This window comes from Pinus tabuliformis, chromosome 5_1 (assembly GCF_031772625.1).
Source record: "Pinus tabuliformis cultivar Carrire ecotype Pingquan chromosome 5_1, CPIR1, whole genome shotgun sequence".
NCBI classification, from domain to species: domain Eukaryota; kingdom Viridiplantae; phylum Streptophyta; class Pinopsida; order Pinales; family Pinaceae; genus Pinus; species Pinus tabuliformis.
The window spans coordinates 647,193,493-647,337,671 of NC_142305.1; the positions used below are offsets into that span (position 1 = coordinate 647,193,493).

At 35.7% G+C, this 144,179-nt stretch overlaps 1 pseudogene; it reads left to right on the top strand.

Moving 5' to 3' along the window:
- Positions 1 to 20,282: 20,282 nt before the first annotated feature.
- LOC149166652 (RNA polymerase II C-terminal domain phosphatase-like 3) lies at positions 20,283 to 72,964 on the top strand (annotated as a pseudogene).
- The last annotated feature ends 71,215 nt before the right edge of the window (positions 72,965 to 144,179 follow it).

A 144,179-nucleotide genomic window follows, 5' to 3' on the forward strand; every position in this document is an offset into this window, starting at 1 on the left:
TAAATCATAGAAAGCTTTCTTCAACCTGCATACATGAGATTCCTGATCATGAATCTCAAACCCCTCAGATTGTTGCAAACTTGTGGACTTTCTACATGAGGGGAATGGTCCCCTTGTAATATTTTCCTTTGGTACATCTCGGACATGTACCTTCATGCTCTTCTTGAATTCAGGCATCCCTGTCACCATCTAACTTACATCAGGTAGGGTCCCATAACAAGCAGACCTCCGGTGCTATAAATGAGATGTGTCAACTGACATGGTCCCCAATGGAATTCCTTGCAACTTGATAAAAATTGCCAACCCTGAACCCATGAGTAAAAGCATCTTTGAAATTTTCATTTTCAAACATGTACCTTTCCATCGACGAATACCACCTTGAAACCTTTGACTTCCATTGCCGAAATGGACACCAGGTTCTTCTTGCGATCAGGTATATAAAGAGCTTCTTTTAAATGAATCAAGTTACCCTCATTCAATTGAGAGGTAACATTCCCTACACCCTTTCCGGGATAGGTGGTATTGACTCCAAGTATAATCCCACAATTGTTTCCATCTCTACCAAATTAGAGAGAGCACCCTTCTACCCAATGAGGTGCCTTTAAGCACTACAATCAATAAGCCAAATTCCCAAAGAGTCTGGAGGAGAGGGCCAATATAAAATAATTCTTCTTTATCTTATCAAAAACAACATTTGATTCTTCATACCTGGGGTTCCTTGCTTTCTTTGAAGAGTCGACTATTTCCTTAATGACCCGCATTACCTATGCTTCCTCTGATCATTGAAAATGTCCCTGGAATGATTGTTATCATCATCAAGTGATGTGTCCCTACCATTCATACACTCCTTCGCATAATGGCCGAACTTATTACAAGCAAGGCATCTGCCTTTCCTTCCACCCTTAGATCCAGACTTCCCATTGAACTGATCTTTAGGTAGGCCATCAGATGCTTCCGTTGCACCACTTGGATAATATTCTCTACTTCGACTTCACCCTTGGTGAATTTGAAGAGGGATGAGCAATCCATTGATCCTTTTGTCCTTTCCAACTATCTTCGGTGATTGCTCTTTTACTCTTTCTTGGGCTTTGTCTTCACCTCAGCTCTGATACCATGTTAATTTTAGGTATGTTCTATGCTTAGAGAAATTTATTTCAATTTTCACAGTTAGCTCAATATCTTTCCCAGATTAGAAATCACATCAACATAATAGTAAATTGCAGATAGAACATAAACATAAATCGCAGAAGATAAGCCAAGACAAGAGGACACAATATGTGGTGCTAGGCAGGGACAAACCCCAATGTGGGGAAACCCTTGATCAATTCTTCTTATGTGTTCTTCAATAGTTTAGCAGAGAGAGAGAGAGAGAGTACATATACAACATAAGTCAACACTTTGACTTATCTAAACAATAGCATAGATCATATCTAAGAATATGATACATGAGGTAGCTGAACTCAGTTGAAGACATGCTACTTCAATTGATTCTCCAAGGTGACTCCATCACCATGCTGGACCTATCATTGTGTTGCACCTCATCATCATGTTGCACCTATCATTGTGTTGCACCTCATCATCATGCTGCACCTCACCGTGCTGCACCACGCTGCACCCATCATCACTATGCTGCATCTCATCATGCTTCACTAATCATGACTGTACCCATCACTGTACTGTTGCACTATGCTGAGCTATTCATTGCACTATACTGCACCCAAATACATGCTACAATACCTCATCATCCTGCTGCTACAATACCTCATCATCCTGCTACTACAATACCTCATCATCCTGGTGCTGCAATACATTCTTACTGTTGCTATATGTCCATCATTACCAAGTTGTCCCATTGCTGCACCAATGTCCAACAACATTGATCTACACCATGTTGCACTATCACTACTACTGTATGCACTATGTAGCACTGTACATCATGCTATGCATTGCTTCTCCTATGTGCACTATGTTGCACTGTAGAACATGCACCCATTGCTGCTCACATTGTTGTATCAATGTTGCACCATGTACCATTGTTGTCCCATGTACCATTGCTACACCATGTACCATTGTTGTTATGACTGTGTTCTAGTTAGGGAATCACTGTGGCCCATGTCAGCCCTAAAACATACCCACACAGTCCCTTAAATAGCTGTGGCTTCCTCCACAAGTATCCTATACCTCCATGCTACTGATCTGAGTACTTTACTACCCTGAAACAATCCTACGCATGCCTTGATTTGGGGTGTTAAGGCCTGCGGCCTACCCAAGCCTTCCTCCAATGCTCACGGCCTGCTCAAAACAAAGATACATGTCCATAAAATGTGCCCCAACAGAATTGTGGTCTTACCTCTTCATACTCAGCCTACGTGTAAGTGAAAACCTCTAAGCAACTCCCTTCTTTGTTGTGGCTAAGTAGCCTCTGTTGGCTGCGGTTAGGGCATCCTTTAGACACCGAGTTAGGGAGACTATTTACTACTGTCAGGGTCACCCTTGGGACAACATAATAGAGGGGGGTTGTCTTCCTTGATAGTGTAGAGGATTAGGGCATCTATTCTTCACAACATGACTGCATCATAGATCTAGGTCATGCGTAGAGATGTCATGAGCTAGGGCTCTGCTAGGACTGCATTTAGACTTCCTGCTTAGGCTCCTTTCCTCTTGCATCTAGGGCTTCCTCCTCTTAGAATTCTCTTCCACTAAAACCCAAAACAAGTGGAGAGAAATCAAGAATGAAGTGTGTGTACAAATGACTATCAAGTCACCTCCTTTTATACTAAAACGTTGAGCACACATGGGGGTTATTTGGTTGCTGGCCGACCTTGACGAATTGTCCCATAACACAAATAAATTCATATCTCCATGAATACTTATCGAAATAGGATGCTCTTTAGATCAATCCTACACCTCTCGATGAGAGGGATCCAAGAAAAATATCAGCTGCCATAAATAAGATGACCCACATGGAGTTTGGCCCTAGTTTCCAAATTTAACATCTTGGCTAGCACCATACAAGTCACCCCAATTAATCAATTCATTGTTTATTCTACATCTTGGGTTTTTGTGTCTTTTGATGTATTTTTATGATTCCAAACACTGACCTAATATTAGATGCACATTGAAATGGAGGAATGTATCTCTCCTGAAATATATCAGCATTTCAAGCTGACGATATGCTCCAAGAAACCACAATAGTAAGAGCTCTAAAACCTTCAAGTTCTTTATTTTGGGTCCAATTCTTCAAAGCCTCCTCCATAGTCTGCACTTGTCACCCTTCCCTACAATTTTTCAGTTACTTCATCTCTTCCCATACCTTACCTGCATATGTGGAATTGTTAATAAATGATCAACTGGTTCTCTTTCCTTCTTATGTAGTGTACACCACCCTAAACCATTCTTGCTGCATTTTTGAAGTATTTTCCAAGTTAGTGCTTTGTTCCAAAGAACTAATGACATTAAAACCTTTGAATTTATAGGATCATAAGAATTCCATGGAATCTTTCACCTCCAGGCCTCCTTTTCCTAGGTTGTATCTACAAACTTTTCTTTGTAGAGTATATCCTCCTAGGGCAGGGTTCATTGAGTAAAGCAGAAAATCCTCCTTGCTTATTCTGATATGAATATTCATATGTTGATCCACAAATACCTTCTAGTGGTGTATTTCCCTCTTTTTCAAACCAAACTCCTTTCCTTTCTTCCATCTTTGCTGCCAAAATGAGGCAGATATTGCATCGGTTCCCTAACCCAAGGTATGAATTCCTTGACATTGCAAAGTAGCAATCAAATACAATGGTAATATGTAGGCTTCTCCACATTGAACCTATGGATTAGCCCCTATTCCAATTTGATCCCCTTTTCCAACTCCCCATATTAACCATACACCTACCAAAGTGAAAGTCAATGCCAATGATTTCCAGACTATAGACCCATTTTGGATAGTTTTGTTTTCCTTCCTATCTCATTATTCCATGTTAAGGTGTTCAATGTTATTTTGGTATATCACCTACCTCTAGAGTCCCTATTTGGAAATAATCTACCATGGACTTTTGGTAGCTAGAAATTTTCCAAAGAAGTGAATGTATTTGAAATCCCAACCTCTAGTTTCTTTTGGTTTAGACAAGGACTAGCATCTGACAAGTGGAATGCCCTCTTTCTTCCTCTTACCTGTCCATAAAAACTTTAAAGAATTTCCTTCTAATTATTTCAATACCCCTTAGGGATGTAGGCCATAATATGCCAATAGATTGGACTTGCTTCCAACACTGCCTTGGCCAATGTCAATCTACCTCCCAAGAAAGCCATTGATTACACCGCTAGTTTTTTTTTCCTATATTCTTTATCAACTAATTCCAGTGATTCTTGAAATGTGGATACTTAAAGCCTTTTTGAAAAGTTGAGCTCTAAAACGAGAAGACATACAATATCATTGTAAGTTATTCCTCCTCTACCCAATTAAAACCAAGTGAAGGTTTCTACATATTGATTTCCATCCCAGAAACTGTACAATATAGGTCAAGGGTTTCCTTTAACTTATTTAAATATTTTCAACATCAAATTGTTCAATGGTTTGATGAAATTTCACTGATAAAGACATGATTCTGCCAATCCGTGTTGCATCTTTCCATTAACAATGTTTACTTGTGTAATATAGTGTTGTCTCTGCTTTTATGTTATTTTGAATTTGCTTTCAGTGCTGCAATTGGAATATATGATATTAATTTATGCCTTGCAATTATAGTTGCTGAGATACTATTCTTTTTCTCTACTGTACTGTTATTTTTGGTCCTCTGGGTGCTTTCTTCTTGTTTTTCTTTACTAGTTGAAGGGATTGGTAATTTTAGATTTTTCCATATTTTAATAGATTTATTTTTTTCACTTGAGCCATATTTGAGACGTTTTTTTTAGTTTTAGGTTATGATCTATTTATTTAATGTTTGACAACTCTTAGATAGGTGCTAAAACTTGTGTTTCTTGTTGGTCTCTTATAGGAATGATTATTTCTATAACCTGGCCAAAGTAGAACTTGATGGATCATGTGTTTAATATTTCCTATATGTTTAGGATATCTAGAATACGTGTTTGATATTTTTAGTGAAATTACACACTACCTATTGCCAAATTTTAGTTTTCGCAGTGTTCAATTTTATCATTTTTTCATTACCCAATTACCAAAGCCTACATTCATACTTAGTTCTTGATAAAGTACAGAATCCACATTTTTCTGAATTTAGAAGTTATATTTCTTCTTCATTTCTAGTTTGAATAAATAAATTTTTTTGTGTTCAAGTCCTGGAATCTTGTGTTTGGTTCAGGGCTTGGATCCAAGAACCACTGCAACCATGTTTTTTGACACTAGATGCATTGGAGCATAGCAAATAAATGCGGAAGACTGCTTTGTTCTTAAGATTTTTGCAGATCAATCAACCTTAAAGGCTAGAAGTGATGGCTCTGTTGAGATTATTAGACATGTTCTCTTTGGCTATTTTAGCCAGAGAACTGGGCTTCTTGTCCATATGGAAGATTCTCATCTCACACGAGTTCGATCTACTAGGGGTGATGTCATTTATTGGGAGACAACAATAATCATAGTGCTTGATGATTACAGACCTGTGGAGGGAATGATGATAGCTCATTATGGCCACTCTATTGTCACTCTCTTCACATTTGGAGAAACAACAATGAGCCACACCAAAACAGTAATATTTTAACATATAATAGGTTGTTTCAGTTTTTGGGATGTCTATGAAGTTTTTGGTACATGAGATTGACTTTATATAATGTGCATCTCCCTAACATTCAGATAGAACCTTCATTGAAAACTGTGAGGGGGGTTTCAAATTCACATTGGATAAAACCCTCCTCTAGGATAAAAAGTTTAACAAACACAATAATAGAGAAACCATCAATGACGTCACCAAAAGTTGTAGCCTCTTCAAGGTCTTCCATACCCTCATCAAGGTCAAGAATCTATGCACCAAAGATGTCCTATGGTAATGATGGTTTAAGAAACACAGCCACATGAAAACCTTCAGTGAGAAAAACCAAATCTAAAGCTTCTTCAAGGTCTTCAATCCCCTCGTCAAGGTCAATTGTGTTTGGATCAAAGCCAAAAACATAGAAACTTTCAGTGACAACACCAAACTCTGCAGCTTCTTCAAGGTCTTCTAACACATCTTCAAAGTCAGTATTGTCTGCATCAAATTCCTAACCAAGGTCATCCATGCAGTTATCAAAACCATTGTTTCAATCTTCCATGACAAAACTAAGTCAGAAGAATTCAATTCCTCCACCAGAGCCTTCTTCTGTGAGCAAAGATAGCATCATGTCATCTAGAAATTCCGTAATGCCACAAGGAACTTCTCTCAAAGTGAAAACAAATCCTTTGAAGCCTTCTTTAATGCCTACTTTTTCAGGTGGAACACCTCCAAATTTAAGGACCACAATGCCAAAAAATATAGCTTTAGCTAATAGGTGTAGACCTGCAGCCCCCAACTTTGTGCGATGTACAACTGAAGCTCCTACTGTAAGCAGTCTGAGAAGACAGTCATGGTCAGCGAACAGAGCAAGAGAGAGTTTGGTATGACAACCTTACTGGTGATAGGTCTAGTTTGCAGAATACCAAAATACATGGTAATGGCATTCACAGTGTGACAATGCCCATTTCACTTGGCAGCAAGATGGTAGAGAAAGGTATAGATGAAATGAGATCTCTCTCTCAAAGTATAGTAAAGCAATCAACTAAGTCTGTCAATGCCACCTTGCAACCTTAAGAGACAGTGAATTCAATGTCATCTCAAGAGAGCACTGTCTTTGGGAGGACCCTCTCAAAGCCAGCCTTCACTATGGCTCTGAAACACATGGTAAGTATTGACTCAACAACCTTGTCTGCATAATTTTTCCTAGCATGGACCTTAATGTCATATTATTCTTTTGCCTAAAATGAATTCAATGTGCCTTGCAATTTGGCCTACAACATTTGATAATTCATACTGATGGAACATGTTTGTGTTGCAATTGTGAGAACATCTATTGTATGCAGAAGCTTCAATAAAAATTGATAAAAAATGACATTTCTGCTCTGTTGTTTTCAGGATTTAAGGAAAATTACACCAAGTAGCTTCCAACCTCATATGACCATCATGTCAAACTCATCTTAGGATACTGTCTGAGCAGGAGCCACCAAAAGCAAGCAATCTAGTATACATGACTCTCCAATTGCAATTAGCAGTAATGATAGTTCTGAGTATGGTGCAAGAATTGTTCCAGATATACTAATTAGCCATTTTTAATTGGACGGGTCATTGGATGTTATAAAGAAAATACTCTTTTGGTGTATTTGTTCTTCTTCTAAATTTGTCCTTGTTCCAATATCTGGTTGAAACTATGGAATTTTGGGTGCTATAATTGTTCTGTATCAGGAAGGATCCTAATGTACCATATGAAATTAGATAATATGAAGCCATTGTAAGATATAAGAGTTAAATAAAGCTCGAACTTAAGTGAAAATATATGCTCCTTGCCAATGGTTTTGTTGTGCAAAAGATTTTTTATGTCTGAACTTTGTGTCTGTTTATTTAGCTTGATCAATGTATGTATGAACAATAGATTCCAGAATTCCACAATTGAACTCATACATGGAATCCAATGTTGTGGGGTTAAATATTCAAACTAATTCTTTAGAGGAGCTAGAAGTACCAGTTATCCATAGTATTAAGGGTGTAGTTGAGACAGGGAAGTTAATAAATCTAATGACTGGGTCTTCTTAGAAAATCCAACCAAAGAATAGAGATCCTAGGTGAAAGGTTGTTGAAATCCTTGCCCTGTTGATTCTAATGTTATCACAAGGAACATGTTGTAGGAATATTTCTTGATAGGAAGCACAAGTCAGATGATGATCTTATGCAAGATTCCCATAATTCTAAACAACTTAGGAATCATACTGATCACCATAGTGAAATTGTGGAGTTTTGGAAATTGATTGGTCCTTGTTAGGTCCCTATACTACTAGTGTAAACCCTTATTGTTATTAGTACAACCCCCTTATTATATTGTTGTGCCCATGTAGTCCACATATTGTTATTATTGTGCCCCATAGAAGCCCACTATTGTTATTATTTTTCCCTTACATTATTATTGTTATGTCGGCTTTGATTATATTATGACCCCTTAGACTCCTATATATAGAAAGGAGGTCTTGTCATTTGTATCATCAAAGAATTATTCATTTGCGTAATGTAAAGGAGGTTTCCCCCTCGAAGAGGCTGATTTCTAAGGCATTGATCTTTCTTTTCTATCTTTTTGTGAGCTAGTTTCATAACATTTAGTATCAGAGCTTTGGATTCTAGGGTTTCGCTGCTCCAAACAGATTATCGTGGCATTTTTGCTATAACAATTTTTCTGTGATGTTTCAGAAGATAAGAAAAAAACCCATTTGTGACAAAACCGTGCTAAACCTCGGGTCTGAATTTTAGATCTTGTCTCGCTATATTTTCGGAGATATGATCTGAGGAATTTAGGGTTTTTTCAAGCTCCAAAATTTCATCTAAAATAGGTCATCATGGAAGTTTCACTATAACGTTATTGATACGAAGTTTCAGAAGCTAAAACAAAAAACCATTTGAGAATAAATTGATCTGAACCTCGGGTCTGAATTTCAGATCTTACCTCGCTATATTTGTGGATATATGATCTCAGGAAGTTAGGGTTTTGGAAGACGCCCGAATTAGATCCTAAAAAGGTGACCTTGGGAAAATTGTCATAACTTTCTCTCTGAGCATCAGATTGAAATTTCATAAGAAGTTATAGAAACAGGACGGACTGTAGCTCTTTGTGTATATTTTTCAGATCCAAAGGTCAAAACAGTGAAACATGGCACTTCATACACGTTCTCTCTTCTGAAAAGGTATATAATCAGGTCAGCTTGGGAGATTGTGCATAACTCTCTTTTGGAGAATCCAATTTCAATCAGAATGGTGGCATTGGAAAGGGGACGCAGAGGGCTACTGCAAGTCAGGATTTCAGAACTGGAAGATCTAAAATTACAAAATTACAGTCGTTTCAAGATCAAGCTCCTAAAATCAAGAAAAGGCGATATGAGGAAGTTTGATGGCAAGGATCCGGTAAATTGGATACTACAGAGGGATAAATATTTTGATCTACATGGTGTACCACTGTTACAAAAGGTACGTATTGCATCTAATTATTTAGAACCGAATCAATTCTTATGGTATAATGGGCTTTGTTCTCGTAAACCACTTGTCACGTGGTCAATTTCCACGGAGGAAATGATAACATATTATGAGGATACCAAGAGCAACACCTTCTTTAGCCAATTGATAAATCTCAAACAAAATGGTTCAATGGCAGAGCAAATTGAGCACTTTCAAAAATTGAATATAAGGGTAAATGATATTCTAGAGAAGAAAAATATAAATAGTTTTATCTATGCCATGGAAGCTGATATCAATGCTATGAAAGCATATTGGAAGAAAGGCATGGAAGATTTGAAGAAAGACATTGAAGGTTTGAAGGAAGGTGGGACAAAGCTGCTACAAAAAAAGGCCTTCTAATGACGAAAGGATCAAGAAACATCAAAAGAAGAGGATATACACCGGGAACCAACCCTAGAGAAAGAACAAATGAATCAGACCATATCTTGCATTGCAATGGCAAAAATTACCACTCCTCAAACTCTCAAGATAGAAGGACATATCAAGAAGAAGAAGGTTCAAGCAGTGAAATATCGGGAAGAAAAGTATCAAAAAACATCAAAAGAAAAAGATACTCACTAGGAACCAACCCTAGAGAAACAAGAAATGAATCCGATGATATCTTGTAAAGCATTGGTTGGAATTACCACTACTCAAACTATAAATATAGAAGGACATATCAAGAAGAAAAAGGTAATAGTGTTGATTGATTCGGGTAGTACCCATAATTTTATTCATTGTAAGATAGCCAAGGAATTGAATTTCTTCCTATATCCAGCACTAGAGTGTCAAGTGACGGTTGTAAGTGGAGGAACCATAAATTTCTCTGGAAAGTGCCATAATATCAAGCTATCCATGGGAGAATATGTATTGAATAGCCCAATGCTTTCCATTCCAATGCGTGGTACTAATGTTGTACTAGGAGTCCAATGGCTACAATCCTTAGGTACAATAGCTTTTAATTTTCAATAAATTTTAATGAAATTTTCTTCAGAAGGAAAGGAAGTTGAATTAATGGGTATCAGAGGGAAACCAGGAAAGATAATCAAATTGAATGAAATGAAAAAGCTTCTAAAGAAAGAACAACGAGGTGTAATTGCACAATTATGTTCGCTAATGGTTCCCACATAGAAATCATATATTTCTCTAGATCTCCAAAAAGTCTTGGACAATCCTTCCAAGGTATTTTAGACTCCCAAAGGTGTCCCACGTATTCATGATCATGATCATGGTATTCATTTGATTCTAGGAAGTGTTCCTCCAAACATTAGGCCTTATAGATATCCATATGCCCAAAGGAGTGAAATTGAACATATGGTTGCAAAAATGGTAGAGGTTGGTATAATTATCCAACCAAATTTGATAAACAAAGAAAGGGATGAACGGATGAATGGCGAAGAAGGGTGGGAATTCATTCAAAAGTTGCCAAAGATCCCAGTTCCAATAATATTGCCAAAACTTGACAAGGAAGGAAAAATCATATTGGAACCTGAAGCATTCATAGAACCGAAAAGTCGACAGCGACGAAATCGATCAATTTTAGAGTATCTCATCAAATGGAAGAACTTACCCGCTGAAGATTCCACATGGAAGGATGAGAATTTTATACGGAAGCATGAAGAACTACTCAAGCGTTGAGGACAACACTTTTTGAAGGAGAGGGGCATGTTAGGTCCCTATACTACTAGTGTAAACCCTTATTATTATTAGTACAACCCCATTATTATATTGGTGTGCCCATGTAGTCCAGATATTGTTATTATTGTGCCCCATAGAAGCCAACTATTGTTATTATTCTGCCCTTACATTATTATTGTTATGTCGGCTCTAATTATATTATGACCCCTTAGACTCCTATATATAGAAAGGAGGTCTTGTCATTTGTATCATCGAAGAATTATTCATTTGTGTAATGTAAAGGAGGTTGCCCCCTCGAAGAGGCTGATTTCTAAGGCGTTGATATTTCTTTTCTATCTTTTTGTGAGCTAGTTTCATAACAGTCCTATTCCTCATTAGAGAGAGCAAGCTACACTTCTACCAAAAAAATGCATATAATATATTGAAAGCAAACCATCATTTTATAGTACCCCATCATAAATGGCATATGACTTAGAGGTAGACCAACTCATTGACTTGGGATAGGTTCTGGGTTTTTTTTACGGGTCTGTTCAGTTTTCAACGTGCTATTAAAATGAGGTTGGTCGGTTCTGAGTTTCATTCTGTCTTGGTGTTGATACACTGTAGCAAGGCTGTTATACAACTTGGATTCATGGAATGATTTAGTGTCACATCATCTTTAGGCACATAATATGTGTCTCTATTTTTAAGGTGCTTTATAATGCACCTAGCTTTTTGAAATACAACATATGGGGATAATGAAAAAACAAATTATAGTGGGTACCTTGTGAATTTGGTCTCTTGATTAAGGATCCAAGAGTTTGTTCTTTATTTATTTATAGAATCTAGCCACAACATGGTAGCAGAGTCAGCTTTTTTCTACAAGGCCTCACCAAAAGTGTGGCCAGAGGGTGTGCTAAAATGGGTGTATATGTGGGCACTGTGGTTCTTGAACAGATTCAAAGATCTCAGTTGGATGTTGTTGCATTTGGTGCATTTCAGCGGAAGGAATACTTCAAATATGGAATGAATTTGATCAAGGACACTATCTTGACATGAGATATGGGAACTGGGACTCTTCTAGTGCTGCAAATACCAATGGGAAGGTTACCGAGCAGGTGCCATAATACCCCTCTACACCCCACATAGGACGATGTTCAAGGTTGGTTGAATAATTTCCTCATAATATTGGAGGATTATAAGTCAACAACAAAGTGAAGGTCTCTGCTTGCACATATTTAATCCATCCATTTAAGATGATGAATTACCTCTGCGCTGGGTTCAAAAGAAGAGATCTGGAAAGGTGTTCTGCCACACTGCTCTGATAGGTGGATACAAAAATGAAGAGGTTATGCTAGATCTGGGATCAAATATGAACATGAAAAAAAGAAATAAAAAAAAAGAAGCAAAAATCATGGGAATTCATAGGGCATCTGAAGCTCCTATACTCACTGATTCAGCTACATCTAGTGAACTGCTCAAGGAAGTTCCTGATCGATGGGCTGGAACATATGGAAGTGAATCTAGATGGAGTGAAGACCTATGTGGATTTCAAAGTAATTGATATCTTGGATGAAAAGGACCTCTATCATGTATTGCTAGGGATTGATTGGGATTTTGAAAATGATGCTATCCTGAATCTAAAATAGTGGATGATTTCTTTTAAGAAGCCTGAAAAGAAGGTAGTCCAAACCTTGGACCCCTCGTAGGGATATAGATTCATTGAATAGGTGTAGACCGATTTAGACAATGATATGGTGGACCAATTCTATAATCTGACAGTGGGACAATGATAGGATTATATTAATCCTACTTGTGGCTACTTGTGCTAACTGCAACTGGAGCATGACACATTCCTCTAAGCATTGAGTGATCCTTTGCATGGTTTGTTGAATATGTTGCTCCTTCTCTGTGCGTTCTTTCATGTGTTGATTCATATAGCCCCATGAGTAGTAGAGGGTATTGAATTGTTCCACAGGGGAGAAATAAGGTGTAAATTCCAGATTGGTTACCCACAACTCTAACCACATATGATCTAATCATCCCCTAACTGCCTCGAGCTCTACTTCCACCTACTATCACATCTAAAATTGTGAATATCGATCTTCTATGACCACTGTGAGATGCATATTGAGATCTTTATTTACTTGTTGTAGCTCCATGATGGACTGCTTTGTCTGGCCCATCCTCACCAGAGCATCTTCTATGCTCACTCTGATGACACACATCAAGTCAGCTGAAGGCATAACATTCAGGGTGATTTTTCCTTGTTGCATGCCTTCAGGGGCATTCTAGTTCAGTGGAATGCCACTTGTGAATGATTGCTTGAATCACAAAGGAGACTCTAATTGGGATTCTCTGTTCTATTAGATGACTTCTATGTTTCTTCAATAAGGTATTGAGCTATATCCAGTTCCTAACAAACCCATAGGATTCTTAGCTGGTATTTTGGATCACCCGTCGGTAGCTGAATATGTACAATGGCTAAAAACTATTTCAAAGGGGAAGTGGGGCCTAAAAAGTGTAGCTCACGCATCTACATTTATCTTAGTTGTTGTTGCTCATGTACAGGGTTTGTTTCTTGTGTGTATGCTTGTTCTTCAGTTAAGTTCCCATCCATCCTTGCGGGTGATGATTGATGATGTTGCGAGAAATCCTCCCCCTAACATGTTGAATTTCGTATAAATTGTTGGCCCTCTTGCTCGATTATAGTACACAAGATTTGTTTTTTGGGGTCATTGTCTATATACACAAGGGGAATATGTGCCCCTGTGGTTTCCAGAAATCCAAATGCTCACAGTATTTCATCGACCAAGGATAGAGTCTTAGCAGGCAACTCTGTCAGGTGGGCCTGGAAGGTGTCTCCATGGAGGTGGAAAGACCATTGGACTTGTGTCCCCAAGGGAACTGCAACTGGAATTGTTTATTCTATCTATTGTGGTGGAAGAGTATCCTTTATTGGAAGAGGATAAGTCTTGCTGGAGAGTGGTTTCACCATCTACAGCTTCTTGAGAGGGCTCTCACCTGGCAGTAGCCTTTTCAACATGTGTTTCAAATCTTTTCCAATGAAGGTGGCTTCATCAGGGGTGATGGGCAGCTCCACTATTTGGACCCGTGGTGTGGAAGTTCCCTATTGGGGTTACATGATGATCTCTTCTTCATCAAAGCTGGTCTCCATCTGTGGTCCCTTGTCCTTCGCTAGTAGGTCCTACTAGGTGATACATTGGCCACGTTGCTACTCAAACACTTCAGGAAGGATGTATGAAACCCCCAGTTGTGTGACTACTCTATTTACACCAAGCTAGGAGCATACTTGTTTATCCATGGCCTGTTTAGTTGTGACATCTAGATGTGGTGGTTGGCTTGAACATAATACCATTATTCCAACACCTACTAACTGGGACCATAAATTGGAAATGGAAATAGACAATAATGGAGCCCTATCAAGGTCCACTAATTTGAGAAGTTATAGTAATAGTATTTTTGTTGCACACACAAAAAATGTCACTATTGAAAATAGAAACAAAATACAAAAAACTAAATGATTCTATCAGGAAAGTACTTCAGTGGACCTTGTTTTTGAAGCCAATCAAATTCAACCAAATATTACAAATATCAATTTAAATCCAAGGATTCCATCTATAGGTGAGGAAGGGAGAAGAGAAATAGAATATACATTTTTTATTTATTGATTTAATGGTAAACCCAACTATGCTTATACAACTCATTAAGCAAGAACAGTAGAAGGTTGTTAGCATAGGCTGCACAAAATCCCGATCAATGTCAATAGATAAATCCATCCTAGTAAGGTCCTAGTAGAGAATTTGTTTCTACATCTAGGAAAGCAATAACATTTGACCGAAGCACACTAAAGAATTCAAATGTACAACATAGAAATACATTACAAGCGCAATTACTTCCAAACCTGACACTCAAGGAACTTCCACAGTAAGACATGCTGGTGATTCAACAAAGTTAATTGAGTTGTATCTTGTGCGTAATGACTATTTGAGAGATGTAACAGTTGAAAATATATTTTTCTTTTATTTTCTTTTCATTTCATTTTGTATATGTGGGCTGAAGTAAGTGACCCAAGGCATGTGGCTTCGGTGATTTGTATTGGATTAATTGGTGGTCTTTGAAAATATGACTTGGAAGTTGGATCATTGTTTCTCTGTGTTGGAAGAGAAACCCGTGACTTCAATTCTAAGCCATTTCAAATGTAATTTGTTGCATCATTTAACTATATATTCTATTTTTTTCCAATATTCCCTTGGATTAATTATTCATCATTTATGTTATTTGTTGGTTGGGTAGGTTGGAGACCTTGGGAAGCCTCAGATGAAACCTCATGATCCATGTCATATTCTTCATATGAATTCAGGTAATGATAATGTGAACTTGAGTGGAACAGACAATCATTTTATCCTAGTGAGCAGGGAGATACGTATGGCCTTAGGACTAGGTAATACAAATTTGGGTCCAAATTTGTAACATGTTCCTTATTTGCCTAATATTGAACAGAATTTCACGGAAAATATTGCAAGAATTGTTGAAATGCTAAAAAATTCTAACATGAAAACATTATGAGTTATATCATCACAGATGTTTGTTGGGAAATCAATTAGAGAAATTGACCACATTGACATGGATCAAGAATTCCTCCCCCTAACATGTTGAAGTTCCTATAAACTGCTAGACCTCTTGCTCGATTATAGTATGCAAGATTTGTTTGCTGGGGTCATCCTCTATATGCACGAGGGGAATATGTGCCCCTGTGGTTTCCATAAATCCAAATTCTCACAATATTTCATAGACCGAGGATAGAGTCTTAGCAGGCAACTCTGTTAGGTGGGCCTGGAAGGTGTCTCCATGGAGGTGGAAACACCACTAGACTTGTGTCACCAAGGGCACTATGACTGGAATTTTTTATTCTGTCTATTGTGGTGGTAGAGTATCCTTTACTGGAAGAGAATAAGTCTTGCTGGAGAGTAGCTTCACCATCTACAACTTCTTGAGAGGGCTCTCACCTAGCAGTAGCCTTTTCAACATGTGTTTCAAATATTTTCCAATTAAGGTGGCTTCATCAGGGGTGATGGGCAGCTCCGTTGTTTGGACCCGGGTTGTGGAAGTTCCCTAGATGATCTCTTCTTCATCAAAGCTGGTCTCCATCTATGGTCCCTTGTCCTTTGCTAGTAGGTCCTGCTAGGTGATACATTGGCCACGTTGCTACTCAAACATTCAGGAAGGATGTATGAAACCCCCAGCTATGTGACTACTCTATTTACATCAATCCAGGAGCATACTTATTTATCCATGGCATGTTTAGTTGTGACATCTAGATGTGGTGGTTGGCTTGAACAAAATACCATTATTCCAGCACCTACTAACTGGGATAAAAAATCAGAAATGGAAATAGACAACAATGGAGCCCTATCAAGGTCCACTAATTTGAGAAGTTATAGTAATAGTATTTTTGCTACACACACACAAAATGTCACTATTGAAAGTAGAAACAAAAGACAAAAAACTAAATGATTCTATCAGGAAAGTACTTCAGTGGACCTTGTTTTTGAAGCCAATCAAATTCAACCAAATAGTACATATATCAATTTAAATCCAAGGATTCCATCTATAGGTGAGGAAGAGAGAAGATAAATAAAATAGACCTTTTGTATTTATTGATATAATGGTAAACCCAACTACGCTTATACACCTCATTAAGCAAGAGCAATAGAAAGTTGTCAGCACAGGCTGCACAAAATCCTGATCAATGTCAATAGAAAAATCCTCCCTAGTAAGGTCCTATTAGAGAATTTGTTTCTACATCTGGGAAAGAAATAACATTTGACCGAAGCACACTAAAGAATTCAAATGTACAAGATAAAAATACATTGCAAGCACTAGCAATTTCTTCCAAACCTGACACTCAAGGAACTTCCACAGTAAGACATGTTGGTGATTCAACAAAGTTAATTGAGTTGTATCTTGTGCGTAATGACTATTTGAGAGATGTAACAGTTGAAAATATATTTTTATTTTATTTTGTTTTCATTTCATTCTGTATATGTGGGTTGAAGTAAGTGACCCAAGGCATGTGGCTTTGGTGATTTGTATTGGATTAATTGGTGGTCTTTGAAAATATGACTTGGAAGTTGGATCATTGTTTCTCTGTGTTGGAAGAGAAACCCATGACTTCAATTCTAAGCCATTTCAAATGTAAGTTGTTGCATCATTTAACTATAAATTCTATTTTTTTCCAATATTCCCTTGGATGAAATATTCATCATTTACGTTATTTGTTGGTTGGGCAGGTTGGAGACTCTGGGAAGCCTCAGATTAAACCTCATGATCCCTATCATATTCTTCACATGAATTCAGGTAATGATAATGTGAACTTGAGTGGGACAGGTAAACATTTTATCCTAGTGAGCAGGGAGATACATATGGCTTTAGGACCAACAACTAAAAATCTGGTTCCAAATTTGTAACAGGTTCCTTATTCATGGAAAAGCTCGCAAGAATTGTTGAAATGATAAAAAATTCTAACATGAAAACATTATGATTTCTATCATCACAGATTTTTGTTGGGAAATCAATTAGAGAAACTGACCACATTGACATGGATCAAGAATTCATTGAATCTTCTAATTTTGAAAAGAAGATACTACACAAGACATAACACTTCCAAAGGGACAATGATAGGATTATATTAATCCTACTTGTGGCTACTTGTGCTAACTGCTACTAGAGCATGGCACATTCCTCTAAGCATTGAGTGATCCTTTGCATGGTTTGTTGAATATGTTGCTCCTTCTCTGTGCTTTCTTCTGTGTGTTGCTTCATAGAGCCCCATGAGTAGTAGAGGGTATCAACTTGTTCTGTTTTGGAGAAATAAGGTATAAATTCTAGATTGGTTACCCACAAATCTGACCACATATACTCTAATCATCCCTTGACTGCCTCCAACTCTACTTCCACCTACTGTCACATCTGAAATTGTGAATCTCGATCTGTTGTGACCATTGTGAGCTGCATATTGAGATCTTTATTTACTTGTTGTAGCTCTATGATGAACTGCTCTGTTTGGTCCATCCTCACCAGAGCCTCTTCTGTGCTCACTCTGATGACACACATCAAGTCAGCTAAAGGCATAACATTTTGGGTGAATTGTCCTTGTTGCATGCCTTCAGGGGCATTCTAGTTTAGTGGAATGCCACTTGTGAATGATTGCTCAGATCACAAAGGAGACTCTAATTGGGATTTTCTGTACTATTAGATGACTTATATGTTTCTTCAATAAGTTATGGGGAGATATCCAGTTCCTAGCGAACCCATAGGATTCTTAGCCGGTATTTTGGATCACTGGCCAGCAGTTGAATATGTGTCATGGATAAAAATTACTTCAAAGGGGAAGTGGGGCCTAAAAAGTGTAGCTCACACATCTGCATTTATCCTAGTTCTTATTGCTTAGGTATAAGGTCTGTTTATTATGCGTATGCTTGTTCTTCAATTAAGTCCTTGTCCATCCTTGTGGGTGACAATTGGTGATGCTGCGAGAAATACTCCCCCTAACATGTTGAAGTTCCTATAAACTACTAGCCCTTCTACTCGATTATAGTACGCAAGATTTTTTTTCTGGGGTCATCCTCTATATGCATGAGGGGAATATGTGCCCCTATGGTTTCTAGAAATCCACACCTGGTAGTAGTCTTTTCAACATTTGTTTCAAATAATTTCCAATGAAGGTGGCTTCATCAGGGGTGATGGGAAACACCACTATTTGGACCTGCGGTGTGGAAGTTCCCTACTAGGTTTACATGATGATCTCTTCTTTATCGAAGTTGGTCTCCATCTGTGGTCCCTTGTCCTTCACTAGTAGGTCGTGCTAAGTGATACATTGGCCATGTTGCTACTCAAACACTTTAGGAAGGATGTATGAAACCCCCAGATGTGTGACTACTCTATTTACACCAAGATAGGAACACACTTTTTTATCCATGGCCCATTTAGTTGTGACATCTAGATGTGGTGGTTGGCTTGAACATAATACCATTATTCCAACACCTACTAACTGGGATCATAAATCAAAAATGGAAATAGAAAACAATGGAGACCAATCAAGGTCCACTAATTTGAGAAGTTATAGTAATAGTATTTTTGCTACACACACAAAATGTCACTATTGAAAATAGAAACAAAAGACAAAAAACTAAATGATTCTATCAGGAAAGTACTTCAGTGGACCCTGTTTTTGAAGCCAATCAAATTCAACCAAATAGTACATATATCAATTTAAATCCAAGGATTCCATCTATAGGTGAGGAAGAGAGAAGAGAAATAAAATAGACCTTTTGTATTTATTGATATAATGGTAAACCCAACTACGCTTATACACCTCATTAAGCAAGAACAATAGAAGTTTGTCAGCACAACCTGCACAAAATCCTTATCAATGTCAACAGACAAATCCTCCCTAGTAAGGTCCTAGTAGAGAATTTGTTTCTACATCTGGGAAAGAAATAACATTTGACCCAAGCACACTAAAGAATTCAAATGTACAACATAAAAAGACATTGCAAGCACTAGCAATTTCTTCCAAACCTGACACTCAAGGAACTTCCACAGTAAGACATGTTGGTGATTCAACATAGTTAATTGAGTTGTATCTTGTGTGTAATGACTATTTGAGAGATGTAACAGTGGAAAATATATTTATTTTGTTTTCATTTCATTCTATATATGTGGGTTGAAGTGACCCAAGGCATGTGGCTTTGGTGATTTGTATTGGATTAATTGGTGGTCTTTGAAAATATGACTTGGAAGTTGGATCATTGTTTCTTTATGTTGGAAGAGAAACCTGTGACTTCAATTCTAAGCCATTTAAAATGTAACTTGTTGCATCGTTTAAATATATATTCTATTTTTTTCCAATATTCCTTTGGATGAATTATTCATCATTTATTTTATTTGTTGGTTGGGCAGGTTGGAGACTCTGGGAAGCCTCAGATGAAACCTCATGATCCTTGTCATATTCTTCACATGAATTCAGGTAATGATAATGTGAACTTGAGTGGGATAGGTAAACATTTTATCCTAGTGAGAAGGTAGATATGTATGGCTTTAGGACCAACAACTACAAATATGGGTCCAAATTTGTAACAGGTTCCGTATTTGGCTAATATTGAACATAATTTCATGGAAAATCTTGCAAGAATTGTTGAAATGCTAAAAAATTCTAACATGAAAACATTATGAGTTCTATCATCACAGATGTTTGTTGGGCAATCAATTAGAGAAATTGACCCCATTGACATGGATCAAGAATTCATTGAATCTTCTAAATTTTGAAAAGAAGATACTACACAGGACATAACACTTCCAAAGTATTCTAGCATGGTTATACCCCTCATAGAGTTTTTCAGATGAAAATACCACTTCACAAAAAAAAATTTGAATCCTTGGGTTGATGTGGATCATCTCTTGGAAGGGCTAAGTGAAGAGAAATGAGTTGCAATCCAGCAGGAACAACATGGAGAATTGACGAAAAAAATAAGATGTTTAGTGCCAAGAAACATTGCCTTGTTTTGGGCCATGATCAGACACTTCTAAATTTAGCTAAGGTTTCATTAAATATAAGCCATCTTGTTATAATTCTGGCGATTCCTAGGAAAAGAGGGATGTGAAGTAAATGAACTGATTCATGGTAATATGAGTATATAAATGTTTCTAATTCGTGAATTTTTTTTTCCCAACAATTTATTGAAATAGATCATGTGCATGAGGAAATTCTAAGGAAGGAGGAGGAGCAAGACCAAGAGAAACCTCAACATTAGATTTTTTTCTTTCCTTGTATGGGAATGTGGACTAAATTGTGGCCTAACATCTGAAATTTTTTGGACAAGGTTACTATAATTTGGATTGAACTATTAATATCTTTGCAAACTGTAGTTCTTACAGGCATCATTTGATTTACAATGTGGAATTGGAAACTTCTATGCATGCCAATAGATGGATCTATTCTTTATTTCATCTAATTCATTCTTTGATCATTTATGTTCCAAGAAAGAATGTTGTATGAACAACATGTTTAGACAATGGGCAATAAAGTTTATGCCATAGAGATGGCCAAAGTACTTGATCCCACAAGAACTTTATTTGCACGACGTGTTATTTTGAAGGGTGATGAGGCTGATCTAGATGGAGATGATAGGCTACCTAAAAGTAAAGATCTAGATGGCGTTTTTGGAATGGAATATGGAGTAGTAATTATCAATGATTCTGCAAGGGTTTGGCCTCATCATAGATATATTTTAATTGTGGTCGAAAGGTAAGTTCATTTCAATTCTTTTTTAGTGTCCAATCAAGACCTTATAGTTGTTAATGTTTTTCTTTCAAAAGTGGTGGTTAAAGATATATGTTACTGTTCCTAAAACTAAGAGACTCCCATGCATATATACATGCATTTTCCCTGTGGTAGGTGCCAATTTGGATTTCTAGGGTTGTCATTGTTAGAAGTATATGTTGATGAGAAGCCAGAGGATGGAACACTGACATCTTCTTTAGTGGTGAGATGCTAAAAATTAAAATATAACACACATTGTGTTCATGACACAGAATTTAGAGATATTTCTTGAGTTGACATTGTATTGTTGTGTTTCTAATGCATATACCATTCAATTCAAACATAGGTGATTGAGATAATTCACCACAATTTTTTCTCAAATAAATAGTTGCATGAAGTGGATGTCTTGTAATTTCTTGTAGTTGAACAACAAAAAGTTTTAAAAAATTGTAAAGTGGTTTTCAATAGGGTTTTTCCATTTAGAGAAGCATAGCCACATCTTCACTCTTTGTGGCATATGGATGAACAATTTGGTGCAGTATGCACAACACAAATTGATGAAAAAGTGTATCATGTTGTAGCCCTTGCCCCTAGGACTGACAAGGTATGCATTTTACCTTTTGTCAAAAGAATACTAACATTAGAAATGAAAAATCATTTACCAAGTAATGTTGGTCTTTGAATATGCATGCTTGTTTACCAACTAATAGAAGATCACTTTATGTGCATCAAGAATGGAAAGAAGAAAAAAAATATATTAAAACTACTGGTCTAATTGTAAGAGAGTATTAATTCCTATGGTTTGTGGAAAATATGGATGTGCGTTATGATCTAGAGATATTAGGGTTGTCTTGGTTTTTGAAACTGATATTTTTCAGGATGTAAATGAATATGAAAGAAGAAAATCAAGTGGATACATTTGGTCAGATACTTTGGAAGGGGGTGTAAAATTAGAATTTGTTTTCAAAGAAGCATGACATGTCTCTGAATAGGTTACATCCCCATTTCCACCCTCTGATAAAATTGGAATTAAGTTTGTTCAAATGGAAGGTGAAACAGTAGTACCAATGAAGGAAATGAAAATGAATTGGGTTCCATACATTCCATTTGAAGACAGGTAGCTATAAGAGTGTATCTCTACTGCCTTTTAGTGTTTATTTTCTTTTTGAAATTTCATGTACACATATTTTAGTGTTGAATATTATCACTTGAAACTACAACCTTAGTTCAATTGAGCACTTGAAAACTCAAATCTTTACTTTGTAGTGTACACAACGAAGGTGGGTGTAAGAAAATTATTGAAATCATACAAAAAAAAAATTCCAACCATTCAATATTGATTCATGCATTACTCTAACATCAGGACTAACTCAGTTTGACAGTGCACCAAATTTCCCACGTTTTTAGTAACTAATTAGTGTGGGGGTGATGTATCAAAACACTTATGGTGTGCATATGTGTAAAGGTATATTGAATCTAGAGGGTGCATTCATCACTTAGCATTATAGATCAGTCAATGAATGGATCAATAATGGAAAACCAAATCAACATTGGTTGAGGAAAGAAGGGGAGAAATTCCTTTTCCCAGGTGGAGGTACAATATGTACACTAAAATTTTAAGTAATATTGGATGAAGCTTCATAGTTTGTTGATTCTCTTAGTTTTGCTTAAATTGGTTTACTTAAGGTATCTGCAGTTTCCACATGTGATGCCCATATCTTCTAATTTTTTAAATATTTTCTAGAAATATCTTCAGTGGCTGTAAACATTTATCAGATTTAGATAAATAAATGCTTGGAAATGATTGGTATCTTTAATATATTTATTATTTTAGAGGCATACAAAGCCTGTACACTCAGTTTGTTGAGATACAAGTGGAGAATATTTTGTAGTTGTAAGTGAGGATTATGTCAGGGTGTGGTTTTTCATGCTAGAAAAGGTGGTAAATGTGTACATGAACTGAGCTGTAGTGGAAATAAATTCCATTCATGTGGCTTTCATCCAAGCTATCCAAAAGTTTTGGTAATTGGATGTTATCAAGTAGTCACATTTGGTATTTGACTTCAAAAATATTACTTATTTAATATGGGTTTTTTTCCTTGTAAGAGTTGGTAACTTTTGGTAATTGGATGCTATCAGGTTAGTAACATTCAATATTTGACTTCAAAACTATTACTTATTTAATGTGAGATTTTTCCTTGTAAGAGTTGGTAATGATAGATGTTGTGATTGAGATATGTGATTTGTTAATATTTATTATGTTTGATTGCAGTCATTGGAGCTATGGAATATGGAAGAAAACAGGAGTATGACCCTTCTTGCACACGATATCAAAGTAAGAATTGTAGAAAGAGGAGACTAATAACACTGGAGCGACAAATACAAAAAGAGAGAAAAAATAGAACCAATCTAGTGATACCCTCAAAGCCAATATCCTGCATGAGACACACACATACAGACTGATGGTCAAGCCTTTAGAGTTGGTGAATTCATCTGCAATGCCTTGGAAAAATAATGATAATGTTTTAAAGTGATAAAACAATATTTCATTTGTAAATTCTAGTTTAACCAATATTAAGTTAGAAATTCATATTGTTATACTTGAAATTTCATATAATATAGTTCGTGGTTGAAGTTATTTACAGTTGTACTTGATATTATTTAGTGTTGTAATTAACATATGTAATTTTGCGTTTTCATATTAGATGAACATGCACATTGTATGACATTTTTTTTTTTAAATTTAGTCACAAAATAATACTAAATAATTTATGTTGATTAATAATGAACATATAAAATCAATCTAAAAATACTAAATTAGTAGTTTATATTGACTAATGATGAACACAAATAAAATGAATATACGATGACTAAATTAGTCGTTTATAATGATTATTAATGAAAGTAAATGAAATGAATATAAACTACTAAATCAGTCATTTATATGATGAATATGGAACTACTAAAAAAAGATAAATGACTACTGTAAATGATAAATTTGTGATTACAAATGATGACTAAATTTTTCATATATACGACTATTAGTAACTAATTTATAGTATCTTATAACACGACCAAAATTTAGTCATATTTTTTTGGTCATTAATTGGTTTCCAACAATGACTAAAATTTCCATATATATGACTGTTAGTAGCTAATTTACAATATCTTATAAGGCGACCAACATTTTGGTCATATTTCTTTGGTCATTTTTGGTTTTTTCAGGTGATCATGTAGTAGTATATTTTGTTGTGTATTTAGTCATTAATTGTGCAATTAATGACTAAATCAATGACTAAATTAATGACAAAATTTATGACTAAATATACTACTAAATGATAAAATTGAGGCAACTAATTAATGACTAAGATAAATATGACTAAAAGTTAGTCGCATTATAAGATACTATAAATTAGCTACTATTGGTCACCGACTGAAAAATGGTCATTTGTATGCAAATTTTAGTCATTTTTTAGTAATTAATTAGCCATTTTGTACTAGTGCTATATTAATACGAGTTTTCTTTAGTGCAAGATTGGCTAGCCTTATATTGATGAAATCAACCCATGATTCTCTTGCTATTGCCTTTTCAAGTAATGTTTTCCTAGTTCCATAAGGGCCATACACCAAAACACCGAAGAACTAAGGAACTTGCTCTGCCCAAACAAATTAGGCCTCTGTAATGGAAGAATAACCATCTCATAAAGTTCCTATTTAATGTATTATAACCCTCCAATTGAGTCAAAGGTTACATCAATATCATCTATATTTATAACATAACAAGCTATCACAACATGTAAGAGAAAGGAATCACAATCCAAAAAAAAACAGTGCACAATTAAAATGACTAACATAAATGACTAATTTGTATTATTGTAGTACTTTTTAAGTAGTCGTATTTTTGTTACTAAACTAAATTAGTCATTCAAATTAGTCATTTTTAGTTGCATTACTTATTATCTAGTCGTATATTTTAACCTGAGACTAAATTAGTCATTTATGTTAGTTGTTTTGAGTTGAATCACTTAAGATTGCTCATTTTTTGTAGTGTTTCACTTTGAAAAGTTGTGAGGACTAACGTTTTTAGTCACTTGGTCACTAATTTCATCATTTTTTACTACTGAAACTTAGTGGGACCCAAGGGCTAGTTACCTGAGAGGTTGGGAGGGTTCCCGAGAGTCTTGTTGCTGATGTGGAAGGTCTGTATGGTGTGTTTCTGTCAGTTCCACTTCCTTAAGGTGACTTAGAAGGTTGAATCATATCATAGTAACTTCTCGTCACATGTTTACCCCGATTGGCCAGTTATTTGGGTAGATGTCGGAGTATGACTGTTGTGTGAAAATATTATTGTTTAATTCTGTTGTAGTATTTGCCCAACTATTTAATTTGTCAATCCGAGGTTTGTAGACTTACAAGACACATGCACTATATATGCAGGACTGAAGTGGAACTAATCTAATCTAATCTAGATTACTGAAATCAAATTAATCTAGAAAAGCATTGAAACACTAACTAGGAAAGCAGGAAATTGGAAAAGTAATACAACATGTGAAGAATTTGAATGACAAACAACATATGTGAGCTCACAACAATAAAGTTATCTCAAATTATATTACAAGAATCAAATGAAAAATCATGAAAGTGTACAATAAAAGAATATGAATCAAAGCTAAGAATCCACTTCTCCTAATTACAAAACTATCTCTTAAAGCTAATCTTTTTTTTTTTTTTTTTTCAAATGAAGAGAGAGCACTCTCTTATATACATGATAACCATCTCATAATTACATATCCAATATTCTTTCAAGCACTCTCAACTACTTTCCCATTATTACAAAATATGATCCCTTTGAATCCTCCACACATCTCTCACATATCTTGGATAAGATATGCCAACCAAATCCCCCATGATCTTCTCCTTAGGAATAGACTTGAATAATTATCTCCTTAATATGGTGGAGGAGATATTTGAGAAGTCTCTTGGAATTAATTCTTCACATATTTTCTACACATCACAAAACTCACATATTCTTGAGATATATATAAAAATATGTATATTTTCTAATATTTAATCATAAATTCACTTGTAATACAAAAATGAATAAAATGGAAAATAAGAAGGTGAAACCCAAATGTACTTATGAAAATGATATGATAAAAGGTTAATGGGATGATGAAATGTAAGGAATAGTGAAGAAAAAGGTGGATGAAAATATGACATTTCTGAGTCCCAACATCCTCCCCAACTGAACTTGTTGCATGTCCTCATGCAACCATGCATGGGTCTCTTTAAGAACATTTGGCATCTTGAACTTTGGCTTTACATGATGATGTCTTTTAATAATGAATGTTTCTAGGATATGTGAAAGACATGAGTAACAACTTACATTTTCTTATGGTTGGTTCTTGTGTGACAACCATGAATACAAAGAATGTTGGTTCTTGTGTTAACAACATTCATTTCGTTTTATGTTCTCTTTTCTTCAATAATAATGCAAACACTCACTGGAAATCATAATGTGCATAAGAAAGCCCTTTTGTAATATTAATGAAGCATGCCAATATTGCGTATGAAGCAAAGTGCAACAAAGTATCGTTGGAAAATAAATGTTGGTGAATGGTAAATGAGAAAAAAAATGGAGTGATAGTGGTGAAGAAATGGAATCATGGTAGTGAATATGTAGTGAATTAGTGAATATAGTTCCCCCCCCCCCCCCCCCCCCTCCCCGCCCAACTAAATTGGTTGCATGTCCTCATGCAACTTGACATGGCTCATGAAAGGAAATGTAGCATGGTGAGGGAATTTTCCAAAATATTCAAGTTAGCATATAAGGAATTGCATGATTAAAGATTAGAAAACAACATACCTCTACTTACCCAAGAATGATGAACTATGCAATAGGAATGTAGCTGCTGCTGCTGGATCAGGAAAATGTGACTGATGTTGTTGTAACTGGATCCTGGGAAATGAAGGAATCTAAACTGTTGATGCTGAATCATGGAAAAGATAAACGCTGAAAGTGGAACTGTGGTACTCTCATAGATCATAATTCATGTTGCTGTAACTGCTGAGGGAGTCGTGAAAAAGTGTATAGTCTTTGTCTGCTACAAAACTAATGGTACAAGTCTGATCATGCGAAAGAATGTGTTGATGTCGAGCATGAAAAGAAATCATTGGATTACCAGCCATTGATGCATGCCATTAACCAATGCGAGGCAAACTCACCATTGATGTTAATGAGTGCCAAGGTACCCGAGTACATCTTGCGAAGTGCGAATGGATGTGCTGAAGTCGAGCCACTTGCAAGATCTGAAGATCAAGGGACATTGATGTATTCCCATGATCGTCAGCGAGAGAACTTGCCATTAAGGCATGCAAGTCTCAAGGTACCCAAAAGGAACTCTAGTCTATTTCCCAGATAAGGTGCTGATGTCGATGGGGCAAGACTTGTTGAAAGGTGGGCCTTAAGGAATCCCACATCAATCAACACAAGTTTGTAAAAAAAGATTTGGTAGGACTATAAATGGAAAGAACTCACGGACAAGCAGTGTGGATCAGCATGGCGAAAAAACAAGGCAATGTAATCATGGAAAGGGAATGAGTTTTATTCAGAAGGCAAACTAGAAGGCAATAAACTGAAAAGGATAAAGGAATGTATGTGATTCAGAAAAATAGGCGTGCATGAAGTCGTGAAAGATAAGGTAATGGAAAATGGGCTTCAACACAAGGATGGTCTAGGCGTTTGGAAGGAAAAAGGTGAGTAATCACGATGCAAAAGGATTTTTTTGTAGTGGAAAATGTCATGATATGTGTTGTGAAGAATTAATTCCTTCAAGCGTCCAATGACGCATATTGTGATTTCGAAAAATCACTCTTGCATTAGATTGTCTTCAACTCTGAAAAACTTAGCACCATTCCTGCATAAAAATTGTCACCTTTGTGTGCCATCTCCATCGATCATTCCTGTATGAAGTGACTCAAAAACAAATTAGCTTATTTTCAAGAATTTATGAAATGTCCATTTTTTTAATTATTTTTCGAAGTTACACTAATTGTGGATGAAAAGGGTGTCGCATCGTAATGTTGAGCTTTCTGCATAAGCTTCTCGTTGACCTACACATCCTAACTTTTGCCCATAAATTCACTTTAAAATAAATGATAAAATCCAACATACTTTTATTTCCCCCCAATCTAGAAATATTGCATGTCCCCATGCAATGTACTCATTGATTGTGCAATACTTTTTCAAAATGTTTTTATTGGTTTGCAGGAAAAGTGATTTAAAACATTTGAAAAGGTTTTGTATTTGTTAGGGAACAAGTAGTTAGTTTATAAATGAATGAGGGCAATTTTATGTTATTATTATTATTATTTTTATATTTTTTTTATCATTCTTTAATAAATAACGAATTAAAAAAAAACAAAAGTTTTTAATTTGTTATTTATGTCGATTTTTTATTTATTTATTAAAAACAAAACTAATATTGAAAATAATAAGAAAACTAACCCTAATTAAAAACCCTAAAAAATAATAAAAAAAACTAACCCTAATTGAAGGCATACGCTCACCAGTACAACCTTGGCCATAGCCATTTCCATTTTCAATCACTCGATTCGGTCCACTCTTCCGTAGTGGCAACACAGATGTGATGCTCCCCAACCTTGACAGAATTGCAGGAATTGTGCTTCAATTCGTCCCCTTTGCCACTTAACATCATGCGAACGATCTTCTGTTCGAGCTTTATCGTATCCTTATCTATCTTTGGCTTTCACTCATCTTCGATGACTTTATCGCAAGCATTGGATATCAAAGCATCAGTGTCGGTATATGGAGGGCGGATCTCTCCATAATGTTGCTCAACCTGGTTGCATCGAGAGGAGATTTGGGGCTCGACATACTTACTGCAGAAAATGCAAAACCCACCATAAACTTTTACCAGATATCGACATCCAAAATAGACATTTTAATTCAATGTTTCTGTACAAAATCCAAGCATTGACCTCGTTGGCCTTCTCCAGCACCATATAATGATGTGAAAGTCTTTCTACGTCGAAAGCATAGTGTTTCATTACTCAATAATTCAAACAACAACGTTGTATTCAATTGATATCACTCCAAACAAATGATGCTTTCTGCACTTCGAGCAATTTATTTTGGTCTACGGTATTATTTAGATATGGGTGTTATTTGTATCGATTCTTATGAATCGAACCCAATCAAATCTTCTGATATAAAACCCATTTCACATCGTATTTGAAAACGCAGATGCATATAAAAAACGTATTACCTCAAATGCATCATCTGAAGTTTGGGGAAAATCGTGTATCAAGCTGAAGGTCGACGCAGCGGAACACTTCTTCTAGGTGGTGTGCACAAGTATGAAGAACTTTGTCCATAGTTCTGTCTACAGAGCCCGTAGCTACAATCCATTCATTGAAAGGATTGAAAGCCAAACAGTTATCCTCAACTTGGTGGATTAAGTGTGAGGGCCTGATTAGAATGATTCCCACCGTATAGATGTCATTATCAATATTGAATACAAAAACGTTGAATCCCTCCAAGCAGCGCTAGCTATCCGGCGGCAACTAAAGTGGTGATAAATTCTCTGCATCATCTATGTTAACGGTAAAGGGATTCTGGACGTTGTGGGTTCCATTTGTCCATGCACCAAATGTGCATTTCCAAAAGCATCCCTCTGCCTTCTACACCCAAATCATACTTTCAATTATGTATCAAATCTGTGCATGCAGAGAAATCGGGAGTTAGTTGCTAAAATCTGGCTAAACTGTCGCCTCCATTCTTGGATCAAATTTTATCTCCTCCTCACTTCATGGCGTGGGAAATTTGTAGTTATTGACGACAGAAAGTGCATCAGCCTGGAGTTGATCGAACAATTTAGCTGCAGTTTGGATGCACACATCGAAGTCTACTTCATAAATTCTTGAGCTCAAGCTCCCATCGTTGTTTTGCCAGCGCCTTCCATATTTTTCACAGCAACAAATTGTAAATATTTTTCTGCAACCCAAGAAAATCAATGTTTATTCATTTATTTTAGCATTACCGGGAGTGTCAAGGTCGTCAAAATGGCATTGGTGTCTCGGGCCTGCAATATGCAGTGCGTTTGTTTTTCCTCTCGAGCCTGCAATGCAGTGCGTTTCCTCTCGGCCCTTTATATGATGTGTTGTATATGAATTGTTGGCAACGGCGCCAAAATGTTGGGTGAAAATATTATCATTTAATTCTGTTGTAGTATTTTCCCAACTATTTAATTTGTCAATCCGAGGTTCGTAGACTTACGAGACACATGCACTATATATGTAGGACTGAAGTGGAACTAAACTAATCTAATCCAAATTATTGAAATCAAACTAATATAGAAAAGCATTGAAACACTAACTATGAAAGCAGGAAATTGGAAAAGAAATACAACATGTGAAGAATTTGAATGACAAACAACATATGTGAGCTCACAACAATAAAGTTATCTCAAATTATATTACAAGAATCAAATGACAAATCATGAAAGTGTACAATAAAAGAATATGAATCAAAGCTAAGAATCCCCTTCTCCTAATTACAAAACTATCTCTTAAAGCTAATATTTTTTTTTTTTTTCAAATGAAGAGAAAGCACTCTCTTATATACATGAAGAAGATAACCATCTCATAATTACATATCCAATATTCTTTCAAGCACTCTCAACTACTTTCCCATTATTACAAAATATGATCCCTTTGAATCCTCCACACATCTCTCACATATCTTGGATAAGATATGCCAACCAAATCCTCCATGATCTTCCCCTTAGGAATAGACTTGAATAATTATCTCCTTAATATGGTGGAGGAGATATTTGAGAAGTCTCTTGGAATTAATTCTTCACATATTTCCTACACATCACAAAACTCACATATTCTTGAGATATATATAAAAATATGTATATTTTCTAATATTTAATCATAAATTCACTTGTAATACAAAAATGAATAAAATGGAAAATAAGAAGGTGAAACCCAAATGTATTTATGAAAATGATATGATAAAAGGTTAATGGGATGATGAAATGTAAGGAATAGTGAAGAAAAAGGTGGATGAAAATATGACATTTCTGAGTCCCAACAAGGACGTTACAAAATATTTAGTTGAAGGGTTACATCCATATATTAAATTAAGCATAATGGAAAACTCAGAAACTCAAAGAGAATCATCATCAATAGTTCTATGTTAAATCATTTTATCACATTAAATTAGTTAGTATAAAATTAAAACATGGATATGGTATATAGAACATATTTTTTTACTTTTTTTATATATATATATATATATATATATATATATATATATCAATCACAAATTATTTAATAAAGTATAAAGAAAAAAATCCTCAGGGTGTAGTTTAGCTGGTGATCATTATTAAAATGATGACTTGTGAGCAAGAGATCGAAAGTTTGATTTCCTAGACGTAACCCAATTTACAGAAAAGAATACAAATTGTAGAGCACAAGAATTAATCTCGTATCACATAAATATGAGACTAACCTAATTACCAATTCCTATAAATACAAAAAAAATAAATTATATATATATATATATGATTTGCTTACAAATTCTCATAAAACATTATTGAGTTTAAATGTTATGAACATCTTTTAATCCAATGTAGTGAAATTTTGCACGTTTTGATTTTTCAATAGAGATAAGAATTTAGACTTTTACCATTGCATAACATCAACTCTTAGTTTTCTCTCTGAAAAACATCAACTCTTAGTTTGATCTAAAACATGGGTATGATATCGAAAAATTATTCTTATCCCTAGCCATATGTTTTGATTCAATAATATAGAGTTGAAAGGATGCAAAACATCCCCAAATGAAAAGCAATAGCCAATAACATATGTTCATTTTTCCAAAGTTTGGTTTTGACTATTCAAATCACGGATATTGACCATCTCGAAGTTTTGAGCTTCTTTGGAAAGAGGAGGATTCATCTTGAATTTAAAGGACATGGAGATTACTTCTTCAGGTGGCCAGCGCATGAAACAAGGAGAACGAGTCAAACTTAAAATCCACCCAGAGGTATTTTTTAGGAGTCAATTAACTATTTATTTAGCAATTAAGTGTATGGAAGGAGGATGATAATTAATATGATTAACCTGTCAATATGATTAATAATTTAATTACATTGTAAACACATAAAATGAAAGAATATTATTGACTAATCCTAAAGTGAAGTCTATTATAATTAATCATAAAACTCAGGTATATGCATTTGTTCCCTCCACTCTCTTTATCTTTTACAATGTTCATAATTTTGTATTGGTTTGTGAAGCAACTTATCTTTATCTTTCATTCATATTTGTAAAATTTTCAGGATTTTTTTGCGTTCAGTGACATAGAAAGTATGATTTTTTTTTATTTTTTTTTCCTAATATTCCAGAATTTGATTTACATTCGAAGATTCGATCTATATATTTGATTACTTTTACTTTATAATTTATAATTTATAATAATTATTATTGTTTTTATTATATATAATTTAATTTATTTTTAATATTTTTATTTAATATTAATATATAATTTTAATTAACATAATTATAAAATTGAATTGAATATTCAATAACAATATTTTGTCAACCATTTTTATCATTTTTTATTTTTTTAGTGTTTTAATATTCCATATCTCAATAGGGAAAAACTAATTTTATGAATCCATCTTAATGTTGCTTACTATGGCCTGCTTTCGTGAAGACTAAATTACAAATTAGAAAAGAGCATTAAGGGAACCCCTATATTTGCAATTGTAATTGTTGTGAAGTGAGAGATATTAATGGTAGGTTGGAAATGAGAATGATTTTTGTAGTTTAATCTTTTTATGTGTTAGAATATACATTCCAAATGTAAATTAGAAACTCATAATTAGCAATGTAAATTAGAAACTCATAATTAGCATTGTTGTTGGGAGAAATTCAAAATCTTAAGATAATTATTTTTTCTATGACATTTTGATGAGTAAGACCATTTTTAAGATCTTATTAATTATTTGATGGCTTCACTTAGGAAATATTGAGATCCTCAACAACCATAGGCCTTGGGACCCACCTAAAAAACATCATAAGTATTTAAAATCACATTTTATAATACTTGTAAAATATGTTTTTGATGCAATTAATTCTCTTTGATTATTGCAAGCTTTTGATTGATTTCCTATCTATATTTAATATTATAGGGATGCATGGATGCCAGTGATGCTTTTGTCTCATGCCCAATCCATTAGGTAGTATTTTTTTTGTAAGCTTGGCATTGGTGAGGCTACATCATGGTCATGTTCAAGAATAACACCTGAATAGGGAAGAGAATTGAACCAATGACTTAACATGTCGGAGTGTCTTAACAATGCACCTGATCACCATCTATACAGGACCCTGTGGATCCCTTAGGTAGCAATAAAGAGGTGGGATCATATTCAATTTTTTTCCTTTTAAAACGATTATAAGTTCACTGATAAGATCATAATTGAATTTATCTAATCAATAGATTTTAAAAAACTATGCTTTTACTCAATTTTGAGATTTGAGCATAAAGTTATGGCCCTTTAAAGTTCTAAATGGATTTCTCTCTCTCTTTCCATGTCATTATCCTACATATCCATATAATTTCTAGATGATATGGTTTTGTCGTATCAAATGTTAGTAATTATACAAACATTTGCTAGTATCATGCTTTTTGAGCTAGTTTTCTACCTTTTCTAGCATATAACACCTTCAAACTTTTTCTATAGTGCATTGTGTCACACTTTATATTTCTCATGCAACTTATCAAGCTCTCAAATTTTTCTACCACGAGACAACATTGTCACTTCCCGAAAAGATTTCTTTCATGTGATGTGCTACAGCCTTGAAAGTTTTCATCTCTACGACAACTTTCTCCTACTTCATTTCTCCTTCTTACTTTTGTTTTCATGTCTTCCCCTTATTCTTCTTCTCTTTGAGCCTATCATGTATTTGTTTTTTCTTTTTATCTACGATGTATTGCACCAAAGTTATTTCTGGCACAATACATTATGCCTACAAACATTTTCATAGTTGTAACAAACCTTATCATGTTTTCCATTGTCTCCCACTATATGTTGCAAATTAAAGCATTATAGTATGGCATATTGCATCAACAAAAACTTCTCCCACAATGACATGGATCTATTATCTTTTTTTCCTCTTTGTTTCCCTCCTTATCTTTCTTTACTCATCCATTTTTCTTTGCGCCCATTGTGTGATATTAAAAAAACTCATTTTATGTGATGTATCATGTCATGAAGTCTATCACATCTTTGAAAAAGTTTGGAATTGGAAAATATTGCTCCAAAATATTTTGTGGAGGGATTTAACTCATATTAACCATTATGTTGTGTAGTGAATTTTTTTGAATGTGTGGAGTATCACGCCAAACGTTTGTTTTTTCGCATGATACAACATGAACTCAAAATTATTCCTAGCAATGATAGACTAACCTATTCCTAGAAATTTTATCATATCCTTTGGTTAAACAAATATTTTATTAATGTGATACACATTGTATCACATGAAAGAAAACTCCGTGCAAGATGCACAAAAATGCCATCTTGCATTAACCAAAATGTCATGAATTTCTCAAGTATATCCCTAAGAAAAAAAGCACTTGTTAAGGCCCTCCCTTGTTTCTAATAAGGCCTCTAATATGTCTTTAAGTCTTATACCACACCAATTCTGATCCGGGTGGCTCCAGAAATGCTGAGAATTCAGAAGTGGCTCTGGAAAAACTCAAAAATAAAAGTCACTAGGTTGAAGTGGAACTAGGGTCAGATCAAAGATTTCAATGCAATATTTCGAATGTCGTGAATGAGACCTCAATCCGAGTTCGTATGTGAAAGTTATGGCCTGTCAAAGTATTAGTTAAACTAGGTCGAGTGGCAACCACTAACGAGGCAACAATTTTGCATTTACCGGTGCATAGATTCTGGCCGATGTAATGGGTGAATTTTTCACCTCTTCAATTTGTCTAATAACCCTTAAAACCTTCCACCGAAATATTAACTATTATTATTAAAAAATTATAAAAAAAGGGGGGGTGGGCAGGATGCCAACCCCGATAGCCCAACGTATTCATTATTTTTAACATATTATATACATTAATATGGGGGAATTCCACCAATGGCAGACCTGCCACCCAATGGCATATGACTGAGCACCACAAAATGACCATGCATAAATACAAGGGGTTGATAGGAATCAAACTCGTCTGGCCGGTTCAGTCGGCTTGCACCATGGGCGACCCCACTCAATGGTCACCACAATTAATGGTGGTACTCCAAAAATATACCAACCATTCCATTCAAAATAAATGACACACCAAGTGGGGAGGCCATGGGCTTAGACTCGAGCCTCCCACACCAAATTTTCCCATAGTTACCAACCGCTCAACAGGCGGCTCATGTTTAATCCACCTCCTCCATAACATTTAAACCCAAACTCTCATTCGCCTAGACAACGGAAGTCGAGCACGAGGGCCACGAAGGAGGAAATTTGACATCGTGGACGAAGAGGAAGCATTCATAGCACGTTTTTTGAGATGAAATATTGCAATAATATTCTTTGATGCTCAAGGAATTTTTATATTCCCTTGGAGACTGATTTTTGATAAGGGCGGAATGATACCGATTTCATAGTCATTCTTCTCATAATTTTGCAAGGAGCGCAGTGATGTACTCAGATTTTTCATCCAAGAAATGGATTCTTCGCCCATCTCCAGGAAGGAATATTTGGGGATTCTTCAAGATTCTCGAGGGTCCAAATTTTGACGATGATAGGAAGCGGCCAAGTTTATAGTCGTTTGACACAATTTCATGCCACGAGTTGAACGATTATGCTCATTTCCACAGCTAAGATTTTCATTTTCATACCATTCTAGAATATGGAGGTATAAGGGTCATTTATGTAACTGATTGTAAATTATTTATGTTGCCATTTAATGAAAAAGGCCTCCCCACATTGATTAGGGCCCAGAGACGTAGCCCACATTGGGAGAACTACGTCATCAAATTGTCTTATGCCTTTCATCTCATGGTTGATTTTGATTTGCACTTATTTCATGTGTTTATGTTACTTGGTTACATGCTCTTTTAAATGCAATTATGTATGCATCCTTGAAGTAAAAGATCTGGATCAAGTTTAGTATCAGTGTATGTCTTCTTGATGCGATTTGCATGAGTGAATGCTAACTAGGAACAAGCTCCAAAGAGGAGAAGGAAAACTCAAATTCTTTGATCCCGAAGAGGGGCATGTAGCACGAATACGGAAAATGGAAGATGAGGAAGCTTGAATGGAGGAAGAGTGAAATTATCACAAGATCTTCTTCACCATGGCAGAGAAATTTGACAAGTTGTTTGCAGAATATGAGAAGACAATCAAGCCTGAGAAGGAAGAATTGAATGATCATGCCTTGGTAAATCATGAAGGTGGATGATAAGAGCCTCATTCCTCTCTGTCCTCCAGTGAAAGTTACTCTTCTTCCTCTTCTCATCATTCTAACAGGAATCATAGGAATGCATCTAAAAATCATTTTTTTAAGTTGGATGTCAAATTTGATTTACCTATGTTTAGTGGAGAATCTAATGCAGAGAAGCTAGATAACTGGATAAGACAAGTTGAACTATATTTTTGCATACAACAAATCAAAGAGGATGAAGCCAAGATATAGCTAGCATCCCTCCAATTAAGTGACATTGCTCTTCTCTGGTAGGAAGGAAAGCTACAAAAAGTGGTAAGAGTAGTCAGAAACTTCTTTCATCTTGGTCTGAGTTTGTCTCTGCTATAAGAGGAAAGTTTTACCCATTAGGCTATAGACAGAAAGCAATGATGGAATGGGAACATTTGAAACAAATTAAAGGTCAAACTATTCATAATTTTATAGAGGATTTTAGGAAACACGCATTAGAATTAAATGTTCTGCTAGACACTCCTGAGACATTGATGAAATATATCGGCTCTTTGGATAGTTATTTGTGTCATTCATTGTTATTATTTGAACCTAAAACTCTTGATGAAGCTAGTGTGAAGGTTGTACATCTTGAAAGCAGGAGGAATCATGAGAAACAAGACCACCCAAAGAAGACAACAAAAACTAGGAGAAAGGAAGGAAAGCCCTCTTATACTCATTGTGAAAAATAGGGGTATGATGAGGAGCAATGTTGGAAATTGCATCCAAAATTGAGGAAAACAATGAATGACATAAAAAGGAAGTAGAAGACAGTTGAAACTTTGCAAAAATAATAATAATTTGAATCAGAGGATAATGAGAAGATCACGGCTATAGGATTACAGCTCTTGGGATTGCAGAATATGGATCTATCGACTTGGGTTCCAATTCAGGCAATGAGACAAAGATTTCAGCAGATGTTGTGCCAAAAATGAAAAAGGCACCAAATGCGGCATGGCTCCAAGAACTCTAAGAAATAAACCAAAGCATTCAGGAAGAGAATGTTGAACTAAGGAGACTCCTACAAGAAGCAGAGAAGGAGAAACAAAGGTCGCAACATTAGTTACGAGCCAAGGAGGAGGCCTTGCAAAAGTTGTATCATAACAAGCCTGAGATAAAAAGTGATTATTCAATTTCATGTACTTTTTGTGATGATGATTTCGTTGCTTTTGAGAAACATACTACAGGAATTGGATCAAAATTGTTGAAGAAGATGGGGTATCAAGTGAAGGGTCTCGACATTCATGGCCAAGGAATTGTGAATCCCATCAAAGTGGAGGAATTTCCTTGTTATTCAAGACTTGGATATATCATAAAAGAGGTTGGGAAATGCTCCAAGACAACTACTGACCAATCAATGACAGATGATGAGAGCACTTCATCACATTCTAGTGATAGTGAGGATTCCACGAGCACTGCAACGAGGATAGACATGAGAGAGCCACATGTCAAATATTGCATGACCAGAAAGAACCTAAGAAGGAACCAACTGGTGAATGTGTTCAACAAGCGAATTTTACACAAGGAGATGGACCATTCACTCTATTGAGTAAGAGATGGTTTTACTAGATTTAGTAGCTCGTCATCGCACAATTTTGTAAATCATTAGTTGCGATATAATTCTAAAAGTGATGATGTGTTTTCCATCACTTATGAAAGCGACGATGATGTTTTTGGCATTTTTTATATAGCTAGGGTATTGGTTTCTATTATGATGTAAACTTGAGCAAAGAGTGTGTGTTATAAACTCTTGGCAAGTATGGGGTTGTTTGAATCATGTATGGTTTTGTATGTGATTGAAAATAATGTAGCAGGTTTGCATGGAATGTAGATGTTGAAAGTATGGCTTGATAAGGACACATGCAAATTGTAGGATGTGCTCATGCTTTTTGAGGACCAAACGCTCCTCCGTGGGGAGGAATGATTTAGGTGGATCCAGAAATGCTTAGAATTTAGAAGTGGCTTTGGAAAAACTAAAAAATCAAAGTCACGAGATTAAAGTGGAACCAAGGTTATATCAAATATCTTGACACAATATTTCTAATTATGTAAATGAGACCTCAATCCGAGTTCGTGTGTGAAAATTATGGATGATCAAAGTTTTGGTCAAACTAGGCACAATGGCAGCCACTGATGAGGGAAAAATGTATCATTTACTGGTGCACAAATTCTGGCCATCGAAATGGGAGAATTTGGTGCCTATTGAATTTGTCTAATAACCCTTAAAAAAGCCACTGAAATTTTAACTATTATTATAAAAATATATAAAAAAGTGGGGGCGAGCTGCCAACCCCGCCACCCCAATAGATTCATTATTTTGAATGCATTATATATATTAATATGGGGGTGGTACACCAATGGAAGACCCGCCATCCAAAAACCTACGATTGAGCACCATAAAACAACCATGTATACATACAAGGGGCCGACGAGAATCGAACATGCCCGATTGGTTCGACCGGCCCACACCACGGTTGATTCCACTCAACAGTCACCACAATCAACGACGACACTCAAAAAATATACCACCCACAACATTTAAACAACAATACATTCCAAGTGGAGAGGCCGCGGGGTTGGAACCCGAGTCTCCCACACCAAATTTTCCCATGGCTACCAACCACCCAACGGGCAACTCTTATTTAATCTCCCTCCTCCATAGCATTTAAACCCAAACTCTCATTCTCCCAGGCAGCAAAGGTCAAACACGACGAACAAGAGGGAAGAACCTTGACACAGTGGATGAGGCAGAACCATGCCTGAGATGTTTTTCGAGACAAAATATTGCAGGAATATTCTTTGATGCATGAGGAATCTTTATATTCCCTTGGAGGCTGATTTTTGACAGGGGCGGAATGATGCTAACTTTATAGTCATTTTTCTCATAATTTCGCAAGAATCACAGTGGTGCACTCAGAATTTTCATCTGAACAGTAGATTCACCGCCCATTTCTAGGAAGTAATCTTTGGGGGAATCTTCATTATTCCCGAGGGTCCAAATTTTGACGGTGACAGAAAGGAGCCAAGTTTATAGTCGTTTGACACGATTTCACTCCATAAATTCAACAATGATGCTCATTTTTGCAGTTGAGCTTTGCATTTTCAGACCACTTTGGAAAATGGAGGTATAAGGGTCATTTATGTAACTGATTGTAAATTATTTCTGCTACCATTTAATGAAAGAGACCTCCCGACATTGAGTAGGGCGCGAAGACGTAGCCCACATTAGGTGAACTCTGCCATCAAATTGTCTTGTGCCTTTGATCTCATAGTTTCTTTTGATTTCTGCTTCTTTCATGTGTTTATGTTACTTGGTTACATGCTCTTTTAAATGCAATTTTGTATGCATCCTTGAAGTAAAAGGTCTAGATCAAATTCCCCCAATATGAGAGTAATAAGGTCTTATAAATAAAATGCAAGGGGATTTCCTTATGGAAATCAAGATGATAATGCTTCAAGGTTGTGAACATAAATCCAAATGTGAAAAAAATCTACCAAAGCCATAACATCTTAGTAATACCAACTCTACTCTATACCCTTATTTCCATGATTTTACAAAACTTTGGGTAATATATGCTTGAGGCATCCATTGTCTAAAATTGTATATATTTGAAGGGAATACTTCTTATGGTTTAATTTCCCTTATAAATCAAGAATAAAATAATATTATGTTTAGTTTAATTACATATACATCAATGGAAAATAATATATATTACTCTTCTAGCCACACACCATGCAAAATAGATATGATATTCTACAACACATAACCTTATGCATTTTAGGAATAAGCATGACACCCATAAGAGATTCGTCGAGATGAAAATTTAACACCATTTAAAAATTAATCATACATAACCTATGTCAAAGCACTCTAAGAACAACTCTTTACTAGTTTGAAAGAGTAGCAAAATAATACTAGGCTACAATAGTTAATTTGATCCTTCTTGAATTATACTAGGCTACAATAGTTAATAAGGATTTGTATTATATTACAAAATCCCAGGCACAATCATACTATCATGGACCATAATAATCAATAACATAATAACTAACTCTTGACACTCTAGAAATCTAGAATTCCTACTCTTTTAATTCACTCATATAGTTTTCTCATTAACAATGCAACTTCATATTAATCCAACCATGCATAGTTTAATAACAACAAAAATTAAATCAATTGAACATAGTTTAACATGCCAAGAAAATAGATGATCGGGTAGAGAATAATTCGTGAATTGTTGTACTATTAAAGAACTCCTTATGTGAATATTGTTGGTTCACAACTCTGTGGTTCTAAGTAACCAAAAAAAAAACATGTGAAGAAAAATATCACAAATGACAAGATTGGGAAAGAAAACACATGGCTTGCTTTACTAATTATAGGCTATGTCATCATCTCAAGTGGCCCAAGTTCATTCCTATCACCAATTATATTACAACTTGTGTTTAGTGTGCATTATTGTAACCATGCTTTTATTAGAATTTTAACATGGGATTGTAGCTAGTGGGTAAGTCAAGGAAATTAATGATCAATACAACCATTTGTGCAAACAATGAACAAGGAACACTTCTCCAATTTAATTTTTAATTAATTTCCTTACTTTATATCATCACCTAACATATGATTGTACATAAATATTTCCATGAGCTAACCATTCATGTAATTTATAGGGTGTAAAAAGATACTTATTTATCTGAGATTGTCTTTCCTACCAACTAAGGGTGAGTGATTTTCCTCCAAACTATAGGTATAGATGCACTTCATGTTTCTACACATGTCCACCCCATATCCATACCATGGTAACACGAGGATGAATTTAAATAAATATGGAAAATAGATAGCCTTTTAAGGGATAGTCTTATGATGAAACTCCTCATCGGCTCTAAGAACCCCCAAAAAATTCTAAGTTCCCCTTTTTCTAGCCCTACAAAATGTAAGAGAAATCCCCTTTTCTTTACATTATAATACCTTAAGGAACTCATAGTTTTAGTGTTTCTCATGTGCCCAACATGGTCATAGCTTCTAGTCCTATTTTCAAGTGTTTTTAAAGATCTTTCCATGTTATTTTAAGGTCAAACCAAAGGTTTTGTCACTGGTTTAACATAGCACTTGAATTTTCTCATGTTTCAACTCTCACTTGGATTATTTTCTATGTGAAAATATCGATCCCTTAATCATGTACATGACCCACCTCTACTTTTTATCTACCTTGACATAAGTCTCTACTCTTTCCCGTTGAAATGGATCCCATCACTTATTGAACTTTCCCCTTTGAATGGTGGGCACATTTTCTAAGGGAGAAACTTCTAAAGGGTGTTTTGACCATTATTTTCATCAATTCCTCTCATAATCGTGGATGGTGGTCCTTCCACTAAACATATAATGATTGAATTTTCAAGTCAAAAAGAGATGAAGGATAATTACCAAAATTAGTTTGGCATCAATCAAAATAATTTAACCAAGTGGCTCACAATAATTATGCATATTGAAAACCTTGATGGGCCCCTCAATATTCCCCACTCACAGTGTCATTGTAATAGCTCTGGTGAAAATTCCATGTAATAAAAGTTAGAAAGACAATAACCACGGATGATGGGACACTTATTCCAAGATGAATTCTAGGAAAGACATCCTAGGGGGTGTTCATTTGGTTGTTTATGGCTAAGGAAATTGGAAAAGGTAATGGATAAGGCTTTGGAAAGGCAAAATGACATTTTTGGCACATTTATTTATGAAAATAATCAAAATTAGGAGAAAAAGGAGGTGAAAGGTCACAAGTTCCATGTGAGGAGGAAAATGAAGAAAATAGAGGCCTCATTCATAAAAAGGATTTTTAGGATCAGTTGGTAACCTTTTTCCAGTTCAGTTTTGGAGCTCTTTCATTATTCTCTCTCTCTCTCATACCCTTGGAGACTTAGAGTTTTCTTGGAGCACTCTTGGTGGGTGTGGCATACTTGGATTTTTGGAGCAAGAAGGAAAAGGAATAGAAGGGAAGCGCAAGAAGGAATCAGGATCAGCAACTACATCATATTTGCTTGCACGTACTAAGTTGCATGTATGTTTCCTTCACTAGTTTTGGCATGCATGGGACATGCATGTGGTTTCTTAGTTGTGATCTGTCATTGGTATGGAGGATTGCCTGGATTGACAATGGATTTCCTAGCCTTTCCATTTCTTGGATAGCCATGGTGATTGTGGGTTTACTTTCATTGTTTGTTTTTGGTTGGTTCTCATGTTTCCTTAGCTTGGGTTGAGTTATTAGTTCCTGGAAGCCTTGGTTGGACAAATGCTCTAGAAGCCCTGTAATAGCTTGGCTTGAGTTACTAGTCTTGGAAGCCTTGGTTGGACAGATGCTCTGGAAGCCATTAGTGGGTTGAGCTACTGGTCCTGGAAGCCTTGGTTGGAGAAATGCTCTAGAAGCACGACAACAGTTGTGGATTGAATTACTAGTCCTGGAAGCCTTGGTTGGAACAAATGCTCTGGAAACCCTGAAAGGCTTGGATGGAGACCAATCTGATGATGGTTCTATGATGTCTAATTGTGAGGTGGAATCACTGTTTGATGGGTTGGGTTGGATGACCTTTGGAAGCCCTAGATGAATTTGATTGATGTGTTCTATGAGATCCCACATTCATGCTTACAATATGGCACGAGGGTGAATGACTGAAGAGAGATTTGGCTCAGCCATTCTATAGTCGGGTGGAACATGGAAGTCCCATCCCGGGTTTTGATTTTGCATCATTAATGAAAGGTGATTTCTCCTTTTATTTCTATTAGCATTTTGATGGATTATATTTGATCTATATGATTGTACTTTCATGAGTATTTTCTCCTGCTATTATGCTGGTAATGTATGTGTTTTATGACAACAACTATGTGTGGCTCTCATCATGATTTTACTTATAATTGAATTATTAATGTATCTATGACATATGGATGGAATGACAGTTGATGCTTTAAGGGATCAATGATTCTTAGCGATTCTTAGCTAAGTATGAGACCCCTATGCTAAGAACTATGAATTACACCTATCGATTACACATTTTCAATATGTTTGACGAAATGCTTGTCATCGCTAGTAGGGGTTCAATGAAGGTATTGAACAAGTATTTTATTTAGTACTATCATTTCCATTTTATCTCAATCATTTGAAGAGATAGATCAATTCTGGGCAGTGACTTGGGCTCTGAGCTTGAAAAAGTAGCTTAAATCCCACAGTCATTGGCACAACACTGGAAATTCTGGTACACAGTCGCTGACAGGTAGGCCTATGAGAGAAACTTTAGGTTGTTGGCTGCTCCCTAGCCCATAGCATGAGAGGGACTATGGCCCAAGAGACCTAAAACAACAGTGGGACCTAGGCATGGCTGTTTGAGTGGCTGACTTGTCGTCTAAGGGTTATGTTGATGATGTTGGATGTCTGTATGGTGTGTTTTTTTCAGTTTCATTTCCTTAATGTGACTTAGGAGGTCGAATCATATCATAGTGGCCTCGTGTCGCATGTTTACCCCGACTGGTCGGTTGCTTGGGTAGATGAGGGAGGAGGGTGTTATGGAGTGGTAACAGAGCATGGTTCACCCCTCGGACTAGATGAGCTATGTGTTTGTCATGCATGCATGTCAGTTGCATGTGTGTATCTCACCCTTGTATTCCATGTGCTTGTTGCATTTGCATGATGTTGTTCATGGTTGTAGTGATGTCGTCATGCAAAATTTGAGGTGTTATTGTGGAATGCATCGATGTGAGTGTGTGACTGGTTACATGTCGAGTTTTTTCACTTACATGTATCATTGTAGTATGCTTGGTTACATTATTTCATGTTTGGTTACATTCGTGTATGCTTGGTTGCATGTATCATTCTTGCAAGTTTGATTTCAAATATCGTTCATTCATGCTTGGTCATTCATGCTTGGTCATATGTGTTTATGCATATGTGTGGATGGTTATGCATCACTTATGCATGATTCATGTTTGCATGTGGTTAAGTGTATAGTGACGTAATGATGGTGGTTGTCATGCATGAGGTTGTGGTGTGTGTTGTCGTTGAGGTCACGCATTGATGACTAGACCCTATTAGTTGACGAAATAATTGATGTAAAATTTTAGTAGGCAAAGGCTAAGTCTGAATGGTTACACTGACCTAAAGGGTTTGTAAAATATATTTTGGAGTGACAGAAAATAAAAAAGCTCCATTCTTAAATATAATTTCTCATTTTATAAGAAAATACCTCTCTGAGCACCATATAACAAAATCAGGAAAGTGAGAAGTGTGAGGAAAGACAAATTTAGCAAAGGAATGACTCCCACATAGAGAATTCATCTTTGTATTCTTGAAATCATTGAAAATAGCAATTTATCAACTCATAGAGATCAAATTCGCATTTAGTCTCAATAAAATTAGCATCTATATCGACTAAAGGTAATTCATTAATATCCATAGAGCCGATAGTTGTGGTTTTTGTCTTCGGCTGATTTTTTCTTTCCTTCCCATTTCATCGATATATTTTAATAAAAGCACTGAGATAAATGATGAGGAAATTTCCTGGAAAAGAAAATTAGGAAAGTCTATTTTCCCTATTCTTTCTGGCAGACTGTGTGTCCTCTGAACCTTCAACATTTTCCCAGAGTTGTAACTATTACATTTTCTCGATAAACTTCACCTTTGGTCTTTGAAATAATTAAAACTTGACTCTAGACACATGGCAGCAAGTAATTCGCAAAGTTGGTCTAGCTCACTTTCATTGTAGGCATCTCCGTTGAGTTAGCATGATATCTATTTATTTGACATGAAACCATGGAGGAATAGTGGGGGGGTTGGGGGGATGTCAGTTATGGAAACCTAGAGGGGGGATGCACTATTTACAATCTCTTTCCATGTACCCCAAACATTGTTTTATTAATACCACGGATCACGAACCCCCCAATATTAAACATAGAACAACGAGGGGGTCTGATTTTTAATTGGGTCCATTTATTCTTAAGATCAAATCAGTGATGTTTATAATAGTAAATGATTTATCAACGTGCTTTGTTCAATTTATTAAGCAATAAACTTTAGAATAACAACATCTTTTGGAATTATTTAGTCATATTGTATCCAATATAAAGTGCCATAATATAGGAATTTTTACATAAGTGCAAAAATAAAATAATTATAATATTTTGTGAATTGTTTTTCTAAGAAAATATTACAACATGGTTTATAGAAGGTGTTAAAAATTATTTCAATTAGTACAATGTGCACGCCAATACCTATAATATAGGTAAAGTAGTGGTTGTAATATTTATTCTATCAATTATTAGTGGTTGGACTATAGTTATTGCAATTCATGTTTATCATGGATTCAATCATTTTGAACTCCCCTGTTTTAATGTTTTTATGAAATAATTTCCATGATTTTGATTCCTTAATCATATAAAAACGTTTGTGAATTTTTCATCACTGTTGTATTCCATGAAATTTATGATTTCACACTTATCATTGTATTCCATGGAATTAAGATGTGTGCAGGAATTTGTGTGGTATTCAATGTGGAAATATCATGAAAAATTTAGGGGCTTTTGCAATCCAACATATGATATATCATTTTTTAGGATTATCAACAAATGGTGTATCAAGCATTGCCCTAACTACAACTAGAGGATTTTTGGGATGGGTTACCCTTAGGAAGTCGTGGTTATCTGAGTGAAAAAACTAGAGGTGATGATTATGCTTATGTGATTCATTTTGCTAGGATTAATTTTACTTGGAAGAGCTGGAGATAAACAAAGGAATATCTCTTCCTCTATATTAGGTTGTTTTCCATTTGAGATATGGAGGAGGTGAATTACTTGTTGATTTGTCATAGGATTTGAGTTGGAAAAGTCATAAGGGTTTCAATAGTCAAGTCCTAATGACTTCCAAGGGTTTGTTATATTTGAAAATTGGAATGGTAAACAAAATATATACTCTTATCAAATTTGGTGTTTTTATTCCACTCAAATTTGATGTGGCCCTATCTAGAATTGGCCTAAAGGGATCCCAAGGCCATGCATACAATGTTGAAGCACACAAGAGGGAAGAAAATTGAGACTTCTCCTTAGCTCCATGAAGTTCTCTGCATAGAAGGTCATTTTAGGTTTCAACTCCCTATAGGGGTGATCTAGGTGACACATATGTAATGCTTAAAAATATCCTCTCCTATAATCTTGTTTATCTCTTGGTTAGTTGGTAGGACATGATTATGATCACCTAAATATTACCTAAATGGGTGAAGGTAGTGCATCAATATATTCGTTAATTATATGAAATACGATACTTTTTAGGACTAGAAATTTAAGCTTCTGGAGATGGGGGTGATAGAGAAACGACCTTTGATTAATATTAAGGTATGGATACTACTCACAAAAAGAAAATTAGAAAATATCCAAGGGTTATGAAAAAAATATACCATTTTTATGACAGTCTCATTTTGATAAAGGTATGTTCCAAACCGTTCTTGAGTGATGGGCTAGAGAACTATTGGCATTGCTACAACACCCTCCAAAAATTTCACTACATTCAAATTTTGGATCCTACCTCACTGTTATATCAACTGTTGCCATGGTTTTCAAGTATCAATTGAAGTCATTTTATATGTTTCAAGTTTTCTTGATCATTCTTATGTGCCATCGCATTGATTAGAACATCTATAGTGTATTTAAAGGTCATAACATATTTGTTTGTTGTAAAACGACACTTTTGGGTCGCAGTCACCGACACTTTGCTCGTTGTACTTAGGAAATGTATGTAAAGTGGCATTTTCATGCCTACATATCATTGTTCAATATTTTACAAGTTTTTTTGATGAATTTGTATGCGTCGTACATGATGTTATGTCTAAACACATTGAGTTCGCCTCTTGTTATATCCCCTAGACTTAGATAAATTTTGATTCTTCAGGTGAACCCATTAAGGAAAAAAGTACAAAAGTGCACTCTTAAGCCTTGAGCAGGAATCCTTCATTGTTTGGAAGTGCACCCTGTGCCCCATAAGAGCACATAGTGCACTCCTAATAATATTCCCCCTTCCTTGTTTTGAACTTCTCCCTTGAAGAACCAAGCCTTCCTTTGAGCGCACTCCTTCATCTCGAAGGATGATGCCCTCCTTGAGCGCATGAGTGCACCCTGAAGACCCGAAGCTTAAATCCTTCAACCTTTAACAATGAGCCCTGCACCCTCCCTAGCCTCTTTTGAGCACATGAGCACACTATGAAGCTTTATGATTGTTGGAGATGTGTCGTAATGATTGGATCAATATTCACATCTATGTGAACTATTTCACTTGACGCTAGATGATTTTTTCTCATCTGTGTGTGTCTCCATTAGATTAGTACTATTACTTCTCTTTTATAGGCTCACTTTATTCCCATCCATAGTGAAATAACCTTGATACATATATAACTGAATATTCACAAGGCACACTCTCTTGCTCACTTAAAATAACATGTCCACTTCTCTCTCATGCTAATCACTTAAGTTAAGTAAAACCTTTAAGTAAATGATATTCAAGCTATATTTCTAGATGGGACTCCTAAACCAAATGGTATGAGGTTTAGTTAGAAACTTATATTTGGGAGATCCCATGTATGTTGGTAGTAGCAAGCACCATCAACATTTTGGCACTAGAAGGAGGGAAGACCATTTTTTATGGTTGATAAATCTACACATCCTAATCATTCATCTTCTGGAAAAGGTAGTAATATCCCAATCATTATCACAACTCCTATTCCCGAAGTATGAGAGCCTTCTCAACTTGTTCTGAAGTTGGCCTACGAAGTTACCTACGAACAACTTCAGGCAATTCGACTTGGAACTCGTCGGTTTGAAAACGTTATCGATTCAATCATTGTTGCTCATAATATTCCTCATCATCCTAAGAAGAAAGAAACAACTCGCAATGGTGTGTTGGTTGCATCAGTGGAAGATTTTGTTTTCACCACTCTTGAGGAGTTATCATAGTCTTTCAATTGACATAGTTTAGCAAGAGACACTTCCACCCATTCATGAAGAGTACAAGAAGATATTGTTCTTTCCGATGAAGAACAACTAGGAGTTGATTTTGATTTTAAAAATGGTTTATATGGTGAAGGAGAATGACTGTTAGATTCAAAAAAGGAGGAGGATGAAAGAGACGAAGACATGGATGATCAAAAATTGGATTGAATGCCCCAACGGACACTCACTCTTTCAGATAACCTTCATAAAATCCCTAGACATCCAGAAAAGTTTTTATCGAAGTTCAATCCTGATAAAAATACAAGGTAGAAGATCATATCGATGATTTCTACATGCATATACGAAGGTTAGAGGTATGATACGATGATGTTTCTTGTAGGTTTTTTCCTTTTACATTAGAAGGTAGAACAACAACATGGTACCATAGTCTACCTGTTAATTCAATCCATGGATGGAGGGAGTTTAAGAAATTGTTTTTGGAGAAATTTGTCGATGACAACACTCCTGAAATGTTATTAGAATAGCTTAGAAATAGTAAGATAGGGGAAAAGGAGAAATTTAAGGATTTCAATCAAAGGTTTAAGTTAATATTGAAAAACCTTCCCCTAGGTGCCTAGTGTTGGGTCCCTATAATACTAGTGATTACCCCATTACTATTGTAGTTATACCCCTTATTAATATTGTTGTGCCCCTATTGCCCCCATATTGTTATTACTGTGCCCCATAGAATCCCTCTATTGTTATTTTTGTGGCTTTATATTATTATTGTTAGGTCGGCTGGATTATATTGTGACTCCTTAAACTCCTATATATAGAAAGGAGGTTTTGTCATTTGAATCATCAAAGAATTGTTCATTTATGTAATGTGAAGGAGGTTGCCCCCTCAAAGAGGCTGAATTCTAAGGCGTTGATCTATCTTTTCTATCTTTTCTTGAGCTGGTTTCATAACATTTGGTATCAGAGCTTTGGATTCTAGGGTTTCGCTGCTCCAAACAGGTCATCGTGGAATTTTCGCTATAACATTTTTTCTGTGACATTTCAGAAGTTGCAAAAAAAACCCATTTGAGAAGAAATCGCGCTGAACCTCGGGTCCAAATTTCAGAGCTTTTCGCGCTATATTTGCGGAGATATGATCTGAGGAAGTTGGTCTTTTTGCAGACTCCTGAATTACATTCCAAACAGGTGACCTGGGGAAAATCGTCATAACTTTCTCTCTGGGGATCGGATTGAAATTTCGTAAGAAGGTATAGAAAGAGAACAAACTGTAGTTTCTTGTATGAATTTTTCAGATCCAAAGGTCGAAACAGTGACTCGTGGCACGTCGTACAAGTTCGCTCTACTGAACTAGTCTATAATCAAGTCACTATGGGAGATTTTGCATAACTCTTCCTTGGAGAATCCAATTTGGGTCAGACTTGTGGCATTGGAAAGAGGACACAGAGGGCTACTGGAGATCACAAATTCAGAACTAGATGATCGAAAAGTACAGAGATACATCAGAGGCAATATCGAGCTCCTACAAAGTGAAAAAAGGTGTGTAGATTTTCTTAAATTTTTGCTTAAGCTTGGTTTGAAAATTTATTTTGAAGGAATTCAAAGGGAATAATAGAGCATTATTATCGGTAACTGATGCCCCGAGGAAAGAAAATGCAAACACCTAGTAAGGAACCTGAAAGCTCTAGCATGACTCATGAAGAAGAAGAAGAAATGCTATATGATATATCAAAATTACAAGAACAAGTGCAACGAGTGTCACTTGCACAAAAAGCAACAGAATCTAATATGGATGGTTTAAGGAAAGAAGTAGAAGCTAAGATGGATGGTTTAAAGAAAGGCGTAGAAGGTAAGATGGATGGCATGGAAGCTAAGGTGAATGGCATGGATGCTAAAATTGATGGCATGGATGATAAGATGGAAGAATTGAAGATAAATATGAATAAGTTGCTACAAGAAATGGTCACTAAGGGTGAAAGGGTATTAAAGGAAACTCATGATGAGAACAAAAAAAATGTTAATCATGATTCCATAGACTCTAATGTTGGATCGAAGACTCACCATGTTCCAAAAATCGATATGAGGAAGTTTGATGGCAAGGATCCCGCCACATGGATATTACAGATGGAGCAATTCTTCGATCTCAATAATGTGCAAAACACACAAAAGGTACGTATGGCAACTTTATATTTGGAACCAAATCAGTTTGTATGGTATCAATGGCTTTGCTCTCGTAAACAATTTATCACTTGGGCAATTTTTACGGAAGAATTGATAGCACATTATGAGGATACAAAAAGCAACACTTTTTTTAGCCAATTGATAAGTCTCAAACAAAAGGGTTCAATAATGGAGCACATTGAGGAGTTCCAAAAATTGAACATAAGGGTAAAAGATATTCCAGAGGAGCATAGGATTGATGTGTTCATAGGGTCTTTAAAGGATAATATCCAACATGATGTTCGCCTTTGGGAACCTGATTCATTAGAGAAGGCATTCAGGTTAGCAAGAAAAATGGAAAGCAAAATTATGGCAACCAGGAAGCATACCACTCACAACTATAAAGACGGAAGTGTTGTTGCCCCTAGTCTTCCACAACCTATAAGGTTGACACCACAACAATTGGAAGAAAAAAGAGCAAAAGGGCTTTGTTACAGTTGTGATAGCAAATACACTAAAGGTCATAAGTGTGCTGAGAAGAAATTATTCTACATAGATTGTGAAGAGGAAGAAGAAAAGGAGCAAGAAAGGTCAAAAGAAGAGGATATACTCCAGGAACAAAGCCTAGATGAAGAAAAAATAAATCCGACCATATCTTGTAATGCATTGGCAGGAATTACCACTCCTCAAACCATCAAGATAGAAGGACAAATCAAGAAGAAAAAGGTAATAGTGTTGATTGATTCAGGAAGCACCCACAATTTTATTCATTGTAAGGTAGCAAAAGAATTGAATTGCTTCCTATATCCAGCACCAGAGTGTCAAGTGATGATTGCAAATGGAGGAACAATAAATTGCTCTGGAAAGTGCCATAATATCAAGCTATCCATGGGAGAATATGTATTGACTAGCCCAATGCTTTCCATTCCAATGGGAGGTGCTGATGTTGTACTAGGAGTCCAATGGCTACAATCCTTGGGTACAATAGCTTTTAATTTTCAAGAACTTTTCATCAAATTTTCTACAAAAGGAAAGGAAGTTGAATTAAGGGGTATTGCAGGGAAACCAGGAAAGATAATCAGCTCTAATGGTATGACAAAGCTTCTAAAAAAGGAGCAAAGAGGTGTAATTGCACAATTATGTTCGCTAGATGTTTCCACATCGGAATCATCTATTTCTCCAGATCTCCAAAAAGTCCTGGACAATCATTCCAAGGTATTTGAGACTCCCAAAGGTCTCCCACCTATGCGTGATCATGATCATGCTATTCATCTGATTCCAGGAAGTGTTCCTCCAAACATCAGGCCGTACAGATATCCCTATGTCCAAAAGAGTGAAATTGAACGTATGGTTGCAGAAATGCTAGAGGCTGGTATAATTCAACCGAGTCAAAGTTCTTTCTCTGCTCCAGTAGTATTGGTGCACAAGAAGGATGGATCATGGCGCATGTGTCCGGATTATAGGGAGCTCAACAAGCTCACTATTAAAGATAAGTTCCCCATTCCTGTCATTGATGAATTACTGGATGAATTGCATGGATCAATTTACTTCACCAAGTTGGATCTTCGTTCAGGATATCATCAAATCAGAATGAAGATTGAAGACATTCCGAAAACAGCATTTAGAACTCATGAGGGTCATTATGAATTTTTGGTCATGCCTTTTGGCCTTACCAATGCACCTTCAACATTTCAAGGTTTGATGAATTCAATTTTCAAACCATTCCTTAGAAAATTTGTGTTAGTATTTTTTGATGATATACTAATCTACAACAAGTCTTGGAAGGATCATGTTGAACATGTTGACAGGGTGCTACAACTATTGGAGGAGAAACAATTATATGCAAAAAGATCCAAATGTTTCTTTGGAGTCCAGGAGGTGGAATATCTGGGTCATATTGTATCTCATGAAGGAGTTAAGGTAGACCCTAGCAAAATTAAAGCCATTAAGGAATGGAAAATCCCCACATCCATAAAGCATCTGCGAGGATTTCTCGGGTTGACAGGGTATTATCGCAAGTTTGTTAAGAATTATGGGAGAATAGCAGCACCTCTAACAACATTATTGAAGAAAGATGCATTTTCATGGACTCCGAAGCAACAAAGGCCTTTGAACATCTTAAAGAGGCAATGTGCCAAGCACCGGTCTTAGCTACACCGGACTTCACAAAAACCTTTATTGTGGAATGTGATGCTTCAGGAAATGGAATTGGTGCTGTTCTAATGCAAGATGAAAGACCCATTGCTTTTGAAAGTCGTCCAATCAAGGGAAAGTTTTTAAGCAAAGCTATTTATGAGAAGGAAATGTTGGCAATACTCCATGCACTTAAGAAATGGCGACCCTACCTAATGGGAAGACACTTCAAGGTAAAAACGGATCATGATAGCCTTAAATACTTTTTAGAACAAAGATTATCCTCTGAAGAGCAACAAAAGTGGGTCACAAAGATGTTGGGTTATGACTTTGAAATCATCTACAAAAAAGGGAAGCAAAATGTGGTGGCAGATGCACTCTCAAGAAAGGATGAGGATGTGGAAGCATTGTTGTGCGCCATTTCTATTATCCAACCAGATTGGATAAACGAAGCAAGGGAGGAATGGAAGAATGACGAAGAAGTGTGGGCACTTATTCGAAAGTTACAACAAGATTCCAGTACGTCTGATACATTTAGCTGGCAAAATGATTCGTTATGGTACAAAGATCGCTTATACCTCTGTAAGAATTCCCAGCTAAAACAAAAGATTCTTATGGAATTGCACACTTCTCCCTTAGGAGGGCACTCAGGATTTTTAAAAACTTACCACAGGGTTAAGAAGGAATTTTTTTGGGATGGCCTTAAATCAGATATTCAAAAGTTTGTGGCGGAATGTTTGGTTTGCCAACAAAATAAAGTTGAAACAATTAAGACACAGGGTCTATTACAACCTTTATCCATTCCAAGCCAACGTTGGGAGGAGGTTTCAATGGATTTTATCACAGGTTTACCCAAGTCTGAGGGAAAGAGTGTCATCATGGTGGTAGTTGACAGACTTACCAAGTATGCACACTTTTGTGCATTATCACATCCATTTAAAGCCAGTACAGTTTCTACTGCATTTATGGAAACAATTCAAAAGCTACATGGAAACCCAAAGATTATTGTAAGTGACAGAGATCCCATTTTCACTGGAAATTTTTGGACAAAATTATTTTCTTGTCTTGGTACTCAGTTAGCTCATAGCTCATCTTATCATCCTCAATCTGATGGGCAAACTGAGATAGTAAACAAATGTTTGGAAGGATATCTTCGTTGCTTTGTATCTGATAAACAGACACAATGGGTCAAATGGTTGCCTCTGGCTGAATGGTGGTATAACACTTCCTTCCATACAGCAACAAAAATGACCCCATTTATGGCACTTTATGGGTATCAACCACCATCCATCACATCATATTTAAGAGAAAATTCTAAGGTTCAGGCAGTGGAACATCACATCGAACATCAACAACAAGTCCTCCAACTCTTAAAGGATAACCTCGTGTTGGCACAGAATAGAATGAAACAACAGGCAGATCAACATCGCAGTGAAAGAAGTTTTGATGTAGGTGATTGGGTATTCCTACGGCTACAACCATATAAGCAAATGTCCCTCAAGCAAGCTAAGAAGGATAATAAATTATCACCAAAGTATTATGGTCTGTACAAGGTGTTGCAAAAGATTGGTACTATGGCATACAAATTGGAGCTTCCTGCAGCTTCTCGATTGCACCCAGTTTTCCATGTTTCATGTTTAAAGAAGGTTATAGGCGACAAGCTCCCAGTTCAAACAATATTGCCAGAACTTGACGAGGAAGGAAAAATTATATTGGAACCGGAAGCAGTCACAGAAACAAGAACTCGACAGCTACGAAATCGATCAATTTCAAAGTATCTTATCAAGTGGAAGAACTTATCCGCTGAAGATTCCACATGGGAGGATGAGAATTTTATGCAGAAGTATCCAGAACTACTCAAGCGTTGAGGACAACACTTTTTTGAAGGAGAGGGGCATGTTGGGTCCCTATAATACTAGTGATTACCCCATTACTATTGTAGTTATACCCCTTATTAATATTGTTGTGCCCCTATTGCCCCCATATTGTTATTACTGTGCCCCATAGAATCCCTCTATTGTTATTTTTGTGGCTTTATATTATTATTGTTAGGTCGGCTGGATTATATTGTGACTCCTTAGACTCCTATATATAGAAAGGAGGTTTTGTCATTTGAATCATCAAAGAATTGTTCATTTATGTAATGTAAAGGAGGTTGCCCCCTCGAAGAGGCTAAATTCTAAGGCATTGATCTATCTTTTCTATCTTTTCTTGAGCTGGTTTCATAACACCTAGCCTCATAATTAAATTACTATTGATTACTATACAACTTCATTTCCCACAAAGATTTCCTCTTTTGTTAAAATAGTTTCAAAGGGGACATTGTCACTAAACTTTGCAAAAGTAATCACCCTGGAGAAATAAATCTGTGCCATTGGAGTTATTACGAATGATGATGAATCTAATGACTCTAAGGAGATTGGTAAGATGTCTCTGTCTTCTTCAAGAAAGTCTAAAGAAAAGGATTTTGTGGATATTGTCAGCTTGACCATATCTCTAAAAGCACTCACCAATGAAGTCTCATAATTAAAGAGAATTTCAAGCGAGGTTTCTACTAATACCAAGCCTCCCAAGTCTTTCCCTTTTAGAAGGAATAATAACAACAAAAACTAGCCAACTAAATTTTCCCAGAGTTCAAATGTAACGTTGAATATTGGAAGTATGGGCATGGATAACTACTACTCCTTCCATCAAGAATGGAATTCTAAGAAAACATGCCCACAGTGGAACCACAACATGAATGCTATAGCCAAACAAATTGTTGATATCTTACTAGAATATGAGTAGCCTAAGCAAATAAAAGAAGCAAATGAACATGCAGAGACTAAGGAAAGTATAGGTATTGGACATGCAATTAATGATTTTGATTGTATTATCAATGGTAACAAGAAGAGTGTTGAAGCACCACCACAAAGTGAAGCCCCTTCTCATAAACAAAATGCTCGACATAGTCTGAGGAGACAAGGGCCCATTTCTAAATAGGAGGTGACAAGACAAAAATGAAGGAGAAATTGTTAAGAAGGATTTCACCACTGGCCAATCCTGCTCAGAATGCACACAATAAGTCTGGAAATGCTACCACTTCTAAGAACACTTCCACTAGTAGCAAAAGCATGTCCATCACTCTGGAAGTGTCAAATAAAGCTACTCCTCCAAACACTTCAACACTACCTGCTAAAAGTAAAACCATTGATTTACATAGTTGAAGATTTGAAGAGAACTCGTGCTAACATATCTATCTTTGAGCTTGCCAAGATAGTATTCCAGGATGAACTGCTTGTCCAAGCCTTTTCACAACCTTCATCAAATGATGAAGATTTTACCTCTCAAAAGGTGTTTGGTAAGTCTTCTGGTTCTCTTGAATTTGTGGTTAATGTTGTAACATTAGATGCTAATAATCTATGTCCCCCATTTTTATTAACTTTCAAAATTTTTAATTACAATGTCCATAAGTGTTTGGTTGATTCAGGTGAACCTGTCAGTATAATGCAATTATCCATTACTAAGAAAATTAATGTTAAATGGGATAAAATTGATGCAAAAATCATTCATCTGGACATATCTCTTGTCCAAACTATTGGTGAACTCAAGAATGTTATTATCTAATTAAAAAATGATCACCGAGTGCACCAATGTATAAACATTGCAATTGTGGACATTCTCGAGGCCTATGGCTTACTCCTAAGTAGAGACTGGTTTAGTAAATTACAAGGGTATTTTGCTACAAATTTTTCACATTTATGGCTTCCACATAAGGGCAGATACAACCATATTTGAGTGGAAAGTGAAGCATACATGAAATATACCATGACACCACTAGAGATTCGTAATGAACCTGTGGCCTTTGTTGATTTGATCTTTTACAATTGTATCTTGGAAACTGATCATAGGTGTTATCAAGATCAGCCATCATCCGTCCCATCCAATACACAGTTGGAGCTCCTTCCTTGTACTCTAACTAGTGTTAATGAATCCTATAATATAGATGTACATAGTAATACTAATAATAGTATAGAAACTGGTTTAACAACTAACAATATATGGACTTTTTACTTTGACAGTTCAAGAAAGTAGGATGGCTTTGGAGGTGGTTGTGTACTCATAAAAGAACACAATAATAAGTACATCCTATCATGTCATTTGGAGTTTTAGTGTATAAATAATATTTCAGAATATGAAGCACCTATGCTTGGACTAAAGAAAGCCATCGATCTAAAGGTATAATTACTCAAGGTGATTGGTGTCTCAAGAAGTGGTCACTCATTAGATACGGAACACTATCCATTGTGTTTCACCAAATATTAAAAGCTACCAATAGGAGGTATGGAAATTGGTTAATTATTTAAATCTTTTAATATCATCTATGTTCCTAGGCTTAGAAATGTTGCAGCAGACACATTAGCTAATGCAGCCACAGAATGTCACCATTGAGAACATGTTTTTCTCTAGAGATTATATATAAACCATATTTTCCAGATAGCATCACTAATTTTTGTTTTTTCAATGATGACCAATAGATAATGCATTTTATGGCTAATGTGGACGTGTTCAAAGATGTCGCAATTAAAGAGGATAAGCATGACAAGGCTTTGTAGGAGGAATCTAATGTGAAGAAAAGAAATATTATGCCTAAAGTTGTAGTGCCCCGTGAAAAATTATATGAATTGCAAAACTAGGTTAGAGGACCAACCAATACTAAAACTCAAATATTGAAGTTGTCATCTGAACAAGTCAATTTAGGAACTCAAGAAGATTTGAAGTATGTAAACCTTGGTACATGTTGTTCTCCACAAGAACGACATGCATTCATTCACCTATTCAAACAATACTGTGATGTGTTTTTATAGAAATACGATGATTTAACGACATATGATACTTGTATCATCCAACATGTAATTCCCATTAAAGAAGGGGTAAAATATTTTCAGCAAAAGCTAAGAACAGTTCATCCAATGCTGGAACCCCTCATTCAAAAGGAATTGATAAAGTTGCTCGATGCTGGGATCGTTTTCAAGGTTAGACATTCCACTTGGGTTTCGAATTTGGTCTCAGTCAGACAGAAGTTCGACGAGATAAGGTTATTTGTAGACTTCTGCAACCTCAACCGAGCATCAGATAAAGATAATTACCCAGCGCCATCCATGGAATAGATCCTCCAAATAGTATTTGGATCTAATATGTTCTCGTTTCTAGATGATTTTTTTTACTATAATCAAGTGCTAGTGGTGGAACCATATCATCTCAAGACAACCTTCAGGAATAAATGGGGAACATTTTCTTTTAAGTGAATTTCGTTGGGGCCTATTAATGTTGGTGCTACATTTCAAAGAGTGATGGAAATCACTTCTGTGGCCTGATTGGCCAAAGAGTTGTTGTTTATTTAGATGATGTAATTGTGTTTTCCAAAACAAGATTAGATCATGTACATCATCTGAAGAAAATATTTGAGCGGTGTTGTAAATATGGGATTTCTCTCAATCCCAAGAAAATCATCTTTGGTGTGTCAAAATGAACTCTCTTAGGACAAATAATTGCAAAGAGAGGAATAAATGTTGATCTTGAAAGGGTCAAATCTAATACTCAAATACTATTCCTAGTGAATAAGAAGGCTATGCGATCCTTCTTAGGGAAGATTCATTTCCTATGAAATTTGATCTATGATTATGCTTAGATAGTTAAACATCTACAAGAGATGATTAAGAAAGTTATGACTTACAAATGAGATAAAAGGGAAAAATATGCTTTCGCTCAAATTAAACAAGCTATTACTAATGCACTTGCATCATTTAGTCCTAATTATGGAAAAAATTTCCTACTCTACACTTTTGCTTCAAATTCATCAATTGTGGCTACAGTAACTCAGAAGGATACTCAAGGAAATAAATGGCCTATTTCTTTCATGAGTGTTGGATTACAGGGATCAGAGATGAATTATCCTCCCGTTGATAAACATGCTTATGTTGTGTATAAGGCAGTAAAATATCTCAGGCCCAATCTCCTCAAATCTCACACAATCATTTTTGTGCCCCTTTCAATGATCATAACACTTTTAATGTAGTAGGAGTTGGGTGAGAAGAGGGCGAATTGGATGACCTACTTACAAGAATATGAGATGGATTTCAAACCAGTTCATACCATTAAGGGTCATATCATCTGTCAACTTGTAGCTGAAGTGAGAGATGCTCCCGAGTAAGATATTTTAGGTTGGGAGAATGTAATAGAAATGTACAATGTTGAATAAGTTCGACAGGCCAAACCTAAATTGCCATGGTATTTAGCAATATGAAAATTATTAGAGCATGACACCTTGCCCACACATTTATTGAATAAACAAAAGAGGGAAATTAACCTTAAATATCTATCTTATTAGCTTATTCATGGAGTCCTTTTCATGAAGCACCACAATGTTGTCTTGCTAAGATGCCTTGAGCCTGAGGACACATAGAAGGTATTAAGAGATCAACACCACAAATCGGCAAGTGGTCACTATGTAGGCAACACAAATGCACATAAAGTAATGAGGTTTGGTTATTATTGGGCCACCTTATTCAAATATGCTCATGATTATGTTTGCAAGTGCCTAGCTTGTCAGAGATATGTCGGTTGAGATAAGAAGTCAGTCACCTCACTGCTACCAGTAGAAGTCGAGGAACCTTTCTAATAGTGGGGACTAGATGTTGTTAGAGAAATTCTCCCATATTCGTCAAATCAACACCGATATATTCTAACAACGACAAATTTTCTTACTCAGTGGATAGAAGCAATCCCCTTAGGACAAGTTAACGACCAGGAAGTCATCCACTTCTTGAAGCGAAAAATTATCACCAAGTTTGGTGTTCCTACGTCTCATGTCTTTGATAATGCAACTTATTTGTCTTCATTGAAACTTTATGAATTTTAATTAGAAAATGGTATTATATTAAACATTTTATCTAACTATTACCTGCGGGGAAATAGGTTAGTTGAATCAACAAACCAAAATATCATCTTCATAATCATGAAAATCATTTTCTCTAAGAAATGGAATTGGCACAATGATTTGATGAATGCACCTTTGGATGACCATATAACTCCTAATCCCTCCCTCAAAACCTAACCATACTTTCTGGTTTACGACAAAGAAGTTATATTGCCTCTGAACCTGTATTTCCCATCCTTGTAACTCTCCCAAGTGTCCCAAGGTAGACCTTTCCTTCTAGTTCAATTCAGGGTAGAAACGTTTCTTAAACTTGAGGAAGAAAGGCTCAAAGTCAAAGAAAAATTTGTTGTCCATCAAAATCGTATTAAGCATTGGTTCGACAAGAAACTTGTAGCGACTAAGAGTTTCAATGTGGGTGACTTAGTATTGAAGTGGGACAAAGGCCATGAAGATAAAGGAAAAAACATGAAGTTCCAATCTCTGTGGATTAGCCCTTTTACCATCTAGCAAAATCTTGGTCATAATACTTTCAAGCTAAAATCCTTAGATGGGAAGACTAATCCTCTTCCCGTAAATGGTAGAGATTTGAAATGTTACTTCCAATAGCAGCTCTAAGTTGTTTTTTTTATACAACCTTTTCCTTTTTTTTTCTTTCCTCTTTGTTTGTGTTAGTTATGTGTGTGTCATGTCAATTTGGGTCCTATCTTGTTTTCTATCATGGTAATTGTATATAAATAACACCTTGTGTGAAAATTTCATGGCTTAGAAAGTCTTTGTGGTGAAATAAAGAGAAAATGTGACAACCATGATGCTTGGCTATCTATTATTATTCTTTTTTGTTTGGGAAGATTCCATAGGTTGAGCTAAGTTCAGAAGGAAAATATAATACATCTAAAAGGAAAACCTCGAGGGAACATATTAGATATGCATATATTCTAGTATCCAAACTTGTTAACTTGGTGCATATCTACTTGGTGTGTTACATTCTTATACAATCTAGTAGAGAAGGACAAGGGGAAAATCTAAAGTGAGAAAAGCAATATCAGAGGTTATATAAATACTTCTCTAAAGGAGAAACCTCCCCTGATTTCAATAAGTCGAGATCCCTCTTCCACTCGTTGAAAATAATAAGTTTCAAATCATAGTCCTATTAAATAAATAAATAAAGGTTGAAATAGGAGAAATGATTCATGCGCAGGGAGGTGAAGCATGTGACTTCACTGGGGTACTATCTAGGCTTGCTGGAAGTGAAGAAGGGTTTGTGCTCCTATAGTGACTCCGTCGGGGTACTGTCCATGCCTTCTAGTGGAGAGAAACGCCAAATATGAAACACATACTCTGAATATCTTAAAATCGTCAAGCACATTATCTTTTCCTAGATTGAAACAATTGTGATTTGGCATTTTTTTTGTGTTTGAAACAAGTGAAAGGAATTTAGGTACTATGTATTTAACTGGGTCAAAAGGGAAAATAAAGACAATCTAATTGATGAATCAATACTTCTTGAAGGGATGACCCTTAAAATGAAAATTTATTCCTAAGTAGAGAAGATGAAGTTTTCCCAATGTGTCGCCAAGTGTTGTCACAGCTACAACACCCTCCAAAAATTTTTCTACATTCAAATTTTGGAGCCTACCTTACTATTATATCAACTATCACCTTAGTTGTCAAGTGTTATTTCAAGTCATTTTAAATGTTTCAAGTTTTCTTTATCATTCTTATGTGTCATCACATTGATTAGAACATCTCTAGTGTATTTCATGGTCATGGCATCTTTTTTGTTGTAAAACGACACTTTTCACACACACTTCACTCGCTGTACTTGGGGAATGTATGTCAAGTGGAGTTTTAATGCGTATTTATCATTGTTCAATTTTTTGTAAGTTTTCTTGATGAGTTGGTATGTGTCTCACATGATTTTATGTCTAAACTCAATGGGTTTGCCCCTTGTTCTATCCTCCAGACTTAGAAAAATTTTGACTGTTCAAGTGAACCCATTAAGGCAAAAAGAGAAAAAGTGCACTCTTAAGCCTTGAGCATAAATACTTCGTTGTTCACAAGTGTACCATGTGCCCCCTAAGAGCATATAGTGAATGCTTAAGAATCTTTCCCCTTCCTTGTTCCAAACTATGCCCTTGAATAATCAAGCCTTCCTTTGAGCACACTCCTTCTACTGGAAGGACTATGCCCTCCTTGAGCACATGAGGGTCTACCCCAAAGGCTCAAATTTTAACTCCAACCTTCAGCAATGCACCCCGTTCCCTTCTCGGCCTCTTTGAGTGCATGGGTGAACCTTGAAGCCCTAAATCCCCATCCTTCGTCCTTCGACATTGTGCCATGCACCCTCCTTTTCCTACTTGAGTGAATCCTAAAGCTATGAAGCCATTTTCGTCAACCTTCAGCAATGTACTTTGTGCCCTCCTTGTCTCCCTTGAGTGCATAGTACACTTGGGAAGCCCAAAGCCTCATCCTTTGTCCTTTGAACATGAACCATGTGCCTTCTCTTGATTTCCTCTCTCTCTTTAGTGCATGAATGCATCTCGAAACCCTAAAGCTTCTTCTCTTTATCCCTTCAACCTTTCAAAGTGTGCCCTTTAGCCCAAAAGATCTCCATACTCTTCGCAAGTGCACTGTTAAGAAACAAATAGAAAATATTCATGAAACATGTTAGAATATAATATTTTTTCAGGATGATTCTTGCTTGCCATGAGTGATTTCACTTAGAGGTAATTCAATAACAACATGGCAACGATGCATGAATAAGATCAGGTAAGGAAGGCATAAGAATTCAAGAACAAAGAACACATTTAAGTCTTGATGATCGAAGCACACTGAAAACTCCATAAGCTCAAAGATCCTTTGGAGGGTGGAGACATCAACGACCGAAAGACACAAGTGGAAGCCATGTCACCATTGAAGAAAGTCCATGTCATGAGTCACTAGAAGTCGAAGTCATCAATAGTAGTGACTTGTCATGTCCTTATCACATGATGATATGGAAGTTATGATGTAATCATCCAATTATTGTAAACACCAAGAAGTGTAAGTCAAAAAGTCATGTATGGACAAAAGAGCCATGTATAGAAGTCTAAAAGACATGTAATACCAAGAGTCATATGTAATTCCAAGAGTCATTTGGAAGTCCAAAGGTCATTAAAGTTGGAAAGCCAATAGTGATGAGGATATGAAAGGTCATGCCTCAAGTTATAAAAGGATCCTCATTACTCATGCAAAGGACTTTTAACCTTGGAATCTCCCATAAGGCACTAGAGAAAAAGAGTTATTACTTTTGGGGAGCAAGTAGTGGCTCTAATAGTCCACTATTGGACCTAGTAATGTTCATTGTGCTCATGTATCTTGGAACTTTTGCCTAATACTTGAAGCCTTTTGGCTAACACATTTTCATGCATGGATTGTGACTATTTTAAGAATATTCTTGTAATGTTTATGATTCATGTTGGCTTTCACACGTATTGAAGTAATTGAATTATTTTAGTGACTTTGGTGCTTAACATTTTGGAGATGTGTTGTAATAATTGTAACGATCATCATATTTATGTGAGCTATTTCACTCGATGTTAGATGAGTCTTTATCATATGTGTATGCCTCTCCATTAGATTAGTACTATTACTTCTCTTTTAGAGGCTCACTTTCTTCCCCTTTGTAGTGAAAGAATGTTGATACATCTACAATTGAACATTCACAAGGCACACTCTCTTGCTCATTCAAAAGAACATGTGTGCTTCTCTCTCATGCTAGTAACTTAAGCCAAGGAAAACCTTTTAGTAAACAATAGTTGGGTCATATTTCTAAATTGGAATCCTACACCAAACGATGTGAGGTATAATTCGTACCTTATATCGGGGAGATCCCTTATATGTTGGCGGTATCCAACACCATCAATAAGAACCATCTTCTTCCACTTTTTAATGTGGCGAAGCAAGGGGTTTTGAACTCTCTTGTATAAGGCCTATTGCAAGTATTTTAGTTGTTCACACCTTGAAATCATACAAACTATGGGTTTTATGATGGATTTTATGAGGTTAAACTTGGATAAGATGTCCTGAAAATGGTTTGGAAACACTAGATCTGTAGAAGGGAAAGGAAGTCATAACCCTTATGGATTAACATTTTGAGATCCTACGTCAATCCAAACACATGTCTTGAAAAATGAATCCATAGCTAAGTTACCAAAAATTTGTCCCTTTTAGTAGTATCCTCGAGATAATCAGTATGTACAATTTCATCTATTTGTTTAGCCAAATATATTTTATCTTTTGGATGAATCTGATCCAATTCAAGCCTTACCTTAGAGACAACATAATTCCATGACCTTTGCTTGGTTTTTTCTTTTTCTACAATAATGATAACTTAAAAATATTGATTTCATGATTTGGAGATGAAATTAATAAAGGTTTTCCTTTATCACTTATTTGAGATTACAATTCTAACGTGTAATCAATAACTTGTTTTTTGATCTATCCATATTTTTTTATCAAGCTTAATGATCTCTCTTCACCTGTTTCAGTCCTTTGGTTGAATCTGGAAATAGGGAATTGTTGAAAAATAAACATTCCAGTTAACTCCTTAGGTTCCTAATCTCTCCGGGTTCCTCATCTCTCTAGGTTATTGAAGGTTCTCCCTCAATGATAATCTTCAACAATTTCTTTTGATGCCCTTGGTTTTCATCTTAATCAATTTCCTTCTTTACTATGAACACTTAGTTATCTGGTATCTAACCAATTTATCCAGTTGCTTGTTCAAATTTTTATTCTTCATAGACTTCCTAATTAGAAATCATTTCCCATTTAGGATGCTCTTCATGTTCATATGGAGTGCTTTTAGGTTATTTCATCCTCTAAGAAATAATATGTAGAGGATCATATCTAAACTATTGGTATTCATTTAAACAATAATAGCTTAGTATCTTCTCAGCAGTAAGAGCTACCATTCTTCTGTTCATCACAAAAGGGTCAACCTTCTTAGGAATTTTAAAATCAATTTTGAATTTTCTTCCAAAAAAATTCCTCTATATGGAATCAAACTTTTGTCTAATAAAATATAAAGCAAATAGTCTTGAAGTAAGAAAATATGGGAGCTGGTAAGGTCTCACTTCTACTCCATATATTCTTACGACCGTGTAATCCTTAAAAGGGAACCAAACTCCAAACTTCCTCCTGGACACTGCAACCACTGCTTGAGTTCGAATTGAATTCTAGGGGGAACAAAACCATATATCAACTAAAATTTGTTTTGAATAATTATGTTAGCATATTGGACAAAATATCCTTGTTGTTGTTGGGTAATTACAATTTGTGTCCAGTAAAAAAATGACTTCATCATATCATCTGAGTACCGACAACTAAAACTTATACCTTGAAATTCTTCCACAAAAAAAAAATTATGAACATATATATCAAATAAGACTGGTACCTAAAATCCATGTGGTGGTTGAAATCCTACAACTAATAATGAATTATTTTGTCCAAAAACTTTGCAATATTGAATTTAGGTAAGGGTTGATCTTCAAGGTCACTTAGAAAGAAAAGGTAACCTAATACAACATCATTTACCTCTTTATCATGATATAACCTTAAAATTTTACAAATCATTGATATAACAAGCTTTACCTCTTTCTTAAATATGTCATATGAATAGCGTTTTGTAAGTAAATTTTACTGAATTTCAACCCTAACTAGGCTTTGCAATTGCTAAGTGTATTCATATTTAGGCATTGAATTGACTTTGGATTTTAAGACAAGTTTGTTGAAGGTAACCTTCTCTAAAGGAGCTGAGAAAGGAACATCGATAATTTAGATAATATGTGTTGGAGAAAGGAGACATAAAACCCTAGAATTGTTAAAGGACATGATAACTCTGGTTCCCTTAAAATAATTATGTGCACACCTGCTTACTAACTCAAGAAATTGATAAACTTGAGAGAAAATGTATGGATCCAAACATGATTTGACCCTAATATGGAAGGAGATAACTAGTGACTCTTCATTATATTTCCTCAAAAGCTCACGCACATTGTATCTTCTCATTATAGGGTCAAAAATGGCATTGTCTCTGTGTGTCAAGATAAACCCTTTTGGGTCATGGTCTTTGGGAAAAACTTCAAAATCTAATTGACCTGTGACCTCGACAGACTCCATTCATGCTAGATATTTACAATTATGCATAATTTCAGTACATGCATTAGTTATAAGTGCTAAGAATACCTGTGAAAATATGCATAACTCCAACAAATCACTTTAATGAATAGTCTTCTATTTGAACAATTTAAAAAGTCACCAACAATTTAAAATTTCTCATTGATATGATAAGAATGTACTATATATATATATATATATATATATATATATATATATATATATATATATATAATTCATGTCATCCCCACTTGCTCACTCCATGTCATGCTCACCTGTTATCATTAACAACCTCATCATAATGGGTGGTTTTGATTTTTAACCAATACCACTTTCGCATGCATCCAGAGGTGGTTTTGGAAAACATTCAAAAGTGATGCGAAAAGGCCTGATTTTGGCCACGTGTCTTAGCGTTGATTACAAGAAAACAACCTCACTTGTCTTTTCGCATCATGTTTATTCCCATGTCATTATCAATTTAAAAAGGGATCTAAAAATATATAGACAGAAAAATATTTGATATAATGGTCTAGAGTGCAACCTATCTCTTATATTCTTGTCATGTAATTCCTAATCTTATGTCAATTTTAGCAGTTCCACCACTTTAGAGCTTTATTGAAAATTTTCAAAATAATGTTGAAAGGTGCCATTACTCCTTGGGACTTCCCACTTTCTGTGGTCACACACAAGGTATGTTGAAGAAATTATGAAACTATTTAATTATTTTCTATGAATACATTATACTAATTGAGGACAAACAAAAATATGAATACATATACCTAATTATTTGTCAGAGGAATCAAAGATGATATGATAGTGGACTAGGTTGTGGATCAAAAAATTTCACAAACTTGTTATTCCATGGTGTTGGATTCATGCTACAAATAGTTTTGTAATAAGTGAGCTTTTGTATCACACTTTTAGATTTCAAGCTCATGATTTTTTATTATGGACATATGCCCTTTTTTTGGTAATAGAGTTTGCACACGCAAGTTTCGGGTTTTCCTTTTCCAAGTTTGAAAAGGAAGAAGGAAAATAGTTTTCCCTTCGAGATGCAGATTATATAATATTTCATTCTCCATACAATAAGGTATTTTCTATACAAAATAAAACATTTTGGTTTTTGTCCTTGATATATTGCATTTTATGTGAAGCGTTGGAAACCAAGCATAAAACTTATGTTGAATAAGCGTTGTATTTTGTGATGTAGAAATTTGTACAAAAGAGCTTTGGCCAATTATTTTTCAATGATTTCTTAAGAGATGCTAGGTTGGTTAACTTATACCAGTACAAATTTGAATTAAGCCCCTCATATAGTTTACATTTTGTGATCTAAAAATTGCAATTATAGATTTGGTTTCCATGCTATCTTTCTTTTGATTAACAAGTCTAATGGAAGAATTTGGATATAATGATAGGTCCATAGTGATTCTTTGAACATTGAGAAATATATTTTAACTCGTGTTCTTTGAGAAGCATGAAGCTCCAGACATGGTTTTTTCCACTAATATTTTCACACCTACAAAATACCCAATTGATTTCACATTGAGTGATATCATTCTTCTTATATTTGTAGCCAATGAAATATGTGAAACTATTTTTAGAAGAAATGTCTTGAAGGGTACTAGATCCCTACCGAGGAGATCAACTTATGTCATCCAGTGGCCTTCTTTCAAGCCTTTTATTGTTCCATTCAATCAATGCTGCAATTTTTTTTAGTCATTTATTCTTCTTGAAAAAATTGTAGATACTCCTCTCAATGCATTTCTTTGTATAAGTGAATCCCTATAGTTTTCGTACCATTTTGGCAATGATATGCCATTTCCATATTTTCCCTCACCTAGGATGACTTTGTCATACTAGGCTGAGATACGATTTTCTGGTATATGCTACTTATAGGCTATTGCATATACCTATGGAGGTTACATAGTTCCTTGTGTAAAAAAAAAGATATGATTTATATATTTCTCCTTCTTCCTATTTTTCAATGGCCCTTACTTTTGGGACTGCTTAATGTAGAAGCTAGTGAATGTGTGAACTTATTCTTATGAACAGAGCTGCTAGTTAATTTGCTTTCACTACATGTTTATTCCTTCTTTCATTGCTAGTTAACTTTCTTTCACTGTATTTGATAAGTCATGGTTTTAGTTAGCTAGTAATGAATTGTTTCTCCTTTTTTTATCTATGTTTAGGTGGATAATATAGAAATTAGTTAGTCTTTATTTTGAAAATTCTTGAAGACAAATTATGTGTCCAAATTTCCTCTATTCAATGTTTGTTTGGCATGTAATAAAGACTTCTTGAATTGAAATTTTAGACTACTCTTCTATGTTGCTACTTTTTCTTGAAAATTTTGCCCTTATTTTTTATGTTGCTATTTGTCCATAGTTAACTCAATCCTATGTATTTGAAGTTTATTTCTTCTAAAATTTACCTACATTACTACATTTAAATTTGGTCATGCATGGTTTAGCATGGGGAATGGCCTAACTAATGCTTATATACTTGTGCATATGTATAGGAATATTATCAAGATTACTCTCAACAACTTGTAGATAACATATTCAAGTAGGAGTATTGATAATATGGTTATCAACAACCATATTAGAAATAGACACAAAAACCATATCATCATCAAATGCAAGAACAGAAATCTACACTCCAATGGAAATATCCGGGTCAATGACCATATGGTAGATATACCAAGTTACCGTATTCATTATATAGTCAGTACAATCCATACATGTTAGTATATATATATATATATATATATATATATATATATATATATATATATATATATATATATATATATATAATGTTTGTAAAGAAATTCCTTTCTATATTTTGGACTTGCGTAACATCTTTACTAGTATTTGAAATTTCACTTTCCATTTTTTGTAGCCAATGTTTTATCTTATACCAAATATGGCAAATTTTCTTATTTAATAGTTAATGTCATTGAAATGTTCACATAATTTTTCCTATTTTATGGAATAGTGTCTGATTCTTTTAATCAAATATGTGGTTGGAAAGCATTATTAGTAGCCATATGGACAAGATTATGCATAACCAACACAAAATTACGTACAATCTCAACAACATCCACAATAGGGAAAGGTTAAGCACCTTTTTATTATTTTAGAAAGATATTTGTGTAAATAAAATATTGTGTGGTATATGGAATTTAAACTACTCACAAGGGCCATGATTATATTTCTCTTTTAATTTTCTCACATATCATTATAACATTTCATACTATCAACAACGACCTACCCAACAAGAACATGTATTGTGAATGATTTTAGTCATTGTGTTTAATGTTATTTCAATCTTATGGATTGATTATATCATAGGCAGTTAAATTATTTTTTATGGTAGCTTCTTAGAAGATATTGATATTTTTTTTCTTTATGCTCCCAAGTTTGAAAAATGAAGATACCCACTACCAGGTTCTATTATGACACTCACTATGGCTTCAGATTCTTCTATGTTTGTGTAGACCAGTTGGCCTTCCTATTTTATGTTTCTATAGTTGATGGTACCTACCTCATTGCTATTTTGTTTTCACATGATGTGACCTTATGGCACATTTTTTTATTTCAAAATTAGTGCCTTAGATAATAGGATTTTTTTTCTCATGGAAGTTTCTTGAAGAAACCTTTTTTTTTTAAATTTATATGTTTCATTGTATTAATTGTTAAAGGAGGCATTTTACTCTGGAATGGTTGATTTTATCTTCTTGTTTCTATTTTTGCAGAGATATATGTACTAAAAAGTCTCGTGGAATGTGACCTACCTAGGTATGTTTACTTTGTTTATATTCAATGTTCTTGTGAACTTTTCTATGTGTTGTAAAGGAAGTTCTATAGTCTCATTATATTGCAAATAGTGATCATATTTTTAGTAGATATTTTAATTTAAAAAACATATGATATCACATCACTAATATTTAAATGAATATCTACTGTTTGCATATCGATAGGCTCAGATTCATCTTCTAGACCTAGACTCTCCAAAGAATGGAGCTTCTAGTCCTTAGCACTCTCAAATGGTGGATGTTATCAGTTATACAATTTTTAGAGACATGTTGTAGTTGCTACAACACCCTCCAAAAGTTTGGCCTACATCCAATTTCAGAGCCTTCCTTGGTATTTTTTATTGTCGTCAAAAACTTTTAAACTCATTTCATGTGCTTTCTTAAAGTATTTTGTGCCCTTTTGCAAGTCAGGAAAAATGTCGTCTTTTTGCATGTTCACTACCGCACCATGTACATAACCTTGTTCTAGTGTTTTCAAGAGGTAATATTTGTGAAAATGAGTTGTTCTAACCATGCAAGTATCTATCACACTCATTTCCAAAGTTTTGAACATGGTCGCATAAGTGTCTTCACAATCGTCGCAAAGTATATCTTTAGTGACACACTTGTCAGAACATATCATAAAGTTGTCGCATAGAGGGAAATTCATTGTTTATGTGTTATGGGTGATCTATGTTGTTGAGTCATCAAATAATTCTAAGTGTATGATCAAATTCAATGTCTTATCACTGTTCACACTAGTCTCGTCGATCCCACACTTAGCCAGTTTTAGAAAAACTTCCTGACCAAGAAACCTAGCTTCACCTGACCTCCCTGAGTTGTGCACTATGTAGTCTGAATCCTATAGATGTGATCTTTCCCCTTGGCACTGTGTAATGTGCAATTCCTACCTTCCAGGACTACTGTACTACGCAGTTTCTGAGCCAAAGCTCCAACCTTGACCTCCAGAATTGCGTAATCCTTCCTCTCAGCCTAGCATTCAATGCCCACTATGTAATCACAAGCCTCAAGACTGTTCCCTGAGCCTATGAATTACATAGTTTTGCAACCACCCAACCTCCCTTGTCCCCTAGAACTGCACAATATGTCCTCTTAGTGCCCATCCCCTCATCCTCTCTCACTAGCTCTCATAACTACGCAATTTTTTCCCTTAGTCCTGTCTACATTGTGCACTACACAGTATTAGGGCTCAAGCCTCACCCTTGGCTACTTGAAATACGCAGCTGCGTAGTCACTGAGCCCTCTCTCTCAGCCTATCACCTGGTTCAGACTTAATTAATGGATCAAAATGCATTATCTTAGACTAGGGGGGTTTCAGACTGATACCATCTCGTCATGAGTGAATTTCATATACAAGTACTCTATCATGCGATGGGAAGATGATAAAAAAGGATATGAAGAAGGGAGCATGCTGAAAGACACACTTAAAGCTGGACACACAAGCCAATCAATCAAGAAAAGTGAAAGGACACTAGTTTTTTACCACCATTCAAGACTTGAGATCATTGAAGATTCCTTATCACCAAGCCATGTAGAAGTGAAAAGAAAAACATTCTCAAGAAGACATTCAACACTCAACGATAGAAGTGGCTTGACATTACCACATCATTAAGAAGTCCATGTCATCAGTGTCATGTCATGTCTTGTCATGAGTGGTCACATGCCACACCTTATGGCCAATGATGTAACATATGTTTTAGAAATGTATTGTAAAGTGAAAATCCAAAGAACATGTGTGGAATACGAAGATTCATGTAAAGTTGAAAAGTCATAGGAAGTCAAACAGTCATGAGGGTAGATGAAGAGTCAGAAGGAAGGTGAAGCATCACCTCCTCATTGTTACATATACTCCCTCGTTGTAAGAGGAAATGACTTTTCACCTTGGCTCCTCCTACAAAGCATTAGAGAGATAAGATAGTTCTTTTGGGGAGCAAGGGGTGGCTTTAATGCTCCACTACTGGAGCTAGTGATGTTCATTGTATACATGTGTCTTGGAAATTTTACTTAATAACAGAATCCTTCAAGGCTGACACGTTCTTCATGAATGGATTATGAATGTTTGTAATACTATTTAGTAGATGTTTGTACTTCATGTTTTCTTTCACATGTGCTAAGATAGTTGAACTATTTTGGTTGTTTTAGTACTTATATTATTGAGAATGTGTTGTAATGGTTGTTATTGTTGTCCCATTCTTGTGGACTACTCCGTAGGATATTAGACAAATGTTTCTCATTTGTTGGTTGTAAAGACTGACACATCCTTCATTGACTATTCCACTGGGTGTTAGACAGATCCTTCCAGTTCATGTGTGTCTCTTCTTGGGTGGTACTACTACCTCTCTCTTAGAGTCTCACTTTACAACTGAACACTCACCTGGCACACCTTCATGCTTTTCGAAGGCACCATTGCATCCCTCTTTGTTGCTGACAGCTAGAGCCAAGGAAAATATTTAAGAACTTGGCAACCAGGCCTTTATACCGGATGAGACTCCTACACCAAACGGTGTGAGGTATAATTGGGATTTCATATTTGGGAGATCCATTGAACATTGGAAGGTCTAGCACAATCAACATTTATGGCGCTAGGAGGAGGGAAGCCATATTTTTATGGCTGATAACCCCACTGACCTAAATTCTACCTTATCTAGTTAAGGCAGTAATATTCCCAACACTTCCTCTTCGCATGTTCCTTAAACTGGTGGTACTTATCAATCTGGGACTGCAAAGCCTTACAAAATCACATCCAAATAGATCCAGGCATTCTACCCCATCCGTCTCAAGTTTGTGAAAGCTATCAGATTGATATCTGGAGTACACACACTTTCATATTTTCTGAGGAAGAACCTAACGACTCCCACTGAGGTAGTAGTTTCAACAATTGAAGATTTGGTTCTCGCCACCATTGAAGAGTTTGCAGACTCTGAGGAAGATGAAAAAAATATGGAACATCCTCCAAATTTCAATGGTGTTGATAGTGCTAACGTGGTACTCTCTGACGATACGTTCTGCAGATTAGGCGGTGAAGAGGAGGAAGAAGATCCAACAGATTTTGAGAAAGAGGAAGAGGACAATGACGAAGACATGACAGACCATGATTTGGATTGGATGTCGCAGGGACCACTTTGACTATCGGGTGTTTTACATAAAATGCCAAGGCATCTAGAAAAACTTCTAACAAAGTATAACCCTGAAAAAATAATAAAGGTGGAGGACCAGTTGGACAACTTCTACCTACATCTACAAACACTTGAGGTACACTATGATGATGTTTCATGTATAATTTTTCTATTTACCTTAGATAGTAGAGAATCCATGTGGTATCATAGTCTTCCTCTGAATTCCATCGAGAACTGGAGTGGGTTTAAGAAAATTTTTCTTGAGAAATTTGTTGATGATAAGAACCCCACCATGTTGTTGAAAGCGCTGAGTAATATCAATATGGAGCATAAAGAAAAGGTACATGATTTCAATCAAAGTTTTAACGATATTTTGAATAAGTTCCCAACAAACACTAAGCCTCATGACTCATCACCATCGACTATTAAACTTCTACCTTTCCAACCAGCATTGCATAGTTCGTGAAGAAAACTGCGAAATAAACATGACTGAAAATTATGAAGAAGCAATCACGGTTGAAAAGGACTTGCACACAATTGGTGTCATTGTGGATGAAGAAAAAACAAAAGACTCTAAAGAAACAAGTAAAAGGTCTCAGGCTTCTATAAGCAAGGTCAAAGAGAAATAAACTTTTAATCTCAAGAGCTAACCCATACCGTCAAGACTCTGTCAAATGAGATGGTAGAACTGAAACAAATGTCAAGAGAGACCACCATGAGTAGGAAGCCTCCTAGATTCAACATGTTTAAAAGGGCTACAAATGGCAACAACAACCAATTGGCCAAGTCTTCTCAAAGCTCAAACGTTGTGCTAAACATTGAAAGTATGGGCATGGATCAATACTACTCGTATCATCAAGAATACCATTATGAGAAAACATGCCCATAGCGGAACCACACCATGAATGTTCTAGCTGCACATATTATTGACTCAATAATTTTTTATGAGAAGACCGAACTTGTGGAAGAGAAGGAAGAAACCACTGCAACCAAAGAAACTCCAAGTGTCAGGCATGCAGTAGACATGTTTAACTGTGTACTTGCATCCCAAAAGAGAACAACTGAGAAACAACCTCAGAGTGATGACTCGGCCGAGAAGCAGAACTACAGGTATAATTTGAGAAGACAAGGTCAAACCATCAAACAATAATTAATGAAGCAAAAACTCAAAGAATATTTATTAAGAAAGATCAATCCATCTGTCAACTCAGTGCAGAACTCTCAGAGCAAGTCTGGGAACACAACCACAAAAAAAGTACTTCCGTGAGTAGTAAGGATAAGACCACCAATCCAAAAGTCACTAGTCGAGTCACACCCCTAGACACTTTGAAAATCTCTCCCACTTTGGATTACAACTTAGTTGAAGATATGAAGAAATATCGCACTAATATATCCATGGTTGAACTAACAAAGATCGTGATTCAACGAGACATGCTCTTACGCACACTTGGACAATCCACCTTAAGTAATGATGCTTCTTCACACAAGGGATATGGTATGTCCCCTGGTTCCCTCGAATCAATGCTTAATGCTTCAACAATGGATGAAAATACATTCTACCCTCCATTTATGTTAACGTTCAAAATATTCAACTTCAATGTACACAATTTCCTAGTTGATTCTGGTGCATCGGTGAACGTAATTCCATTATTTCTCGCAAAAAAAATCAATGCAAAATGGTATAAAAAAATTGCACATATTATTCAGCGAGACAGGACTCACATCCACATAGTTGGTGAACTCAGGGATGTTCTTATCTATTTTCCATTCGATGAATGAGTCCACCAATGTATCAACCTAGTGATTGTGGACATTCCAGAAGCATATGGGTTATTGTCGAGCAGAGATTGGTCCGGCAAGCTACACAGGTATTTTGCTACAGATAGGTCACATTTATGGCTTCTGTACAAGGGAAAAAACAATCAGATCTGAGTAAACTTGGAGAGATACATGAAGCATATGGTTACTCCCTTGAATGGACAAAATGAACCAGTGGATTTCACCAAAATTATATTCGAAAATTTCTTCCTGGAAACTCAACTAGGGTGTTATCTTGCTTAGCTATCCCCAATCCCACTAGATACACAGTTGGAACTCCTTCCCAGTCCAACTGGTGAAAATGATATTTGTACAGTTAGTAATAGTAATAATAATAGTACTAGTGTAGTATATAGTCCTTGTACATATGATATGTGGAGTTTGTATTTTGATGGTTCCAAAACGTAGGAGGGATCTAGAGTTGGTTTTTTTTTAATAGACCTGCGATAGAGAAAAAATTTGATCTCTAGCTGCTTGGAATTTGAGTGCACGAACAACACAACAGAATACGAGGCACTCATCTTGGGCTCGCAAAGAGCCATTGACCTCAACGTTGCAATCCTAAAAGTAGTAGGTGACTTAGAAATTGTTGTGTGACAGGTACATGATACCATACACTATGTGTCACCTCATCTTAAAAGCTATCAACAAGAGGTATGGCATTTAATTTCACATTTCCAAGCTTTTAACATTATTTTTGTTCCTAGAATGTGCAATGCAGTTGTAGATGCATTGGAAAATGTTGTTGTTGTGTTGAAATCGTTAAGGGATGGTTTTTCTATAGAAAATATTTATAAGCCATTCGTCCTTGATAATATTTCTAATTTACGCACTTTTGATGATAACCAACAGATACTGTACTTCATGGTGAATGTTGATGTTTTCAAAGATGTAGCGATCGATGAAGACGAGCATGAAAAGGAATTGCAGGATGCAACTAGCACAAGCAAAGGGAACCTCATGAAAAAAGGTGTGGTGTCATTAGAAAATTTGTATGAGCTGCAGAACGCTTTCGTGGACTTGTCAATGCTAAAACCCATAGTTCGATGTCGTCGCACGAGGAGATCAATTTGGGAATAGAAAAGGATCCGTAGTTTGTTAAACTTGGTACTTGTTGTACACCACAGTGGTGAGAAGCCTTTATCCACTTGTTCAAGTAGTGCTGAGATGTAATCATGTGGATTTATTATTAACTTAAGACTTACGAGACGCAAATTATCTAGCATGTGATTCCAATAATAGAAGGGGCTAAGATGTTTTAACAAAAGATGAGAAAAGTACATATGACGCTTGAGCCTCTCATTCAAAAAGGGTTAAGAAAGCTATTGGATGCTCAGATCATATACAAAGTGCAAAATTATACCTGGGCGTCAAATTTAGTTCAAGTAATAGAGAAGTATGGGGAAATTCGCTTATGTGTTGATTTCAAAAATCTTGACCACAGCTTGGACACAAATAACTACCCCATGTCATCTATGGAATAGATACTGCAAATAATATCCGGGTCAGAAATGTTTTCTCTCTTGGATGGATATTCAGGATACAACCAGGTTCTAGTCTCAGAGGCTGGTAGACTTGAAATGATTTTCCGCACAAAGTGGGGCACCTTCACATTTTAAAAAATGTCATTTGGGTTGATTAATGCTAGTGCTACATTCCAACATGCCATGGACATCGGATTCCAAGGATTGATTGGACAAAGTGTAGTGGTCTATCTTGATGATGTCACGATGTTTTTCAAACAAATATCTGATCCCATATGGCACTTGAAGAAAATTTTCAAGCGATGTGGCAAGTACGGGATATCTCTTAATCCCATGAAGAGTATATTTGTAGTGTCCGAGGGTAATATCTTGGGCCACATCATTGCTAAGAGTGGGATTAAAGTAGACCCGGAGAGGGTCAAATAAATTACGCAGATTCCCTTCCCAATGAACAAAAAGCTATGCAGTCCTTTCTGGGGAAAATTAACTTCCTTCGTAAGTTCATCTCCCACTATGCTCATCTTGTCAAGTCGATACAAGAGATGGTGAAGAAGGATGAAATATACAAATGGGATAAGAGGGAAAGGGACGCATTTTCCCATATCAAGAAAGATATTTCAGAAGCACCTAAATTATACACCCCATATTTCAGCAGAGATTTTTTGCTCTACACCTTTGCTTTTGACACTTCTCTTGTCGACGTGTTCATGCAAAAGGATGATCAAAATAATGAGCAGACTATATAGTTTATGAGTGCTAGTCTTCAAGGACTCGAAATCATTTATCCCACCATTGACAAGCAGGGTTATGCAACATACAAGGTGGTTAAGAACTTTCGGCCCTATCTCTTGAAAAAAACTATATTATCTTTGTTCCCCACCCAACAGTCAGATCATTGTTCGTTCAACAAGAGCTAGGTGAGAGAAGATCGAATTGGATGACTAGTTTACAGGAATATGACTTAGAGTTCAAACCAGTTCACACAATCAAGGGCCATGGTCTATGTCGACTAGCAACAAAAGCAATGGACGCTAAGGAAGAAGGGGATCTCTCAGTATGGGAGGAAGAAATTGAAATATACAATGTTGATCGAGCCTCCCCACTACTATCATGAACTCTTGGTACACATGTGTGCACCAATACCTTGATCATGACATTGTACCCTCCCATCTATCCACACAAAGAAAGAGAGAACTTAGACTCAAAAAATTATATTACCATTTTTTGCATGGGGTGCTTTTGGGAAAGCACCATAATGGAGTGCTACTCAAGTGTTTGGAAGTGCACGATTCAGAGAAAGTGTTGCGTGATCTCCGTGACGGACCCGTCAGGGGAAATTTTTGGGTAACACAACTACACATAAAGTCATGCAGGCTGGTTTTTATTGGCCTACACTATACAAATATGCTCACACTTATGCCCACAAGTGTCTAGCTTGTCAGAGTTGTGCCGACGGGAACAATAAGTCAACTGCCCCATTGCAACCTATCGCAGTGGAAGAACCTTTTGAATAGTGGGGCTTGGATATTATTGGAAAAATCTTTCCACGTTCATCAAAGAAACATTGTTACATTCTCATTGCCAGAGATTATTTTACGTAGTGGAAAGAATTAGTTCCGGTCAAACAAGTAAATGATTAGGAAGTCATTATTTCCTTCAGCAGAACATCATTTCTAGGTTCAACATGCCTACTTCACTTGTTTTTGATAATGCAATGTACTTTTCATCGCTAAGACTTTATGATTTTGCATTGGAAAATAGGATTGTATTGAAATATTCAGCTAATTACTATCCCTAGGGGAATGGTATTTCTAAATCCATGAATAATAACCTCATCCATATCATCAAAAATACCATATTCTTTGAGCAACGAAACTGACACTATGATTTGGTAAATTCTTTATGGGTTGACCAAGTCATGCCAAAATCCTCTCTGAAAACCTCCCCTTACTTCCTAGTATATGGAAAAGAAGTCATCCTCCCACCCAAAATATACTTTCCTACTCTCCAACTCTCAAAAGAATCCCAAGGCAAGCCATTCTTATTAGTGCAGCGTAGGATGGACACTCTTCCTAAGTTGCAGGAAGAAATGTTGAAAGCAAAAGAAACATTTTCACTTTATCAAAACCATATCAAGAGGTGGTTTGACAATAATTCTATGGGGAATAATAGGTTCAGTGTGGGTGACATAGTCTTAAAGTGGGATAAAGCCCATGAGGACAAAGGAAAACACACTAAGTTTCAATCCTTGTAGATTGGACCATTTACAGTGCACGAAAGGCTTGGCGAACACACTTATCATCTTCAATCAATTGACAGGAAGACTGACTCTCTCCCTATCAATGGCCAAGACTTGAAACATTATTTTCAATGACAACAAAGGGTTGTTCCCTACATTATGTAGATATAATTTCTTATTTTTTGTTTTCTTTTATTTTTCTTACGTGCATAATTGTCATGCTTGTACAGGTTTTGGATTTTGACTATGTGTGTGGCTGAAGTCTAAAAGATTCTTGTGACACTTCAACATTTGGCTAATGCTTTGGTCCGTCTTCCCTGTGTTGGTTATGTATTTTGTGCGATGAAGTTCTAATGGAAAATATGATCCATCCTTAATGAGAGTTTTGATCAAACCATGAACTTGTGTCTATTCTGGAAACCTTGTGTCGATGTTAGGTTCTTTATGTTTTGGCGTTTCCATGCTTATCCAATTAGTAGAAGAGGAGAAGGGGAAAAATCTAAACAAGAAAAACTAAATCAAAGGTTTTTACATGCTTCTCTAAAGGAACGATCTCTCCTGCTCTCAATAAGTCAGGATCCCTCTTTTTCCCAAAAATGAATAAGTGCCAATGCACAGTTCTATAAAAAAAAAGGCAAAATAAGAGAAAGGCTTCCTGCATAGAGAGGTGAAGCAAGAAACTCTATCGAGGTATTATCCAGGCTCGTTGGTAGTGAAGAAATGTTTGTGTTCCTTTAGTGACCCCGTTGAGGTACTATCCAAGTTTGCTGGTAGCAAAGCAACACCAGAGATGAAAAATTATACTCTCAAAATCTTATGCTCATGAACTTCACTACCCTTCCCAAAACATTATGATAATGGTGAATTTTATGTTGAGTTTAACTGAGAAGGCATGACAGGGACTACATTTATTCACTGGCTAAGTGGGGATACCAAATTAATCTACACGATGAATCAATATTCCATGAAGAACCAAGGCCTTGCACAAAAGAAATTAACTAAGACAGAGAAGCTGAAATTATACTAGTGTATCGCCAAGTGTTGTAGCTACTACAAAACCCTCTAAAATTTTGGCCTACACCCAATTTCAGAGCCTTCCTTGATGTTGTTATCATCTTCGGAAAATTTGAAACTCATTTCATGTGCTTTCTTAAAGTATTTTGCACCCTTCTACAAGTACGGAAAGATGTCATTTTTTCACATGTTCGCTATCGCACCATGTACATAAGCATGTTCTGGTGGTTTCAAGAGGTCATCTTTGTGCAAATTAGTTGTTCTAGCCATGGAAGAATTTGTCGCACTCATTTCCAAAGTTTTGAACACTGTGACACAAGTGTTGTCATATTTGTCACAAAGTGTATCTTTAGTGTCGCACTTGTCAGAACTTATCATAAAGATGTTGCACAAAGGGAAATGCATTGTTAATGTGTTATGGGGGATATATGTTGTTTATTCATCAAATTATTCTAAGTTAGTGATCAAAGTCGAAGTCTTATCCCTGTTCACACTAGTCTCGTCGATCCCACACAACCATTTTCAGAAAAACTTCCCGACCAAGTAGCCTAGCTTCACCCAACCTCCCTGAGTTGTGCACTACAAAGTCTTAGTCCTCTAGCTATGACCTTGCCATTTGGTACTGCAAAATGCATAGTTACAGCCTCTTAGGATGGCTACACCACACAATTTTTGTGCCCAAGCTCCAACCTTGACCTCTAAAATTGCACAATTTTTCCTCCCAACCTAGCCTTCACTGCCTGCTATGCAATCACAAGAATCAATCTAATTCCCTGAACCTCTGAACAACTCAGTTATGTAGCATCCCAACCTCACTTCTCTCTTGCAACTATGCAGTATGTCCTATCAATGCCCATCCCGTCAACCTATCTCAATGGCTCTCAGAACTGCACAATTTTTTCCCTCAGTCCTACCTGAATTGAGTATTGCGCAGTCTCAAGGCTCAAGCCTCACCCATGGATGTTTGAACTATGTAGTTGTGCAGTCACTGAGATCTCTCTCCCATCCTGTCAGCTGGTTCTAACTTAGTTAATGGATCAAATGCACTATCTTAGACTAGGGGGGTTTCAGACTGATGTCATCTCGTCATGAGTGAATTGTAGATGCAAGTACTCTATCATGCCATTGCAAGATGATGATGAATGAGATGAAGGAGGGAATAATGTTGAAAGACACACTTGTAGCTAAACACACAAGTCGATCAATCAAGAAAAGCAAGGGACGTTATTTTGCGACCACCATTCAAGACTTGAGATCATTGAATATTCCTTATCACTAAGCCATGCAGAGGTGAAAAGAAAAGAATTATCAAAAATACATTCAATGCTCAGCAACATAAGTGGCTTGACATTGCCACATCATCAAGAATTCCATGTGAGAAGTGTCATGTCACGTCATGTCATGAGTGGTCACATGCCACACCTTGTGGCCAATGATGTAACATATGTTTCATAAATGTATTGTAAAGTGAAATTCCAAAGGACATGTGTGGAATACGAAGATTCATGTATATTTTAAAACTCATAGGAAGTCAAACAATCATGAGGATAGATGAAGAGTCACAAGGAAGGTGAAGCATCACTTCCCCATTGTTATATATACTCCCTCATTATAAGAGGAAAAGATTTTTCACCTTGGTTCTTCTCGCAAAGCATTAGAAAGATAAGCTAGTTCTTTTGGGGAGAAAGGAGTGGATCCAACACTCCACTACTAGAGATAGTGATGTTCATTGTATACATGTGTCTTGGAGCTTTTACTTAATAACATAAGCCTTCAAGGCCAACATGTTCTTCATGCATGGATTACGAATGTTTGTAATACTATTATGTGAATGTTTGTACTTGATGTTTTCTTTCACATGTGATGATATAGTTGAACAATTTTGGTTGTTTTGGTAACTTATATTATTGATAATTTTTTGTAATGGTTGTTATTGTTGTCCCATTCTTGTGGACTACTCCGTAGGATATTAGACATAATTTTCTCATTTATTGGTTGTAACGACTGTCACATCTTCTGTGGAATATTCCATTGGATGTTAGACTGATCCTTTTGGTTCATGTGTGTCTCTTCTTGGGTGGTACTACTACCTCTCTCTTAGAGGTTCACTTTCCTCTCCTCTCCGAGTGGAAGAACTTTGAAACATTTACAACTAAACAATCACCAGGCACACCTTCTTTCTTTTCGAATGTACCATTACATCCCTCTCTATTGCTAACAATTAGAGCCAAGGTAAATCTTTAATAACTTGGAAACTAGGCCTTTATACTGGATGGTACTCCTACAACAAACAATGTGAGGTCTAATTGAGATTTCATATCGGGGAGATCCCCTGAATTTTGGTGGGTACAACACTGTTAAAAGACTTTTAACCATTGAATGATTTTACATGTGGAGAGACATATGTTCAATGGATTTGAAACACAGTGGGACTATTTTGAAGTGATTAAACAATATTTCATGTGTAAATTGTAGCCCAGTCAATATTCAATTGGAAACTCATATTGCAAAATCATGCTAATTCATTTATATTGATTAATAATGAATACAAATAAAATGAATATACAATGACTAAATTAGTTGTTTATAATGATTATTAAGAAATGTAAATGAAATGAATATACACTACTAAATTAGTCATTTCTGTAGTGAATATGAAACTACCAAAGATAGATAAATGACTATTGGAAATGACAAATTTGTGACCATGAACAACAACTAAAATTTACATATAAATGACTTTTTTGGCTAATTTATAGCATTTTATCTCGCGACCAACATTTTGGTCATATTTATTTGGTCATTAATTGGTTTCGAACGATGACCAAAATTTGCATATAAACAACTATTAGTGGCTACTTTGTAGTATCTTATCTTGTGACCAATGTTTTGGTCATATTTCTTTGGTCATTAATTGGTTTCCTCAGATAATCATGTAGTAATATATTTGGTTGTGTGTATGGTCATAAAATGTGAAATTAATGACTAAATCAATGACTTATTCAATGATTGAATTCACGACTAAATATACTACTAGATGATAAAATTGAGACAACCAATTAATGATTAAGTTAAATACGACTAAATTGGACACAGAGATAGGATAATGTAAATTAGTCATTAATGGTCACATGACCAAACATAGTCATTATATGCAATTTTAGATAGTTTTTTAGTCAATAATTTCTATTTTTATTCTAGTGAGACATGTTGACTTCATCCCCAAGGGTAGATTATTTTGAATTAATCATATTTTTAATTTATCTCCTTATAGTTTTAATCAAATTTCAATTGTGGGCACCCATTGGATGCAGAATCAAAATTATGCATTCAATGAGTACTCACTACATAAACTTTGGAGTAGACCCACATAGATAAAAATAGAAAAATATGTATGAAAAATATGTTTCTTTCAAGAAACATTTGTTTAATGTATTTCAACTTTTCTTAGTATTTCTACTCAAAACTATGCAAAGTGGGTACTCAGTGGATGCATAACTTAACCATGCACCTAGTTAGTTGCTACACATGGAATTTGAGTAAATCTATAAGGAGATAAGTCAAAAGTACAATTTAAAAAGGTTGCTTTATTTATTTTCCTTTAAAAATTCATAACTCTTATTTTATTAGTTTTACTATTATTTACTTCTGAGGCCCATTTTAGACCTAAAGATTCCCCTAATCAGTAGCATAACACCTATTAGGCCTTATAGGTAACCATATTCACAAAATAATGATATTGAGCATATGGTTCACAAAAAGATAGAGGTTGGCATCATCAAACCTAATTAGGGTACTTTCTCTTAACTTATGGTGATGGTCATCAAAAGGGATGGTTCTTGGTGCATGTGTCTAGATTACATACAACTCAACAAAATTGAAATTAAAGATAAGTTTCTTATTCCTATCATTATTGAATTATTAGATGAGTTTCATGGAGTGAATTTATTTACTAAGTTAGATTTCCATTCTAGATATCATCAAATCAAAATGAGGCAAGAAGACATTCCTAAAAATATTTAGAACACATGAAGGTCATTATGAGCATTTTGTTATGCCATTTGTACTTACAAGTCCACCTTCAAATCTTGATGAATTTTATTTTCAAACAATTCGTTAGAAAATTTGTGTTAGTATTTTTTGATGACATACTAATCTACAATCAATTTTGGGAAGAGCATATATAGCATGCTGAAATGGTCTTAACACTATTGCAAAAGAAACAAGTATATGAAAATCCTTCCAAGTGTGCCTTTTGGGCTTAAGAAGTGGAATATTTAGATCCCATGAGGGTGTCAAATTGGTTCCTAACAAAATAAAATCTATGAGGGAATGACCAATCACTAGGATATTGAGGAAACTAAAGGATTATTAGGATTGACATGCTATTACTACAACTTTGTCAAGATTTATGGTCAACTAAAAGAACCTCTAAAAATGTTTTTGAAGAAGGAATAATTTTCTTGGACAAAAGAAGAAACCACGACTTTTGAAAAAATTAAAGAGGTTATGCACACAAATCTGGTCTCAGTGGCACTTGTCTTCACAAAATCATTCAATGCGGAGCATGATGCCTTAGGCCATGGCATTGGTGTAGTTTTAATGCAAGAAAATAAAAAATGGTGTGGCATTAGCACCCCTTTCCTTTGAAAGTAATGAGCATAAACGAAAGAAATTACTCAAACAATCTATTAAAAATAAATGTTACTCATACTATATTTACTTAAGAAATTACATCTATACCTAATAATAAAATACTTCAAAGTAAATTCAGGTCATGATAGTTTGAAATACTTCTTGTAACAAAGGTTGTATTTAGAAGAGAAACAAAAAGGGCTACAAAGATGTTATGTTATGAATTTGAAATTATCTACAATAAGGAAAAAATAATATCATGGCAAATAAACTCTCAAGGAAAGAGGAAGACAAATTGTGTTTAATATGCATTATTTCCATCTGAAATTTTGACTAGGGGGAAGAAGCAAGGATGTAACGGAAGGAGGATGAGGAGGTAAGAAAGATAATTCAACAAATTCATGAGGACCATGATATAGTAGAAAAAGCTATGTGTAAGAATGATTTGTTGTGGTAACAATATCACTTACACTTGTGTAAGAATTCTCAACTCAAATAGAAATTCATTTCCTTTTCTCTGACTCACAAAACTCAATGCCCAACACTACTGTTAATTTTTCCTTGAACTTAGTACTCGAAAATTCACTAACCTAGAAGATTATAGTTCTACTAAATAAATGTACATCTATATTCTTAACACATTAGTGGAAGAAAAATTACACCTAACCAATCTCAATCACAATGACACAAATAGATTCTTCCCAATAAAAATTTATTCATCAATTTTGAACTTACTTGGGCTCTCATCTTGGGATACAAGCCCAAATGAGAAAATTACAAATACAACATGTTTTGGATATGATATAGCAATTTAGGCCCTAGATTGGTCTTGAATCTCCTTGGTTGATTTGGATCTCCTTCCTTCCTACACATCCTCAGACTTGGCACACTAGAGTACATCACACTCCTAGCTTGAGAAAAGTTATCTATTAAAGGCTAGTACTATTGTATAGTGTTTCTTACTCCTCTCCTTAGCCATTCTTTTATAAATTTACATTGAGCTAAATCTTGAACCCTAATATCCAACATGATTAGTGGACAAGAATCAATCTTCTATCACTTGAGGTTAATCACTGAGATTAAAAAATAATCACTAAAGTAAATACTTTACTTTCCTAATTTTCTTTAGCTCAATAGCCAACATAATTAGTTGTGTTCTTTCATAAGTTAACACTTATGATAAGTTACATTAAAAAAAATTTAACATTTGATCAAGTGTTCTAAGGAGATATGTAGGTGAATTTTGCATGTCTAAACACATAGGCCTAATATGCAGAAGTACTTTCCCTAGATACAAACATCAACACTTCCTCTTGCTGACAAAGTTATTTCTATCCCGTTGGATTTGGCTTAAATCTTAGAATTGCATTTATTGTGATATTTTCTCCCTATAAACTAGAAGCGTTTCATGCCTCCTAGTCTAGAAACATCCTCAAAGTCTTTCTCTCCTTGGATTAGTTCCTAAAAGTCTCCTACGCAACATAATATAGGTTCACTTTGTACCAAAAGACCTTATTAATAGACTTGAAGAAATATGATTATTGCTTCTCTCCACCTAAGCCTAAATTTTGACTTCCTTTGAACTACCCCACCATTAGATCTTTGTTCTCTTTGTTTTCTTTCACTATGCTTCTTCCCATTGATCGAGTACACTATCTTCTTGGCCTATACAGGGTTCTCACTCTAACTCCAATGGAATGGAATTTTTTAAACCTAGATCCCATGGGTCTGATTAGCTCTGATTCATCCTGGAATGCCACACAAAATCCTTTCTTATTTATCATAGAGACTAAAGTAAACCCCACCTGAGTTTTAGCACCCACAACAAATCTTTCAGCTATACCCTGCCCCCTGACTTGAGTTGGAATATCAATATTCTATCCCCCTTTATTGCATGATTGGTATCAACACCAAACTCCACATCCAATTATGAGTCCCACTTGATCAGGATATCAAATAACTCTTTTTCTCCATCTTTGTGGTTCATGTGCTAAGTGCTTTTAGCACCCACAAGAAAACTACTAGCTTATATATATGTAAACATATTCCTTGTGGATCTGTCTTGGTCCTTTAACACATCCACTAAATGTAAGTTATTTACCATCCCCAACTAGTATGGTCCTCCTCTTTCCCTCTAAGGGTTAACCTTCGCCAATCCTAATGACAAACTTATTACTAGCATACATACCCTATCACTAGGTATAACTACCAACTTGTGTTTATTATGTTAAATCACCTCCCTATTAACTTTGCACAATATTAATAGTTGGCCGTCTAACTATGGTAAACACAATATTTATCAGCATTCATCCATTAATATGATGACTTCTAACAATATCATTAATCCTTTACTTATAATTATTAATAATGATACCTCTACTTCCAATAAAAATTCTATTAGTAAGCTTTTCAAAAACATCGTAGCTAGAGATAAGGTTGTCAATATCTCTACTTATGAATTAATGAAGGAAGAGAGTGAGGTGCTAAATAGAGACCTTGGGTTTGCTATTACCCCAAAACACATTCCTATTGAGAGCATAATCTATAGTTTGGAAGACAATATTCAGGGATTAAATGATGTGGATAAATAATGTGTTCGACAAGATTGCACTCATTATGAGAAAAGTTAAACCTCCTAAGTCCATTGTAAGTCACAAACATTTGATGGCTCTTACGAAATTAAGGAATAATGATAGTATTTCTATCTTGAAGGATGATAAAGGTGGAACCATAATATTTATGAACAAAGATGATTGCAACTCCAAGATGAGATATCACCTCTATAACAATGGTAGTTATAGAAATATTGAACATAATCCCATCCATAGAATTATTAATGAGGTGAAGTAGGCAATTAAAGAATCTAATCTAGATGATTATCTGAAGAAGAAATAAACATCGTGTAGTGAGATCACCCCGAGGATTTATGGAGTTCCAAAACTAAATAATAAGGAGTTTCCTTGGGCATATTGTTAATATCATTGCCTCTCCCACATATATGTTGGGTAAATATGTAGCTGGTATACTCAGTCCTCTTGTTGGTAACACATATTCCCTTATTAAGGATTGAAAACATTTCATTGATCTAATTAAAAATGACACATGTGAGCCTAATGAACTGATGGTGAGCTTTGATGTGGTTTTTTTGTTTACCTAAATTCCTCTTGATGAAGCAATCGAGGTTGTCAAAAGTATTACAAACCCTCAAACTACTAGACTTAATAATATATGTCTTAGTTCTACCTTTTTCATTTTTCAAGGGGAATTCTTTGAACAAACCACTCGGGTAGTAATGGGTTCTCCCTTATCACCTATAATTGTTAATCCTTTTATGGAGATGTTTGGGAATAAGGTCATCAACACCTACCCTTTGAAACCAAAACAATGAAAGAGTTATGTTGATGACATGAATGTGAATTGGCCCCATGGAAAATCTAAACTAAACAAGTTTTTGGAGTATCTGAATGGGATTTCCAAGGACATTGAATTCACTATGGAGCTTGAAAATAATAATAATAATACTATTCCCTTTCTAGATGTTCTATTTACTATAAAATAAAATGGAAGTGTTGGGCATCATGCATATATCAAGAAGATTCACACTGCTATTTATCTCCATGTTGATTCTCACCATCGTCTTGCACAAAAAATGGGGATCATTAATACACTTATCACTAGAGAATTAATATTATCAGAAAAGGATCATTCTCAACAAGGTATTGACCTCGTTACAATGGTCTTCTGTGTTATTGGCTATAGTTACAAGGACATCTACAAATCCATCAAGAAATCTAGAAGGAATTCCCCTTCCAATAATTCTCCAGCCCCTAATGGGAAAGAATTCATCCCATATATCTGTAGTACCACTAACAAGATTTCTAATTCCCTTAGAAGAAATGGGATTATAATATCATTTAAGCCTCTTGATACCATCTGAAACAAAATGAGATATGTGAAAGAAAATATTGTCTCTTTGCAATTCAAGGGTGTCTATAATTTTAATTTCTCCTGTGGATTATGCTACATTGGAGAGATTGGTCAATCATTTAAAATTAGGTTGAGAGATCATGGGGATGACATAAAGAGAGAAATAACATGTTCGTCCACTCTTGTTGAACATTCATTTAAAACGAAACACCACTTATGCCTTGAAGACGCTAAGATCATCACTAAGGAGGCTCATTATTTCAAGCACAAATTCATGGAAGCATTAGAAACTATCAAGAATCCAAACAACCTCAATGGGGATGGGATATTGAAGTCAGTAGGAGTTGTATCCTTTAATTTTGAACAAATAGCCCATGCTTTCCTTTCTCTTCCTTTCTGATCCCCCCCCCCCCCGTTTTCTCCTTTCCCCTTCCTTTACCCTCTCTCTTTTTCCTCTCTTTTCTCTTCTTCTTTTCTTCCCACTTTTCTCTGTTTTCCTCTCTCCCTCTATTCAATTTTTCCTTCCTTTCATCCCCCATTATCCCATGATTATTAAGTTTATGATTTCTTTCCTCCCTTTATTTAATCTTTTCTTTCCTTACTCCTTTCTATTATTTATTATTTTTGCCTTATGTTATTTTTAATTTGTTTTATTTACTAGTGTTGATGTTTTTCTAACTTGTTTATCTCGTTATCATCTATGTTTTCCTTACACATTTATTTATTATATTTTATTATTTTTCCTTGCTCCTTTCTACTATTTTATTTTTTCTCTATTTTTTTTCTTCTCTCTATTTTATTTTGTTCTATTCATTTTAATTTGTTTTATCTATTTTGTTGTTGGTTAACCTTTTCTCTCCTTCTTTGCTATTCCCTTTACTTAATTTATTTATTTGTATTCTTTACCTTCCTTTTCTTGACATATCATCCTGATGATGGGTCTTGGTTGTGACTCGAAACGTCGATTTAAAATGTCTACTATGGATTCTCTGACTCAGGTTTCTTTGAAACTCAACCACAAAAACCTCCAAACAATATTTTCTAACATGTTTTGAATGTCAAATTATATATTTTCTAGCTCTAGCTTCCATCTAGTTGTGTATTCTCATGGCTTGATGTTGTTGATGGTATCTAAGTCAACAACCCACCTTCGACGTTTGAACCCCTTAGTGGCTCTATATTCTTTCTCTACTCTAATAGAATTGAGACTCCCTCCGTACATGTGGCCTATTCATGATTATCCATGCCCCTTTGCCCGATGGCCCATAATGCTATCGTTGTGCACTCTATCATTGGCCCAATGCTAGCTCTGGTCACTTTGTGCCTAGCTCTAGATTTGATCCAATATAATTTCCCTCTACTATAACCTTACACGATCCAACTTCTCCTTCATGTGGTCATTCACTTAATAATATCTCACAAGAAATGACAACCTCATGCTCTTCAAATTAGTGGCCCTACACCCATGTATGTTAATATTAGTAGCATCTACTTTAGAAATGCTAGTGACCTACTAATCCTAAAGGACCCTACAAATCCATACAACATCCCATTCTTTCTATAAAAAAATGTGAACTCTCCCTCAGCCACTATTATTAAGAACATACCACATATTGTTGACCTAGTGCACCTCCAAACCATCCATGGCCCTTGGTGGATCATCATCACGGAAGCTCTAGGATAGAAAATTGACATGATCCATTCCTAGGAAATTTTTATTGTCACTCATCATCATCAGGTTGATGCGACCCTTTACCGTCATCCCCATACATTATTTGTTCCACTTCCACATCTTTGTAGATTGATGGTGCTATTAACCTAACCCTCAACTATCAAAAAGTGGTTAACGACTTGTCTCCACACATATTTATGCAAAGATTCATCCTGTCTTATTGGCATGTTCATCTTGGTAGCACAAATATCCTACTTTTTTAGTCTCCTCCTTACTGCTTGGATGTTTCTACTATTACTGTTGGATTTGGTGGCTAGACTTTCCCTATGTGTCGATCTTATGCTTGTATGGCTAATTACTCTTCCTTTAGCATTTGCTCACAGTGGCTTGTTTTTTCCTATGGACTAGGTGATCTCAAATGGTTGATGTTAACGATGCTTATGCCCCTTGATTAATTGGCGGTTGGGTGTGGCTGGCCTGCTCATCTGCCTCACTACCTCTTTTATTTAAAAATTTAACCTTTTCATTGCAAATATTGTATGGCCCCATCAATTTTTTTCTTTAGTAATTGTACGACCTCATCCCCTACAACAACAAAAAATATTCCCACCTCATATTATCATGGTTTAACCTAGCCCTAATGATATCTATATGAGCATCGCTTCTTGCAAGATTTAGACATCATTTTTCAAAGTTTCCCATTCTGAAACCATGTTAATTTTTAAGTATTGGAAGAAAAAATATACATAACAAATATAAATCACAATGACACAAAAATATTATTCCCAATAAAATTTTCTTCATTAATTTTGAGCATACTTGGGCTTCTTTCTTGGGGTAATGGCCCAACTATGAAAACTAAAAATGCAACATTCCTTGGATCTGATCTAATAGATCAGACCCTAGATTGGTCCTCCATCTCCTTGATTGATATGAATCTTCAATTCTTCTCTTATGCACCTCCATAGACCTAGCACACTAGAATATCTCACTCCTTACTTGAGCAAATATCTGCCTCAAAGGCTAGTCTCTTTGTATGGTGTATATTTCACCTCTCTTTAGCACTAATTTGATAACTTTACATTGATATAAATCCACAATCCTAATATTTAAATTGATGGATGATTGTCATTATATATCACCTCAGTTAAGGTCAACCGCTGAGATTAAAATATAATACCTAAAGTAAATGTTTTACTTTTCTAAGTTTCTTTATCCCAATAGCCAACATAATTAATTGTGTGTTTTCCTAAGTTAAAAATTAGGCTAAGTTATTTTTAGCAACTTCCTCACATTAAGCAAGTCTTCTAAGAATATCCGTAGGTGACTTCTATATACCTAGACACCTAGGCCTACATAGAAGAACCTAATTCAGCTATAAAAATAAACAAGTAATTGTTGTTAGTTGACGACAAGCACCTCCCCAATAATATATGGGGTTTTGGGTCTTGTTAGTACCAAGGGATTAGTATAGTTCAAAAAATTCCACCACCTAGTATCCTAACATGTGACACCTGATTGATAGAATCCTACTAATGATAAGGTTCTTCTTAATCGATAGACTCTATCGCCTCTCATTAGTACTAAGAGTTGGTAGCTGTTCAAACCTTACCAACTCTCAATCATTTGATGACCAAATTGCATATGAGACATCCCTAACTCTCCATGAACGTTAAGTAATGGAGTTTTCGATTCTATTTATATTGATGGTTTCCACTCAATGAGATCCAATACACTTCTTGATTGTCGAAATCTAAAAATGATTATTCCTAATAACCCCTTCTAGTTAGCTATGAGTTATAGCCCTTATATCATCCATGTGACAAGGGCATAAGGATAGGGCCTCCAAACTCCAAATTTCCCTATGGCCCAACATAAAAGGGTTAATCCTAAATTTAAAAGGGATGATCCCCAAATTTTGGATCCCATGCCTATTCTAAAGGCTTGAGATCAACTCTAATAGGGTTTTTGCTGCATCCCCACCCCCTCTCCAAAAAAAAAGTATCTTGAAGACTCCAAAAGTATTTTTTAGCCTATAATGGCCTCTCAAGGTCAAGCATATCCTAGAAGAATAAAAAAAGATGGGCTGAAGCTAATAGTTTTTTTGTTGCACTCCCCTCACCCTCCCAAAAAAAAAGGTATCTTGAAGACTTAAAAAGTAATTTTTAGCCTACAATGGCCTCTCAAGGTCACTACCTCTAGTCAAGCATCTCCTAGAAGAATAACAAAAGATGGCTTGAAGCTACATTCTGAACTTTACTCAACTAAAGGACTTATCCTTACTCACATAAGGCTGTAACTCCTCACATTAGAATTATTTCTCTAATACTAAAAACTAGTAGCTTGGTCATTCTCCTAAGAAAGTCAAAATCCCTTCAAAGAGTATAACATTCAAGTTATCTCACACTCATTAGATATGGTGTCTAGGATGTTCCATATTTTAACTAGTCTAGGTAAGGCCAACTACACCAACATATTACAAAAAGAGTTTAAGATCCAAATTAACTTTGCATTATTCTATATTATTCTTCATGAATAACATGTCCTCAAGGTAAACTTGCATGCATATAATTTAGGCATGGGATAAATTAACAACTAGAGACCCAACATAGTATATCTTTTCTCATCTCATTATGACAATATGCATAGGAACTAGCATAATCATGTTCATGAAGTGTTCATTAATATTCAAATTGTACAATCGTATTAGATATTTAGAACATATATTAGTCCATGTCTACCAAAAACTAGAGTAACCATCATAATATTATATATGAGCCTTGAACAATACAATCACTTCATTCATCATAGGTAAATACACTTATTTGATACACTTACGCTGCTAGTAACTGAACAAGGGTGAGCTACTCTCCATCCATCTTTAGGTTTAGCTACATTGTGGTCTTTTTTGCAGTTGGCCACTGCCATGCCAGACCCAATTCCTTCAAGGAAACTTCCCTCAAGAGCTACTCAAGGTTATAAATTATGCAAGTAATGTGAATACCACTCTCCTTCACTTACAAAGTTTAGGAAATGCATTAAATTGATAAAATAATTCCCCTAATGTTAAGCCAAGTCCTCTTGGTTATTAATCCCTAATATGCAAGTGGCAAAATGTTTAGCAATATTTTTATAAAAAAAATTCAAATTTCTAATGATTTTATATAACTCCCTATAAAATTCTATGATTTTTAAAGCAAAACAATTTTATTTTCATATATTGACATTAACTCCTAAAATTTCTCTTTCTCGTTAATCCTAATATTTTAAAAATATCTTAATATATTTAAAGCAAAATTTGATTGAAAATTAAAATAATATATCCTTTACCTCGTAAAATTTAGATCAACATGATATTGTAAAATGACATAATACTTTATCTTCATCATTAATTACAATAATATAAATTAAATCTTTAAAAATATAGGCTAATACTATATATTTAATTCAAAGATATCCCTTTAAATATTTTTTATCTCTTTAAATATTTTTAATTATGAAACTCTTAAATTTAAAATTACAGTAACCTAATTCTTAACAATTGTTTCTCAAAGTAATAACAATAATAATAATAATGTGCTCTATGTCACGCAAATCCTACTCCAGACCGTGAAAGAAAGTAGAAAATCACAAAGGGAAAATTTTCCATTAAGTTTTGTATTTTACATCAACCAAATGCAAGGCCCCATTCAAGAGAGTTAAAAAATCTGAAACGATAATATTCAGAAAAAGATAGTTTCCACTAAAATATATGGTTTATTTCAGCCAAATGTAAGTGTCCCACTCACAAAAGTGAAAAGAAAGCAAAAAACAGTACACAGATAACCTTCAATAAAAAAATTGCAAGGATAATTTAAAATGAATAATTTTCATTAAAATATGTGGTCTATGTCAACCAAATGCAAGTTTCCACTCAAAAAGTGAAAGAAAGCGACAAATTTTGCTCGGAGAATCTTCAAAAATATAATAATGTTTAAAGAAACTTTATGGTTACAAGTTTTAATGTTTTTTTTTAACTAAAGCATTTATATTATTCAAAATCTTATATACATAAAATTATTCAAAATCTTATATACATAAAATTACAGAGATAATTAGACAAATCATAGAGGAGGTAGGAATCCTAAAAAAAATCTTAATATTTTAACTTAGCCAAAAGAGTCTCGAAGTCATTCAAACTACATACATCAACTCCCATGATTCTGTGAAACTCTGATTCTGTGAAACTCAACCATAATATGGTTTGTAAAAAATCTAATAGGCCCATACAAATACAACTAGCATATTTATAAAATAAAACCATCAATATCCCAAGCCTTAATGTAATGTGGGACAACCCAACCACTATGACATCAAATATAGAAATCACATCCCAAATGGAAAAAAGTCAGGAACTTTATCCAGAGTTTGAGTGAACCAGGAGAATTACCACATACCCACCATATTGAGCCATGACCAATCTCGCAAACCATCATGCATCTAAGAGGTGAAAGGAAACTCCACACGCCCAACCAAACAAGCCATTAGCCAATGCAAAGAGCCATCACACTACCCCTCAACCCACTATATTTTATAGTCATTGTCAGAAGAAGAAATGTTTGTCAGAGCCCTCGAAATGGAGCCATGAGAGTCCATCAAGTCCCCTCCATCACATTCACATGCAATGTGGTTTTCTATATGAGTTAGTCGAGAGTCAATTCTATCTAAACAAAACCTCTAATTCCTGAGCATTCTCTTAACAACTTCCACGAATGAAATTTTTTTGTACTTCTCCACTTGTTTACCCCTCAAGACCAAGCCTAGAAGGGTCTTCATTTGCTAATGAAGATCCATATAATTGAAATATTTTTTCTTCATGCCTTTGGTGTGTTGAGGGTCAAGGACCCAAGTCGACATGTCCTCCATAAGTTCTAAATCTAAAAGTGATTATCTCTCAACCCCTGCCTATGTCTCAAGCTCCTAGATTTCTCTATGTGTTTCGAGTGAGATAACATTAAAAAAACCTCACTTAAGCCTAAATTGTTCAATTCTAATGAAAATTAGCGTATATTGTATGTTTCTGCGATGATAAATGTATTTATTTATTTGGGAATAAGCTTTTCAAAATATTTATTCATGATGATTATTTTGGAATAAGGTTCCCAAAATATTTATCTATTAAATAGAAAAATGATATATTCTCTAATTAAATACTACTACTAAAATTATGCGAAAAATTACAATTATCAAATTCTAAAAAATACTCTACAATTAAAAAGAAAAATTTTCATTAAAATATGTGATCTATGGGAAGCAAATATGATGGCAGGCTGACCCGCCAATACTTTGTTCCCAAAACTTTTGTCTCCAAAAACTTCTTAAAAGACACAATGCTTCTGAGTGAGGTTGGAAAATTCAATTTTTGGAGGCCTTTCCCTGGGTAGTTTATCGAGTTTGATGACTCAACAGAAAGTAGACACATGGGGCTACTTGACCCAGCAATCAAAGTTTGAAATGGGCTCCTAAAAGTCGATTAAAAACATAATCATGAACTAGCGCGACCCTTCTGTAGGCTGGCGTGACCTTTCTGTCTCAAGCACGATCCTTCTGCTGTAGGCGCGATCCATGGAGCAACCTTTCTGTTTGATGCACAACCCATGGCGTGGTATTTATGTCTGATGCGCGACCCTTTTGCTCCTGGTGCGACCTTTCTGTTTCAAGTGCGACCCTTTTGTGACCGAGGGTTTTGATTTCTCAGAGCGATTTCAAGCAAGAAAAAACATAGAAATTTGAGGATTCTTTAGATCTATCATTGAGAAAACATGCAATTAGGATAAAATACTCATAGCACTAAGCAGATCTATAGATCAATCTCGTTTGGATGCAAAATTCCAAAAAATACACAATTTACTGGATATCAATCTACAGGATTCCACAATTATACTACAACAAAATGATTTTTCATCATTTGAAGCAAACAATTTCTTGACATAAGATGATATTAGATACACCATGAAACTCCACTAAATCAATTATGAAAAGAAAAATCACTACCCAGAAAATTGTTCTAGCCCTTATTGACCTGATCTACATTCAATGTTTCCCTGAAAAATGAGTTTTTCTTTTTTTAATGATCCTCTGTAAATTCAAATTTCTCAAACAACGTAATCCCTATTTAATTGGCCTAACACATACCTAAGATAATAAACTTTATCACTTCACTCCTAATCTAGGCACTCCAATAACTTTTACAAACAAATAGTAAATAATAACATTTAAGAGGTCCAACCCTCTTTAGTAAATAATTTTGACCGTTCAGGTCAAAGGTAATTTATCTCATTTGATGCTCCTACATCAGACTCCTGAGGAGGAAAAGAAGGTTCCATCAAGTCTTGAGGATTCACTTGATATTTATTTAACTTTGTTGTTATTATCCAACTAGCATCTTCAATTGGCCATCCCTTCCATTTGATTAGATACTGATAATATGTTTGTCCTCTAGTTTTCTTTGTTACTCGCTTCTCCAAGATTGCTTCCACTTCTCTCTTTGTTGTCCTTGGCATCTGTTCCTCCCAATTTAGAGTTTGAACTTCCTCATCTGCAGGTTCATCTTGTGATTCTGCCTCTGTTTCCTTGTATGGATACAAATCTGCAACATTAAAGATAGGAGATATTCCAATTCCTTCTGGCAGTTCAATCTCATAAGCATTTGAGGAAAACTTCCTTAAAATTCTGCAGGGTCCTATCTTTTTAATTTTTAATTTGTTATAAGTCCTTACAGGAAATCTTTCTTTCCTCAGGTAAACCATAACTAAATCACCCACTTGGAATTCCTTTTCTCTTCTCTTCACATCAGCCTTTTGTTTATACTTCCTGTTACTTTCCTTCAACCTTTGGTTGAAATCCTCTTGCAATTTATGCATTTGTCCCACAAATTCTTCAACATTTGCACTCCTTATCTCTTGTTTTCCCAAATATCTAAGCTCATATACTCCTCTAGGATGCATTCCAAAAACAATCTGAAATGGGCTCATCCCTGTACTCCTGTTAGGAGTATCATTGTAAGCAAATCCAGCTTGAGCAATTGCTAAATCCCACTGTTTTGGATGTTTGTAAACCAAGCTTCTTAATATGTTTCCCAAGCTCCTATTCACCACTTCAGTTTGCCCATCCGTTTAAGGGTGATAGGATGAACTAAAACTGAGGTTTGTATCTAAATTCCTCCATAGAGTCCTCCAAAAGTGTCCCACGAACTTAGTATCTCTGTCTGAAACAATACTTACAGGAAGCCCATGTAACCTTACAATTTCTGAGAAAAACAAATTAGCAATATGAGTTGCATCACTAGTTTTCTTACAAGCAATGAAATGATCCATTTTCGAAAATCTATCCACAACAACATAGATAGAGTCATATCCTCTTTGAGTCTTTGGCAAACCCAAAACAAAATCCATGCTGACTGCATCCTAAGGCTTGTTTGGTATTGGCAATGGCTGATATAACCCAGTATTTTGGCTCCTTCCTTTGGCATGTTGACAAATCCTGCATTTCTCAACAAACTTTTTGACATCAGTTTGCATTTTTGGCCAATAATAAAAAGAATTCACTTGAGCGAATGTCTTATCCTACCCAAAGTGTCCATATAATCCTCCACTATGCTTTTCTTTAATCAAACTTTCCCTCATGGAGCATTTAGGAATACACAATTTATTGTTTTTGAACAACAAACCTCCTTGAATCAGATAGTCTAACCATTGGCTTCTATTATGAATCACGGGATTTTGAGCATCTGCATATATTTATTTAAAATTTGTATCTTCCTTGTACATGTTAATCATTTCTTCAAATCCCAAAACACCAATCTTCAACTCCTGCATAACCAAATTCACTCGGCTCAAAGCATCAACAACTTTATTTGACTTACCGCTTGTGTGCTTAATTACAAAGGTGAAACTCTGTAAGTACTCCACCCACTTAGCGTGATTTTGGCTCAACTTTGGTTGATTGTTTATGTATTGTAGTGCAAGATTACCGGAATACAAAATAAATTCTTTGGGCAACAAGTAATGCCTCCATTTCTTTAGATGTTGAATAACAACATAGAACTCTTTATCATAAAATGAGTACTTTCGCTTGGCCTCATTCAAATTTTCACTGAAATAAGCTATAGGCCTCTGCTCCTGAATTAGTACAACTCCAATTTCTACCCCACTAGCATCACTCTCAACTTGGAAAGTTTTATCAAAGTTTGGTAGGGCTGAAACAGGTTTTTCAGTAATCTTCTTTTTCAACAGTATGAAGTTCTAGTTTGCTGTCTCTGTCAACTTAAATGGTTGTTTGTTTTCCTTTATTGTTTCAACTATCAGTGCACAGATCTGACTAAAGATTCTTATAAAATTTCTATAAAAACTTGCAAGACCATGGAAACTTCTTACCTCAAATACTCTCCTTCGAGTTGGCTAATTCAGAATTTCTTGGATCGTTTCTGGGTCCATCTTCAAGCCTTCTCCTGAGACTACAAATCCAAGGTAAATGAGCTCTTTCTTCATGAAACTGATAGTAATCTTATTTATTTCTCTAGAATCGATCCACATGTGCCATTCACCATGCTTCTTGGGGCTAAGCACTACTGGTACTGCACATGGACTTAGGCTCTCCTTTATCAATCCTTTATCCAACAAATCCTACACCTGTCTCCCAACTTCTTCATTTTCCTAAGGAGTTAGCTTATATGTTGCTTTGTTTGGTAAACTCGCACTAGGTATTAAATCTATGTGATGGCTAATACTTCTAATTCGTGGAAATGCACTTGGCAATTCATCAACAATAATGTCGACATAATCATTTAGTAGATTTTTAATTTCCACGGGAAAATAGTCTAAATTAGTAGAAGTCAAAATTACCTTGGGTTTACCCACAACAACAAAATGCATTTCTTTCTCCTTCTTAACTTCTCACAGTAATTATTTTCCACTAATCATCAAAACATTTTCCCTAGCCGTTCCTTTGTCCGCTCCATCATTGAAAGGTAACAACGTATGCTTCTTCCCATCCTTCCCTAATGTATATGTGTTCCTCCTACAATCATGAACAACTTTCCTATCAAACTGCCAAGGTCTCCCCAATAATATATGGCACACATCCATTGGCATTACATCACACAATATCACATATTTATATGTACCAATCCGTATATCTACCCGACACTCTTCTGTCACCAAGAGCTGATGTCCTTTCTGCATCCAGGACACTTTGTAGGGGGTAGGGTGTACCATATTAACCAAACCCAATTTCTCCACCATCTCTGTAGAAACAAGATTGTCAGTGCTCCCACTGTGAATCACAACCTTGCAACATTTCTCTGTAGACTTGCACATAGTCCTGAATATACTTTTCCTTTGAGTTGGTTCATTGGCTTCTTTTTCTGCCTTTAGCAATACTCTTTTTAACAATAAAGACTCTCCCACCTTAGGTGGTTCTTCTTTCCCCGTGACCTGAGGGATTTCTTCTTTTGTCTAAGCTATATTTACATTCCTTGGATTTGCTAGTTTGTTTTGAGGGCAATCCCATGACCCATGTCCTAATTCTCCACATGTATAACACCGAATTTCCCTTCCTCAGATTCTACATCTAGGTCCAAATCTTCCTCTACCAAAGTATCCTCTCTGTGGTGGTCAATTACTGGTCCCTCCTATTTCATTCAGAGAGTGCTGGAATCTTGGTCTGGAAGCTCCTCTTCCTCTTGCTGGAATTTTACCTCTGTTCTTATGAATTTGCTTCCTCAACAATTTCTCCTCTTCCTTCAAAGATGCTTGATAGGCACCTTCAATTGTCTTCAGACTTAGCAGATTGATTTCATCTTGTATATCGTATCTCAATCCGTTGATATATCTGGCTACTTTTTTCATATCATCTTCAGCATGTCCTGATCTAATGCTCAGCTTATAAAACTCCTTTGTGTACTCTCCAACAATCATCCCTTTCTATCTTAAGCTTTGTAACTGTCTGAAAAGGTTTAATTGGTAATATTTGGACATAAATTTATGTTGCAATTTTCTCACCATTTTATTCCACTACTTAATCTTGAGGTTTCCCTTCCTTTCTCTGAATATTTGTAGCTCATCCCACCAGATGGCTGCATTGCCCTTCAATCTGGTAGCTACAAATTTCACCTCCTTTTTATCTTCGACCTCTTTATCTAATGCACTAATCCAATCCATCAGATCTTCCACATTAAGGTTTCCTTCGTACAAATGTATTTCTACCTTCGGTCTTCCACTTGATTTTTCCAACATCTTGAGAAATTTGGCTATTTCACTTTCTTCCCCTTCTTCTTCCTCAGAAGATTCTTCTTCAGCACTAGCAGCTCCCTCATCAGGAACTCTTCTCTGGGCAGTTTCCATCGTCTTCATTTGTGTGCAAAGATGTCTAATTTCTTCAAGCAGTACTACATTGGCTATAGGTCTTCCCCGGCCTATGCCAGCTCATCCTCTCCTCGGTGGCATATTTGTTTAAGTTCCGAGAACAACACTCTAAACCTTGCTCTGATACCAAACGATGGCAAGTCGACCCAACAATACTCTGTTCCCAAAACTTCTGTCTCCAAAAACTTCTTAAAAGACACAGTGCTTCTGAGTGAGGTTGGAAAATTCAATTTTTGGAGGCCTTTCCCTAGGTATTTTGTCGAGTTTGATGACTCAACATAAAGTAGACACACAGGGCTAGTTGACCCAACAATCAAAGTTTGAAATGGGCTCCTAAAAGTTGATTAAAAACACAATCATGAACCGGTGCGACCCTTCCATAGGCTGTTGCGACCTTTCGGTCTCAGGCACGACCCTTCTACTGCAGGCGCGACCCACGATGCAACCTTTCTGTTAGATGCGCAACCCTTTTTCTCAAGGTGCAACCGTTCTATCTGATGCGTGACCCTTTTGCTCCTGTCAAGACCTTCTATTTCAAGCACGGCCCATGGCGTGACCTTTCTGTGACCGAGGGTTTTGATTTCTTAGAGTGATTTCAAGCAAGAAAAAACATATAAATTTGAGGATTCTTTAGATCTATCATTGAGAAAACATTTAATTAATATAAAATACTCATAACATTGAGCAGATATATAGATCAATTTCGTTTGGATGCAAAATTCCCAAAAATACACAATTTTCTAGATATCAATCTACAAGATTCCACCATTAAACTATAGTAGAATGATTTTTCATCAATTGAAGTAAACAATTTCTTGACATAAGATGATATCATATACACCATGAAACTCCAATGAATCAATTATGAAAATAAAAATCACTACCTAGAAAATTGTTCTATGTTCTAGCCCTTACGGACGTGATCTACATTCAACTTTTCCCTGAAAAATCAGTTTTTCTCTTTTTTAATGCTCCTCTCTAAATTCAAATTTCTCAAACAACCTAATCCCTATTTAATTGGCCTAACACACACCTAAGCTAACAAACTCTATCACTTCACTCCTAATCTAGGCACTCCGATAAATTTTACAAACAAATAATAAATAAGAACATTTAAGAGGTCCAACCCTCTTTAGTAAATAATTTTGACCAATCAGGTCAAAAGTAAATAAAATACCCAATAAAAAAAATGGATAAAAATCACATAGATAATCATATATGAGCATATTTTTATATTATTAATCCAATGCAAGGCATAAAATAATGTATAAAGATATTTTATGGTCATGATGATAATTTTCGAAAATATAATATAATAATGTATAAAGACATTTATTAATGAGTTTAAATGTATGAAAACATTTTATTTGGTGTAATTTTCTTTTATAATTTTCTTATTATAGGGATGTTAGTACTTTAACTGTTTCAAAAGTGGTTTTCATCTTTAATTTCATTAGTCTAATATTCACTCAAATCAACTAATCTACACTTCATAAGTGTTGTTTTAACCTTTTTAATTAAATTAATTAATTGAAAAAATGTGGTAAGAATCTGAGTTATAGTTTTTTAGACATGTAATATTAGTAAGTGACATTGTAACCAATCCTATTTACAATATACGAATCTTCATAATAAAATGAAGTTAAATCTCCATAGTTAAAACTCTTACTACATATTTAAATATATATGTTCAACTCATATTTTAAATCTCATTATAATTAATAACAATAATAAAATCATTTAAAATAAAATTATAATTAAGTCAATTTTTATGATCTTTTAAATCTGGCCAATGTGAAATGTATCATGAGATGAGCGTTTTGATGCTCGTGTGTTTATTAGCTATTTAATTTCTATGGTTCCTCTACCTTTATATTTTTTAGATTATGGCTTTGTTCCTTTTCAGTGTGGGGAAGAGATAGATGTTAAAAACATTAGTTTAGGATGTGGTAAATAGTTAAAGTACTACATTGAAATTTTGAAATTTGTAAAATTATATTTCTAAAGAAATGTTTTTAATTATTAAAAAAAAAAAACTATAATAACCTAGTTTTTAAAGCAACAACTAATATTAAAATTATCTTATTTATAATAAAATTTATTTTTTCTAAAAAAAAAATAATTTAAATTACTTTAAAATTATTCAAAACAATCAAATCAAATCCAAATTCAATAACAACCGAACTTAAACTCCTTACATAATTCATAATTCCAAGTGTATCTAGACTCAAATTTCTAACATAATTCTAACAATATAACGAGCATCCTAGGTCATTTGTTTATGAAAATCTGACAGGATAGCAGGAAATTCGAAATATATGGAAATCCGACGAGACAGCAGCTAGGTTAATTGTTTATGAAAATCCAACAGGACAACAACCAGGTTAATTGTTTAATTTAGCTACTGTCTTTGGAATTCTAAGATATTCCCAGCGTCCCAGAGAACCAGTAATTAAAAAGAAACATAATATGCCTCAAATGTTATTTATCTCAGGTTTTCCAACACTTGGAAGGTGATGAACGGTTGGTTGGGATTGGTAGGTGATGGATGGTTCGTTGGGATCACAGTAATAAAAATTGTCAATTATTGGTTGGGATTGGTAGGTGACGGATGGTTCGTTGGGATTACAGTAAAAAAATTGTCAATGATTTTGTACTAAATGATGTGCAACCAAGTTTTGAGGATCTGGTTTAATAGTTAGGTGGGGAAATTTGGTTTTCTCAGGTTTTGTGGTCCGTTTTATGGTTTAATCTTGGGTGAAACTCTACATAATATGTCTCAAATGTTATTTATCTCAGGTTTTCCAACACTTGGTATGTGATGGATGGTTAGTTGGAATTATAGTAAAAAAAAATTGTCAATTAATTTGTACTAAATGATGTACAGGTGCTTTCTTTTTCATGTCAACAAGGGATAGGTGTAATGTAGAGCAGTTTTGAGGATCTGTTAGGTGGAGAAATTTGGTTCGCACAGGTTTTGTGGTCCTTTTTATGGTCCAATCCTGGGCAAGACTCTGTATGCCTGAAATCTATTTACTTTCCACATTGGAATTGAATTGAGTTATTACATCGTGAACTTTTGCTTTCGCATTGAATTAAGTTGAGTATCTTTCTCATTTGTTCATTATTCTTCATTGAAATCATGCAATACAAATATTTGATTTTGTGGTCCAATCTTAAACAAGGCTACTCAAGATTTCTTCAAATGCTATTATTATATGGTCATTTAGGCTACTCAAGATTTCTTCCAATGCTATTATTATATGGTCATTTTACCAGATTTCTTCCAATGCTATTATTATACGGTCATTTTCCCAGGTTAGGACTCTCTTCCTTCCCACATTGGAATTGAATTGAATCGTTACATCGTGCCTTCTCGCTTTCGCATTAAATTAAGTTCACTATCTTTCTCATTCGTTTGTCATTCTTCATTGAAGTCATGCCGATATTCTTGAGTGTCGCTGAGATCACGAGGACGTCATTGAGTCGTCAGGTGATTTACCGTGTAAAATACATAGTTATCAAGTTTGGCCGAATCAATTTGAAGAATTCACAAATTTGGCAGTTTGGTTGTCGAATTAATACATCAAAATCAGTTTGATAAAGCTTTGCTAATTTATCACTAGGGTTTGAAAAAAAGTTTAAATTTTTTTATGAATAATTAATCCAAGAGCATTAGAGAAAGCGGCAAAGGGTGCGTCTTCCACTGTCCAAAGAGCTTCATAATGGTAAAGTCCTCAGGCGTTCAGGCTTCGCAACTTCACCATTTTCTCTCAGAATATACGAAATATATGAATTGAGAAAACCCTCCTGTCAATGTTTCCAAACCCAATGGCTGTCAAACCCATCCGATAACTAACTAGTATTTTTGAATAATAAAAGATAATTTTCCATTAATTTAGAAAGCAGTTTTTTCATTTCCTTTACATCAATTTGAATAATAAAACGTATTTTTCGATTAATTTAGAAAGCAGTTTTCATTTTTCTTACATCAATTTCATTGGAAATTGTATAATTTGAAAACAAGAGATGGGATATCTTTCTTTTTTTTCCAAAGGTAGCAAAACCTATCAAACTCAGGTGTCAAACCAACAGTGAGGACAGCCAATCCGCGAATGTCGGTTTAACTCATCACTGTTATCAAGGAAAACCACGCCACCTGTAATAAGTGGTCCGTAAGGGAGCAGGCTTTCACTCCTGCCAGATATGTTTCCTTAAAAGCAGTTTTAATACTCCATAGAGATGGGATATCTTTATAAAAGACTATGTGGCGTGTTTTTCTAATTAAAAAATTAAAAATAAATCATAAGTAAAAGAAACTTAAAAATTATATAGCAAATTATAAGATAAAGTAATTTGATTATTTAAAAACGTTATCATAGCCAATATATCAATGTATTAATTTTCTACTATTTTCATAAATAAATAGTTAAAAGAGTTTGCTCTATCTTTTGAGGAGATTTTGTAGCCATTTTTAATGAGTTGAAATATGCATTTTTCATACATTCACGGCTTTTTTTTTAAGGAGTTGTTTTTAGTGTGATTTTTTGGAATTTTTTTGGTGGATTTTTCTGGTCTAATTTCTATAAAATTATTGAAATCACAAGATTGATGCTTAAACCCTGCACATTAGAAGTGCCCTAGGGGTTTTCATGGTATTGAATCCATATATAAAATAAAAAATCTAGTTTAAATAACACAAATCAAGATTTCATGTCAAAATTTTCACCAGATTAAACTCCAAAAAATCCCACTATAAACAACTCTTTTCCTTAAACCTCATTCTCCAATAATAAACATAGTAAATAATATTCAACTATTTATTTTAACAATATTTTTAGAATCTAAATTGTTATTTTTAAAAATTCTGTTGCAGTAATACATCACATGATTTCTAGGTCTCTTGGTCAATTAGTAAAACACCAAAAACGATCCATGATCTATTCTTTGTTCGGCTAGCCTTTATGAAACTGCTTGATAATATATCATTAGGAAAGAGCCCGAAAACATTAAAGATATGGGAATTTCCTTTTATTTTTCATTTATGTTATATTTTGTTTATTTCCATCGTCATTCACCATCTTCCTTTTTTTCTTCTTTTTACTCATTGTAATATCTAATTTCATAACTCATTGTAATATCTAATTTCATAATTTTTGAAAAGTTTTGAATGTTCTGACAATAATAATTATTAATTTAATTTTTTAAAATTTAGATTTTTTTTTTCCATATTAGTAAATGTATATTTTTAATATTAAATTTTACTAGTACAATTGGTCGGTTGAGGAAGATATGGGAATTTCATTTTCTTTTTCATTTATGCTATATTTTGTTTATTTCCATTCTGGTTATTCACCATCTTCTTTCTTTCTACTCATTGTAATATCTAATTTCATAATTTTTGAAAAGTTTTTAATGTTCTGAAAATAATAATTATTAATTTAATTTTTTTCAAATTTAGATTTTTTTTTTTTATTAGTAAGATGTATATCTTTAATGTTAAGACTTAATAGTACAATCCGTTGAGGATGGGCCTCGTAAGTAAGGCAACCCAGGATCAAATTTCATGGAGATTAGTGTGGCCAATGCCGGATCCCCGGGTGATTTTGACGGCTTAGATGCGCCTAGGTCACGGTTTCTCAACCCATAGGTCAAGTCTAGATAAACACAAATCACTTGACAAAAAAAAAAGATGTATACTTTTAATTTTAAATAGTAAATGTTTTCTCGTATGCTATCAAATTCTAACTCAACCTAGTTAACTATGAAAAAGAAAAATATGAAACTAGATTGGCTTTGGTGTCACTAAAATCATGATGACATCATTGAGGTTATCAGATGATTTAATGTTTAAAAATTATGATACTAAACTGGTTTAAAATGTGGGTTAAGATGAATGGTAAAAACGTTTTAGTTGTTTAAATAAGAATTTGATCATCTTTAATTTTATTTTATTGTAGCTTTGGAATATTCAAGAGAATTGATGTTGTTTCTCTTTAATTATTCCTTTTTGAGTAGAAAAAAAAAAGTACTATCTTTTCATTATAAAAAGTAGTTACATCATCATCATGGACCATCATGGACCTGTAATTGTGTTTCACCATTTTCACTGGTATATAAAAAAAATAAGTATTATATCTTCATATTCACTATGAGAAACCTCTTAGCCTTGAGAAACATCAATGTTTTGTCTCAAGTTTATTCTTTCTACACATATTGTATATCATGAAATTCAGTCATGCCTATCATTAAGAGTATAAAAACAGACTGTCACAAATATCTATTTTGTGATTCTTCAAAAATAACAAAAAAAAAACTACAATGTTCCTATGCCCAACTCAACTGTATCTATATGATACTAATGCTCCCTGACTTTATATGCAGCCATGGTAAGAATCCATACAAACTCCCTTCTTTAACAGAGAATTTGCTACCTGATTTTGTTCCCTATAAATGTGCATGGAAAGTCATTTTCAACGTATGAATGCACCACATTTAGTTTGTGAGAGATGGCGTATTAAAAAGTGAATTTCCTAGGACCCAATCAATAATGCCTTTAGAATCTTTGTATACATGTAAAGTATCACTGCTCAACCACTTGGCACATAAAATAACACCCCACAGAACAATAGTTTTAGCACGATTATTGGTACTTATACCACCCACCCACCAAAAATGGTAATATCTACTAGGCCAAAATACTATATAGGAACCACATACACATCTCCTTTTTGAGCTAGCACCCTCAAAGAAACCAACAAGGTAGTACTTTCATATATCCTTTAGTTGGATTGTTCTTTGTGCCTATTGCCTCCTTCTAGGACCAATATCTGAGTAATATGCAACAATCTTAATCACCATATCTCTCACAGCTGTCCATTTTTGTTTAAAAATCTTGGAGTTATAGTTCCTCCATATACCCCAAAAAATATAAAAAGGCAATGCACAATTGATGCCGGGGATTACCCCCACTTACACCCATAGTATGCATGTAAAATGCATAAGCACATTTGTCCCAGGAATTTAACTCACCAAGGAGTCAAATCTTCAACCATCAATGGTAATAATTCATAGACTAACCAACATAGTCTAACCCTTAGGTAATATTCACTTATCGAACCTCAATTAACCCTTAAGCTTTCACATAAGACTTTCTTAAAGCCTTTCATTAAGTTCTTCCTATCGGGACTTTAAAATCCCTCATAACCTTCATTAATGTTAATATCGGACCTAACCACAAACCCTTCCTTAACTTTGGTTATGCATAAACCTTAACCCAAAAACCTTTTCCACACATTATTTCTATTACACCCCCTTTTTAATAGAAATATACATAATCTTACCTTTTTAAACCGGAACTTCGCTTTATCGGAAAACACAGGAATAACCCGACCGAAACACATAGGCCAGACTTCAAACATTATAAACCCACGTTCATAATTGTCGTTGGGTCCGCTCATCACCTCTTTGCATTATCGCATGTCACTTTCCATTCACCGATCCCCGATCAAATTATGACCGTCGATCTAGACTCGATCCGATGGTAGGACTTCCACCCGATCAACAGAACAGAACGATGACCTTCCGCCGTAGATCTTCCTCCATCGTATCCGACGATTGTTATTTATTTTGGATAGACAACGAGCATGGGGTTTAACTGCCCGATAAAGTGGCTTCCCCTTTCCACTTTACTGCTATGTGTTGTGATATGTATGGGAATCTGGGATCGGACGCACAATGCTCGATACCACTTATGGTTTCTTCACTGCCTGAAATACCATTTCGCTTATAAACCCACCTTTTCACTAGCTACTTCCCGTGCTTTTCTATCATGCGATGACCGTTGATCTATGAGATCGATGGTCCTCGTTCTTTGACGCCTACGCCATTGATCTTCGAGATCCAACGATTCATATGCATCACCTCTTCACTTCTCCGCTCATTCCTTTCCTTTGACTTTATTTTGTCCTTCAATGTTTTTCCTTATGGTTTTGGGTTTTTCTTTAGGGTTTTGGTTTTTTCGCTCTTTCGCTTCCTCTGAGCTTAACTTCCTCTGCGAATTCTCACTTTGCTACCTCTCCAGAGCTTACTCTGATCTTCCAATTGGATTCAAAGACCCATGATGATTCCTTTGAATCATTCTCTCCTCTACGTATTCTACAGAATTCTGCCTGCAACCCCTATTACAGAACCTACGAATTCACATATAATTCAATCATTCAATATACGTTCCACACACTTACACAACTATGGAATAAACCTTTGTATATATAATTATGAACAATTGATTACATATCGAGACCCTCTATCTCTCACAAGCCTGATCTTCAGTATCAGTGGCCTCCTCCTCTTCACTCTGCCCGTAGGCTTACATTTATACCAAAAAGGTTATGTTGAACTAATTTTGGTTCAAATCCTAGATCTATTGAACTGACTCCTAAATGTCCTCTATGTCCACTTCTAACTTCATTTAATCCCTAAGAACTCTCTCTAGTCCCTCGAATCATGAAACTACCTTTAAGAGTTATAATTGACTTCTAACTCTTTTGTCATTATTAACCACTCATGTTCTCCTTTATTCGAGAGCATTTACAAACATCCTCACACATCTAATTAATTCCTATCCTACTCACTTAAAAGCCTAAATATTACATTAACTTAACACTTAGGAAACCAATTTCCCTAAAACACATGACCCCCCTATGTCTACTAAAATACAATGATTTTCCTTGGGTTGAATGCTCCTGCATCAAACTCCCAAAGTAGAAAATATTCATGATCTCCTGATCATGTGTCTTCATAAGTTGATTGAAAAAACCTCCAGGGTCCCAAACTTTAGTTTGTAGCTGCCCAAATGCTTTGTTCTTTTGCTACTGTTGTACTTCTGTTGTCTTCTGCTCCATCTTCTTCTCCTTGTCAATCAGGTTCAAGTTCTGATTGATCATCCTTCCTGTTGTCATCAACTTTCTCTCTATGGCCTGTTTCATCATCAGCTGCCACAATTCTTCAATTTCTTTTTCGAGCACATCTTTGGACTGGTCCATACTCTGCCTCTTACTTCTACCTCTTTCTCTTTGTTTCAGGTTGTTGCTGTTGTCCACTAACTCTTCAAACTGTTGTTGGTTACTTTTACTTTGTAGTTGTTGGTTTACTTTTTCTTCTACTTTTGCTCTTGTTCCAACTTTTGCTTTGTCTCCTATGCTTACTGCCTCCCTTTCATCCTTACCCTCTTTCATGATTATTTATGTCTGTACTGAATCATGACTTTCCAGCATTCTCTCCAACAATTGAGCATCTCTGTTCCATGGATTGAATTTTTCCACAGAATCTTATTCTTTCATCTTTATTTGGCTGCTCATTTGTGCCAAATTTTCTTCAGCATCTGCAACAAAACCTGCACTCACAAAACACTTGTTAAAATAAAAAACATAAGGCTTCTGTGCCTTATCTTCCTTTGGCAAAAATTCAGTTTGTTGCTCTATTTCTTTCTCCTCTGTCAGCACATCAGTATGCTGTTTTGAATTCTCAAAAGAACTCATGAGACTATCAACTAGTCTCTCCTCCACATCATCTACTCTAATGATGTCTTCCTGCTCTTGTCCACTGTAGTGAACTCCTTCTTTTGCAGTGTCAATTTGCTGAACTTTCATTACCATCTCCTTTTTCTTATGATTGGCATTCATGAAAAAAAATTGTATTCCTTTTTTAGCAATCTATCTTGAACATCTATCCTCTGTTTTTCCATTTCCCTTCTTTGAAAATCTAATTTTCTATATAATTCAATAATTTCAATTGGAGTAGAATTTGGAAATTTCACACAATTTTCCATACCTTCCTTTGTTATTGATAAATCATGAGATGTCCTTTTTCCCTTTGCTAAGCTTTTTGCATAGACTTCTTCTTCTTTAACATCTATCAGTAGATGTCCTTCTTCTTCAGTACATTTTTCCTTGTTGTCCCTCTTTAACTCTTCTCCCAGAGTTATCCTTGTCTCGCCATCTTCATTAATACTCTCCTGCATTTGTTTTTCATCAATAACATTAATCAAACTCATTTGATTACCTTTCTGAGACAATATTTCTTCATTCTTCATCAGAATAAGATCCTGATTCCTCATCTCTATGACAGCTTCTATAGACTCATCCATAGACTTTTTCTTCTGTATGCAGTCAAATTCTTCTTCTTCTGAGAAGTTTTCTTTGTCACCTTCTACTTCTAGATCTTCATCTACTCTGAAGATATCTTCAAAAGGTTGCTTTTCTCCTGCAATACGTGCCATCATACACAAACTATTAGTTTTAAAAACATAAGACCTTATGGTCTCACTTGATGCTTCAGCCATCATATCTCGTTGCTGTTACAAGTTCTCTTTATGACCCAGAAATTCTTCGATGGTCTCCTCTTCAATCTCCTCAAGCCCTTCACTTGGTTGCTTGATATCTTTCCCCAACTATATATGAGACCTCTCTATCTCATCTTTTTCCATAATAGAATTTAGATTCTGCTTGTCTTCTTCCTCCTTTATGACAATATCAACAAATTTTCCTTCTTTACATGTTTCACCTGCAAACATACACAAATTGTCAGATTTAAAACCATGTGACCCTTTGGCCTCACTTGAAGTTTCAGTCTTCAAGTCTTCATCTTCCCTTAAAACTTCACCCTGTTCTGCTTCACAAATGGACACTTCCATTTTCATTTCCAACTTAGCTTCTTTGAGTTCTTCCATCATCCACCTTACTTGCCTCTGTTGTAGCCTTCTCTGCAACTTATGCCACTTCACTGGCTTCTTCCTCAAGACCCAACCTAGTCTCTGGCTTTCCTCAAGTATTCTCCTTAATGCATCGAGTTGTTCTTTTAACTCTGCAATCTCCTTGTCAATTTCCTCTTGACTCATCCTCTTGCCATTTGCCTTGGCATCCTCTTTCTTCATCTTTCTTCTGCTGTGGTCTTCCTCAGAACCTCTACTATGACTATTAGTAGCCATCTTCTTCTTCTCTATCTTCATGAGCTCCTCACTCACTCACTATGAGCTACATTAAATCCTCTACAACAACAAGTCCTCTTTGTTTCAACTTACCTCACCAAGCTTTCCTCTGTACTTGGTATTTTGGCAAGGCCTTGGTTCTCTGTCTCTGGAACCTCCTTTAAGCACTTCTCTCTGCTCCTTCTAGGCTTCAACTCATCTACACTTCTCAAGAACACAACTGTCCTCTTGTATTTCAATCACAATGAAATACTTGGTTCTGACCACCTCTTCTTTCACTTAGAAAGTCTTACCAGCTTCCTTCATCCCTTAGAAATTCTACCCACATCCTTTATGGAATTTCCCCTGTGATCTGCAACAATACTTCTACAGTAACAAGTCTCCTTCTTGCTACATATGCCTCACTAAGCTTCTCTCCTTTGAGCTCAGTCTTTTAGCATCTCTCTAGTTCTTTCCTCTGGAACCAATTCAACACTCCTCACTCTAGATTGCTGCAACCTTCTCACCTTTATCTGTGCATTAATGTACAAACACACATTCTCAAATCAAAATAGAACATATCACCTCACCTTCAAGATCTCAGCATGATCTTGTTTCACCATTCCACCTGTACCTTGAATGGATTGTCCTCTATTTCTTGCATCTGCAAGTTCTGCTACACATCCCCTCTGTGTGCCTACTTTCTGTCAGATTAGAATCTGATCCTTCCTTGCCTACATAAACATCTTTGACACATAACTTGTTCTCAATTCTTTCACATAGAATTTCTTTGTTCTGTTTTAACACCAATTGTTTCAATTACAATTATGCTCTGATACCAAATGATGTCAGGGATTACCCCCACTTACACCCACAGTATGCATGTAAAATGCATAAGCACATTTGTCCCAGGAATTTAACTCACCAAGGAGTCAAATCTTCAACCATCAATGGTAATAATTCATAGACTAACCAACATAGTCTAACCCTTAGGTAATATTCACTTATCAGACCTCAATTAACCCTTAAGCTTTCACATAAGACTTTCTTAAAGCCTTTCATTAAGTTCTTCCTATCGGGACTTTAAAATCCCTCATATCCTTCATTAATATTAATATCAGACCTAACGACAAACCCTTCCTTAATTTGGTTATGCATAAACCTTAACCCAAAAACCTTTTCCACCCATTATTTCTATTACACCCCCTTTTTATAGAAATATACATAATATTACCTTTTTAAATTGGAACTTCGCTTTATATGAAAACACAGGAATAACCTGACCGAAACACATAGGCCGAACTTCGAACATTATAAACCCGCGTTCATAATTGTCGTCGAGTCTGCTCATCACCTCTTTACATTATCGCGTGTCGCTTTCCATTCACCGATCCCTAATCAAATTATGACCATCGATCTAGACTCGATCCGACGGTAGGACTTCCACCCAATCAACAGAACAAAACGATGACCTTCCGCCATAGATCTTCCTCCATCGTATCCGATGATTGTTATTTATTTCAGATAGACAACGAGCATGGGGTTTAACCACTTGATAAAGTGGTTTCCCCTTTCCACTTTACTGCTACATGTCGTGATATGTATGGGATCGGGCGCTCAATGCTCGATACCACTTATGGTTTCTTCGCTGCCCAAAATACCATTTTGCTTATAAACCCGCCTTTTCACTAGTTACTTCCCGCGCTCTTCTATCATGCGATGACCATTGATCTATGAGATCGATGGTCCTCATTCTTTGATGCCTACACTATTGATCTTCGAGATCCAATGGTTCATATGCATCACCTCTTCACTTCTCCGCTCGTTCCTTTCCTTTGACTTTATTTCGTCCTTCAGTGTTTTTCCTTATGGTTTTGGGTTTTTCTTTAGGGTTTCAGTTTTTTCGCTCTTCTGCTTCCTCTAAGCTTAACTTCCTCTGTGAATTCTCACTTCACTACCTCTCCAGAGCTTACTCTAATCTTCCAATTGGATTCAAAGACCCGTGATGATTCCTCTAAATCATTCTCTCCTCTATGTATTCTACAAAATTCTGCTTGCAACCCCTATTACAGAACCTACAAATTCACATATAATTCAATCATTCCATATACGTTCCACACACTTACAAAGCTATGGAATAAACCTCTGTATATATAATTATGAAAAATTGATTACATATCGAGACCCTCTGTCTCTCACAGGCATGATCTTCAGTATCAGTGGCCTCCTCTTCTTCACTCTGCCCGTAGGCTTACATTTATACCAAAAAGGTTTTGTTGAACTAATTCTGGTTCAAATCCTAGATCTACTGAACTGACTCCTAAATTTCCTCTATGTCCACTTCTAACTTCATTTAATCCCTAAGAACTCTCTCTAGTCCCTCGAATCATGAAACTACCTTTAAGAGTTATAATTGACTTCTAACTCTTTTGTCATTATTAACCACTCATGTTCTCCTTTATTCGAGAGCATTTACAAACATCCTCACACATCTAATTAATTCCTATCCTACTCACTTAAAAGCCTAAATATTACATTAACTTAACACTTAGGAAACCAATTTCCCTAAAACACATGACCCCCCTATGTCTACTAAAATACAATGATTTTCTTTGGGTTGAATGCTCCTGCATCAATGATGATATTTATATGTCTTAAGGCATTGGGAAAGACAATCATCGATATAACTAGTTATCCAAATCGCATCAATGTTCAAATATTGAATGAACCCATCCCATATGGCAGAGGTGAATGCGTTGTTGAGAATAGGAAAACCAATTTGCACACTACAAACTATATTCACGTTAGATTAGTCACACATATAAAAACATCAATCATTGTTTAAAGATAGAAATTTTATCTTAACCACACAATCACCTAGTTGGGAAAATTTCTCAACCAAACACTAAACCAGGAATCTTCTAAACAAATCCTAAATAATAGAAAATGACTTACTTAACGCAGTTGAATCCCAAAATGATATCTAATATAATGCACTGCGTAAACCCCCATACTTAGAAACAAGCTCCTTTACTTATAGACCAAAACAAGTAGGAATATATTTTCCAAGTCCTCACTTAATGACTACTTGTCACAACCTCAATCAACAAATTCTAGTTGTGGTCCTGATGTTTACAAACATGGCAAAAGAATATGTCGACATCCATATAAGGGAACAACCATCCACAAGAATGCATGGCTGCCCAACCACTACAACCGCTTGTCTACCAAGATTTCCTTCACATACATGGTTTTGTTAATAATTATAACTTCATACCTATCCATCAATATTATAGGCTAGTAACCCCATCAAGTTGTCTCATAACCCTTAGAAAGGTGTAGTCGGCAAGTTGGATTCCTAAGTTCCACTCTGGAACTCCTGAATCACATATCTCCCGAATTCAATTTCTGAAAAGCATCCCAAGTTATTGCATAACCTCATCTGAAGACCACTCTCCCATCTTCAACAAATCATGGATCCTTCCCTAGATCCACAACTGCCAAACTATCTGGACAACCATCCAAACCAAGATTTTACCTGCACTTGATCTCATTTATAAGTTTCTTCACACCAATTTGTTGATCTCCTTCTTTTGATTTTTGGAAATTTTATAATCATTTAATATTACATAAAATACAAACGTCATACAAAATCTAAAAGAGAACTTAATATTATAAAGAGACAATTTGAAACCACCAATGTGAGCATGCCATCTATGCTGCTAACCTTAAATATTGTATATAAATCAATCATGAAATCATGACATGATGGGACTTATGATAACTGTATAAATTTTGTGTAGATACAAACTACAAATTGTAATATGCTAAAACAATTGACTTGAATCCACTCTACTCATCAGTGGAAACAATAAACGATCGATGAAATCATGAAGCATAAAAGAGAAAAAGTTCAATCAAACATAACACAATAATTTTCTGGGGAAGCCACAACTATAAACCTCGGCTATCTGTATATTGCATTAATCGGAAAATATGAGAAGATTATGATGCTTTTCTCAAGCCCAAGCAACCTCTGCACTAACTCTATCTATCTCACTACTTCACAAACAAGCTCAAGCCAATACTTATCAAATTCTGTTGCTTGCCAAGCTCCTATTTCCTGGCGCAGTTTCCTTGGGAATTAGTCCATATTTAATTGGGAAATTCCACAAATATGAATTGCACAATCATCATAGGCCTTCCTCTGATTTCATGCACCACTTGTACAATTCAAATGATTATACAACTAATAGTACACTATCCCTGAACTCCAATCTCAACTGGGTCTTTCTCTGATCTCACATGCATGAGTTAATTATGAGTGAATCTTTAGTTTACTGGTTGATTAGTGTTGGTTACACCCCACTACTGCATGTTACACCCCACTACTGGATCTCCCACTAATTCCTCCATCAATTGGAACTAGTTTAATTGAACTAAATAATTACAACTCAAAATAAACTCAACCAGGGCTCCTAAAAAGTAGTAGACACTCTACATGACTCTAGTTAGCCTCCCAACTCGAATTAACTGAGACAACTAAGTCAAATTAACTTAGTTAACTATTACATGTTTCTATGATAATTGGAATTACAATTTAATTCCAAATTTAATGCAAGGAAAAAATTAAATTAGGATTTTCTTGTTGCATTTTCAACAATCCCTCTCAACAAGAAAGAGATTATCTGCTACCCCAATCCTGCCTCTATGAAACTGGAATTTGCATCTTGAAAATGCATTCGTCAAAATATTTTCATCATGTTCCTCTGTAGGGATGTACTCCAGCAACATGATTCTCCTCTACACACAATATTGTAGATGGTGATATTGGATGTCGATATGCTTGGACCGATCATGAAAAACTGGATTCTCAGATAGTTTGATATAACTTTGATTGTCACAGTAAATCAGAGTAGGTTCCATCTGCTAACCAAACAACCCAACAAGGATCTTCCTCATTCAGATAGCCTCACAAGCTGCTTGACTAGCAGCCATGTACTCTGCTTCTACCGAAATGAGTGCAAATGATATTTACTTCCCATTGTACCAAGAAACAGTTGTTGACCCAATACTGAAGATTCCCCCTCATGTGCTCTTTCTTTTGGATGGACTCCTTGCCCATTCTGCATCTATGAAGCCTTCAAGCTTCACTTCTTCTGTCCATTTGCACCAAAGACCAAACTGAGTGGTGCCTCTTAGGTACCTCAACACATGTTTAGGTGCCTTCCAATAAAGTCTGGTTGGCTTAACCATGACTTCGCTAACATGTAAACTGCAAAACACATGTATGGTCATGTGTTCACCAAATGCATAAGTGAACCCACAAGCTATCTATAAATAGTATTCTCCACTATTTCACCTGAAGTAGCATCTTCCTTCCTCCAGTTACCTGCTATAGGAGTCTCCATGGGTTTGTTGCTCTCCATATGGAACATTTTCAGTATCTCATCGTCATTCTTTCCCTGATAGAAAAATACTTCCCTATCTCCTTTCCATACTTCCATACCAAGAAATTAATCAATGAGCCCCAGGTCCTTCATCTTGAATTCTCTTGCAAGATCCTCTTTGCAATATTTTATCAGCTTCTCATCACCCATTAGAATCAAATCATCAACATATAATACTATAATAAAAAAATTACCTTCAACCATAATATGGTAAAGGTTCAAATCTGCTTCACTTTTGGTGCAACCCAACCCAGTGAAATAGTTGTCAATCCTCATGTACGGGGTGCTTATTTTAGTCCATAAAACACTCGCTTGAGTCTGCATGCATGCAACTCTCTGTTGAAGGTCTAAAATCCTTCTGGGATCTCAATATACACCTCTTCCTCAATCATACCATTGAGGAATGTTGTCTTCACATCCATCTGATGTATCTTCCATCCCATCTGTGCTAATAGTGTTAGAATAGATTTGATTGAAGACTACCTTGCTACTGGAGCAAAGGTATCCTCGTAATAAATTCCCTCTACCCGAGAGAACCCTCTAGCCACAAACTTGGCCTTATATTTTCTCCACACTCCCATGTGTTTCTTGCTTTACCTTGTGAAGCCATCGAGAACTCACGAATGACTTATGTGTTGGTATTCATACTACTTCCCAAACATTGTTTCTGATAATGGAGTCATACTCCTCAACCATGGCATCAACCCATATTGGTTTCTACACTACTTCCTCGAATGAGGATGACTCAACCTATACATTCTCACTCATCAGAACCATGTAGTTTATGTACTGATCTGGTGACCTCCTCTGCCTGCATTCTGATGTGGGTGCTCCCACATTCTCTCTAGCACCATGATCAATCTTTCAGCCTCTCTGGTATGCTTCCTTCCATCTCTGGAAGTCTCTGCATGAGTGGGTGCTTCCACTCTTTGCTCCCCTACATGTGGCTACTCCACATCATCCTGAGATTCCTCCTTTAGAGCTAAGAGCTCCTCATATGCATGTGACTGAAGCTCCCTCTCAAGGGAACATTTCATGAGCTTCTCTTCATCGAAATTCATATCTCTATGAACCACTGTCACCGTGTTGGATGGTAGGTAACTCGATAGTTGTGAGGTGTATCATTGTACCCCACAAATATGCCCAACCCAGTTGTTGGCTCTAGCTTTTTCAGTGCATCCTTGCTAACATGACAGTAGAATGATGAACCAAAGATCCTGAAGTGTGCCATGTCTGGTTTCTTACCTGAAAAAACTTCTTCTGGTGTACTCATCTCGAGAATTCGATGAGGGGTTCTATTCTGCAAATAAAAAATTGTGTTGCATGTTTCTGCCCATAAGTGCAATGGTAGGCCTTGATCATGTAACATCGCCCGTGCCACTCCCATAATAATTTTGTTCTTCCATTCATCCACCCCATTTTGTTGTGGGTTATGAGGTGCTATTAACTCTCATTGAATGCCTTATGATGCATAGAAGTTCTTGAATTCATTCAACACATATTCTCCACCATTATCACTTTTGAGAGCTTGAACTTTCTTGCTAGTATCTTTCTGGACAAGAGCTTTAAATTCACAAAATTTAGTGAATGTATGATCTTTCTTCTGCATGAAGAAAATCCAACACTTACGAGAAAAATCATCAACAAATATTACATAATACTTATGCTTAGCCATGGATGTTTTCGAGAACGGTCCACACACATATGAGTGAACTCGATCAAGGATCGCTTGTTCTCAACTATCTTTATCAGGAAAGGAAGCTTTGGTTTCCCCAATGTACACCCTTTTCATGTGTCTGTCTGCTCTAGTGTACCCTTGGGAAGTCCTGTAGAATTTTTTTGCATGATCTTCAAAGCTCTGTGTTGCAAGTGACCCAATATTATATGCCATAGCTGACTGATGTCTCGGCTTTGCACCTTCTTTTCTTTTGTGCTCAAAGCAGAGCAATCTTCTACATCCAAATTGTAGAGGTTCTACATCCAAACCTCGATCCGCTTCATTTTTGGTCCTCCAACATGGAAATTGAAACCAAATCATTCTTCAAACCTAGAACATACATGACATCTTTTAATGAGAGAGGAGTACCAAACTCACTCTAAAATATAACAGTACCAATGTTGGTTGCGCTATACCTCCCATCATCTCCCATCTCGATCTAAATCTGGAGGTCCTTCTCCTCCAAGTCACTAAAGAACTCTTTGTTTTTGGTCATATGGAATGAGGCTCCACTATCCAGGTACCACACACAACCCATCACTGATATCACCATGCAAGTGATAAGTGTGAAATCCAAATCGAATTGTGAAGCAAGAGATTCATCTGTTGCTCCTCCTGAGGTCTTCTTATCGACATTCTTGTGTGGACACTTTGTGGAATAGTGTTAGAGCTCGTGACAGTGAAATTTTTTTATATTCGACATGTCCTTCTTCTTGCCTCCCTAACTAGAATCTGATTTGGAATGGGATGATTTCCTCTTACCTTTTTTCGCCTTTCCATCTAAGGCACATTTCTCCTCATCATCATGCTTGGATGAGGATCCATCTCTGGTCTTCCACCAAATCTCTTCTTGCACCAAGTCAGACCATAATCTTTCCCACTCTAGTAGCTTATCCCTCCCATTAAATGAGTCTTCATTAGAGGATTTTTGAGGTCTAAATGGGCCTCCTAAGAAAAATGTACAACAAAAATAAAATTTATAAGAACCAATAGGAATCAAGATGATGATGTCACCCATGGGGGATGATTCACCACTTTTGGAGTAAAAAAGTACAAAGATTAAAAAATAATAAAATAATAAAACTAATTTTTCAAATTTCGAGTGGGAGTACTCGTTCGATGCAAAATTTAATTCCTCATCCAAGGAGTACCTATGTTGCATAAATTGATGGACCCTACTACACGAAAAATGAGAAATACATGAAAAGAAAATGTGATTTCAATCACGTTTTTCATGTATTTCTCATTTTTCATGTAGTAGGGTCCATCGAAAACATGAAACATGGGTACTCCTTGGATGAGGAATCAAATTATTCATCCAACGAGTGTTTCTGCTCAAAATTTTAGTAAACCCATAGGGAGAGAAGTTGAAAAAATAGGTTTGTCTTTTTTCCCTCTAAAATTTGATGATGTAATCTAATCTTATTTTATTATTTCCACTATTATTTTATAATTTCCTTGGGAGGCCCATTCTAGACCTAAAAATTCCCATAATGGGTAGATGTGCCAACTCTTGGGAAGGCCTAGAAGTGCTAGGCTCATGATATTGTCTTCAACAACTATTATACCAACACTTCCAAGCTCATCCCGACATTGGGTGAACTTGGTCAAGTACTTTGGTATTGTGTCACCCTTATCCATCTTGATTTTTCCAATCTTTTCCTTCAGTGCCAACTTCTTTTGGTCACTATTCTTTTGAAATGGGTCTGTTAAGGCCTTCAACATTGCAAATGGATTTTCCTTACCATGGAGGTTCGAGACAATATGATCTCGAACTCATTCTAGGATAATCATACTCGCATTTTCCACACACTTTCTCCACTCTACCAGATCCTTAGCATCAGCTCGCTTAGGAATATATTTGTCTATGAATTCCTTAAGCTCGTTGTCTTCCAACACTGCCTCCATCCTCTCCTTCCCAACAATATAGTTTGAACTAACCTCGAGGGAATATTCAAGTCTCAATCCATAGAACGACATCTTGTTGGCTCTGAAGTATGATACTGCAAATTTGATTTCTCCTACAAAATATGAACTCGTATTCTCCTTGTCTATATTGATTTCAGATCGGATACCATGTAGAAATTCATTGTAGATTCAAACTACATATTATAATATGCTAAAACAATTGAATTGAATCTACTCTAAAAATCATGAAGCATAAAAGAAAAAGAATTCAATCACACATAACACAATAACCTTTTGGGGAAAGCCATAGCTAAAAACCCCTACTATATGTATATTGCATTAATTAGAAATTATGATAAGATTTCAATGATTTTCCCAAGCCCGAGCAACCTCTGCATTATCTCTATCTATATCACTACTTCACAAACAAGCTCAAGCCAATAATTAGCCAATTCTGTTGTCTGCTAAGCTCTTATTTTCTTGCGCATTTTCCTTGGGAATTAGCCCATATTTAAATGGGAAATTCCACAAATATGAATTGTGCAATCCTCATATTCCTTCCTCTAATTTCATGCACCACATGTACAATTCGAATGATTATACAACTGATAGTACATTGTCCCTGAACTCCAATCTCCACTGGGTCTTTCTATGATCTAACATGCATGTGTTAATTATGAGTGAATATTTAGTTTACTGGTTGATTAGTCATGTTTGCACCCAACTACCACAGGTTACACCCCACTATTGGATCACCCACTAATTCATACATAAGTTGGAACTAGTTTAACTGAATTTTACTCACTTAAACTAAATTACATAATTACAACTCAAAATAAACTCAACCAAGGCTCCTAAAAAGTAGGGGACACTCTACATGACTCTATTTAGACTCCCAAATCGAATTAACTGAGCCAACTAAGTCAAATTAACTTAGTTAACTATTACAAGTTACTACGAGAATTGGAATTACAACTTAATTCCTAATTTAATTCAAGGACAAAATTAAATTAGGATTTTCTTGTTGCATTTTCAACAATAACTCTTCGGCTTAAAGTCAACACATCCAACACATAAAATGAAGTGGTTTAACATCGTGGGTGACCAAAGTCTGATCAAGGTATGTTGGGGATCAATGTTGAACATTCTATTGATGTGAATGTGAGAGAAATCATGACGTGCACACCCTGTCAAACCCATTTATCTACATCCCATAAACAAAAGGTCTGGCAATGAAACTTCATTATTTTCCACGAGAGCTCCATGATCATCCAGAGATAAGTCTAAATTGAAACTCCCATGCTATTCTCTGAAACATAATCCCCTTGAAATCACATACTTAACCATGGGCTATTCTTCCCTTTTTCCATCGTTTGGCTTCCTAAATATCACATTCTCGTTGAGGGCAACTACAATCAGGAAAACACAAAGTATTGCATTCCTATAAATCTTGTTACAATGAATGCTAGTTGTCTCATTAATATCATCAAAGATGCCAACATATGGACCAGCTGCTTCCGCAAAATCCTTCGCTATTTTTTCTGGTTCCCTTTCATAGTTGCACCTTGCTTCTGTTATTTTCTCCACATAAATTACACTATAGGTTATATTGAAAATGTTAAATGGAAGTGGGATTTGATTCTAGGTCTCTCCAACAGATAATCAAAGCATGTGAAGAAAAGCACACACCAATATGTATCTATTATTGATGGTATCTCTGACATAATTTTTTTCCTTTTTTTCAAGCCGATTCCAGGCATCTCAAAATATCTATCTTCACGCCTCCTCTTTCCATCCACTAGTCGACTCCACAAATCCCGTTGGCAAGGATGATGGAAAAATTACTCACAAACAACACCCTCTATTTCCCTCAGCCCATGAGGAACCAAAGCCTAGACCCATACGAGCTCTGACACCAAATAGGAGAACCAATGTACACACCACAAACTATATTTACATTAGACTAATCACACATATAAATACATCTATCATAGGTTAAAGATGTAAATTCTATATTAACCACACAATCACTTAGTTGAGCAAATCTCTCAACCAAACACTAAACTAGGAATCATCTAAACAACTCCTAAAGAATAGGAACAAGCTGCTTTACTTAGAAACCAAGACAAGTAGGAATTATATTTTCCAAGTTTGAAGAAACAAATGTCCTATGTCTTCCAATCCATTTTGGCATAGAATACATCTTCATGGACCCAAAAAATCCCTATGCAATAGGTTCTCCCAAGTGAGAATTTTGTTGTACAACATCGGCCAACAAAATCACTTAATCTTTGTGAAATCTCCACTCAAATTTATTTAACATTTAAGATTGTTTCTTTAGTTAAATTTTTATAACTTTAAAATCTACAACTAAGTTACATTAGAACTTAACTGAAAATAAACCTCACTAAATTCTTTAAACAAATTTAACTTATCAATTTCTCGAATCCACATTTAAATGTAAAGTTTTCATACCAATCGAAAGCATTGCCCCGCAAATCGGCATACAAAATATTGTTATTATGCACAGCTTTTTGATGCCCACAAATGCATGTGGATTATCACAAATGGAAATTATTATAAATAGAGATAAACACAATGGTTTTGAGTGTGTGCAGATTTATGTCTATCCTGTGAACTTTTCTCAGCATTAAGAAAGGTCTGTAACCAACCCACAGCCATGGCCCAAGAGAAAGTAATGATAAAGATATTGAATGTTTCAATAGTGGAACTGACCATCTTCATTGTGAAGTATTGCATTTTTCTCTACAACCTCAATTTCATTTTTTTTCGTTAATGTTAATTCCCTTCTATTTTACAATAGGTTTATAGGTTTAGCAAGTGCCTCGAGAATTGGAATTTTGGGTTATTTTATTTCCATTGAAGATCCAAGGAATGTATTAGAATCTGACTATGAGGAGAGGACAATTTTTTTTATGCTTACTCATTGATAGAATCTGAAATATTCCAAAAATTTTCCATCAATATAAGTTTATCAAAATTTTTGATGTGAAAATCTTTTTTAGGATGTTATACTTGAAAAAACAAATTACACCTCTAATGATTTGATCCCTCTAAATGTTTATTAGATCAATATTTAAGATATTATACACCAATTTGGTGTTTGACTTGGTTGTGACCTTATATATATATATATATATATATATATATATATATATATATATATCCGATGTGTAATCCCCCTGGACACTTATCTTTGCTCAGTTTTGGACAAAATTGACAAAAAATGTACTTGAAAAGGGGCGAAAATGTACAATAGTGACATTAGTTATGCGTTAACTGCCAACCTAGATCCGTTTAATATCTGATCTACCATATGCCATCAAATCCTTGGAAAAAAACTTATTTTTTGAGTCTGCAATATTATTAATTAATTAGTTAATTATTATAATTAATAAATTAAATAATTTATAATATTAATATTATATTAATATTTATCTAAATTAATTATAATAAATTAATTAATACTTAAATTTTATAAATCAATTAATACATAGTAATAACTAATTTTCTTGATTAGTGTTGTTTTTTTTAAATTAAATTCTATTATTTCCCAAAAAAAATTCTTACATCTGGATCATACATGTTTGTATTTCTAGTATTGAAAATACCAGAATGATTCATAGGTTTCTCTTTTTTCTTCTCTCTTTCTTACATCAATCCAACCTATAGAGTTATTTGGAACAACTAAAATTTGGATTCAATCCCATCTCATTGAGAGAGCTCAATATCCACCAGTTGTGTCCTATTCATTAACCCTTTCTCACTATCTGAGCGATCTAACTCATGGGAGCACTTATGACTTCTACTTGTCGACACAATCATAGTTGATGCTATTTCATCTACCTTTGGTGAAAGGTTCCCCTCTACTGAGTGGTATTGTTGTTCCGCTGAGGGCTCATCTAGAACTAGAGAAGCTAAGTTGCCCCTAGATGTCTTATGTTGTTGAACATGTTATCACTTACTGCAAAATTGTTTGAATGGTGCCAAACGATGTCAAAATAATGCAAAATAGCGGAGAATCTTGCAGTCATATTCGAAACCATAGAAGGACTCTATGCCTACATCAAACCCTCTCTCATAGAAAGTTCTCCGAACAAGATTTCCAACGTCATGTGGAAGTCCAAAAATGGACTCTTGGATCAAAAGATATGGTCTGTTGAAGTTTCAATGATTAAAGCCTCAGGAAGGAAAGAATATCGGTGATCGTAACAATGGAGCATTAGGAATATCATTTCATCGCATATTGGAGGTCCAAAGATATTGAAGATCACATATCGAAGGTCTAAAGATATCAGCGCATCGCAACATCGCAGTCAGGCATATAGGCGATCGGAGAATCAGAAATTCTGAACATGAGAACCTTTTTAAAAGTTGTGATATGGGTCAAGCATTGACAGTGTTAAAAATTGTCGGGAACACTGATAAAGGATTAACAAAGGATTTCATCGTAAAACCAAAGGTGGGCAGTCCTTTTTCTCTCTCCTCTAGCAGGACACATGGTGGAATATGATTGGTCCCGATAAGCTACAGTGGCATCTGATGTCAATGTGATGTGGCGATACAGAAGGACACGTGGCAGGCATTTTTGTCATTTTGAGGGGGCCTAAGGGTACAAATCTGGATGACATGTGTCACCACTCATGAGGTGCCATGTGGAGCAATGACATCATATTAGAGGTCGGTGTATTGGAGGATGAGAATGTCGGCACTTTATAACACTCGATACTTGAAAAAGTTCCGATAAAATGGCTCCGATATTGGGTTGGCACCACAGTCGCAAAGAATCAAAGAACCAAGGGTGCTAAGCACTTAATAAAGGAAAAATAGCCCCCCAGAAGGAACAAAAATGCTCTAGCAACTCAAGGCTAAGTGACAGGTCACGCCCCTCGGTCCTGTGTTGAGAAACGTGGGAAGGGTTAATTGGAAGGAGCTTCTCACATCGGAGGTCGACAATCGAAAGATTAGAATACTGCACCATTGTGAAAATTGTGATATGGAATTTATTCAATAAGCATGGTACAGAGATTTAAAGGCATATGGGTTGGCAACTACAAGATTGAATGTGGGAACAAAGGAGTTGGTCTAAGGAGAAATGGTGCTTGTCAAAGATCACTCAGTTAAGGAAGCAAGGACCACGATCCGCAGGAAAGAGTGTTGGGTTTGCCTTGAGGTGATACAAGTCATACATGTGCTCCGACAAATGTCTTTAGTGAGTAAATGGAGGTATGGGACTTAGGAAGCACTATACAGGTCACCTAAGAATTAAGTTCTCAGCATGGAGCTCCACAGAGTCAGGCAATGAAAGACTTCCAGTTCGATCTCTATTTCTGATATATGACAAGCAATCGACGATCGATTGCTCTTAGCTCTAGAGAGTGGGGAATTCAAGCAGTTAAGATGAAAGCGATAGGTGAACCGATCGAACAAGTAAAGAGGAACATCATGGAAAGTATGTGGCCTGATCGAAGGCCATCATAGAAATGGCAGGCAGATATTTTCCTCAACCATCATTCAATTTTCTTTATGTCTATTATTCTATAATTTTTGCATTTTCAAGAACGAAATCAAACCCGATTGTAATAATTTTGGGCAACATAAGCTTCACATGCCAAGATAATTAGTTGATTAGACAGTTGGAGCTCAGCTGAGATATTTTGTAACTGTTGTTCAAAGCTCCCCTTCTCCTTATAAATAGAGGGAAGAAACACTTAAGATAGGTTCCCAATTTTTTCATTCTAGAGGCCCAAATTCTTCTTTTGCAAGTTTTGAGCTCTATTTGTAGAGAGAGTGGTTCCACTTTGGTTTAATTTTCTTGTTCATAAGGTGCTCGGGCATATACAATTGTTAAATGTAATGTACTGGTGATTTGGACTCCATCTTCAAAAGATTAATGAAGCAGCTTGGTTGATTCCAATTGGAGCAATGCACAATATGTTTTCCCCTTTGCATATCATTTCATGTATGTATTTCCTCTTTTGAAATTATGTTATGAAGCTATGAGTTTCACCCTCTCATGTTTGTATGTATGCTGCTAAGTAGTGAGAAGTACATGTGTAAACACATATTTACTTGTGTTATTTGATAGCTTGTAGTACGTGTGTAATCACATATTTACTTTGTTATTTGATAGCCTACCATACCTATATGTAAGCACATATTTACTTATGAAAATTGGTGACAAATGTATTCATGAGGCAAGGACCACGATCGCCAGAACCAATGCATTTCTCTTTGATATTATCCATATCTACCATTGTTTATTTCGATCTATCTATTTTCTTGAGTTTACCTTGGCAAAGGGTTATTGAACCAATTACGTGACATATGGAGTGTAACATAAAACCTTTACATAATCTTCAAAATCACTCCTCTCGGGTGCCTTAGGCAATGGTCTCCTATCAACCCAGAGGCTGTCTCTAGGAGGCTTCTATATCTTTTGAAAGAAATTATGTGACAGGAGATTAAAAAAAGCTACAACATCTTTCTGGCGTCGTTATCGGGGAATGAATCAGAATATTTTTCCTTGGGTATGACAATTTTTACATTCCCTCTGTCAGGTGAGCAAGGGAAGTGTGGGTTGAAGATCTCTCACCTTGGAGACTCCATTGTTTTAATATTATTGTAAACACCCTGGCGAGTCCATTGTCTATATCCTTATTTCATTGTCCTAGCTTTCAAGAGGCCTCATACTCACTCTGATGCTAAACAACAGAAAACTTCCCCTACATCTGAACTTCAGATCACTCACCTAAAGGGGTTTTCAAAATCACCATTCTTGTATTCTTGGCCAACAAATTTTCCCCACTAGATTTTTCTTATGTTGCTGGTTATCCCCATCATGTCCCTTCATTTCATGAATGGTATACCTATTTTCCTAGATTTAGTGGAAACACAGATAGAAGGTCGGACCAACACATCAAGGATTTTCATGAATGCATGGAAAAACTGGGTATTTTTTTCAATATGTGAAAATGAAATTGTTTATGTACTTTTTAGATGAATATTCTAGAGTTTGGCACAGAACGATACCTCATGCTAGCATATCTTCCTTAAATAGCTTTCACATAGCATTTAATCTTTTTGCAAAATATTGTATCCACCATGTGGTTTTTTTGAAGATTGTTGTGCACATTTTAATGTTAAAAATATTTCTGAGGTTAATGATCCTGCTAAAGATGTTTGTGGGGCTCAACTCCAATAAAACATATACTTGTATCAAGAAGCATCACCCAATGATCAAGAAAGGGAAGGAGGAGACATTATTAAGCTACAAATAGACCCTAAGAGATCTTATTATTTCGAATTTGATGATTCTCCTTATTATGATTTGTATGACTTCGATGGGACATTGAGAAATGTAGGAATACACCAATCCCAGTCATGGGAAGATAAACAAAAAGAGGAGGCCCACCATGAGGTTAATTTCTAGTTTTTAGAGTTTGTAGTTCTACATTTCAGTATTACGAGGAATTGACTCCCAAAAAATAAGTTTCCACATTGGTTTTATGGTTTTACAAGTTCATTATGTTTTTTACTCCATGCCCAATGGTGAAGGCTTCTAGTATACAGGTTCTCTGAAACACCTTTCTAACAAGGCACTGTCCCCTATTGGAGCCAATGTTATCATTTACTGCAAAATTGTTCGAATGGTGCAAAATGATGTCAAAAGAATGAAAAATAGCAGAGAATGTTGCAGCCATCTTCCAAGCCATATAAGGACTCAACGCCTACATCAGACGACATGTGGAAGTCCAAAAATGGACTCCTGGATCAAAATATATGGTATGCTGAATTTTCAAGGATTAAAGCCTTAGGAAGGAAAGAATATCAGCAATCGCATATTGGAGGTCCAGAATATCGGCGATTGCAACATCAGAGCATCAGGCATATCAATACATTGCATGTCGGAGGTCCAGATACATCGGCACATCGCAACATCGCAGTCAGGCATATCGACGATCAGAGAATCAGAACTTCTGAACATGAGAACCTTTTAAAAGTTGCGATATGGGTGAAGTACCATTAGTGTTAAAAATTGTTAGCAACACCGATAAAGGATTAACAAAGGATTTCATCGCAAAACCAAATGTGGGCAGGCCCTTTTCTCTCTCCTCTAGTAGGATGCATGGTGGCATATGATTGGTCCCAATAAGCTACAATGGCATCTGACATCAGCATGTCGTGGTGGTATAGAAGGACACGTGGCAGGTAGTTTTGGTGTTTTTAGGGGGCCTAAGGCGAAAAATCTGGGTGACACGTGTCCCCACTCATGAGGTGCCACGTGGAGTGATGATGTCATATTTAAGGTCAGCGTATCGGAGGTCGAGGATGCCAAAAATTTGTAACACTTGATACTCGAAAAAGTTCTGATAAGGGGGCTCTGATATTGGGTTGGCACCACAGTCGCAAAGAATCAAAGAACCAAGGGCGCTAAGGGTGAAAATGTGAATTTCGGTTACACTTTTGTGAGAAACACCTCTGAAAATTTCCCAACCCCATTTTTTTGGCCAAACTATTTTTTTTTTTTTGTTGAACTATTATACAAACGTTCGGCCAAAATTTTGGTCGTTTAGACTAGTGTCGATCATTAAATGGAATTTTCCCTAGAGTTGAAAAGGTTAGCAAAAAAATAGTTTGACCGAATAAATAACTCGGCCGAAAATATTTTTCAACTGAATTAGTTTTTCCGGACAAATTATTTATTTGTCCGAAAAAATGTTTATATATTTGTCGAGCCATACATTGTTGCAAAGTTTTTCGCTCTGTTGATTTTTCTATTGTGTTGTGTTGTGTGGTTTGTTGCTGAGTATTATTGTGTTGTGTGGTATGTTGTCAAGCAGTGTTGTGTGGTCTATTGTCGAGCGTTGTTGTGTGGTCTTCTACCAAGCACTGAAACCAACGCGGTGACTAAAATTTTTTCTTTTTTATGAATTTTTTACTTTAGTGAAATATTTTTTATGATATTTGTGTGATGTTTTTTGTTTTTTGTATTTTTTTTTTCAGCGTGGAATATTTCTCAACCTGATCATCCACCCTCATAACTAGAAGCTCCTCATCTTGACCAAGTAATTCACTGTCGCCAGTAAATTATTTTAGTACATAATAAGCTCCTTGTATCTAGTAGGAAATGAAGCCAAGTAGTAGAGGTTTCTACTATGACAGCCATCATTGGCTCTACTCATAACTCCTATTTTTCTTTTCTTTTATACCAATTTTCTAATGGTAATGGAATCTTGTATTTTTTCCCTTTTTTTAATGATAATGGACATCCCCTATTCCTCCCATATATACCACGGAAAAAAATAACAATATCAAACGAACCTCCCAGTGTTTGCCAGAAAAGCACTGCGAACGCAATCAATCTCAAATTCTTCTCCTCTGCGAACCATATGCACCCATCCTTTTTCCAGCATCATAGGAACATCATTCATTGTTAGGTTGGGCCTTATGATTATAACATCTTCACTTATCATGACTTTTGAGATACATATTTTTCATTTCTATTTTGTTGGATGCATGAGATTGAAGCTAATTAGAGTGTTGGCATTGCTTTGTCATCTATTTTTTGTGATTTAATTTTAATGTTATTAGGTTTCTAATTAGAGTGTTGGAATTTATTTGTCATCCTTTTTTGGTGTTTTAATTTTAATGTTAATTGGGTTGAGTTGTTCTACCTTGATTTATCTTGTAGAGCAACCTTGATGATGCCTGGTAACATACTTTCCTTGCTTTTGTTGTTATATATCCATTTATGTTTTCTTTTTCATTATGTGTATTTCACTTTGCTTCCATATTTTCTTGGAACATGGATCTTATCATCTTCCTAAGATGAGGCAAAATACACTTAATTGAAGGTTCTTGTACTTTCTCTTTTCAAGTAGTAGCTTCTTTTTGAGAACATTTTTATCATTTCTATTTTGTTGGGTGCATGATATTGAAGCTAATTAGAGTGCTGGCATTGTTTTGTCATCTATTTTTGGTGTTTTAATTTTAAAGTTATGGGTTTGATTTCTTCTACCTTGATTTATCTCGTAGAACAACCTTGATGCTTCTTGGTAAGTTCATACTTTTCTTGTTTCTGTTGTTATATGTTCATTTATGTTTTCTCAATTGAAGGTTCTTGTACTTTCTCTTTTCAAGTGGTAGTTTTTTTTTAGATACATCTTTTTCATTTCTATTTTGTTGGGTGCATGAGATTGAAGCTAATTAGAGTCTCGGCATTGCTTTGTCATATATTTTTTGTGTTTTAATTTTAATGTTATTGGGTTTCTAATTAGAGTGTTGGCATTGCTTTATTATCCACTTATGGTGTTTTAATTTTAATGTTAATGGGTTGACTTGTTTTACCTTGATTTATCTTGTAGAACAACTTTGATGATTCTTGATAACATACTTTCATTGCTTTTTTTGTTATATGTTCATTTATGTTTTCTTTTTCATCATGTGTATTTCACTTTGATTCCCTATTTGCTTGGAACATGGGTCTTATCATCTTGCTAAGATGAGGCAAAATATGCTTAATTGAAGGTTCTTGTACTTGCTCTTTTCTTGTAATAGTTTCCTTTTGTGATACGTCTTTTTCATTTCTATTTTGTTGGGTGCATGAGGTTGAAGCTAATTAGAGTGTGGGCATTGCTTTGTCATCTATTTTTGGTGATTTAATTTTAATGTTATTGGGTTGCTAATTAGAGGGTTGACATTGTTTTGTCATCCATTTATGATGTTTTAATTTTAATGTTAATTGGGTTGACTTGTTCTATCTTGATTTATCTTCTAGAACAACCTTGATGATTCTTGGTAACATAGTTTCCTTTCTTTTGTTGTTATATGTTCATTTATGTTTTATTTTTCATTATGTGTATTTCACTTTCCTTCCATATTTTCTTGGAACATGGGTCTTATCATCTTGCTAAGATGAGGCATATTACACTTAATTGAAGGTTCTTGTACTTACTCTTTTCATATAGTAGGTTCTTTTTGAGATACATATTTTTCATTTATATTTTGTTTGGTGCATGAGGTTGAAGCTAATTAGAGTGTTGGAATTGCTTTGTCATCTATTTTTGGTGTTTTAATTTTAATGTTATTGGGTTGTTAATTAGAGTGTTGGCATTGCTTTGTCATCAATTTTTGGTGTTTTAATTTTAATGTTATTGGGTAGTTAATTAGAGTGTTGGAATTTCTTTGTAATCTATTTTTGGTGTTTTAATTTTAATGTTATTGGGTAGTTAATTAGATTGTTGACATTGCTTTCTCATCTATTTTTTGTTTTTTAATTTTATTGTTATTGGGTTGCTAGTTATATGTTCATTTATGTTAAATTTTTCATTATGTGTAATTCACTTTGCTTCCCTATTTTCTTAGAACATGGGTCTATTAGCTCCTTAAGATGAGGTAGAATACCCTCAATTCAAGGTTCTTGTACTTGCTCTCTTCAAGTAGTAGTTTCTTTTTGAGATACATACATCTTTTTCATTTCTATTTTGTTGGGTGCATGAGATTGAAGCTAATTAGAGTGTTGACATTGCTTTGTCATGTATTTTTGTTGTTTTAATTTTAATGTTAATGTTTTAATTTTAAGAAGGAAATGCATACATATTAAATTTACTAGAATAAACATTTTTCATTTTTTTTTCTTATTTAACTATAGTTTTTAAAGAAACATATAAATAGACCCATTTATTGCATATAAATAAACATGTATTATAGCTTTAAAAAACAAATTTTATAACAAGACATGAATAAGTGTTAACTTTCCAAGAATGAGAAAATAAATTAATTAAGAAATACTTTCAAATTTGGATGATTTGAAGCTAAGTTGAATTAGAGATATTTGTATCTGTGGAATGAAAACAAAAATAAATTAGTAAATACTTTGAACCTCCAGTTTAATTGAAGCTAAGTTGAATGAATTAGAGATTTGTAGTTGAGTTGAATTAGAGATCTCTAGTTGTCTTCTTCTTGCAATTCTCCAACCATCTAACCAAGTAGAAACAACCTTTCTTGCTACCTAGCCTTCCAACAGATTTGTCTAAACAATAATCTTTTGCACAACCTAACAATACCTATATAAATATATTAAATTCATTTTATTGAATTTGTTTTTTTACAGGGATCAGAAACCCATTAAACATGTTTGAAAATTGGACATTATGCATAGACGTTTCTTGTTATCCCAATCGAGGGCAAGCAATGATTACTTATGTGCTATGCAATATTGTGATGAAAAAAATTCCTCCAAAGGAAAATGAATGTACCAGGAAGAACAACAAACAATGAAGCATATTATATTGCATTGATATAAGGCTTAGGAAAATCTAGGGAGTATGGATCCAATGGAATTGTAGTCTTTACCAATTCTAAACTTGTGTGCAACTAGATGAAAGACATGTACCAAGTTAAAAATGAGAGGTTAAAACAACTGCATGGAGAAGCAAAAAATATTGTAAGTCAATTTCAATCATTTAGCATAAGACATTTTGCAAATGTTAATAGGATGTCTAGTGATATATTGCCTGGGGCAATGCCAATTCAAAATTTGTGTGTGAAAGATGAATTACTGTGAAGAAGTTCTCCATCAATATTTATTGATGGACATTGTAAGATATCTTTGATATGTGTGTGTTTTTTAGTTATCAATGTGTCATTTTTAATACCCATGTGTTTTTTTCACTTCTATACCAAGTGTGCCCCCACTATGTAAGCACAACTTGATGAAATTGAAATGTTTTAGAAAATTTTATATTTAATTTACAAAATGTGCATGCATCAACACTTGTGTTTTAATCTTTGAATGTTTTTAATATCAATTTTAAGATCTTAAAATGCATGATGTAATTTCAAAGGTTAAATCAATTAAATGCATGAGGTAACTTCAAGGGTTATCTCAATTTTTTTCTGAATTTTTAATATTTTTAAATAGAAATTTCAATATTTTTAAATGCATGTTGTAACTTGAAGAGTTACAACAATTTTGGAATTCATGATCTTTTCAAATAGAATTTTTAAAAACAATTGTAAATCCACAAGGTAAATTTTTAAATATAATGCATGTTTATATATCTATAGATATCCATATCATGGATGTGAATTTTCCACATGATTCTTCGAGGTAAACATCAATAGAGTCTCATGCATCTACTAGAGCAGGAGGTCGAGGTCGTGGATCAAAAAGAATATCAAATGAACCAAGGGAGGTCCATCGTTCACTTCGTGGTATATATGTGTGTATGTGTGTGTGTGTGCGCGTGCATTTACTTAAATGATAAATAAGTAGAATCATACGTATGTACATATAAATATTGAAAATTGATTTTCTATTTTTTAGATGATTCACTCACAATGTTGTCGCGTGACGGTCGTCAACATTCTACGTGTGGTCATCAACCTCAAGGTGGTCAACATTCTCCAAGTGGTCATCAACCTTAGGGTGGTCAACATTCTTCAAGTGGTCATCAATCTCAGGGTGGTCAACATTCTCCGGGTGGTCAACATCATTTTGGTAAATTATACATGTCTATATTGCATACATGTATGAATACATTTGTTCATATGTTTTTATATTTATGAAATTATATATATATTGATCCAGAGGGTGAAAATGTTGGTCCAAGTAGATGTAAGCGAAGCCGGACGGTTCAAGAAGAAGGCTAGACACCAACTACTTTTTATCCATCTAATATTTTGAATGAGCTTCCTTGGGAGACAAACCTCTTACAATGCACATTACAAAAGTGCAAAACTCATTATTCTAAATTGAGGAAAGATCTTGGGAGTTTGGAGCTCCCTGCAGAGAGTAGAGAAAGCTTAGAAATAGTTACACACTCTCTAAGCTCATTTCTTGAAGTTTACAAGAAGCTTGGGCCAACCACGGATTCATTTATAAATATGATGAGGCATAGAAAGGAAGCAGTGATGGGCCTCAATAAATGGGCCGAGGTTAATGAAAGGGTTACAAAAGAAGATGCAAAATCTATGTTTAATTTCAAAGAAGGGTCAAAAGGAAAAATGTTGAAGGTGAAATATTTCAAGCACCCTGATATAGCTTGCCATCTGTATGATAGGTTCCTTGCAGCATATGGAAAGTTGCCATGGAATAATGAAGTTGCAGTTTATTTTGCAAAATTATTTTATGCAGAATTTTTTTTGGGTATGAAACCTTCTTACAATGACCTTCCATCTAAATATTACCGTACTGGGAAAGGTCAGTTATATAATCATAAGGGTGCATTACGTGATGTTGAATTTCCTCGCCCTAAGCCACCTTTGGTATGCCAACCTCCTCATCTGGTAACTTTGTGGTCAGAGATGAATGCCACTTCTCAAATTAATCGAGAAGGAAGGGATGCCATTATAGATAACATACAAAGTGCATTGACCGGAATTGATATTGGTCTAAATCGGCAAAGAGCACGAGCTAATGCATGTGCAAGTTTTGTATATAAAACAAATGAGGAGATAGATAATATGAATATTGAAGAACTTAAAGCATATGCAAAGGCTTGTGGTAATGGTTGGCAAGACCTAATTGTTCATGAAGAAGAGGTGTGAGATCAGTATGCGTCAATGTTCAGGGTTGATATTTTAGTGTAGTTAGTAATTTATGTGTTAATGTTGATTCACATACATTTTGCTAATTTTTTAGATATAATCTAACAAACATGTATCATCTGTTCACCATTTGCAGTTAGCTCATTCGTTGAATGAATTTTTTGATAATGTCACCGTTCTAGGTTCAGGTTCCAATGAAGATATTTTGAGAGATGTTAGTTTTTTTTAAGAGTTCATGTTGATACAGTTATTATTCTACTTTTATTATATCGGTATATTGTGACCTGACATATTTTTAAAAGAAATAATTAAATGTATATATAATTAAATGTTAACATATTCTGATTCCGACCGATCTTTTGGACATAACACCACCCTCTTCCTCCCTATTAGGAGATGTGCCACAAGTATTGAATATTTCACTTATGTTTTGTTATAAATTGAAGTGCAAGTTTCATTAAAAAATGATTTGTAGATTTATCTTATAATTTTAAAATTTTGGAATTTTAGGTTTGTAGAGATTTCCATTGTCTGGGGACTTTAGCGATGGAGTCGACAATGGGGATAGGATCATCTAAATAATTTGAAAAAGTCGTGTAATGATTTTTTTAATATTGTGAGTTTATGCATTTTCATACATGCAATTTAACATTTCTAATATATACATTTACATGTATTGTACAGGAGATCTAGGAGGGAGAAATGCAAGATGAACACCAAAAGGGCACAATGGAGGGCGAACACCATGAGGTATTGCATAGAATTTGATTTTTTTATAATTTTGTTTTGATGATTTTACATTCTCATTTAATTTCAAAACATTAAAATTTAATTTTAAAGTACATAATCTTATGTATATATGCAATTACACATTTTGCGCGGGGCACCCATGATTCAAAGGAGAACACCAGGAGGTTGATAGATCATATATTAGAGCGATATTGTCTAAATTGATGAAACTTTTTATTTGACAATTTTTTAATGTTATATTTACTTTTATCATGATATAAATTTTGGAGATATTTAAAGTAAAATTGTTTATTATGAATTGATGCAACTTATTATTTGACAAATTTTTATTATATATTTTAAAATTTTGGACATATTTTAAATGTTGAACTCTTTATTATGATTTAATACATGCTAATTTTGGAGTTTATGTATATTTTGCATGGTACAATTGATGTATGGTTTGATGCTTAAAACTTGGTTTGACATATTTAAGTTCATGAATATGTAGTGCATTGAAAGTAAATCTGCATTTAATACATGCTAATTTTGGAGTGTATGTTCATTTTGAATGGTACGATTGTTGTATGGTTTGATGCTTAAAACTTGGTTTTACATATTTAAATTCATGAATATGTAGTGCAATGAAAGTAACTTTGCATTTAATACATGCTAATTTTGGAGTTTATGTACATGGTACAATTGATGTATGGTTTGATGATTAAAACTTGGATTTACATATTTAAGTTCATGAATATGTAGTGCAATGAAAGTAAATTTTCATTTAGTAGGTACAATTTGCACTCTATCATTCCTATAATGTTAGTAGATGATTCTTAGGTTTCGTTTAAAGTTGTTTTGTCTTGACTTATTTAAAATGAATCTATTAAAATTATAAATTACAAAATGTGGTCTGCATTTTGCATTTGAATGAATCTAGTATAATTTGATGTAGATGTCTAAAACAATGATAACTTAAAATTGCATTATAAAATATGGTACATGTACATTTTGCATTCATGCATAGAAAGGCTACTATGGATGTTGGTTGATAGTTAACTTTTAATATAAAGTTATTTAAATGCACATTTACATAAGTTAGATAAAATTGCATTATAAAACATGGCCCACAATTTGCATGATGCATGTATGGCTTGATGCTTTTAAATGTTTTACATATTTGCATCTAATTGGTACATTTTTCATTCAATCATTCTTATAATGTTAGTAGATGATTCTTAGGTTTCTTTTAAAAGTTATTTTGTCTTAAATTATTTAAAATGAATCTATTAAAATTGCAAATTACAAAATGTGGTCTATGTTTCTCATTTGAATGAATCAATTATAATTCGATATAGATGTCTAAAACAATGATAACTTAAAATTGTATTATAAAATATGGTACATGTACATTTTTCATTCATGTATAGAAAGATGTTATGAAACCAGCTCAAGAAAAGATAGAAAAGATAGATCAACGCCTTAGAATTCAGCCTCTTCGAGGGGGCAACCTCCTTTACATTACATAAATGAACAATTCTTGGATGATACAAATGACAAAACCTCCTTTCTATATATAGGAGTCTAAGGAGTCACAATATAATCCAGTCGACCTAACAATAATAATATAAAGCCACAAAAATAACAATAGAGGGATTCTATGGGCACATTAATAACAATATGGGGGCAATGGGGGCACAACAATATAAATAAAGGGTATAACTACAATAGTAATGGGGTAATCACTAGTATTATAGGGACCCAACATGCCCCTCTCCTTCAAAAAAGTGTTGTCCTCAACGCTTGAGTAGTTCTGGATACTTCTGCATAAAATTCTCATCCTCCCATGTGGAATCTTCAGCGGATAAGTTCTTCCACTTGATAAGGTACTCTGAAATTGATCGATTTCGTAGCTGTCGAATTCTTGTTTCTATAACTGCTTCTGGTTCCAATATAATTTTTCCTTCCTCGTCAAGTTCTGGCAATATTGTTTGAATTGGTAGCTTGTCGCCTATAACCTTCTTTAAGCATGAAACATGGAAAACTGGGTGCAATCGAGAAGCTGCAGGAAGCTCCAATTTGTATGCCATAGTACCAATCTTTTGCAACACCTTGTACGGACCATAATACTTTGGTGATAACTTATTATCCTTCTTAGCTTGCTTGAGGGACATTTGCTTATATGGTTGTAGCCGTAGGAATACCCAATGACCTACATCAAAACTTCTTTCACTGCGATGTTGATCTGCCTGTTGTTTCATTCTATTATGTGCCAACACGAGGTTATCCTTTAAGAGTTGGAGGACTTGTTGTTGATGTTCGATGTGATGTTCCACTGCCTGAACCTTAGAATTTTCTCTTAAATATGATGTGATGGATGGTGGTTGATACCCATAAAGTGCCATAAATGGGGTCATTTTTGTTGCTGTATGAAAGGAAGTGTTATACCACCATTCAGCCAGAGGCAAGCATTTGACCCATTGTGTCTGTTTATCAGATACAAAGCAACGAAGATATCCTTCCAAACATTTGTTTACTATCTCAGTTTGTCCATCAGATTGAGGATGATAAGATGAGCTATGAGCTAACTGAGTACCAAGACAAGAAAATAATTTGTCCAAAAATTTCCAGTGAAAATGGGATCTCTGTCACTTACAATAATCTTTGGGTTTCCATGTAGCTTTTGAATTGTTTCCATAAATGCAGTAGAAACTGTACTGGCTTTAATTGGATGTGATAATGCACAAAAGTGTGCATACTTGGTAAGTCTGTCAACTACCACCATGATGACACTCTTTCCCTCAGACTTGGGTAAACCTGTGATAAAATCCTTTGATACCTCCTCCCAACGTTGGCTTGGAATGGATAAAGGTTGTAATAGACCCGGTGTCTTAATTGTTTCAACTTTATTTTGTTGGCAAACCAAACATTCTGCCACAAACTTTTGAATATCTAATTTAAGGCCATCCCAAAAAAATTCCTTCTTAACCCTGTGGTAAGTTTTTAAAAATCCTGAGTGCCCTCCTAAGGGAGAAGTGTGCAATTCCATAAGAATCTTTTGTTTTAGCTGGGAATTCTTACAGAGGTATAAGCGATCTTTGTACCATAACGAATCATTTTTCCAGCTAAATGTATCAGACGTACTGGAATCTTGTTGTAGCTTTCGAATAAGTGCCCACACTTCTTCGTCATTCTTCCATTCCTCCCTTGCTTCATTTATCCAATCTGGTTGGATGATAGAAATAGCGCACAACAATGCTTCCACATCCTCATCCTTCCTTGAGAGTGCATCTGCCACCACATTTTGCTTCCCTTTTTTGTAGATTATTTCAAAGTCATAACCCAACATCTTTGTGACCCACTTTTGTTGCTCTTCAGAGGATAATCTTTGTTCTAAAAAGTATTTAAGGCTATCATGATCCGTTTTTACCTTGAAGTGTCTTCCCATTAGGTAGGGTCGCCATTTCTTAAGTGCATGGAGTATTGCCAACATTTCCTTCTCATAAATAGCTTTGCTTAGAAACTTTCCCTTGATTGGATGACTTTCAAAAGAAATGGGTCTTTCATCTTGCATTAGAACAGCACCAATTCCATTTCCTGAAGCATCACATTCCACAATAAAGGTTTTTGTGAAGTCCGGTGTAGCTAAGACCGGTGCTTGGCACATTGCCTCTTTAAGATGTTCAAAGGCCTTTGTTGCTTCCGGAGTCCATGAAAATGCATCTTTCTTCAATAATGTCGTTAGAGGTGCTGCTATTCTCCCATAATTCTTAACAAACTTGCGATAATACCCTGTCAACCCAAGAAATCCGCGCAAATGCTTTATGGATGTGGGGATTTTCCATTCCTTAATGGCTTTAATTTTGGTAGGGTCTACCTTAACTCCTTCATGAGATACAATATGACCCAAATATTCCACCTCCTGGACTCCAAAGAAACATTTGGATCTTTTGGCATATAATTGTTTCTCCTCCAATAGTTGTAACACCCTGTTGGAGAGGTAAATCCCCTCTATGGATAGAGGCGATCCCTACTAGCCCAGAACGGGTCTAGCAACAATCAGTCAATGCTACTATGCAAGTTCCTAATTGCAAATAAAAAGGTAGGCAATGAACACCTACTTGGATTCCAACGCTATTGTTTGATGAAGAGATGCCGCTCTCGCTCCTTCGCTCTTGGCCGGTCACGATCCTCCGCGATCTCCGCGAATAGACACCTGCACACACGAAGAGAAAGACAAACACAAGCGTGAAATCTAATAAAAGCAATTATACATCAGTCAGAAAGGACGTAATTCACATTTAACATTACAGAGACAAATGAGAATGGAACCATAATAGTAGTCATCTATTATTAATCAATAACAGAGAAGAGTACAACCAAATGTTCTGACGTCAAATCCTTCTCAAGAGGGTCCAGCCAGCAAGTCTCTTAAGCATTCACCCTTGGAGGTAGATCTCCCAAGACAAAAACTCTCTCTCACACAAGCAACACTCCACAACCTTCCTTAAGCTATCTAGCAATTCCACACTTATCACACCAACTACCTACTAGTAGCAGCAATCTGAGCACTATCAATTCCACACAATCCAAACTAGCTGCTCATGGTAATGGTAGAGGTTTAAATAGGAGAAGGAGTCTCCATGAATGGGGGGAGGATGAGCTTATCTTCAAGGAAGGTGGTTTCAAATGACGAACAGACATGCCATAGAAGGGAGGGCGATACCCACAAGGCCAACAACCAAGTCTGGAGTCATCTGGAAGGCTGGCTGTTGGAACAAATTTGCCCAAACTGGATCAGCGCGGGTGTATAACTGAACTGTAGCGCTGACAACGCATATTAATAACGGAGCAGGCTGTGTCAGCGCGGCTTAATATTTTCATAGGTTGCGCTGGCTCATGAAATTCGACCAGCGCGGAAAACCCGTGTGCTTCCGCGCTGGCAGTGCATCAGTTGCACTATCAGCCGCCAATCAGCGCGGTTATTTTCATAACAGTCGCGCTAATCAAATAAACTTTGGTAAAGTGGGTCATTTGGCCAGACTAGGGAGCAGGAGCATGATTAGTTGGAATTCATGGCACAGTAGGGAGACTGACAGGGAGACAGTGACAAATTACTGTGTAACAGATGATCCCTAAATCATGAAGCCCGAGAGAGTGGGAGGGGTGAAATGCTTTACAAAACTCGTTGAACTGGAACACCACCAGGAAGAACCTACACGTATGTACAACTGATATCTCAATTACATGTAGTCTAGGCATGGGCGCAGCCATCCAAAAGACATACGAAAAGGTCTGTGGTATGGACGCAGCCACCCAGCTGAAGAGACCATGATGATAAGAAGGTATGGTCATGTACATCATAGCATCCATCAGGACATGTACATGAAAAAATTAAAAAACATTAAAAAGATAAAAATTAAAAAGAGATCAAGTGTCATACCTCCATCATCCCAGTGTTCTCCTGGGGGCAGTGGCATGTCGGGATCGCCACGGAAGTCAATACCGGCATATGGCCAATCCTCTACGAAAATGACCTGCCGATCCAGCCACTCTCGAAAATAAACACCCCATGCCACTGGGCGGTCGCCACCTCCACGCGGCATGACATGGCCCCACCGACTGGCCCTCGTCTCCCGGGGACCTCTGGGTGGATCCACGACCATATCCTGTAGCTGTAAGGCCGGCACCCACTCCAACATGAGTGGAAGTAAGAGCGACCCATAACCGAACTGCTTCGACTCTCCGCGTCGACAGTTGCTCAGTTGTCTCTTCATGCTGATCGTTACTGCTGCTGCCCAGTTGAATACGGTGGGCTGTAAGCACTCGAGAGCTAGTAGTAGATGGGTCTTTGAGGCCTCATGATTGGCCAAGCAACCCGCTGCCCGTGTCACCATAAAGAGTATGGTGCGAAGAACGATGTCGTCCACCGTCGGAATACCCACTTTCCCACTCCGTGTTTTAACATCCCGCGGGCACACTCGAGCCATGAGCTGGTCAAGGGTCTCACCGCTGGGCCGTTGCCCCTCCAGAATGGGCATCTGGCCCCGGCGTGACAACCCAGTCAAAAAATAAATATCCGTGTAATCGAACTCGATATCACGGCCCCGGATTGTGAATTTTCCATCAACTGGGTTCCAAGCTCGGATTAAGAGCTCGAGGAGATCAGGTTGCGCTCTCAGGCGCGGAGTGAGGAAAAATTTTAGGAATCCACATGCCCGCATTGCATTTCGGCAATCCGCATTGGCATAAGCTGCTATATCTTCGTTATCGTGAGCTCTCTCTTGCCAAACAAATGCCATTGTGTCCTGCATGACCATGAAAAAATATTAGAACCCTAACCGTTGAAGTTTGTACGTTCAATTTCTTAAAAATAAAATTTCACGGCGTCAGCGCGGCTGTTTTTAAAACAGTCACGCTGATAATGGCGCCCCCTTTGTTTTTTCCTTGGGTCAGCGCGGAAGCACACGTGTTTTCCGCGCTGATCCGAGAGGTGGTGTGTGTAAAATTAATCGGTCAGCGCGGACCCGATGGGGAAATCCGCGCTGACCGAGAGCGCATCCAAGCTCAAAAAATTCCCCCAAATGGCCAAATCCCACCGTGGAAATGTTGCAAAAAAGGCTCAAAATGAAGTGCAGGGAGAGGAGAACCTACCTGGAACAAGTTGTCGGATGGATGGTGTCCGCACGGGATGGAAATCGCTCCGTCAACCTCGCAGCTCCACAACGTTCTCCACAACTCAAAATGGTAACAATGGTAAAAAATGGCTTTTACCCCCTATTTATGGTAAAAAATTTATAATTGACTATGGTTTTTTATAAATGTGGGTTTTTGTCATGATTTTACCATGGATTTCGTGCTAATGTCACTATATTATGCTTTTATGCATGTTTTACTATGTTTTTTAACGTGTCGAACAGGTTTACGCGGGTGGTGTTCTTGTGCAGATTCTAGTAACCAGCGTGGTCGCAACGGTTCTATGTACACTTGGTCCCAAAAAACGTCGTCTTTAAGCTCTTTTCCAACTTAAACCAAGAAAAGATGGCCGAGTTCCCTCTCGACTCGTTAAACGGAACGAAAGGCAGTCGCTTGTAAAGCTCTTTTTCCGACCGTTTAACTTAAAAAGATTGCCGGGTGTTTGTCGTTTCGCACTCGTTATTGGTTCCGAAATGACGTGATTCTGACCGCTTTTTTACTTTTTCGGGTCGAAGTCACTATTTACGAAAAGTACTCCTCGATCATACTGGTCGGGCGGTTCTTTCGAGCATTGTTTTATACTTTTTCGGGCTCGAGAGACACAACTTTACGAAAAAGGACCCCCCTGGAGTTTTCTTTTCCACTGTCCTTTCAGACTCTCTAAACAGGAAAAGACGCCGAGTTCTTCCTTTGTCAGACTCGTTAAAACTTAATGACATCGGACACCGTCGAAATGACGCTTCCCAAGCATATGCTATCCCCGTCAAGCTTGTCACCCAAAAATAATTGGGGTACCTGCCAGAAATGGTGGGGAAAATAAAACTGTAATAATGGTCGTGTCGGCAGTATGTCTCTCTTGAACATGGCACTCGTCTGCATTCGTGTCCGGGTGGGGATTTCTCATCTTGTTTTACACTAGCCTCCGTGGGTTTGGGTTATCCTATTTGACCTCTCATCTGCTCATTGCCTTGTCACCATGACCTCTGCTCATTTGATGTCAGATACTGCCAAATCCGCCGTCGTTCCGCCGATATGTTCAAGAGAAGTTGGCCTCTGCAAGCTTACCACCTCCTTCTGATGTCTCACACAAAATATTTTATCCTTCTCTGTCTCGTGTCGATGATGTGGGAAACATTATGGCCCACCTTCGATCAAGGTTACTTCCTGTCGACTTCAGCTCATTATCCAGGAAAGTGACCTAGAGACTCCCTTCAGGTGCCTTAGAGCCTGCATGCCTCAATGGAAGGTTCTTCGTGTTCGACGTGAGGTTTTCATCATTGGCCTCTGATCAGATGATTCTGGCGGTGTTCGACACCAGCTCATTGATTCACACACCGCGGATTGTACCTATAAGTACCTTGAGGACCATTGTCATTATTGGTGGTACATCTCGCGTCTGTTAACAGTTTTCATCATTGACTGGTAATCAGACGATGTTCATGCATGTTCGACTTCAGCTCATGTATTCACATGCTTGGACTTGTACTTTGTTCAGGTTGGGATGGAGCGCAAGACCCTGGTTTTTGTCTGTTGTGAACCAGGCTGCGATTTTGTGGATTGTTATTACATGACTCATTGATGGATGGCTGCGCCCATACCTGAGTCTTTTGGATGGCTGCGACCATACCTTCTTATCATCATGGTCTCTTCAGCTGGGTGGCTGCGTCCATACCACAGACCTTTTCGTATGTCTTTTGGATGGCTGTGCCCATGCCTAGACTACATGTAATTGAGATATCAGTTGTACATACATGCAGGTTCTTCCTGGTGGTGTTCCAGTTCAGCGAGTTTTGTAAAGCATTTCACCCCTCCCACTCTCTCGGGCTTCATGCTTTAGGGGGCATCTGTTACACAGTAATTTGTCACTATCTCCCTGTCAGTCTCCCTACTGTGCCATAAATTCCAATTAATCATGCTCCTGCTCCCTAGTCTGGCCAAATGACCCACTTTGCCAAAGTTTATTTGATCAGCGCGACTGTTATTAAAATAACCG